Below are 124,733 nucleotides of genomic sequence, written 5' to 3' on the forward strand. Positions count from 1 at the left end.
CGATGCCCGCTTCACTGGCGCGGTGTGCGGAGCGGTGGCGCTTCGGTTGCCGACCGTCCGGGCTTTGATAGGGACGGGTATATGCGGCGGTGGTGGCGGTGGCGGTTGGTGGTTGGTGGTGATGTTGGGATTGGGAGCGGTGGTGTAGCGGTTTAGCGCGCTACGCTACGAAACCCGGCGAGCCGAGATCGTTTCCCGCTCGCGGCCAACGCCGGTGACAATTATCTTAACCGGTCATGGGCCTCGCCTAGGTCGACTCAGCCTGAAATGAGTACCCGGTGCGGTGCGTAAAACAACATCACCACTGAGGAGACAAAGGCGGCCGGGCGTGGTGTTGGCCACCAAACCCCCTCATGTGCCGAGCCGTGCCGGCCTTTATAAGTGCTCGCTAACAGCACTTGCCCCAACAGTCTGGTCAGGCTATACGGGGGATCTTTGTCTTTGTTGGGTTGAATCTCGTGATTTGAAGCTGTCGTGACTGCAGGGATCCATAATCCTTAGTTCTGTCGGCAGTTCCACTGCTGGATCATCGAAACGTCGTGATCGATTATTTTTTGTTCTATTTTATGTTTCTACCGACACGTGACTTACCCGAAAGAACCAAAGAAGACAGAATGCTGCCTGAGAAGTGAAAAGTGTGTCCTGGTTTTGTCCCGGGGTGGGGGGGGGGGGGAAAGTGGCAACCATAGAACTAACTCACTCGCCAAGTCACCCACTCACACTCCCTCATCCACCCAAACATTTGCCACATAAATTCATAACTCACCCGCCCGCCCATTAATTTACTCGCTCATTCATTTGCCAGTCAATCGGTAGCTCGCCCACTCACCCATCCACTCGTACACAGACACTCACCCACCTTACCCACTCACCTCCTCGCCACTCACCCCTACACCACTCAACCACCTTACCCACTCACCCCCAAACCACTCACCCCCACACCACTCACCTACACACCACTCAACTCCACACCACTCACCCCCACGACACTCACCTGCACCACCACTCACCCCCACACCACTCACCTCCACACCACTCACCCCCACACCACTCACCCCCACACTACTCACCCGCACGCCACTCACCTGAACCACCACTCACCTGCACGCCAGGGTTGCCACCTGTCCGGGTTGTGATCCAAACAATCCGCAAATCGGCGTCAATCTTCGAGCCAATTTGTACCGGGATCTGGTACTGGTGTCGGGATCTGGTTACCGGTTTTGGGCTTTGGGACCAGTGTTGGGATCTGGTACTGGTGTCGGGATCTGGTTACCGGTTTTGGGATTTGGGACCAGTGTTGAGATCTGGTACTGGTGTCGGGATCTGGTTACCGGTTTTGGGATTTGGGACCAGTGTTGGGATCTGGTACTGGTGTCGGGATCTGGTTACCGGTTTTGGGATTTGGGACCAGTGTTGAGATCTGGTGCCGGTGTCGCCGCGTCCGGCTGTAGTCCAGTCTCCTGTGGAGGTTCCATGACAGACCCGGTCGGTGCTGAGACATCCGTCCGCCTGGTTCCGAGTGGCGGAGCGGTACACATCGATCGGCGGTGGGGAACGCACGGCAAGCAGCTCACTCATCCACGCACACAAATTCTAGATTTGAAGCTTTCGTGACTGCAAGGATTCATACTCTTAGTTCTTTCGGTAAAGTCACGTAGGTAAACAATGAAATAAAAATTAATAAAAATAAAACAATAAAATCACGACGTTTCGGAGGCAACACAAGTCTCCGTCATCAGGTGGGACCGTCACAGCCAGATTTGCTGCATCAAGTGAGGGAGGGATTCAAGGTACTTAAGAGCAGCAAATCCCCGCAGATGGAACAGATGGAGCGCGCGCATTTTTTGTTGCTGCTGCAGCCGCTTGCCCCTGGCGGGAGGGGAGGGGGAATGGCTCCTCATCGATGAACCCCGGCGACCCGAGTTCAATTCCCGCTCACGGCCAAAAGAAGAAAGTTGAACACACACACATACAGGACGTACGTTCGACAACAGACTGCTGGAGACAATTTAGCGAACACGTTGCGTATTTCCCCAAATTTGGCAGAGGAACACTCGTTTAGTGGGGGTTTTTTTTCATTCCCACCGCAACATTTCTCCGTTGGAAATCCGCAATACGTCATTGTTCGGAGCCTCCTGTAACAAAAAAAACACCAAAGAGTCACGAGACTTGGACAGGGCCCCCCACTCCACCCCCCCCCGCCCTGGGTCGACTAAACCCAAATCCGCACTCACACACACACAGGGCGCCACGTTGGCGTGAGATGTTAACTACCTCGCCTGGTATACAGGAGGTCGTGGGTTCCATCTCGACCCTGACGCCTGCTGCTGTATATTTGGAGTTTGCGGTGTCTCTCTCTCCCCGTGCTCACGTGGACTTTTCTCCGGGTCCTCCTGTTCCCCTCCCCCCAACTCCACATTTAGAATCAACGTCGCGGGTTTTCAGAGTATTTGTGATGCCGCCGTCAATCCCCACTCTATCGGGCGGCGCTTCGTCGGGCTCTCATCTGCGATGGCCGCTTCTGACAGAGAGCCGCGTCGCTCTGGTGGGGCATTTCCCGGCAGAATGAATCCGCACTTTGGTCAATCAGACGCCTCCGCCTCTTCCACTCCGCTCTGCCCTCGAGGGGTAGGTGGGGTAGGTGGGGGGGAGGTGGGATGTAGGTGGAGGGTGGGGGGGAGGTGGGGGGTAGGTGGGGGGTAGGTGGGGGGTAGGTGGGGGGTAGGTGGGGGGGAGGTGGGGGGAGGTGGGGGGCGAGGTGGGGGGCGAGGTGGGGGGTAGGTGGGGGGTAGGTGGGGGTAGGTGGGGGGCGAGGTGGGGGGCGAGGTGGGGGGTAGGTGGGGGGTAGGTGGGAGGTAGGTGGGGGTAGGTGGGGGGCGAGTTGGGGGGTAGGTGGGGGGTAGGTGGGGGCTAGGTGGGGGTAGGTGGGGGGCGAGGTGGGGGGCGATGTGGGAGGTAGGTGGGGGTAGGTGGGGGTAGGTGGGGGGTAGGTGAGAGGTAGGTGGGGGGCGAGGTGGGGGGTAGGTGGGGGGGGAGGTGGGGGGCGATGTGGGAGGTAGGTGGGGGTAGGTGGGGATTGGTGGGGGTAGGTGGGGGGTAGGTGGGAGGTAGGTGGGGGGCGATGTGGGAGGTAGGTGGGGGTAGGTGGGGATAGGTGGGGGTAGGTGGGGGGTAGGTGGGAGGTAGGTGGGGGGCGATGTGGGAGGTAGGTGGGGGGTAGGTGGGGGGTAGGTGGGGGACGAGGTGGGGCTAGGTGGGGGGTAGGTGGGGGACGAGGTGGGGCTAGGTGGGGGGTAGGTGGGGGGGCGAGGTGGGGGTAGGTGGCGGCTGGAATTTCTGTACCCGCCACTATGGTCAGCGGTCACCTGCGACGATGACGAGGAGGGAGGGAGGGAGAGGGAGGGAGGGAGGGTGACGAGGGGGGCAAGTCTCGGCACGAGAGCGGCCACATGGCGAGCGAGTAGCCCGTGGCGTGGTGGCCTCTCCGTCAGCTCTGAGCTGGGTGCTCGTCACGTGGGGGGGGGGGGGCCCTCGACATAGGATTTTGAGTACTTTGGGAGAAACCCCAAAGTTGCCTCTTGCTAATTCGATGACAATTAAAAACGCGGCAACGTAAATTTTGGCGAGTTTTTTTTTCGTATGAGAGAAAGAAACGATTAACACCGCGTCGTCAAATGTCCGTGTTTTTGTTCCGTTACGCTCTCGTTGAAAATGTATCTCACGGTGGTTCTTCAGGGGGGCCCCACAACTCGTAGCTTTGGCCACGGGGGATGGGGGCAAGGCCCCCCACCCCTGGCTACCCCCACACTTGGTGACGCTACTCAGGAGCAATCTCATAGCGTGGAACCCGGACCGGCACGGGTCAGAACCCCGGGTTCGCGTCCCAGTCTGCGGCCACCCGTGATCTCGAGCCGGGGTCTCGAGCGTAACGAGTTGGGTGGCTTCTCTGAGCCCGGTCACCCCAAGGTGGGCCGCGTGTCGCTTCAGGTGGTCTCGTTGTGCTACGGTTGGTGGCTACGTGCGGTGCGAAAGAAGTTAATCATACATGCAACTTCTAAATCGCATGCCTGTCAACCTGCCTTATCAGTGCTTCCTACCTTATTACAGACCAATTCAGATATTATTGGTCATCCCCTTGTAAATCTCAAAGTTCATCCTACAAAGTCCCATCACAACGGAGAAACACAAACAAATAGACAAAAAAAAACAAATGGTCTGCCCGCATTGAAACGGCTGTACGCCGTATGGACCTGAAAAATCGATTTCTCTGTACAAGAATACGGGGTGAACCGCACGGGTTGACAGCTTTGTAATCTTTCGATTTAAAGCTTTCGTGACTACAGGGATTCATCTTCTTGGTTCTTTCGGTAAAGTCACGTAGAAGGGAAGTAATAAAATAATAAAAATAAAACATAATAAATAATTCTCACGACGTTTCGGCCACAACGCAAGCAGCCGTCCTCAGGTGAAGACGTCAGACGCTGTCTCCCCGACAGACCAGGTCTTCACCTGAGGACGTCAGACGCTGTCTCCCCGACAGACCTGGTCTTCACCTGAGGACGGCTGCTTGCGTTGTGGCCGAAACGTCGTGAGAATTATTATTATTATGTTTTATTTTTATTATTTTATTACTTCCCTTCTCCGTGACTTTACCGAAAGAACCAAGAAGAAGCTTTGTAATCGTCGCTGGTGTTGGTGGCCCTGAGCGGGAATCGAACTTGAGTCGGCAACATCGGCAGCTTTGGGCCGCCGCTCCCCGTGGCACGAAACGAAGGCAAAGACTCAGCGCGCAGACACAATGCGTCTGACACATGCAACCACTTATATTTATCGCGTCTGTTCAACAACACAAAAAAAACAAGCATGACACACGCGCGCACAAAAAAAAAACAATTTTCAATGTTCGCAAACACGCGGAAACCAACTAAGTAGCAGTCGACCGCAAAAAAAAACTACGCGCGATTCATTTGAGGGTTAAAAATAAAAACCGAGGGAGGAGGGGGTAGAAGAGGGGGGGGGGAGAAGAGGGGGGGGGCACGTTGTGACGATGCGGACACAACAACGATCACGTGACGCATCTCCTCCAAGCGCGTGATGTCTGCAAACTCAACGACGACTCTGCGTGTGCGTGTGTGAGTGTGTGCGCGACTCGCTAATAGCACTTGCCCCAACGGTCTGTTGAGGTTATACGGGAGGACCTTTGCCTTTATGTGTGTGTGGCTGAGAGTGGGGAGCGGTGGTGTAGCGGTTAGCACGGAGCAACCCGAGTTCGATTCCCTCTCACGGCCACCGAGACCTGTGACGATTATCCCAACCGGTCCTGGGCCTCCCCCTAGGTCGACTCGGCCTCGAATGAGTACCTGGTGCGGTGGTGTGTAAACATCGCCGCTGGGGAGACAAAGGCGGCCGAGCGTGGTGCTGGCCACCTAACCGCCTCGTGCGTCGTATAGGCCTACATAGGCGCTCGTTAACAGCACTTGCCCCAACAGTCTGTTAGAGCTACACGGGGGATCTTTGTCTTTGTGTGACTCAAGAGAGGCCAGAGGTTTATTTTGATTGCGCTTAATGAGGTTTTGTGTTTGTTTTAACAAGCAACGCTTTATTTTAACCCGTTGGAACACCGCTGGGAGGTAAAATGGGGAGGGAGGGATGGAAGGAGCTGGAGTCTGGGATATATCTGGAATATGGAAAAATTGAGAGTAAGGAACGGGGCAAGGGATGACGGGAGAAGAGAAAGGACGGGGACTTAGAGGGAAGAGGATGAGAAAGGAACGGAGAAACGGCGCTGCTGCGGCTGCTGCACGGAGGAGCGGCGTCTGTTCTCACAGTGGGCGGGGCGTGGGGAGAGGGTAGGAGTTCAGAGTGGGAGGGGGGGCATACAGGGGTCACGTGATCTACGGGAGTTTCCAGCTGATTGAGATAATGAGATTAGTGAATGAGATCTTACGCGAGGTCCCTATAAAAGTTAAGAATGCGGTTTGTAGGAACGCATCAACATTATTAATAATAATAATCACCATTATCCGACCATTACCTTTATCACAGCCAACACCGCCGCACATGCACGGACAATACGTCTTCTTCTCTATCTAGTATTTGTCTCTTCGCTTTAAATGTTTTTTTAAAAGTGTTTTTTGTTTTGTTACCACAACCATCTGCAACACGGCCTTCGCCACAGCTACCATCGTCGTCATCGTCAACAACAACAACAAGACAATTAAATAAACACACAAACTTGCAACCCGCGGCACAGTTTTTGTTTTGCTTCCATGGATTTCGGAGGCACGCCAAACCGCAGACGAACGTTGGAATGCGGCCAGAACCAACGTTTGCCCGAGCTCTGCAGTCCTATACACTGGGGTTGTTTGGCCATGTGTGGGAGGATTTGAGATGACCTTTCCTATACTTTGCACTCGAATCGTTGTTGTTGTTGTTGTTGTATTGTTTGTTGTTGTTTTTTTCATAACTTTTTTGGCCCACCCCTACTGGACATCTGTGACACAAGAGCTTATTAGCTCATCGGATTTTTCCAGAATAAATGAAGATTTCGATGTTGAAACCAGAATGCGAGTGTCGGTCCCACTCAAACCCCCATACAGATGGCATAAAGATGGACATTTATCCCACTTTCTGTACTGTCATAACCCGACAAGCCATATCACAGTGACCTCAACGTCCAGCCGAATGAGTGCGGTGATCCACCAACCCTCGTTGCGTCAACAGTGCCGGATTACAGGCCACGTAAATAGCCACCACCATCATCATGACCTCCACCACCATCTTCATAACCCATTAACCACTGCCATCATCATCATCATCATCATAACCTCCACCACCATCATCATGACCTCCACCACCATCTTCATAACCCATTAACCACTGCCATCATCATCATAAGCCATTGACCACTACCACCACCATCATCATCTCCACCACCATCAGCCATCGCCACCACCATCATCAGCTGTCACCACCATCACCAGCCATCACCATCATCAGCCATCACCACCACCATCAACAGCGCCATCATCAGTCATCACCACCACCATCACCAGCACCATCATCAGTCATCACCTGCACCAACACCATCATCATCAGCCATCACCACCACCATCACCAGCACCATAATCAGTCATCACCTGCACCAACACCATCACCATCATCAGTCATCACCTGCACCAACACCACCACCATCATCATCAGCCATCACCACCACCATCACCAGCACCATAATCAGTCATCACCTGCACCAACACCACCACCATCATCATCAGCCATCACCACCACCATCACCAGCACCATAATCAGTCATCACCTGCACCAACACCACCACCACCTCCTCCAGCCTTCCTCGCGCCTGGTCGCGTGTAACCGACGAGACAGACGCGGCGAACACGAACCTCGCGAATGTGGTAATGGGACCCCCCCTCCCGCCCCTCACTCCCCCTCGGCGAACACGGAAGCTACGCGCTGTGATGGACTTGCTTTCCACCAAGGTAATGTATACACACACACACCCTCCCCGTCAGCACTGCCCGTAACCACTGTAAAGTTCTAGGTGCGCGTACAGACAAAGGCACACGTCCCCCGTATAGACCCCACAGGCTGTTGGGGGCAAGTGCTGTTCGCGAGGTAGCAGCACCCAATTGAAGGCCGGCACACGAGCGGAGTGGGGTGGCCAGCCCAGCCCCCGTCCACCTTTGTGTCCAAACATCGTCACGCGAGGTCGACTTCCTTAAGGCGGAGTCGACCTAGGGGGGAGGCCCCAGGAGCGGTTCAGATAATCGTCGCCGGTGTCCCATGTCCGCTGCGAGACCGCGCGTCCACTGCGGTGGTGCCCGCGGCTTTCGCTGACCACCGATAGCCACTGACAAGGGGGATTGAGTATTGGAGCTGCAGGCGCCACGAGGAGTAGGAGGAGGAGGATGCGGGGTGGGGGTTTGGGGGGTTGGGGGATATGGGGGAGGGGGGCGGGGTCACAGCCCCCATCCATCACGCGCACCTTTAACATCCACGCCCAAGGTCCCGTGGTAAAATCTAAACCAGGCACGCCCAGAGCGAGCGAGTGTGTGTGTATGTGATTGTGTGTGTATGTGATTGTGTGTGTGTATGTCAGTGTTTGTGTGTATATCAGTGTGTGTGTGTATGTGATTGTGTGTGTATGTGATTGTGTGTGTGTATGTCAGTGTTTGTGTGTATATCAGTGTGTGTGTGTATGTCAGTGGGTTTGTGAGTGTGTGTGTATGTCAGTTTGTGTGTGTGAATATCAGTGTGTGTGTGTATGTCAGTGTGTGTGCGTATGTATATCAGTGTGTGTGGGTATGTCAGTGTGTGTGTATGTCAGTGTGTGTGTGTATGTCAGTGTGTGTGGGTATGTGAGTGTGTGTATGTATGTCAGTGTGTTTATGTGAATGTGTGTGTGTATGTCAGTGTGTGTGGGTATGTGAGTGTGTGTATGTGAGTGTGTGTATGTGAGTGTGTATGTCAGTGTGTGTGGGTATGTAAATGTGTGTGTGAGTCGTGTTTGTTGGGAGCGGTGGCGCAGTGGTCAGCGCGTTGCGCTACGAACCCGGCGACCCGAGTTCGATTCCCGCTCACGACCAATAACACTGACGATTATCTGAACCGGTCCTGGGCCTCCCCTAGGTCGACTCAGCCTCAAATGAGTACCCTGGTGAAGTGCGTAAAAACATCGCCACTGGGGAGACAAATGCGGCCGGGCATGGTGCTAGCCACCCACCCCCTCGTGAGAGCCGTTCTGGCCTTCATAGGTGCTCGCTAACAGCACTTGCCCTAACATTCTGTTAAGGCTACACGGGAGAGCTTTGCCTGTTTTGTCTTTGAGTGTGCGATGTGTTTGTTACTGTGTGTGTGCGTGCGTGCGGGGAGCGGTGGGGTTGTGGTTGTCGCACCTGGGGCGGTTTGCGCACACCGCCATTAGAGAGACAAAGACGACCGGCCGGCCTTAATAGGTGCTCGCTAACAGCACTTGCCCCAACAGCCTGAAAAGTCTGTACGGGTGGAACGCTTTTGTCTTTGTCGACGGCACAGGTGGTCCATCATCGCGTCATTCATCTAAGTCGGTTCACCCACAACATCTGCGTTTGTCCCGTGACGTTCCTGCGAGCAGCGAGACTTTCACACTCCACGTGACGGCCTCTAAACGCACCTAGCCTGCCACCACGGATGTCGTGATGATGTATATGTGTGTGTGTGCGTATTCGTGTTTCCTGGTGCACTTGCCTGTGCAGGCTATAAGGGCGTATGCTGTCTTTGTTTGGGTGTGGCTGTGTGTGTATGTTATGTCCGTGTGTGTCTGTATCAGACTGTGCATGTGTGTGCTTGTCTGTGTATGTGGGGACGAATGTCTTCACCGGTCCCGGTCCTGGGCCTCCCCGAGGTCGACTCAGCCTGAAATGAGTACCTGGTGCGACGTGGAAATACTGGGTAAACAAAGGCGGCCACCCCCCCCCACTCCCCCGTGTCCAGTGCCGGCCTTCATTGAGCTTTGACTGATAAATACTCTTCTTGGTTCTTTCGGTAAAGTCACGTAGAATGGAAATAATAAAATAAAAAAAATAAAACATAATAAAATAATTCTCACGACGTTTCGGCCACAACGCAAGCAGCCGTCCTCAGGTGAAGAACAGGTCTGTCAGAAAGACAGCATTCAGACAGCGTCATTTAGACGCTGTCTTTCTGACAGACCTGGTCTTCACCTGAGGACGGCTGCTTGCATTCAGACAGCGTCATTCAGACGCTGTCTTTCTGACAGACCTGGTCTTCACCTGAGGACGGCTGCTTGCGTTGTGGCCGAAACGTCGTGAGAATTATTTTATGTTTTATTTTTATTATTTTATGATTTCCATTCTCCGTGACTTTACCGAAAGAACCAAGAAGATGAATCCCTGCAGTCACGAAAGCTTTAAATCGATAAATACTCGTTTACAGCACTGCCTGTTCAGCGATGTCCTGGGTGCGTGAGGTCTCGACCTTTGCGCGTCTGTGTCTTGCGTGTCACATGCCGCGCGGTCAATCCAAAGGTCCGTCAATCGATCCGGTGTTTGTAATGATCACAGCGGGCGTCTAGACAATTCACGTGGTCAGCTCAGGTGTAAGGTGATTACGGGCTATAGTGTGGGGGGGGGGGGTAGGGGGGGGTGCAGGTGTTGATGGCCCTTCAGGGGGTGGGCCGCGCGGGCTTCAGCGGCCTCCTGCGATGGCCGGGCTGAGTCTCGAGGTGTCTCTGAGCGAGCCCTCACTCCCAGCGCGCACGCCTCTGCACGTGAGTGGAAACAATGACACGTGCTGGGTTTTGCGCTCGTGACGGGCGCGGTGTTTGGGCAGGCGGGCGGGGCAGACGTGGGGGGGGGGTGGGAGCGTTAGAGGATGTTGAGACGGACGGATAGGTAAGCCACAACAAAAGATAAAGATCCCCCGTGTAGCCTGTAGCAGACTGTTGGGGCAAGTGCTGTTTGCGAGCACCTATGAAGGCCAGCACGGTACATGGGGGGGTGGGTGGACAACACCACGCCCGACCGCCTTTGTCTTCCCACTTTCTACATTGCACGAGGTACTCATTTGAGGCGGAGTCGACATCGCGGACATCGGAGCGAATATGCGCCGCTGTGATTGGCCGTGAGTGGGAATCGAACTCGGGTCGCCGGGTTCGCAACGCAGCGCGCTAACCACTACACTACCGCCCAGAGGTGTGGACTCGAGTCATGTGACTTGGACTCGAGTCAGACTCGAGTCATGAATTTGATGACTTGAGACTCGACTTGGACTTGCATAACAATGACTTTGTCCCACCTCTGCTACCGCCCCCCCCACTCACACACTCACCAACAGCGACACACACAGACATAGACAGTAACACACGCTCACACACTCACTAACACCGACAGACACACACACACACAGACATAGACAGTAACACACGCTCACACACTCACTAACACCGACAGACACACACACACACAGACATAGACAGTAACACACGCTCACACACTCACTAACACCGACAGACACACACACACACACAGACATAGACAGTAACACACGCTCACACACTCACTAACACCGACAGACACACACACACACAGACATAGACAGTAACACACGCTCACACACTCACTAACACCGACAGACACACACACACACAGACATAGACAGTAACACACGCTCACACACTCACTAACACCGACAGACACACACACACAGACATAGACAGTAACACACACTCACACACTCACTAACACCGACAGACACACACACACACACACAGACATAGACAGTAACACACACTCACACACTCACTAACACCGACAGACACACACACACACAGACATAGACAGTAACACACGCTCACACACTCACTAACACCGACAGACACACACACACACAGACATAGACAGTAACACACGCTCACACACTCACTAACACCGACAGACACACACACACACACAGACATAGACAGTAACACACGCTCACACACTCACTAACACCGACAGACACACACACACACACAGACATAGACAGTAACACACGCTCACACACTCACTAACACCGACAGACACACACACACACAGACATAGACAGTAACACACGCTCACACACTCACTAACACCGACAGACACACACACACACACAGACATAGACAGTAACACACACTCACACACTCACTAACACCGACAGACACACACACACACACAGACATAGACAGTAACACACACTCACACACTCACTAACACCGACAGACACACACACACACACAGACATAGACAGTAACACACGCTCACACACTCACTAACACCGACAGACACACACACACACACAGACATAGACAGTAACACACGCTCACACACTCACTAACACCGACAGACACACACACACACACAGACATAGACAGTAACACACGCTCACACACTCACTAACACCGACAGACACACACACACACACAGACATAGACAGTAACACACACTCACACACTCACTAACACCGACAGACACACACACACACAGACATAGACAGTAACACACGCTCACACACTCACTAACACCGACAGACACACACACACACACAGACATAGACAGTAACACACACTCACACACTCACTAACACCGACAGACACACACACACACAGACATAGACAGTAACACACGCTCACACACTCACTAACACCGACAGACACACACACACACACAGACATAGACAGTAACACACACTCACACACTCACTAACACCGACAGACACACACACACCCAGACATACACAGTAACACACACTCACACACACACACCCTAACACACACACACAGACATACACAGTAACACACACTCACACACTCACTAACACCGACAGACACACACACACACAGACATACACAGTAACACACACTCAAACCCTAACACACCCTAACACACACACACAGACATAGACAGTAACACACACTCACACACTCACTAACACCGACAGACACACACACACACAGACATACACAGTAACACACACTCAAACCCTAACACACCCTAACACACACACACAGACATACACAGTAACACACACTCAAACCCTAACACACCCTAACACACACACCCAGACATACACAGTAACACACACTCACACACACACACCCTAACACACACACACAGACATACACAGTAACACACACTCAAACCCTAACACACCCTAACACACACACACAGACATACACAGTAACACACACTCAAACCCTAACACACCCTAACACACACACCCAGACATACACAGTAACACACACTCACACACACACACCCTAACACACACACACAGACATACACAGTAACACACACTCACACACTCACACGCCCTAACACACACACAGACATACACAGTAACACACACTCACACACTCACACACCCTAACACACACACACCTGGGCAAGGTGACAATCTTTATTTATCCAAGTCTGGAGTGGGGGGGAAGAGGGGAGGAGGGGTGGGCAGGGTGTGGGGGCGATGTTGGGGGTGGTTTGGGAAGTAGAGATGAGGGGGGGGGGAAGGGTGGGAGGGAGTTTGGGTGCAGGGGGCAGCGGTGAAGTGGGGGGGGGGGAGGAGGGTGGGAGGGGGGGCAGTGAAGGAGGGAGGGTGAGAGTGAGGACGAGGTGTAGGAGGTGGAGGAGGTGGAGGAGGAGGAGGGAACGGTGCAGGCGGAGGAGGTGGCTGGTGGTCGGGTGGGTGTCATCATCAATCAAGGTGTTCATCAGCACGCCGTGTACCGGGCCGGCGCTGGAATTCTTGTCCGAGGAAGAGGGGGGCGGGGGTGCGGGGGGCGGCGTGGGCCCCCCGCCCCGCCCCCCCCTCCCCATAATGAATGGCCGCCCAGGGGGCACCCAGTGTCAGTGCTACTCATTGTGAAGCGAACTCCGCGTGGAGGGGTTCTGTGTGTGTCTGTGTGTTGTTGGTGTAGGGGTTCTGTGTGTGTGTCTGTGTGTGTCTGTGTCTCTGTGTGTGTGTTGTTGGTGTAGGGGTTCTGTGTGTGTCTGTGTGTGTCTGTGTCTCTGGGTGTGTCTGTGTCTCTGTGTGTGTCTGTGTGTGTCTGTGTGTGTGTTGTTGGTGTAGGGGTTCTGTGTGTGTCTGTGTCTCTGTGTGTGTCTGTGTGTGTCTGTGTGTGTGTCTGTGTCTCTGTGTCTCTGTGTGTGTGTTGTTGGTGTAGGGGTTATGTGTGTGTCTGTGTGTGTGTCTGTGTGTCTGTGTGTGTGTGTTGTTGTTGGTTGCCCTTTGCTCGCCTCCGCGTTGAACAATCACGCGACCGGATTGAGGGGCCGTGTCGTGGAACACGTAGGGTGGGGAGGGGGGGGGGGGTGGAGGGGGGGGGGTGGAGGGGGGGGGAGGGGGGTGGAGGGGGGGGGGCATCGTGCAGGTGGATGGCTCTTGCCTCCTGCTGCAGCATCTCAGCGGCATGTTTGAAAACATATCTGGTCGAAAACAAATCTTTGTGCCACCCCCACGCTCCCCCCCCCACAACCCCCCAACCAATTCTATCAACGCTCGTGCTGTTATCGGCATCGTCGCGAGAGCCGAAGGATCCCTGCGAGAGAACGCGACCCGCGGAAGCGGATACCACAGGGCTACATACTAGCCCTGAGATCCGATCTTCAAGCATCTCTCCCCTCGTCCCCCTACCCTCTCTCTGTTCCACACGATTAAGTACGCGGCGCCCACTCACCAGCGCTGCACGTGGGCGTCTCGGTGTATCGATCACCGTGGGTCTCTGCGAGTTTACTGCGCGGTCCGTAGTTTTTTTGTTTTCCATAATCGAGGTTTTTTTTGGGGGGGTTTTTATCGCGTAAATGGAAGTGTGTCGTTAAGCCCGCCACCACCCGGCACAGTCAATTAGTAAGGTCTGTCACGAAAATAAAATCGTGACTAGTTCAGCACACACCGCTTGTGTGTTGGAGAGTAAACCCACAACGTATACGCGACATACCTCACTAATTGGCTGTGTCGGGTGGTGACGGATTTAACGACACATTGATATTTAGGCGATCTAACCCACACAGAACAAAAACCTCTCGTGGATAATATTGGTCGCGAAAGCCCTACTGCTTGTAGTGTTTTGTTGTTGTTAGGCATGTACCACAAATCGCACTACCTACTCTGGTTTTAATTTTCCTTTCATGGACGGGGACGTTGCAAGCCATCGGTCTACTGGCCTTGCAGGCCAATTGTTGTTGTTGTTGTTTGATTGTAGTCCTTCCCCCCGCACCTCCGATTGTTCACGGTTGGCTACGTACGTTGCGAAAGAAGTTCAACGTCGGTCAACATACATCGGTAGCAGCGTTTGTTCCAGCTGGACAGACGGCTTCCTGCCGTAGCGGCTGGGCTTGCGAGTTCAATTCCTTCTAGATTTGAAGCTTTCGTGACTGCAAGGATTCATATTCTTAGGTTTTTTCGGTAAAGTCACGTAGGTAAAAAATTGAAATTAAAATTAATAAAAGTAAAATTAAAAAAAATTATAATCAGACGTGATTTTTATTTTAATTGTATTAATTTTAAGTTCAATTCCTGGTTGGGGAAAGGGCGTGGGGTGTTGGGGGTCGACTCAGCCCATCATCACAACGGTGGGGGGGGGGGAGGTCGATAAATATCTTACCACTTTGTGGTGAGTAATTCAAACAATAGTCTTTTGTTTCGTCTCCTATGGAGAGAGATTCGCACCCTCCCTCCCCCCCGCCATATGAATGTGGAATTTCCACCACTGGCTTCATCAGGGTTGTAAACAACAGGAGGCGAACAACCACGTAGTCGTCTCATCAGCGCTCGTTGGAGCAGAACATCACACGGACTCTGGCCGATTGTTTAAGCAAACAGACGCGTTGCTGCTGAAACGTAACAACAAAAACACACGTTTTTTTGCAAGCTCAGCAACTCGCGCGCGACAAAGTTCCCTGCAACTCGCGCGGTGTTGCTGCCACCCAGTGGCCGTGTAGAAAAAGTGCACGGACGTGAGTTGACCAACACCAAAGGGGCCGTCCATAAATGACGTCACGCGATTTTGGCCGATTTTTGAACCCCCCCCCCCTCTGTCACACGGCGTCACAAAAAGTCAGACCCCCCCCCTCAAATATGACATCACAAAGCTCTGCCCCCCCCCCCCCCCAAAACCATATTTCCATTTTTAAAATAAAACATGCTTCAATTCGCTTTAAACTATTGTCATTGTAGTGCGTATTTAATGTGGCGCTGCACTCTGATGTTGTAGGAGAAATCATGTATTAAAAAGGAGGCGTTGGAAAGCTGAAATATTTAACGTCTAACTAAAACTGCAGATGTTCTGAATATTATATTGAAATTATCTGAAAATTATTAAATATAAAAAGTTATTATTACCATAAAAAAATACTTGAAACTGTGTAGTAGAACGAAGCAAAAATGAAGAGTACAATTATAGCAATGACATATTCATTTCACAGAATGAAAAGCCCTGGTAGAATCATTAGAATCAAAATGTTTAATAACAATCATAATTTTTTTTTTACTAAATTTATGCTTCTCCATTCTCCCATGGAGAAGCAAAATGCTCCTTCATGGAATAAATAAAAGGTGACCTTAGTAAATTTAAATAATAAAATAGTTAATAATGAAAATTAATCCAAATTAGTGTTGTTATAACAATAATATTAAATTAATATTTATTTAAAGTGTGAGGGGGGGGTTTGAGAAATGTGACGTCACATTTCTCAAACCCCCCCTCCCCCCTCGTCACACATCGTCACAAATGTCTGACCCCCCTCCCCCCCTAGGTGCGTGACGTCATTAATGGACGGCCTCAAATATAAAGAACCCCCCCGTATAGCCTTAACAGACTGTTGGGGCAAGTGCTGTTAGCGAGCACCTATGAAGGCCGGCACGGCACACGAGGGGGGTGGGTGGGCCAGCACCACACCCGACCACCTTTGTCTCCCTGAGTGGCGACGTACACGCACCGCACCGGGTACTCATTTGAAGCTGAGTCGACCTAGGGCAGGCCCAGGACCGGTTCAGACATTCATCGCTGTTGTTATTCGCGAGAGGGAACAGTGCCGGATGATCCTAGTAGCAAAAGTAGCTACATATGTAGCTACGGGCCCCGCACTTTTAAAGGCTCCGCGCTAAATGCTTTCAAGCTATTAATTCCTGTTCAGTGATTCTGCACTTGCTCTATTACTATAGTACTATACCGCCTTCAACTTTTGTGAACGACTGGGTGTTTAAGGTTAGCGATTTGTGGCATTATCTGGCTGTATAGCAAATGACAAAATGCAATTACTTTACTATGCAAGTTAAAAATGTGTGTTTTTATATTTACGTGGTTGTTTTAGGGCCCCTTTATAACAACATATGCTACAGGCCCCGACGCAGCAACACACACACATTCTATATTCTTGGTTCTTTCGGTAAAGTCACGTAGAAGGGAAATAATAATATAAATATAAAACAACAAAAAATAATATAAATATAAAACAATAAAAAAAAGTTTTTTATTGTTTTATATTTATATTGTTTTAATAAAATAATAGAAAAATAAAAATAAATAAATATACAATATTTTACAATAAAACTTTTTTTTATTGTTTTATATTAATATTATTTTATTATTTCCCTTCTACGTGACTTTACCGAAATAACCAAGAATATGAATCCCTGCAGTCACGAAAGCTTTAAATCAAAAATTAAAACACACACATTCTGTTCGATTTGATCTCAGATGACTGCTGGGCTCCGATTCTCCCAGACCCTTGGAAGTGCTTCGGACAATGCCCAGGTAACAGCAGCGTGCTGCACCTGGGAAGGCCTCGCTGAGTCTCGCCACTCGTCTACAGGAGGGGGTCTTGCCACGTTTTCACAGCAGTAGGTGCTGGGCAGGAGAGGGGGGGTAGCGATGATTGTTAGAACACGGGGAGAGTCTGAATCAACACATCAAAAACACTGTGCATTGTTGTGGTCCAAGTGTGTGTATCATTTTTATTCGGCTTTGAATATAACGCATTATTCATTAACAGCACAGCGGCAGCTATGGCGTATATATGTCACCGATCGTTAAACATGCACGTGCAGTGGAAGTTTAGGTTTTAGCTCAACAACAACAACAACCGACGTTCGCCACTAAGTGGCGGTGACGACGTCACCACGACGCTCGTACCAGGCTAGGTGCACCTTAAAAGTGTGGAAGGTTCGTTTCTGGCAGGTCACAGAACAGACCCAGGTGCCCATGGGTAGACTAAAATGAGTGGCCGATGCACCAGCTGTACCCCCTACTGTGCCACCTCGCTACGTTTTATACGCCCGGCGCTCCGCTCGTTGTTGTGAGCGTCGCTCCTCCGCCCTCCGTTGTTGCTGGAGAACGACTGCCTCCAACTGCCCAGTAGCGTCCTTCACGAGCCTTCTCCTCCACAGAGGCCGATCTTGACACCGCTGGTATCGGTCATCGGCAAGTCCACTCAGCTCCACATCCCTCTGTACCGCCTTGATTTGCCTGTGCTGCTGCTGCTGCGTTGGCATCGGTGCACAGGCACGGCCAACAATAACAACAACACTCAACAAAGTCTGTAAATAACAGTGTTGTCTTAAAATAAAGAAATATATGTATATAACAGGCGAAGTTTCGGGCAATGCGCGTGCTATGAAGAAGGCCCGTTGGCCGAAACGTCGTCAATTGCATATTTATTTATTTTAAGCGTGTTTGAGTGTTTCCGTGCAGCCGAGGGTGGGAGCGCGACGGCTCTGTGTGCGGTGAACCCATGGAGGCGATTGGGGGCAGCGTAACACGCGGGGAGAGATGACCCCAAGCTGAGCGAAGCCAGAGAGAGCTGCTACTGCTGCAGCTGCTGCGGCTGCTACTGCTGCTACTGCTGCTGTGGCTGCTGCTACTGCTGCTGCGACGGAGATACGAGAGCAGGCGCGCGACTCCTCTTGGTCTGTCCACTGCTCTCACTCACTCAGTCACCCACTCACTCACCCACCCACCCACTCAGGCACCCACTCACTCACTCACGCACCACTCACCCAATTTCGCATGCACTCACGCATGCACTCACCCACTCATTCACCCACCAACTCACACACTCACCTACTGATGTACCCATTCACGCACTCACGCACCACTCAACCACTCGCTCATGCACCCACTCGCCCCCCCAATTACGCACCCACTCTCTCACCCACTCACGCACCCACTCACGCACAACTCACTCACGCACCCACTCACCAATACCCGCCATTCGCCATTAAGTGACGGTGACGTCCCCACGGCGCCTGTGCCAGGCTAGGTGCACTTTAAGGCCACGTGAGGTGTCGAAGGCTCGCTGACAGGAGGTTTCGGGACAGACCCAGGTGATGCCATGGGTTGGCCGACTGAGATGACCGGTAGATGCACCAACTGTACCCCTTACTGTGCCAACTGGCTGGCTTTTATCCGCCCAGCGCTCCGCTCGTTGTTGTGAGCGTCGCTCCTCTGCCCTCCGCTGTTGCTGGAGGGCGACTGCCTCCAATTTCTCCAATATCAGCAGCGTCTTTCACGAGCCTCCTCCGTAGAGGCCGATCCTGATCCTCACGCACCCACTCGCTCACGCACCGACTCTCACCCACTCGTACCCACTCACGCATGCACTCAACTCACGCACTCATCCACCCACTCACTCACCCACCCATCCACTCACCCACCCACGAGCCCCATATATTCTCGGGCCCGTGCCACTCAAGACCAGAGAGCCGCTGCAGCTGCTGCTGCTGTTAGGGGGGCATGTGGCGGCACGGGAGGCGGGTCGCGTGGCGCCCCCTCGCTGCCGGCCCTGCCCGCCCCGCCTGGCACCCCAGCGAGAGGTCTCGCAGCGCGCCGACAGCCACGAGGGCTCTCAGGTCGCCGCGTCCTCCTCGCCGCTGGGAAGGACAATCGGACGTTTGGGTGGACGGGACACGACGAGGAGAAAAAGAAAGACCACGAACAACAACAACAATAATGATGATGATGACGACGACGACAAGAAGAAGAAGTGAAACTGCACTATAAAGTTGTCTTGCCGTTTGGGGGAGGGGGGGGGGGCGGAGGGCTCTCATCCTAAGGAGACGCAACCGGACGCGTTGAGTCGCGAACGCGGTCACCCCCAGGCGTGCAACCCTCACGGGGACAGGCGCAGTCCTCACGTGCGAGTGCTGCACGTGCAAATTCGCAGTCACGTGCCTCTCTTTTTGTTTGTTTTGCTCGCCCTCCCCCCCCACCCCCTCGAGCGCCGACAATTTAAATCCACCCCCGCCCCCCGGAAGGCAGCCGCGTGCGTGGAGGGGATTCTGTCCCTTCGCGAGCAATCCGCCGCCTCGCGTGGCCGAGCATCGCTCGCCACCCAGTGGAGCATTCATTCGTGCCCCAGTGTTCTAGACATTTACAACAACAACAACACACGACCAGCACCAGCACCACCACCACCCCCTCCCCCCAACTACTCCTCACCGAGTCTCAAGACTGCTTGTCAAGAGGGCCGCTGTGTGGCTACACTTGGGATGTCTGGCCCGGAGACATTCGTAATTAATGCGACGGTGGTTTTTGTTGTTGTTGTTGTTTGTTGGCTGCACGTGGTTGCAAGGGATACGGAGACGTCGGGGAGAAATTCCGCCGCGCGAGTTGTGGCGATAAGGAGCCAAGTATCCGACACGATCTGTCATCGTCACCGAAGCCGGTGGTGGTGATATGAGTAACGATAGCGTTAAATCTTCACTTAAAGCTTTCGTGACTGCAGGGATTCATATTGTTTGGGTCTTTCGGTAAAGTCACGTAGATGGTTCAAAAATAATAACAAAAACCTACGACGTTTCGATCACAACACAAGCGGTCGTCATCAGGAGGAATGATGACGATCGCTTGTGTTGTGATCGAAACGTCGTAGTTTTTTGTTATTTTCTTTGAACCATCGACGTGACTTCACCGAAAGACCCATAGAATTACGATAGCGTTGTGGGTTGGGATTTTTTAAACCTACAGCGGCGTTGTGGTTCGTGCGAATTGCATCTCCGACAATCAGAATATTTATTCTGGAGGAATCCGATGAGCTATTAAGCTCTTTATTCACCGATGTCCAGTCGCCGAGGACAACGCTGGAAGACGGTGCGAGGCGCCGCCGCCGCCGCGGCTACCAACAATTGCCCAAGCACTACAGTCCTCGATATATAAAGATGTTTGCACCCAATGAATGAGTGTTCAAAATGCACGCGTGCGAGGAGGCAACACTCGATCCCGCGCAGATGGAACAGATGGAGTCCTTCGATTTAAAGCTTTCGTGACTGCAGGGATTCATCTTCTTGGTTCTTTCGGTAAAGTCACGTAGAAGGGAAATAATAAAATAATAAAAATAAAACAATAAAATTATTATCACGACGTTTCGGCCATAACGCAAGCAGGACGGCTGCTTGCGTTGTGGCCGAAACGTCGTGATAATTATTTTATTATGTTTTATTTTTATTATTTTATTATTTCCCTTCTACGTGACTTTACCGAAAGAACCAAGAAGATGGAGTCCTCACATGTGCCGTGCTGTCTTTGTCACGGCAGCGTCCGGGTATGAAACGTCCACGACACTCGCAGGAAGGGAGAGAGTTTCGCGACATCTGCGGTGCCGTGATCCACCAACCATGGCTGCTGTCTCCACACAGTGCCGGGTGAAGAGGCAGGCACATGCGCAGCCACCACGCGACTGGACATCTGTTAAAAAGAGCTTTATAGCTCTTCGGATTTCTCCGGTAAAAAAAAATAATATTCAGATTCTGACACGTCATCGATGCCTCTATAAACGAAACGTTGTATTCTAGATTTGAAGCTTTCGTGACTGCAAGGATTCATACTCTTTGTTTTCTTTTCGGTAAAGTCACGTAGGTAAAAAAGTAAAATAAATGAAAACAACTCAATTAAATCACGACGTTTCGGAGGCAACACAAGCTTCCGTCTTCAGGTGGAACCGTTACAGCCAAAATCACTTACTACAGTTATTGGAAGCTTGTGTTGCCTCCGAAACGTCGTGATTTAATTTAGTTCTTTTCATTTATTTTATTTAGTTTTTTTACCTACGTGACTTTTCCCAAAAATCAAAGAGTATGAAACGTTTTATTTTACTCGGTAAGGCCCACTGAGAAATATATATATATATTTTTTTTTTTACAAGCGATCTGGACACAAATGATATCTCAACGAAGTGGCTTATGACGTGGAAATGTATTGCAGCCAAATTATCTCTAAACGCATGTTGATTATAAATGTGGAGGGAAAACCCGAAGGACCTAGAGGAAAATCCACGCGACCACGAGGAGAGAGAACATGCAAACTCCAAATATCCAACAGCCGTCACGGTCGGGATCGAATCCACGACCTCCTGTATATCAGGTGAGGTAGTTAACATCTCCTAGCCACCGTGGCGCCCGTCCTACGCTAGATCTCACAGCTGCTGCTACTGCTGCACAGCTGAGAGACGACCTCCCAACATCTTGCCCTGACCAGGGCTGCCACCTTTCCCGCAGATTAAACCGAGACTTATTTATCGGTCACAGATACCGATCCCAAAACTGCGCGGTTCAAACCCGCACAGGTGGCAACCCAAGGGGGTGGATGAGTGGGTGTGTTGGAGAGTAAACCCACAACATCTTCTTGGTTCTTACGGTAAAGTCACGTAGAAGGGAAATAATAAAATAATAAAACATAATAAAATACAATTCTCACGACGTTTCGGCCACAACGCAAGCAGCCGTCCTCAGGTGAAGAACAGGGCTGTCGGAAAGACTGCGTCTGAATTCAGACGAGAATTATATTTTATTATGTTTTTTTTTATTATTTCCCTTCTACGTGACTTTACCGTAAGAGCCAAGAAGATGAATCCCTGCAGTCACGAAAGCTTTAAATCGAAATTTAAACCCACAACAATTACAATTTGAGTACGACATTGCGCTGGTGATTACAACCAGCTTCATCGGGCGATTCGTCAGAATTGCCATTGCCTGCGTGGTCAATATTGGTCACGAAAGCCTACATGTTAAACCGAGTGTGGGTTGAATTACTAAGTGACTTGGCAGACGAATGAACGAGTGGGTGAGTTGGTGACTGAGATGCCACCTTTCCCAGTGGACCAAACCGGGCCACACCACTCGACCAGCGCGAGGTCCATTATCAGAACCACGAAACTTCACTGCGCCGCCTCTTCGCCCACAATCGACGCCGCGCCCTTCTGGATCACCGCAGCAGCAGCAGCAGCCCTCACTCCACGCCACGAATACAAACGGAAGCGAGAGATGGAAGCGAAAGTCTGGACTGCGGCAAACGTCTCACACAGGAGCCTACCGTTGAAGCTCACCCCGCCCCCCCTCCCCCGCTCGGTTTTCCAACCTTCCAATCGTCGACCATCGACCCAAGCAGGGACAGGGCCCCCACGTGGCAGTCGCGGCAACCCGATGCCACAAAGTGCGCCATCAAAGATTCGGCAGCACTGCGAGTGTGCGGACACAAAATCCCAAAACCATCGGGACCACATTGTAGACGCGCCACCGCGGCTGCTTTAGCTCCTCTAAAGAAGGAACGGACGAGACCCCACCCCACCCACTCCGCTGCTGAACAGACAATAGAGTGGACAACAACATCTAAAATTACATCTTTCATCTGCCCACTATTAATCCATGCGAAAGAAGAAGACTGCAATGGGATTGAGCGCAGCAACATGGGTACAAATCACCTCCTGTTGCCACCGGTGTGACAAGAAAGCGGCCCTGTCCCATACTGGTGGCAACCCCTGGCCCTGGCGGTCTCCCCACCACCCCCGGTCTCACGTCTCTCCCCCCGCCCCGACTCGGTCACCGGACTCAACAACTACTGGCCACACCTCGCAGAAAGCCCCTCTCCCCACCCCCCCCCCGAACCTACAACACCTGGCCAGCCCTGCCTATGGCCAAATCGTGGCTACAGCATCCACCGCGTGCGATTGCTGCTGCTGCTGTTGGGGTTGCTGTTGCAGGGCCGTGTGATGCATGGACAGAAGGCCATGCCCTCCCCTGTACCACTCTTGCCCTCCCGACACCCTGGCGTGGAATGACACCTGAGCTCCCGGGCTGGAGGCCACGGCGTGGGCGCTGAAGCCGTGATTGTATCGCGGCAAAGTGTGTGTTGTGGCCGTAGTGGTGGTGGTGGCGGTGGTGGAGAGAGGAGGTGGGTACAGGTGGTGGTGATGAGCATGGTGCGGATGAAGGAGGTGGTGTGGTGGTTGTTGCTGCTGCTGCTGGTGGTTGTGGGGGTGATGTTGGTGGTGCTGTTGTTGGTGGTGGTGTGGGGGGTGATGGTGGTGTGCGTGGTGATGGTGGTGCGGGTGTGGGTAGATTGGTGGAACAACTCCAGCGCAGGGAGGGACGATTTTATTCATGGCGCGCTCCTGCTTGCGAAACTTCGCTCGGCGGTTTTGGAACCACACCTGGAAACAACAACAATAATAACATCGCTGGAATCAGTTATCGGCAAGTCCGCTCAGCTCCACATCTTTCTGTACCGCATCAGCCCATCTCTTCTCTAGCCGACACACGTGTACACATATGACTGTAGCTCGTAGTGTGTGCGCCAGTGTCTGTGTGTGTTTGTCTTTGTGGTATGCAGCGGTTAGCGCCCTGCGCTACGAGCCCGGCGCCCCGGGTTCGATTGCCGCTCACGGCCAACACCGATGACGATTATTTGAACCGGTCCTGGGCCTCCCCTAGATCGACTCGGCCTCAAATGAGTAGCTGGTGCGTTGTGGTAAACATCGCCACTGGGGAAACAAAGGCGGTCAGGCGTGGTGCTAGCCACCCACCCGCTCGTGTGCCGTGCCGGCCTTCATAGGTGCTCGCTAACAGCACTTGCCCCAAAAGTCTGTCAAGGCTATACCGGGGGATATGTGTCTTTGTTTTGTTGCATTACAGGGCATGAACGTGAGCGCGTTGCATGCCGTGTGCGTATGTGTTTTCGTGGGGAGCGGTGGCGCAGTGGTTAGCATATTTGGCAACTTCACCTGTCAACAGCAACAAAACCCAACTCTTTGGTTCTTTCGGTAAAGTCACGTAGGTATAAAATAAAACAAATTTTAAATATTTTTTTTTTTAATCAAATATGTTTTTCTTTTCTTTTATAGCTACGTGACTTTACCGAAAGAACCAACGAGTATGGATTCCTGCAGTCACGAAAACTTCAAATCAAGATTAAAACCCTGCTCCTCCTTCCGATCTTAATTTTAGAACTTGATATGCTAATTTTTCTAACCCCCCTCCCTCTCTCTGCCTCCGCCCCCCCTCTGTCTATTTAAGGCCACCCCACAGAGACGATCACCCCTCTCTGTCACCTGTGTTGCTCTCGCTATGTATGCATCTTGTGATATCTGTCTGCTAATATGTCTGTCTATAGTTTTCTGGTTAGATATTATGTCGCTATTTCATTATACCTGATGATGATTGCTTGTGTTGCAATCGAAACGTCGTATTCTATTATTTAATTTAATTTATTATTTTATCTTTAGACGTGACTTAACCGAAAGAACCAAATAATAAAAAATTCCTCCTTCCGACGCAGATATTTTTTTGTTATTCCGTGAATAATCATTTTTTTTGGGTTCGTTTATGCTGAACCGCGCACACCTAATCACGTCGTCACCTGGATGCGGGCCTCGTTGAGTTTCGTGTCGTTGGCGAGCTCCTCCCGGTGGTAAATGTCCGGGTAGTGGTTCCTCCCGAACGCGCTCTCCAGCTTCCCCAGCTGCTCGGCCGAGAAGGTGGTGCGGTGACGGCGCCGAGCCGGCGTGGAGGGATAGCGACCGGCTGCGTCGCCTTGCGTGGCCGCTTGCTGCTGTTGTTGCTGTTGTTGTTGTTGCTGCTGCTGCTGCTGTTGCTGCTGTCCGTCGCAACACGGAGCAATTGCCGCCAGGAGAGGCTTCTTGATGAATGCCACCTCGAGCCCTGCAGAGGGGAACGAGAAGATGCGTCGGATAATTAGGCGATGACTACTGTGCATTGTTCGATCGATACGTCAAATCAATAATTGCACAAACGACGAACGATTCATTTCACGTTGGCGAGTCGGGCCCACTGGTCGGCCAAACGAGGTCTCGATTCATCGCGCAACTGATCGCAATCGCCCGCGGCTGCTGTTGTCCACGTCCGGGGGAGCGGGTCGACGCCGAAAAGGGGGGCGTCTGAAAGGCCTCCACCCCAGTCGGCGGCGTGGAAGTTCAACCACAGTTATCAAAAATCTCGTGCACGATGGCATTCGTCTCTACGAGCAGCCTTGGGGGGGGGGGGGGCTAAGGGGCAGCTCTCCCTTCGCGGCACAACGATGCCTGGATGGGTGATGGTCACGCATAAGCGGTGTCACGGACTGCTGCGGCTCTGCGGGTCGCGGAGCGCAGTGTGGCACGCCGTTGTACTGCACCTCTATGCTCCCACTGCCATTTTCCCCGCCATCATCAAGCCGCACTGATCGGCGTGGTGAAGTATGGTCCAATAATCCACCACGACCCGCACGGCGTGGGGAGGCGCTCATCCAGCAGTAGAGTGAAAAAACGGTTGCGCGCGTACAAGCTGTGACACGTTGCTGTGCAATGGATAGACTCGTCATCGCCATCAATGGATGTCTCTTTAATTAACAGGTGTGAGTGGGGGTCTCTGTAGCTCACAGGTCTCTATGAGAGTGAGTGGAGGTCTCTGTAGCTCACAGATCTCTATGAGAATGAGTGGAGGTCTCTGTAGCTCACAGGTCTCTATGAAGGTGAGTGGCGGTCTCTGTAGCTCACAGATCTTTATGAGAGTGAGTGGAGGTCTCTGTAGCTCACAGATATCTATGAGAGTGAGTGGAGGTCTCTGTAGCTCACAGATATCTATGAGAGTGAGTGGAGGTCTCTGTAGCTCACAGATATCTATGAGAGTGAGTGGAGGTCTCTGTAGCTCACAGGTCTCTATGAGAGTGAGTGGAGGTCTCTGTAGCTCACAGATATCTATGAGAGTGAGTGGAGGTCTCTGTAGCTCACAGATCTCTATGAGAATGAGTGGAGGTCTCTGTAGCTCACAGATCTTTATGAGAGTGAGTGGAGGTCTCTGTAGCTCACAGGTCTCTATGAGAGTGAGTGGAGGTCTCTGTAGCTCACAGGTCTCTATGAGGGTGAGTGGAGGTCTCTGTAGCTCACAGGTCTCTATGAAGGTGAGTGGCGGTCTCTGTAGCTCACAGATCTTTATGAGAGTGAGTGGAGGTCTCTGTAGCTCACAGATATCTATGAGAGTGAGTGGAGGTCTCTGTAGCTCACAGATCTCTATGAGAATGAGTGGAGGTCTCTGTAGCTCACAGATCTTTATGAGAGTGAGTGGAGGTCTCTGTAGCTCACAGGTCTCTATGAGGGTGAGTGGAGGTCTCTGTAGCTCACAGATCTTTATGAGAGTGAGTGGAGGTCTCTGTAGCTCACAGGTCTCTATGAGAATGAGTGGAGGTCTCTGTAGCTCACAGATCTTTATGAGAGTGAGTGGAGGTCTCTGTAGCTCACAGATCTCTATGAGGGTGAGTGGAGGTCTCTGTAGCTCACAGATCTTTATGAGGGTGAGTGGAGGTCTCTGTAGCTCACAGGTCTCTATGAGGGTGAGTGGAGGTCTCTGTAGCTCACAGATCTTTATGAGGGTGAGTGGAGGTCTCTGTAGCTCACAGGTCTCTATGAGGGTGAGTGGAGGTCTCTGTAGCTCACAGATCTTTATGAGGGTGAGTGGAGGTCTCTGTAGCTCACAGATCTTTATGAGGGTGAGTGGAGGTCTCTGTAGCTCACAGATCTCTATGAGGGTGAGTGGAGGTCTCTGTAGCTCACAGATCTTTATGAGGGTGAGTGGAGGTCTCTGTAGCTCACAGGTCTCTATGAGGGTGAGTGGAGGTCTCTGTAGCTCACAGATCTCTATGAGGGTGAGTGGAGGTCTCTGTAGCTCACAGGTCTCTATGAGAGTGAGTGGAGGTCTCTGTAGCTCACAGGTCTCTATGAGAGTGAGTGGAGGTCTCTGTAGCTCACAGATATCTATGAGGGTGAGTGGAGGTCTCTGTAGCTCACAGATATCTATGAGAGTGAGTGAAGGTCTCTGTAGCTCACAGGTCTCTATGAGAGTGAGTGGAGGTCTCTGTAGCTCACAGATATCTATGAGAGTGAGTGGAGGCCTCTGTAGCTCACAGGTCTCTATGAGAGTGAGTGGAGGTCTCTGTAGCTCACAGGTCTCTATGAGAGCGAATGGAGGCCTCTGTAGCTCACAGGTCTCTATGAGAGTGAGTGAAGGTCTCTGTAGCTCACAGGTCTCTATGAGAGTGAGTGGAGGCCTCTGTAGCTCACAGGTCTCTATGAAGGTGAGTGGAGGTCTCTGTAGCCCACAGGTCTCTATGAGACCTAACGAGGTCTACCCAGGATAATGGAGCTCGATGCAGCTGAATGGGGGCGCACTGCACACACTCTGAGCCAATCTCGCCCTCCTCTTCCTCCTTCTCCTCTCACGAAAAGAGCGAGCGAGCGAGAGGGAAACAATCCCACGACCCAAATTAATCAACACGGAATCTCCCCCGCATTAGAGGGAATGTTGCCGGGCTCTGTTCGGCGTTCATGCTTCTGTCAGGGGCCATAGAGAGAGAAAAGCCACAGCATTAACTCAGACGCCCGCCCCCCTTGAGCCACACACACACACGGGCACAAAAGGTAAAGACCCCCCGTGTAGCCTACACAGAGCGTTGGGGGCAAGTTCTCTTTAACGAGCACCTTTTGAAGGCCCGTAGGGCACATACGACGGGGGTGGGTGCGGCAAGAATCCACGCGCGACCGCCTTTGTCTCCCCAGTGCTGACGTCTACCACAACCGCGCCAGGATGCTCATTTGGGGCTGAGTCGACCCTGGCGGGGTGCAGGACGGATTCAGATAATCGCCACATGATGCTGGTGGCCGAGTTTGTGCGCGCGTTGAATTTGTTTGGGCACCGTTCGTAGCCAGCCGCGCTCATCGGAGGCGCCGGTGGCCACGTGTTTCTGCAATCTCCAGGGGAGCCCGGGCGATCGTGTTTGGAGCGAAGCGATTACTGCGTCACCGCTGGACCTACAGTGAACGAGGTCCGTCGATGCTGAAACACCCGCACGGCGATTATGATACGGGGCGCTCCAATAATAAAACAAATGTTAACACTTTTATGGGACTATCGTTTTTTGAATGGGAAAATAACAATGGAACGTGATAACAAATGTACGTTAATGGCTTTTGGCGTCCTCTGGTCTAAACACCGTTTGAGATGAGGCTCAAAAGAAAGCTGTCTCTAGTGTGCGAACCAATCAGTTTTAAAGACAATGCATATATTATCAGAGTGTGTTTTTGATTTGCATTCTGACCACAAGCATTGTGGTTAATGCAGACATGATTCCTTGTAAAAGACGGGTTTTTGTTGCCAGAAAACCTATTCTCGGCTTCAAAAAAGCCAAAGAGTCTCCCGCTTGTCCGCGATCATTGTTACCGCGTGCACGCAGCACATTTCTCGTGGTGTTTGTTGCAAATTTATCGGAAGTGTCAACAACAACAAAACATTTTTTAGAACCCCGTACCTCGTGGCTAGGCCTTAGGACCGGCTCAGACATCGCCGTGCGCGGAACTCAAACTCGGGTCGCCGGGGTTCGTAGCACGAGCGCGCTAACCACTCTGATGCACGAAAAAGACAAAGACCCCCCCCCACCCCGTGTAGCATTTGTTTTGTTTTTGCAAGACTGCTGGGGCAAGTGCTGTTGTTGTTGTACGCTACACGCAGCGAGCGCACTCGGGAGATTTATTCGCCGGCGTACTTGTTTGCACCTGCGCACACCTGTACAGGTGTGTGCTCAGGTGCGCACACACCTGTACAGGCCGGGTGGTCTGGTATCCTGTTCTCTGAGCGCGGAAGGGAAGAAGCAGAAGAAGAAAAAAAAATCAATTAAATAAAGAATGAAAGTGCGAGGCTGCCTGAAATCTTTGTCGGATTTGAGCAGAGAGAGGTAATTAATTAGGGGCAGAGTTGTATGTTTGGTGGCGGCCGCGACTGTTCGCATACTTGCAATGAAACGCGATACACGCACACAAAAGACAAATATCCCCGCCGTTAGAGCCTTCAACAACAACAGACACAAAAAACACGTGGGGGGGCAAGTGCCGTCAGCGAGCACCTACGACGGCAGACGAGGGGGTGGGTGGCCAGGACTCGGAGGAAAATCCACGCGAGCACGGCGAGAGAGAGAGAGAGAGACACCGCAAACTCCAAACATACAGCAGCAGGTGTCATGGTCGGGATCGGGATCGAAGCCACGACCTCCTGTATACCAGGCGAGGTAGGTAACATCTCCTAGCCACCGTGATGATGATGATGAGAAAGAGACACCGAAAACTGAAAATATACAGCAGGCGTCGGGATCTGGATCTAATCCACGACCTGCGGTATACCAGGTGAGGTAGTTAACATCTCCTAGCCACCGTGGCGCCCCACACACGAAGACAAGGATCCCCCGTATCCCCGTATAGCTCTAACATGCTATAGGAGCCAGTGCTGTTAGCGAGTAGCACCTATGAAGGACGGCACACGAGGAGTGGGTGGCCAGCACCACGCCCGGCCACCTTTGTCTCCCCAATGGTGATTTTAACACACGCCACCGGGTAGTTATATGAGGCTGAGTCGACCTAGGGGAGGCCCAGGACCGGAGCATATAATAGTCACTGGTGTTGACCGTGAGTGGGAATCGAACCCGGGTGTACGGATTCGTAACGCAGCGTGGCGCTAACCACTACACTACCGCTCCACACACCGACACAAAAGATAACAAAGATCTCCCGTGTAGCCTTAACAGCCTGTAGGGGCAAGTGCTGTTAGCGAGCACCTATGAATGTCGGAACGGTACACGAGGGGGTGGGTGGCCAACACCACGCCCGATCGCCTTTGTCTCTCCAGTGGCGATGTTTACACACCGCACCAGTTACTCATTTGAGGCTGAGTCGACCTAGGGGAGGCCCAGGACCGGCTCAGACAATCGTAACCGGTGTTGGCCGTGAGCGTGAATCGAACCCGGGACGCCGGGTTCACAGCGCAGCGCGCTGACCGCTGCACCACCGCTCCCCACACCGACACGCGCACACACGCGCGCGCGCACTGCCCTCTCACGATGACATCTCATACCCAGAGTCGAGCCCCCCACTTGTCCCCGGCCCCCCTCGCCCATGAACTCGGCTCCCGGAGGCTCCTCGTTGCCGCTCGGCTTCTCGTGGAGCGCAGTGCCTCCCGGCTCCTCCAGCTTGGCGTGCAGGAACATCTGGGTAACGACATCGTTAGCCTGGTTAGCGCACGAAGACGACGATGATGACGATGATGATTGCGGTGGGAATGAACACACGTGCCGTATGTATGTTCATCTTCTTGGTTTTTTCGGTAAAGTCACGTAGAAGGGAAGTAATAAAATAATAAAAATAAAACATAATAAAATAATTCTCACGACGTTTCGGCCACAACGCAAGCAGCCGTCCTCATGTGAAGAATGAGGACGGCTGCTTGCGTTGTGGCCGAAACGTCGTGAGAATTATTTTATTATGTTTTATTTTTATTATTTTATTACTTCCCTTCTACGTGACTTTACCGAAAGAACCAAGAAGATGAATCCCTGCAGTCACGAAAGCTTTACATCGAAACGTATGTATGTTGTGAACCTCTTTGGCGCCGTACGTAGCCAACCGCGCTAATCGGAAGTGCGGGGGAAGGACAACACAAACTAAACACCAAAAGCAGTTCGAAAATAAATTAGTTTGTCAATATAGGTGATTTAAAAGTGCATAGCTTCAGCGGCGTCTTAATATCGTGAAAGGAAGAGCGTTCCAGACGGCCGCAGAAGCGCATCCCAAAGCGCGCAGCGACGTTCTTTACACGAATACATCAACAGTTGGACAACGACGATGATTGTCAAAGATCGCAATTCACCCATCCGTCAGTCTCCCTGCCATATACTCCGTCTCTACACTTCAAGAAAAAAACTAAACAAAGTGATTCTCACCCAACCTATCAGCTGCACGGCCGTCGGGGAGTGCGTAATTCCAGCTGCATCGATCCAAGACGAGCAAAACCTCACGATCAGTTTTCGGAAAGGGCTGATTTCGACATTCACTGTATCATCCGCAGCAGCAGCAGTCAGGCTTTGCTTGAACCCGTGCTAGCGAACAGCATTGGTTCAATGCTGTTCGTGATTGCATCGTTACGGATAACATGTACAGAACGTTTCGGGCAAGCAGTCTTTTGCAGAGCAGAGAAGAGGTGGGGGGGGGGGGCAGGAAAATTGACTGACCGGTGTTTGGAGATGTCAGTTTACACTGTGCCAGGATGACCCAGAACCGGTTTGGAAATCACTGGCCACGGCTGTTAGCCGTTGAACGGGAGTCTAACTGAGGTGGTCAGCATCACAGCGAGGCGCGCTCATCACCACTGCACCATCGCTCTGACGGTGGAGGGATGGAGGGGAGGGAGGGGGACCTTTGGCACGGTAACGGAATCACCGGTGCAAAGCAGGCCAATTGAGCGACCCTATTAAGCGAGTCTCATAAAAGATGCATGGCACGACAGCGTGCATGGTAAACAAACTTTATGTTAAACGATCAACACAAAGAGTGGCGGCTATACGATCTGCTTTGTTTATCTCGCATTCTGCTCTCGCTACCCCCCCCTCCCTCTACCTCCACACCCGGTGCCCCCCTCTGCAAATGCCCCCCCCCCCCTTCGTCCACATGTTCCGATGTGCGTCTCGCGACGACGGCGACGACGATGCGCTCGAGCGAAGAGAATTCGCTTGCGGAGACTTAACTCCGTGCCACCTTGGAGTTCCGCTGGGAGCCAGGAGGAGTCGTTGTATCACGTGGCTCAGAGCACACGTGGATCCAACGTTAGCGGCATTGGGCAGAACGCGGTGGCGTAGATGTTAACTCCCTCGGCTGATATACAGGAGGTCGTTGCGTTTGATCCCGACCCTGGCGCCTGCTGTATATGTGAAGTTTGCATGCTTTCTCTCTCTCTCTCTCGCTCTCTCAGTGGTCGCGTGGATTATTCTACGGGTCCTCCGGGTTTTTCCCTCCACGTTTAGAATGAACGTGCGTTTGGAGAGTATTTGGCTGCTATAAATGTCCACGTGATAAGCCACTTCGTTGAGCTATCATGTGTGGCTAGGTTGCTTCCGAAGAAGCGCTGTGTAGCTCAGTGAGCCCTACCTGCTAAAATAAAGAATACACGTTTAGTAATCATTTAGTTTGTAGATTAACACGTGTCTCAGAGAACATCATCACGGTGGCTAGGTGGTGGTTTCACACGCCGCGCGAGGTACTCAGCAAACACTGAGTTGGCCTATAAGGGGGGTAAGCCCCTGGCGACCGGTTCGGATATCACTCTAAGAGCGGCTAGTCAGAGTGAAGGCACCTTCTGCCAGCAGGTAGGGCGAGCGAGCAATTGCAGGGTTGCGCCTTCACCCGTGCTAGAGTGCAGGAGGCTTTTGAAATAAAAGCCCTTGCTCCTTCATGCACAGGTTCACGTTCTTATTTATGACGCTTCTTTACACAGGAAAGTCCTCGCTGAGTCTCATGGCTCTTTATAAAGGGTGCTTTAAAAAAATGTTAACACTTACATGGGACTATCGTTTCTGTTGGAAAAAGAACGGATAATACGCTGCAACGTGATAACAAATGTATGTTAACATATTCCTGCGGATGGAGCTGGTAGGAACGTTGGGTTGCTCAGTCAATGGCCAGGGTCAACGGCGGCGTGGTGTATTCCGCAAATATGCCCGACTGTGAGGGCGGGCACAAGCCGGTGTGAGTAGGTCAAACGTTGAGTTTTATAAGGGCACCACGGGGTGACCAGCCCCTCCCCACCCAGCCCCACCCCTCCCACCCCCACCCAGCGCCACCCTCCCCACCCAGTCCCTCCCCACCCAGCCCCTCCCCACCCTCTCCACCCAGCCCCACCCTCCCCACCCAGCCCCTCCCCACCCTCCCCACCCAGCCCCTCCCTCGCCCCCCACCCAGCCCCTCCCTGCACGACGGACACAATAATCCCCTGTGGGCTGGTGTAACCAGGAGGTTCCTACCAGTAACAGCTTCAAAAATCCAAAGAGTCTCCACTTGTTCGCCATCATTGTCAACGCTTGCCTGGAATTTTCTCCAGGTGATCTCCAGAGCCCCGAGGCGCATTTCTTGCAGTATTGTTGCAAATTCTCAGAAGTGTTAAAAACAAAATTTTAAAGCACCCTGCACTTGTGCACGATGTGTTGTTGTCTTTTTTTGGTGCAGAATAGGGCGATGACTGTTGCTGCTGTGTGCGCGTGTAATTCCAAATGGAGCAATCTCCGGTGTGATTTTCCGAATTTTGGCAAAATTGGTAACCATAACGCAAGCCGGCACACAATGAGAATACACTTTCGAACGACCTCACGGGATCTTCGACGTGCACTGTGAATCAGACGGAGCGCAGTATTGTGATTATTATTAACACGATGGTCAATACACACAGCGCAGTATTAACCGGGGTTGGCCGCTTAATTCGAACCGCGAAGCACTGCGACTAGCGGCGAACGCGCGGCCGCTATGCCACGTGACCACCCCATGTGTACGTGCGCAATTGACACGTGCTCTTGGGTTAGGCCACGTGGTACTCGTTGTATTCCAAATTTCTTGTCGTTAGCCTTCCACCACCCGACACGAATGCTAGGTTCACACAGTTGTTGTTATTGTTGTTGTTAATAGGTTGCCCAAGGCATTGATCAAATTGTGAGCGATACGGCTCCGGCTCATATTCGAACCTTTCACGACTGAATTGAACAACAACAACAACATGGTCATCATCAGGCGGTGAGCTCGGAGAATCAAGATTGACGACGGTCAGAATTTGACCAATACATTGGCACGGTATGAGCATTAATCAGAATCGGACTCTTTATTTAGACTGGAGGAATCCGATGAGCTATGAAGCTTTTATTTTTTTCAGATGTTTCAGTAGGGGCGAGTCCGAAAGTTACAACAACAACAACAACGACACAAAAACCGACGGGAGTGCAGAGTGAGCATGTCACTAAAATACATAAATAAAAATAAAGTATAAATTGCAAAAGTGTATCAATTCCTGCTGATTATTCAACAATAAATGCAAGCTTGGGCAAGGCAGCAAAACAACAACAGTCACAGACCACAGCAAGATAACAATACACGGTCCCTCAATAGAATTGCACTTTACATAACATATTCATAATATTGTTGTGACCGTGGCAATCTTGTCCGGTGGTGGAGGGTTCACGACAATAATACCACGTGACCTTACAACATATGGATCGGTGTACGCGTGCGGGGCTGCGAGAAACCTCTGCGCTTTGAATATGCATGGGTCGGCACACAGATGCACACATTGATTGCATACACAAACACATACATTGCATACATAAACACATACATTACATACATAAACACATACATACATATATTCAGCACACATACACAAAGCATCCCCTCCCCCACCCTCTCCTCCTCGCCCCCCCCCCCCCCCCCCTTTTTTATCCTCATCGACTGCTAGGCCAAGTGCTGTCAGCGAGCATCTATTAAGGGCGGAACGACGGACGTGGCGTGGCCAGTATTAGTCCCGACCGTCTTTGTATCCCCGCTACTGATGGTTTTATCACACGAACCAGACGCAAACCACTGTGCCACCACTATTCGTGTATATACGCAATCCATGCATTTGTAGTGACTGTACTTATCACTCGTGAGGTGCACACAGTGACAAGGACAGTCGCTACACATGTGAGAATAGCATTCGTTCATAATGAAGATGATGCTGGATATAAATACCAGCGAAACGCCGGACTCAAACATGTAAATGATGTTGATTCACTCTTCAACACACCGGTGGGCTAAAGTAGTGAACTTTTTTGTAAACGTGACACATTTTTTACTGTTTGGCCTTATCGGGTGGTGGAGGGTTTACGACACATTTATAAATAACGCGATCTAAAGCAAAAACCTTTACTGTGAATAATATTGGACGCGAAATCCTACGTGTTAAACTGGCATTCATTTATCGATAGCAATGTGGTGGTGGTGGTTGTTCGTTTTTGTTTTTGTTGTTTAAACGGAGTGAGAAGTCACGAGACCAGGGTAGGAACCACGAGTGACCTCGGTTCTCATGAAATTGACGAAAGAAAAAATCAAAACAACTCAAAATAAACGAAGCAAATGGACATCAGACTGCTAGGCCAAGTAACTTGAGAAGTTGAAAATTTCTCAGGAAGTTACAAATTCGATCCTCTCAAGTGCGACACTCTGTCTGTCGCGTGAGTAGCCGAGGTATAGATTCTCAGTCAGACCGATCACAGCACGATTGGGACATTAAGTTACGAACACGCTAAACGAATAGAGAGGTGGGAGGGGGTTGACCATTGTACGAGCGTGTAAACAGACGTTGATTGATCATACGCCGTCAGAATGGAACCTCACGTGAAATGATCACACAATCGACAGTTGACCATCGCAGGGTGGCTGTGGCCTGATGAAGCTCGTTCTAATTACTGGCGAAACGACGTACTCAGATTGTAATCGTTGTGGATTTGCTCTCCAACACACCGGTGTTGCTGTACTAGTAACGAATTGGCCACGTATTGTTTACGTGATAAACATTACGAATTGGCTGTGTCGGGTGGTGGCGGGTTTAACGACACGTTTATATTTACACGATCTAACCCAAAAAAATTATATTATGCATGATATTGGTCGCGAAAGCCAACGTGTTAAAATCACAGGGTGATTTAGATGTGAGAGGAACCACCGACTTTGTTTGAAGGGGTGGAATCCCACGTGGTTTGTGGGATTAAGCAGGGGCGGTTTCTTCATTAGGGCGATTGGGCGACGCACCACCAATGTCATTCAACCACAGAGTCACGCGAGCCGTCACTGTCAGCCTCTGGATATAGTCCAATCAGCGTCATGTCACGTTCTGTGGAGTACCGCCTCTTTTTGGGCGATTTCACTCTGGCTGAGAATCGCTCAGAGTGGCCCCATAGACTTACATTCAAAGATGTTTTTTTTCGAACGGGGGGCGCTGCAATGCATTCTCTATGGCTTCCGGGAGGGCTCGCACTAACGTGCTTACGTCATCATACGTAAGCACGTTTCATCCAACAATATTATTTATCGCCACCTAGTGGAATCTTTAATAAAATAAACTTGAGTGGTTTGTTTTAATAGTGAGTATAGAAACAAACAAGATGTATTGTAAGAGTCACTTTATTTTTCATTAATATTAAAGAAGTGAAGTTGCCTTTACATGCTTAAGCTGTTAATTTTTCCTTTGCATGGGTGGACCTTATCCTTATAAATCATCCAGACATTTGCCCCCCCTGAGAGATTTTGCAGGAGCCGCCACTGGGATTAAGGCGAAGTATACAAAGACAAAAGATCCCCCTCGTATAGCCTCAACAGGCTGTTGGGGCAAGTGCTGTCAGCGAGCATCTATGAAGACGGGCACGGCACAAGAAGGGGTGGGTGGCCAGCACCACGCCCGGTCGCCTTTGTCCCCCGAGTGGAAATATTTACACACTGCACCAGGTACTCATTTGACGCTGAGTCGACCTAGGCAGTTCCAGCACCGGTTGAGATAATTGTCACCGGTGTTTGGCCGTGAGAGGGAATCGAACTCGGGTCGCTAGGTGCTGTGGCGCAGCGCGCTAACCACGACACCACCGCTCTCCACAAATGTAGTACACAACAACAACAACCGACATTCGCCACTAAGTAGCGGTAATGTCACCACGGCGCTTGTGCCAGGCTAGGTGCACGTCGAGGCCACGCGAAGTGTCGAACGCCCGCTGGCAGGAGGTCACGGGACAGACCCAGCAGGTGCCATGGGTTGTCTGACTGAGATGGAGTTCGCACATACATATTCACTCGCACGCAGATACAATACACGCGATGCCTGAATACAAGTATCAGGTGCACACGCAACAACTATATAAATATACAAAGACAAAGATCCACTGTGTAGCCTGCCACAAACTGTGGGTGCAAGTGCTGTTAGCGAGACCCTATTAAGGCCGGTACGTCGAACGGAGGAGTGGGTGGCCAGCACCACGCCCGGCCGCCTTTGTCTCTCCAGTTCTTATGTTCGCAAATCGCAGCAGATAGGCAAAGATAAATATCCCCCGTATAGCCTGCAACAGACTGTTGAGGCTGAAAAAAAATGTATTATTGATGATATTGGTCGCGAAAGCCTACGTGTTAAACTGTTGGGACAAGCGCTGTTAGCGAGCACCTATATGAAGGCCGGCACAGCGCACAAGGGGGTGGGTGGCCAACACACCACGCCCGGCCGCCTTTGTCTCCCTCGCGGCGATGTTTACACACCGCACCAGGTACGTATTTGAGGCTGAGTCGACCTAGGGAAAGCCCAGGACCGGTTCAGATAATCGTCACCGGTGTTGGCCGTGAGCGGGAATCGAACCCGGCGAGCCGGGGATCGTAGCGCAGCGCGCTAACCGCTACACTACCGCTCACCACACGCGTGCATACACACACACATGTACATACATCTAAACACACACACATGTACCTACATTTAAACACACACGCATGTGCATACATTTAAACATACACCCATGCACATACATCTAAACACACACGTACACACACACACGCATGTACATACATCTAAACACACACACGCATGTACACACATCTAAACACACACACGTGCATACATTTAAACACACACGCATGTACATACATCTAAACACACACGTACACACACACGCATGTACCTACATTTAAACACACACACAATTGTACCTTGACGTCGATTAGTGGCGATGAGTTGGGTGGCGTAAGTAGCTGCGTAAGATTGTTTTTTCTATATAAAATGTGTGTACATGCATATCGACATATACATGAAGATAATGTCTAAATTATGCTGTATCCCGGCCGCCTTTGTCTCCCCAGTGCTGATGTCGTGAGTAGTGCAACTGATGTCTAAGCCGCTCGACACGAGACTCGACAATCGGCTAGAACTTAAAACTAAAATAGAGACAGAGGTCACCCGTGTAGTCTGCACAGACTGTTGGGGCAAGTGCTTTTAACGATCACCCTTGCAGGCCGGTAGGCCGCCCTAGTTGAGTAATATAGCAGCCGGCGTTTGTCTCCATAGTTCTGATGTGGCGAGATTGGCTGCGTACGGTGCGAAAGAAGTTCAACATACACGCTGCACGTACGCTGTGCACACACCACACTGCATGGGACGCGTCTCCAGATTGCGATTTTGCGATGTACCGCTGATGTTACGCGCGGCCGGGCATATCGAACCAGGCTGGGTTCCGCATGGGTTCGTAGCGCAGTGCGCTAACCAGTGCGGCCACCGCTCTCCAAACCACAGCCGATGTGAACACGAGACCGCGCGCTCGAAGGGAAAGTGGCAGCGGTTTCGCGAGCTCCGCTGCGAGCTTACCGCGGGCTTTAGCGTCGGGCTCCGAGCGTGGCGAATTACTCGGTTCACCCTGAACGATGATGGGTGGTGGTAGAGGGCGTTGAGCGTGCGACGCAACGGGTTGTTTTGACTTTAGCCTGAGCCGGCTCCGTGACCAAAATCATTCATCAGCGCACGCGGCGCCGTTAATTTCTGGGGGGGGGGGGCCCAAAATATTCGTATTGTTTTTTTTAAATTACGGAACTTTTATTTGTCAGCATAATTTCGACCTTATGTCTAGATTTGAAGCTTTCGTGACTGCAAGGATTCATATTCTTAGGTTTTTTTCGGTAAAGTCACGTAGGTAAAAAATTAAAATTAATAAAAGTAAAATAAAAATCACGACGTTTCGGAGGCAACACAAGCTTCCGTCTTCAGGTGGAACCGTCACAGCACGATTGCTGAAACCTAAGAATATCGACCTTATGTGTACAAACCCCCCCCCCCCCGCCTGCCCAGCTCAACCGCCGAGCGAGATGTTAACGCCCTCGCCTGGTATGCAGGTAGTCCGTGAGTTCGATCGCGACCCTGACGCCTGATGCATTTGTGGATTTTTTGCGGCGTCTCTCCGCCTACTGCGGGGGGTTTCCCCTCGACTTTTAGAAACACGCGCTTCGAACATTTGGCTGCTGAACATGTCCACACGGTGATGAAGCCCGCTTCGTCGAGCTATCATTTGTTGTAGCCAGTTCGCTTCTGAAAAAGGAGCCGTATAGCTCAGAGGGCCTTACCTGGTACAATAAAAAAAATAGTTAAATGAACATTGCCTCCCCCGGCCCCGGTATAGTTTGTATATGTTCACGCTCAGACGTTCCCCACTCTCTCAACCTGTGTGTGTGTACTGGGTAGACATTCTCGTTCTGTATTACCTTGCCTATTACATTGCCTATGACTTCTCTAGATTATATAATGCATGCGTTGCTTATGACTTCCTGTTATCTATAACACATCTACATTCCCTGTATATATACAGTAATCGACAATCCATAGACAAACCATAGATTGTATATGACTGTGCCTTGGATATAATACATATACGTATGCTCTGTATATATACGTGGACAGTCATTGACAATAGATGCATCCCTTCTACGTGACTTTACCGAAAGAACCAAGAAGATGAATCCCTGCAGTCACGAAAGCTTTAAATCGAAATAGATGCATTCTCTATGACTCTGTCTTATCTTTAACATATATACATATAAAGTCGTAGACAATGCACAGATTGTCTATGCCAGTCCGAGACAATATATCCATATTCTCTCAATGCGTTTTCTCTATATAACAAATACGCATGCTCTGTATATATACACATAGGCAATACACGCATTGTGTATGACTGTGTCTTATCTATAACATATATAAATGTTCTCTATGTATATATATACATTATTACATGATGCTCACCTCTGCAAGACGGCCTCGCTTGTATGGCAGAGCGGTTTCGAAGGCACCACCCCCCCCCCCCCTCTCGCCGGGTGCTCTCTGGAGCTCCCTTTAAGTGGATAAGCACCTTCTGCCAGCAGCGACGGGAGCAAGACATTGCAGGGCTGCGCCCTTACCAAGCCCGGCCAGCTTTTTAGATTACCCATGCTGACACATCCCTTTTCCGGGATACAAATCGACGTTACGTGATTAGCTACTAACTATTCTCTATAGTACATATACTGTATGTATTGTGTATATATATATACATTGTATATATATACTCATGTGTGTATAACCAGGTCTTAATTTCTCACGCGATAATTTACCAAAGGCTGCTGCTGCTGTTGTTGCTGGACTGGGCTTGGAATTGACAGGTATCACGGGCGTAAGGCACACTATCACTGGACTTGCGAGCTCTCCGCCTCTCTGTAATAATCCGATACTATTGTACCCCGTAGTATTACTAGAATCGGATGCATATGTCCGTGCACATTGTAGATGCCTGTAAACTCACCGTTGCGTGTCAGTGGGTGGCAAAGTTAATTCCTGGATGAGCGTTCCGTACTTTTTCCTCCGGCTGAAATTAATCAATGCCTAGGACGATATTTCTATTTTTTTATAGAATCAACATAAATCAAATTATATTGTCTATAATATCACTGTGTTCTAGAACGTACATGCATGAATCTCTCTCTATCTCGCATTAGATACGCGTGTGTTTTAAATGGTGTACACGTCTGGTCCCACACTATCCCACGCTAGCCCACACCAACGCACACGAACAACCACCATCACACTAACATGCGCTATCACACATTCGCCTACACGAGCCCACACTAGCTCAGGCTAGCCGGCGCCAGGACACGCTCCCACTCACTACTCCCCCCATATATATAGGAACCGTCCCAAGTCCCTAACCCTAGGGATCTGCAGGTCCTATCGATGCAAATCAATGCGCCCCCCCCCACCCACCCCCGTCCTTCAGCCCTTGTATGAGCTTCACGAGGGTTTCGTCTCCCGTTAGAATGCGTCTCCCACAAGACTCTGGAAGGGTGTGGAAGGTCGCTTGGTGGGGGCGAGCGGGGGGTGTTGAGGCTGAGTCGACCTAGTGGTAAGGAGACCCACGACCTCTTCACGCATCATTCGAGCACTGGTGATCTTAGCCGTGGCCGGGAGTAGAACTCGAGGCTCTGGGTTCGTAGCGCGGCACGCGGACCACTGCGCTGCTGCTGCTCCCCGCACGCACACACACAGGTACACACACACACACAGGCACACACACACACAGGTACACACAGGCACACACACACACAGGCACACAGGCACACACACACACAGGCACACACAAGCACACACAGGCACACACACACACACAAAGGTACACACAGACACACACAGGTACACACACACAGGTACACACACACAGGCACACACACACAGGCACACACACACACAGGTACACACAGGCACACACAGGCACACACAGGTACACACAGGCACACACACACACAGGTACACACAGGTACACACACACACAGGCGCACACAGGCACACACAGGCACACACAGGTACACACAGGCACACACAGGTACACACAGGTACACACAGGCGCACACACACACACAGGCGTACACAGGTACACACAGGCACACACAGGTACACACAGCCACACACACACAGGCGCACACAGGCGCCCAAAGGCACACACACACAGGCACACAGGTGCACACAGGCACACACAGGCACAGGTACACACACAGGCACACACAGGTGCACACAGGTGCACACACACACACAGGTACACACAGGCGCACACACACACGCTTACGCATCTACATTGAGCACTCATACACGCGTTCGGGTTCGTAGCGCAGCGCGCTCATCGCTACACTATCGCTCCCCACCAATACTCGTCACTAAGTGACGGCGGCGTCACCACGGCGCCTGTGCCAGGCCACGTGCACTTTGAGGCCACGTGAAGGGTCGAAGGCTCGCTGAAAGTAGGTCTCGGGACATGCCCGGGTGCCATGGGTTGTCTGACTGAGATGACCGGTAGATGCACCACCTGTACCCCCTACTGTGCCAACTTGCTGTATTTTATCCGCCCGGCGCACCGTTCGTTGTTGTGAGCGTCGCTCCTCCGCCCTCCGTTGTTGCTGGAGGGCGACTGCCTCTATCTGTCCAGCAGCAGCAGCAGCGTCCTGCACGAGCCTCCTCCACAGAGGCCGATCGTGACACCGCTGGTACCGGTCGTCGGCGATGACACTCAGCTCCCCACCACACTTAGACAAAAAGATCCTCAATAATCCGTCGTACACACCTCACCACATCCTACTTGCTGCACTTTCATTTATAATAGCATTGCGTGCACTGCCTTCTCCGCTGCCCTGTGGTTAACAGGCCATGCATGCTAAAGGCTACACCGTTGTGTGTTGCGGTCCGAATTAACGAATTCCCTTAAATTATTCATGGTTAATTAATATCTAAGGCGAGGAGCGGTCGGTCTGCCGATTACCTGCCGACTGTAATCTTGTTACCGCTGGCGGTACGAGATGATTGGCCCGCTAACGCGATCTCATTGCGGCGGCCCTCTGGAGATGCGTCGGATAATTTCGCTGAACGAAGCAGAATGAATAGATTGAGAGGACATTAGAATTCTGGGGTTGTTGTTGTTGTTTTTTTGTGTTTTGAGATCTTAAAACGTATCCGGGATTTGATTGGGAGCCGCTGGTGGCATTTGAGTATTGGTGGTTCCGTTCCGTAATTGCGAATGGCAGCGATGTTGTTGTCCAGGAGGTCGATGACAATGTCGAGGTTTGCTGCTGTTTGCCACGCCGAGAGAGCTGGAGCAGAGAGAGAGAGAGATCGTGTAGATCTGCTGTTCCTCCTCCTACGTTGAAGGAGCGAAGGCCACCGTGGTCTTGACTGTGCGGTCAATAGTTTGGGTTGCATAGCCACAGTCGCACTCATGTGGCTTTGTTTTCGTGAGTCTCTGTGTTCATAACAAGGCCGTAGCCATGGAGTCAACATTGGGGGGACCAAATCTTCCAGGGTGTCTGGGACCCCCCCCCCCAGAAAAAAAATATAAATTTGAAAACGAATTTCCTGCCTAAAATATTAAAAAATTCACTAACACACAGGATGGACTTTTTTTGTTTACAATTATGTATAATAGTGTATTGTATTACATTGCTCTGTTTCTTTCTTTCTTTTCTTTTCTTGTTTCATTGCATGTAATAGCAGAGATTAGGGATTAATAAAGTACAGTACAACCATAACCACAATCATATAAACAGGAATCTATTTTGAATATTGTGCTACCAACCCGGCGACCCAAACTGATGCATGGCCAATAGCAGCTGGCACTGGCGAATGCTATATTTAAACCTGTCCCTAGCCTCCTCTAGGTCGACTCAGCCTAAAGAGGACCTGGTGCGATTTCTAAACACCAGTAATGGGGAAACAAAGGCGGACGAGCATTGTGCTGGCAACCCCCCACCCCCCCCTTTGTCTACTGCGCCGACCTTCATATGTGCTCGCAAACAGCACTTGCCCCAACTGTCTATTAAAGTCTATACGGGGGATTTTTGTCTGTATCTGTGTCAGTGAACATGGAACTTCATCTGAAGCACTCATCAAGCAGTGGATTAACGAAGGCGCTGTACATGCAGACATACGCACACGTACACGGCTGGTGGTGTGTATATGTGTGTGTGTGTGTTAAAATCAGTCCGGGCGTGGTGCAGGCCACCCACCTCCTCGTGTGCCGTGCCGGCCTTTATAGGTGCTACTCGCTAACAGCACTTGCCCCAACAGTCTGTCAAGGCTGCACGGGGGATCTTTGTCTTTGTTAAAATCAGTACGAGCGGAGGCTCGTTAAATAGCTTCTAATTAAGCGGAAAATTGCGACTAACTCAGCCTTTATTGTGTGCTCATCCGTCCCCTAACGAGTGGATGCGGTCCAGAGGCGGCGTGTATACGTGCGTGAGTGTATGTGTGTGTTTTTGCCGGGCGTGGCGTTGGCCACCCACCCCCTCGTGTGCCGTGCCGGCCTTCGTGAGGTGCTCGCTAACAGCACTCGAGGCTATATGTGAGCGGAAATCGCGCTAACGAACTCGACGCCGAGTTCGATTGCTTGCTCATGACCAAATAACAGTGGCGAATACCCGAACCGGTCCTGGGTCTCCCCTTGGTCGGCTCAGCCTAAATCGAGTACCTGGCGTAGTGAGTAAGCACTGGGGCGACAAAGGCGGTCGGGCGTGGTGCTGGCCACCCACCCCCTCGTGTGCCGTGACTGCCTTAATAGGTGCTCGCTAACAGCATTTGCCCCAACAGTCTGTTAAGGCTACACGGGGGGTCTTTGTGCAGAGGAGCGGGGAAGCCAATGAACATCTGTCACAGGCACAGGGATGAAACCCCCAGAGAATTAGGGGTTGGCGTCGCGCAGAGAGATGGGAAATGGGACCACCAGACCCGGGCCCCAGTACAATCCCCTTGCAATCCCCTCGACACTTAGGGGATTTCGCTCGCTCAATCATCGATCCTTCATTCACCGTTCATTCAAATGTCCGCCCATTCAAATGTTCAACATCGATTGTTCAAGTTTGGCGAGGTAATTGGCCAGCTAATTGTGCCCGTTAATTGACGGGTCAAGTCAAATAGGGTGTCCGTTGTGTTCATAAATTGTTGGGAGCGGTAGCGCAGTGGTAGGCGCACTGCGCAAGCTGCCCCTGTGAATTTCGATTAACAAGCCACGGCTCGCATCAGTGGCGAGTGACATCGCAAATATATAAATGGACACAATAAAATTTTGAGGGCGGGTAGGATTGCACAGTGGTGACGCTTGTGCTGTATAACAGCAAGCAGGACATGGGTTCGATCGCCGACTCGGGCGCTTTCCTGTGCGGAGTTTGTATGTTCACCCCCCCCCCCCCCGCTGTTCTGGGTTTCCTCCCATAGCTGCACAACATATCCCTGCAATGTAACTGGTATTTGGAAACATGCGTTTGGAGTATTTGGCTGCGATAAAATTCCACGTGATAAGCCACTATCCTTGAGCAATTATTTTTGATAGCTAGATCTCAGTGGGCCGTATCTGGTAAAATAAAAAAAAATGGTTTAGTATTGGCCATGCATCCCAATGCTGAAAAAGTACACGCAGATTACTCAATTGAGATCACACACAGCAGCAACATCGTCACCCTACTGCGACAACTTGACAGGACCCTCCTGCAACGGAAGTCTTGAGACTCTGTGAGGCTTTCCTGGGTAAACTAGCGGAATAATTTTTTTAAAAATAGCGTCCAATGAAAATAATATGCAGGAATTGTTTGGAATAAGTTGAAGAGAATCCAGGAAAACCAACAACTCAATCGAGGGGGATCAACGCTCACATCTCCGCACAGATAGATTAATTAATCCACTGCTGTACTACCACCTCGCATACAATGAGACGTAGAAACGATACAAACAAGAAATCATTGATTGCATACCCTGCAGTAATACGTGTAATTTATACTTAGCAGTAGTATAAATTACTAAAAAGCAGAGGTGGGACAAAGTCATTGTTATGCAAGTCCAAGTCGAGTCGCAAGTCATCAAATTCATGACTCGAGTCTGACTCGAGTCCAAGTCACATGACTCGAGTCCACATCTCATAGGTGGGACAAAGTCATTGTTATGCAAGTCCAAGTCGAGTCGCAAGTCATCAAATTCATGACTCGAGTCTGACTCGAGTCCAAGTCACATGACTCGAGTCCACACCTCTGCTAAAAAGTAGTATAAATTGCGTTGTAAATAAATAATCGATTCTTACACGTAAGATTCGATGATACTTAAGCATAAAATAATCGACAGATATTTACAGGCATCTCGTAATTCAACTAATTTCCTTAATTTAAGATCACGGTTCCACTCAATAATCGATTAAAACAAATACTGTGGCCAATGTAGCGGCCTCTGGTGGCTGATGTGATCAACTCATTACAGTGCTGTCCACGATACGACACACACATAAACAAACACGCGCATCAAAATCAATCGATTATTTTCACCCGCGATTCGATCCATGTATTTCGAGATCAAGTACTCGATTTTAATAGGTAGCCATCGATTGATATGTGAACCTTGTGCAGTTCAGCGTTTAATTGGCACGCCATTCGATCTATGTACAATATTGGGAGAGAAAAAAACCTCACATTCAGTCAAGAAGTGAAACATATAAACAGAACAAAAGGCGGATGTTTCGGCCAATGGACCTTCTTCATGGTACACAAACGTTTTGTTAAGGACCATTTCCCGAAAAGTCGCCTATTACATCCATCCATAATATAGGGGGCTTTTGGGGGTTAGATCGCGTAAATATATAAATGTGTCGTTAACCCCGCCACCACCCGACGCAGCCAATTAGTAAGGTTTGTCACGTGATCAGAACGTGGCCAATTCGTTACGAGTACAGCGACACCGGTTGTGTGTTGGAGAGCAAATCCACAACATTTACAATCTGAGTATTACACACACGTTTCATTTTAAGGCAGCGTAAAGTTAATCAACGCTTCATTTGTGCGCCACTTGCAGTCAATCACCGAGTAATCGATGATAATAATCGATAATAATCGATTACTCTTAATCGATTCGTCGGTCGATATCGAATCCGTGTTGCTTGCGGTCCCACGTGACGCCCCCCCCCCCGTCACAGCCAGCAATGGCGCCGACCATCCAGAGTGCACAGAGAGACGCGGAGTCCAGGTTTGGTTCCCCTCCCGAATTCCCCAAACCCCCGAAACCCAAAATCGAGGGGGACGCCTCTCGCCGGTGCTCGGGGATCCCGCATTGGGGATATAACCTAAAACTTCCCCGGGGTCGCGGTCTCACGGGGTATAAATAACGACTCGGCCTACGGGGACTGAGGGAGAGGCGCATCTGGCCTAGAATCGCTGCCGCTTTGCGATGTGCGATCCCGGCGGGGAGACTAGGCGAGCACGCTCCCGTTTTTTCGGTGTCGCAGTTATTGTTCTTTATTTTTAATTGTATCGTTTCGCGTCGATATAATTGATGTGGTTTTATTTTGGCAGGGGAGGTTGTGTGGCGATGTCGGTATCGCGGCAGGGTTGCGTGTGTGGCGATTGTTAAGTTGCGGCTTAGCAGTGGTGGCGTTTGTGTTGTTTTAAATGTGGGTCGGCTGGTGCCGAGAATGATGGAGAAAGTTGGGCTGAGGATTTAAACGTCAACACAGCGAAGGTTGTGTACGGTATTGCAATAAGTTCGCGCAACAATTGGAGACGCGTCTGTCTAGTCTTTGGTTCTTTCGGTAAAGTCACGTAGAAAGAGAAACTTATAAATTAAATAATAGTATACGACGTTTCGATTGCAACACAAGCAATCATCATCATCAGGTCGCTATCTAGGATCGCAGTTATAGGCGGAACGGAATGAAAATTATGTCACGTGTGGACGGGAACTGGCAAGTGATGGGAACTTGACAATGAAACGTAATGTCCCATTGTGCCTCGAGAACAAACGGGTTTTACTTAGGGGCCATCCTTTTAGTACGTACGCATGGAGGGGGGGTGAAACCTCGATAATAATTTGTCTGTCTACATTGGCCTTCAAATTAGTTAGTTAGTCCGGCGGTGGACTATCTGGTTGCTTAAACACGTTAATATTATTAATCCTTGATCGTTTTTGCGTGGATTAAATATCGGCCGTTCTATAGGATTCGGGGGGGGGGGGGTGCGTCAGGCGGACGTACGCAGGTGGGGGGGGGGGTGTACAGGGAGAGGGGAGAGGTATCAAGTTTTGACAGATGTTTGCGTACCTACTAAATGGATGTCCCCCTAGCGCTGCGTACTGCCTGCTGTGACGTGGTTTTAGAAATACTTTAATGAACTAAAACAGAGTGTAACAAAAGCTCAAACGACGGCATTGTAATTGAGAGAGACTGCCAGGGGAAAACACGGATTGCAGAACATACGCAGGTTCTAGACAATTTAGAATGTTAGTAGAAAGTCAGTGCACCTCGTCACAGGACACGTTGCTCGAAGGGAATGATGGCCGATAGTTAAGACTCGTGACAGGAGTGGCAGCCACGGAATATAGAACGCGTGAGAGAGGACATCCGCGCGGTGTTATTTAACGAGACTAAGAATCAAGTCGGAACTCTGGCAGATAATTCCAACCCTTCGCGTTGGAAAACAAGCCCGCCTTAAACCGATATCTGGGAGCTACTTCTTGAGATCATTTTAAGCGACCTATAACACCCGCGTTGCTACAGAGAGGGTAGTGTGTGATGCATGACATCAACACCGATATTTTTACATCTCGCTCATTTTGTTGTGAAGCTGGGACCATCAGTTCACAATACGTGAGGCCCCGTTTTAATTACAAGATGGTTGTTTGGACTTAAACCCAGGTTCTTGGCAGTGGCAAATCAGCCACATTTAGATTCATAGTTGAATTTTGGGTCAAATCGAGTAAGTAAAATGTGTGCTGGAAACCCTCCGCCACCTGACCAAGCCAATGAATAGAGTTGTCACGTGAACACATTTCACTTACACGATTTGACCTAAAAATGCATTATTAGACAATGTTGGTCATCAAAGCCTCTGTTAAATTCACCTCATAGAGTCCGTGTTTAAATCAAATGTTTTAATCCATTACACAAATTGATGAGAGTGGATGTGATGTCCTGGCTACACACCTGTGCAGTTTTGTTGTTGACTCTGTCCTTGTTGTGTTCAGTAGGTCGAGTTCACACAGAGGAACTCCAGAGAGGTAAGTTCACCACTTCCTCACACTCAACCTACACAAATAACAAACATCCGTGATTAATTTCTAGTCGCTACACATCACGTCTTTTTGCGTCCACATGAAAGTGATTCTTGGTGGTCAATCCAGTGAGGTCACTGCAGTGACACTTGTGAAATGTATGACATTCAGCGGTGGATTGACACACGCCTGTCTATATACATCAGTAGTAATCGCGGTTGTTGTGTTTAAATCTCCAGGTCCGGGTTGGTATGCCGAGTCAAATACTGCAACACCCTTCCCGACATCCCTTTTGACCCCAAGTTCATCACCTACCCATTCGAGGCGAACAGGTGAAGTCTTAACACCAGTTTCACACAGCATCACATCCCTTATTAATTGTACTCATAGGTGTGGGTGCAGTGGTTAGCAGATTGCGATGTACATTGGGCGGCTTGCGTTTGATCCCTGGCCACTGCTAGTACGAGTGGTGAGTGAGATCTGAACCGGTCCAAGGACACGATGAGTTCGACTCGACCGTTAATTACTATCTGGTGCAAGGCCGTAATTATAATATACTAGCTTTACTACCCGGCTTCGCCCGGGACTTGGATTCACCATGCCCGGCCGCGTTTGTCTCCCCAGTGGCGATGTTGGCACACCACACCAATTACTCGTTTGAGGCTGAGTCGACCTAGGGGAGGCCCAGGACCGGTTCAAATAATCGTCACTGGTGGTGGCCGTGAGCGGGAATCAAACTCGGGTCGCCGGGTTCGTAGCGCAGCGCGCTAACCACGACACTACAATGCGTTATGCTTCTACATGCGCCGGTCACGTGACTGATTTGAAATCACAGCTCACTTGCCGTGCAAAAAATATATGCATTATTGAGCTCCCCCCCCTCACCCCAAAAAAAGACAAAAGTGTGTTTTATAATTTTAGCATGGTGTACAGTCTGGAAAGTACCCACATTGCAAATTTCAAGTGTGTTGCATGTTGGGAAGTACGCTAAACATTTGGAACAGACACACATACTCACAACTTTGCCTTTTATATATATGGAGATATTTGGGGGGACACATCCCCCCCAATGTTGACTCCATGGCTACGGCCTTGATCTGGTGTAACGTGTTGTTGGTCACACCACCCTATCGTGCACTGTCATCAACCCACACTGTCCAACGTGTGAAAGTATGGCCAAGCAACCCCATGACTGAAAGGAGTAGGAAGACCCTCATCCAGCAGTGGATTGATAATGGACTCTACTGTATGTAATAATCATAACCAGAAATCAATAATAAAGTTAATTGTTTTTTTTACCCTTTTATCTGGTACCAAAACTGACACCTTTTTTTTTACAAGGAGTCATGTTTGCATTGACTACAATACCTGCGGTCGGAATGCAAACAAAAAACACAACTCTGATAATGTGTGCACTGTCCTTGGAATTCATTGGTCCACACCCGAGACAGCTTTTCTTAGAGCCTAGTCCCACATGGTGTTGGACCAGATGACGCCAAAAGGCGTCGCAAAAAAAAAGGTGTCAGTTTTGTTGCCAGATAAAAGGGTAAAAAAAATAATTATCATATTTTGCTACTGGCAAAGGAGGTTCCAATGGAATAATAAAGTTATTGATTTGAATAATAAAATTAATTTACAGTGAAGAATAATTATAAAAAACACAATAAACACTGAAAAGTGTGCAAAGAAGCATGGAGTGATACTTGCTTGCAATTGCATGGAAAGACAGAAAGAGGAGCGCATGGATTAAATAGAGGTTAATGATTTTAAAACTATAAAGAAAAGTGGGCTTGGGCAATACATGTCACTCAAGGGCAACAATGACGGATGGTTAGAATAAGAATTGTAAAAATAATCATTATGCAGTGGTCACCAAGGAATGGAATGCTTCTTAGAGGATGACTACCGAGGAGATGGAGCAATGAAATCGGTTCATGTCCCATGTGCTCCGTGGATTATTACATCATGGGAGGTGGCGGTGGATTTTTTGTGTTTAGTTTGTTCTTCCCCCGCACCTCCAATTAGCATGGTTGGCTATGTGTACGGTGCAAAGAGGTTCAACAAACGTGCATTTAGATTATTTTGCTGCTTTCAATTTTCAAATTATAATACACTTTGTTGAGCTGTTATTTATGACCAGGTTGCTTCTGAAAAATAAGCTAATTGGCTTTACATGGAAAGACTTTCTTGTGTGTGTGTATTTTTAAAGTTATTTGTTTACCTTTATAACACTGCACTCGTATCGTGTTTTTGTATTGTTGTAACGTTTTGACCCGCCCCTACGGTACATCTTTGAAAAAGAGCTTTATATCTTATTGGATTCCTCCAGTATAAATACATATTCTGATACATAAAAGAATACGCAGGAATTGTAACTGGCGTCTGCTGCAGGTTCGTGCAGTACAAGGCGACGTCGCTGGAGAAGCAGCACAAGCATGAGCTGCTCACAGAGCCTGACCTGGGGGTCACCATCGACCTAATCAACCCTGACACCTACAAGATCGACCCCAATGGTATGCAGCGGTTGTATAAAATCAACAGATTTAATTGTTAGGATAAGTACAAATAGTGAAATCAATCCAGCCGTTATTTTTAATATTTCTCAGACAATGCCATTTTTTGTTCATATTTTCCTGCCCTTTTCCCCCAAAATTACATTTAAACTTTCAAGTGAGCAGTGTACCATGTTGTGTGTTAGATGTGGTCACGTGATGCAAGTGTGCCTATTCTGTATGCAGCGTACCTGGACCCAGCTGATGAGAAGCTTCTGGAGGAAGAGATCGCAACACCACAGGGATCGCGGAGGTAAAGAGGCCCCGGGAGTCTTTATTCATCTGAAAAAACAAAATCAGACTGAAATTAAATATCTAATTTACACAGTTTGAGCATGCGTGCCACTGTTGAAGTCGTGAAGTAAGATGCAACTCGTATCGAGACGCTCTTTCGGTAAAGTCACGTAAGAACCAAGAAGATGAATCCCTGCAGTCACGAAAGCTTTAAATCGAAATCTTGTTTCTATGGGACTCTTTTTTGCCAGTATCAAGGGTCCCATAGATATAACTCCTCGACCCGAACCATTAATGCTTTGATATTCGCATTGTTTTTGTGCTGTTCACCTTTTGGCGTGTTCTGGTCTGACATTGTTAAGACAATGCCATGAAGGAGGCCGTCTCTGGTGTAGGCCAATCAGTTTCAAGGACTATTCTATTTCGGATTTATAAAACGCTCTTTCCAGGACAGTGCATACGTGAGAAAAGCACGTTTGTTTGCATGTTTGGTGGAACCTGTGATAGGGGTGGTGGTGATGGTGGGAGATGTGTGGTTTAATGCAAACTTGATGTCTTGCGATAGGCGTCTATTTGGCGATTGAACATCTTAACACCTGTATTCTTCTCCGGAAAGGGTAAAGTCCATTCCTTCTTTCATCATGTGGGTGCTAGGTTAAACGTTGAATCGCAGGTTCATGAGAGATGGTGATGGCTTCACCCGGCAGTGAACTGTTTCTACTTTGCAGATCCCAGCAGCATGCGAAGGTGGTGCCGTGGATGAGGAAGACGGAGTACATCTCCACCGAGTTCAACCGTTACGGCATCAGCAACGAGAAGCCCGAGATCAAGTGAGTTTCTGCTGCCCCTTCACAGGCTCTCGGTTCACACACAGACACCGACACACACCGACACACACCGACACACACCGACACACACCGACACACACCGAAACACACACTGACACACACCGACACGCGCACCGCTCCCCGGCGTAAAACTCACTGATACACGTAGAGGGTCGTGACGGACTGACACAGTGAGTGGCTTGTCCAGCAAGGTTCTGGAAAGGGCTAGAAAGATGATCATTGCTCCTCCGTATAAAATGCTGAAGCATCGCGTAGTTATATCAAAATGAGAATCTTTATCCTGGAGGAATCCGATGAGCTGTGAAGCTCTTTTTGTCTGATGTCCTGTATACTGGCAGGTGGTACCGACCAACACTCTTGGCCCGTGGGCTAAATTATTTTATTTGACACATTCGTCAGTGATACTGTGTGCTTAAAAAGAAAAGTATAGTACAGGCGACGTTTCAAACAAAGTTTCAGTTTCATTTATTTGGTATAGCCCTGTGAACCATTCAGCTCTTGAATCCGGTGCAACCGCAACAGACAAAAACATGAACAAGGAAAAATCTTAAAGTGACTATGCGCAAACAGAAAAATCCAGGAAAAAACTGCAAAAATCTTCCAGAAAAAAGCACCGTACACCAACGCTGTGTGCAAAAATCCCAGTGGGATGCAAGTCAAACAACAACAACCACAAGACAACTTAGATTAAAGCCACTAGTCTAACTCCGTACTACAACAAACAAACATGGCCAAACCAAAAAACTTTTCGAAATCACCCAAATAAAGCCATAAAAGCAATGCAACAGTGATCATAGCAGTGATAGAGAGGGCCCTTCATAGCACATGAATTAGAGAGGCCAGAGATGTAGTGGACAACAGTTGGAGACTGCCCTTTACACCATTGGGCCTGGATGCGAAATCAGTGTTAATTCTAAATTTGAAGCTTTCGTAACTGCAAGGATTCATATTCTTAGGTTTTTTCGGTAAAGTCACGTAGGTAAAACATTAAAATTAATAAAAATAAAATAAAAATCACGACGTTTCGGAGGCAACACAAGCTTCCGTCTTCAGGTGTAACCGTCACAGCTACGACAGCTGTATTACTTGTATTACTTGATACAGCTGTCGTGATTTTTATTATTATTAATTTTAATCTATTACTTGATACAGCTGTCGTGGCTGTGACGGTTATACCTGAAGACGGAAGCTTGTGTTGCCTCCGAAACGTCGTGATTTTTATTATTATTAATTTAAATGTTTTACCTACGTGACTTTACCGAAAAAACCTAAGAATCAGTGTTAAGAATATTATCCTGATGAGCGGTTGTTGTTGTTGTTGTTCTTGACGTGCGTGTGGAGTTTTTGTGTTGCTCGTGCTTTGTGCAGCGCACCGCCAATGCAGCAACAATGCCGCCGGATAATTTGTTCGACTCCGTTTGAGCTGCATTGGCTTCCGATTGCTGAACGAATACATTGTAAGGTCGCGCTCGTTACACGCAAAAGTGCTTGCCATAAATTAACCAAAATGCCTGGCTGATCTCGTCAAGGAGCATAAACCATCACGCATACTCGGGTAATCCTCGCAGCGGCTTTTGGCGAACCGTCGAACAAAGATGGACACTGCATCGCGTGCTTTCAGATGTTCCTCTGCGGCCGTCTGGAACGCTTTTCTGATGAGGAAGCCACTGGAGCTATGCACTTGTAAATCTAAACTGAAAACGGTTTTTATTTAGAACTGCTTTTTGTGTTTAGTTTGTTGTCCTTCCCTCGCACCTCAGATTAGCACAATTGGCTATGTACGGTGCGAAAGAAGTTCAACATACAGTGATCCCTCGTTTATCGCGGTTAATGGGGACCGGAACCCCTCGCGATAGGTGAAAATCCGCGAAGTAGGATTGGCCCCCTAGGAATTTCCGTATATGTGTGTGTGGGTACCAGAATGTTTAAAATATGTATATTTATACTTTATATATATATTTTACTTAAATCTATTAATTATAAAACCTTAATATTATACATTCACTCTCTCTCTCATACGATATGTATTATGGTGTTCTACACTCACCAATGACAGTAGTATCTTGAGACTTGACTCCAGTAATGACGACGACGACGATGACAATGACGATGACAATGACGACGATGACAGACCTGTGCAGTTCGATGAATGTGATGATGAATGATGATGATGATGGTGTTACTGCACAGGTATAATGAGGCCTTTAAATCAGTTCGAAAAATCCGCGATGCACTGAGGCCGCGAAACTTGAACCGCGAAGTGGCGAGGGATTACTGTACATACATCCATGCGTTATGCTAACCTGCCCTCCCTCCCGTGACGGCAGAATCGGCGTATCTGTCAAGCAGCAGTTCACAGAGGACGACATATACAAGGATCGCGACAGCCAGATCTCCGCCATCGAGAAGACCTTCGAAGACGCCAAGAAGGAGGTGCTGTGCCCCCACGTCGCTGGCGACGATTGAGAGCGATTTGGAAACTAACGGAGTAACGCATTCGTTCCATTTGAGATTGATCTCCCTCCTGTTTCTCCTTCGCCCTCACAGATCGAGGCGCATTACAGCAAGCCGCGGGTCGTCCCTGTGGAGGTCATGCCAGTATTCCCGGATTTCAAGGCAAGTTGTGGAAGAGAGATGTGCTGTGTTTTGTCAGTTTCGTTGTACGGTGGTGCGGGGAGGCCTGGACGTTGCTTCGAGCGATGCCACAGACGGCCTTGTTGGCAGCCGATGGTTCGACTTGGTCAGAAATGTGACGGTTGCACCTGCTACCGGTCTCCTCGCGATCGAGAGCTTCGGTCGAGGGAGGAGACGGCTGTCACATTGCAGATACGTCGCCCCGTCTCGACACGCAAACTCCAGCAGCAGATTGCGCACTTTGGTTCAGGGTCAACGTTCGAAGTGCGACCCTCAAAGGAATGGTGCCGCTCCCATGGTCGCCACCCGCCCCCCCACCCTCGAGATCTGCGGATCAAACAAACCGCTTGAGACACCGGTACTGGACGGCAGGCAGCAAGAGCAGTTGATGCGAATGCTGTCGCAAGAGGTCACACGTTTGGCGAAACGGTCCTTCGCTGACGATGCGTGATGAATGTGGAAGAGTTAATTTGCATTGAGACCGCGCGAGAACGTTTACACACCTGCAGTGTGACCCTCGGGGAACGAGCCCCGGCACTACTTCCACCACCACCACCACCAAAGATGGCCTGGGACTCGGTGGCGCGGTCCTGCGATAAATCTTGCAAAAAATGCCGGTTTGACTGTTGTCCGGCGAACAGTATTCCTGTTAGCAAGGCGGGTGAGTAAACTGCTGCCCCCGTATGCGTGAAACAGAGGTTGCCCAAAGACGGGATCTCAGAGGTAACTCTGTGATGTCCGCTTGTGCGGGCCATTCTCTTAACACGATGGGAGTCGTGCTTGCTCTGCCAGATTTATCAACGGATTCTTCTTCTTATGACGCGACAGCTAGAAGAATCGTCGTGACAGGGAAGAAGACAAAGCGTTTCAGTATAGATGGGTCGTTTAATACAATTATAACAATAATACATTTATGCAATAATTAATGTCTGTGTTTGCCGCCCCCCGCCCCACCTCCTGCAGATGTGGATCAACCCGTGCGCTCAGGTCATCTTCGACTCGGACCCGGCACCCAAGGACATGCCCGGGACGACGGCCGTGGAAACGATGTCGCAGGCCATGATCAGGTACGCCGCGTGTTGATCCGTAGTGCGTGGCGGTGGAAGATGTGATCGGGGTGGGGGTGGTGATGATGGCGGTTGTGATGCTGTCAAAGTAAGTTTATTTTTGTTTACACATGCACCACCTTTCTGGCACAAGTCTGCCACTCAAAGCGCCATCACATTCATACTGAAACACAAAATCTGAAAATTCAAAACAATGAGAAAATGTGTATATATGTATATCTACATACTAATTTTCGTTGTTTAAGATGTAAAAAAACCAAAAGCAAGTTGTGGCTGCGAGTTAATTGTTGGTCGTGGAAGATGTGATCGGGGGGGGGGGGGGGGTGGTGATGGGGCTGGTCAAAGTGATAATGGTGGCGGCCGTAATGGTCGTGGCAGTAGTAGGGGTGGTGGATTCCTACACGCCCCTCGGTAAGGAAGCGCTCTCCATCTCCTGCATTGGGCAGTCGACCGCTAAACCCGTCGGCAGCGTTTCTCGCCGAGCGTTGATCGTCGAGCCGTCCGTCGTGCCTTGACCGTTGCCTTGACCTCCCCAGGGGCATGATGGACGAGGAGGGAAACCAGTTTGTGGCGTATTTCCTGCCGTCGGAAGACACGATGCGCAAACGCAAGCGCGACTTGGACGAGGAGCTGGACTTCATGGCCGAAGAGGAGTAAGGATATTTTCGTTTTTTTACTTTTACTCGTGCTTTCCAAGCACGGTTAAAAAGCGTTGGTGCATTAACTCCGTCCGTCTCTGTCTTTTTGTAATGCAGGGAGGGTGGAGGGTGGAGAGTGCATGATAACTCTCAGTAAACGATCCGATAAGAATGAAACTCCAGGCCATTAATAAAAACTGAAAAAATTACCAAAAATCACTAAAAACTGAAAAAATTACCAATAATCACTAAAAACTGAAAAAATTACCAAAAATCACTAAAAACTGAAAAAACTACCAACAATCGCTAAAAACTGAAAAAAATACCCCAAAACAACTAAAAACAGACGAAAATACCCCAACACCACTAAAAACTGAAAAAATTGCCTTTGTGCTTGTTCGCCTTTTGGCGTTCTCTGCTCTAACAGTGTTGAAGGCAAGGCCACAAATGGAGCCGTCTCTGGTCTACCCCAATCAGTCTCAAGGGCAATGCGTGTTTAACCGCAAGCATGATGTGCGGTTAAAGCAGACTCGATGATGCCTTGCAATAGGTGTCTGGTTGGTGTCGGAACGTCTAAACGAGCGTGGTGGCAGTCGTCGTAGCAATGACGCCCTCCTCTTCGCGGCCGTGTCCCCGCAGTTACGAGTACCGCATGGCGCGCGAGTACAACTGGAACGTGAAGAACAAGGCGAGCAAGGGCTACGAGGAGAACTACTTCTTCATCTTCCGGGAGGGCGACGGCGTCTACTACAACGAGCTCGAGACCAGGCGAGCACGAATCCCCCCACCCCCTCCCCCGTCTTGTTTGTCTCTGCGTCCGTATGTCTGTCCCCTCTGCCTGCCAGTTCATGGAAACCCATTGCGTGTCTTCCCGTCCGTCTGCCTGTTTGCCAGGTTGTCTGTCTGTCCACCGTTACATCCGTCAATTTGTCTGCCTGCCTGCCTTCTCTGTCTGCCCCTTTGTCTGTCTGGTCTGCTTGCCTGCCCATCTGTTTGTCCATCCCTCTGTACGTGTGCCTAATTGCCTGTCTGCTCATCTGTCCACGCGTCCGTGTGTGTGTGTTAATGGGGTCACAGTGTAGCCGTCAGCGCGCTGCATTACGAACTCGGGAGACCCGAGTTTGATTCCTCACTCGTTGCCAACACCAGCAATGATCTTCTGAATCGGTCCTGGGCCTCCCATGGGTCAACTCAGTCTCAAACGAGTACCCAGTGCGATGTGTAAACATCACAAAGGCGGCCGGGGCGTGGTTCTAGCCACCCACCCCCTCGTGTGCCGTTCCGGCCTTCGTAGGTGTTCGCGAACAGCGCTTGCCCCCAACAGTCTGTTCAGGCTATAGTGGGGTGGGGGGTGTGGATTTCCGTGGTTGTGCTAATGGAAAGTGTGTGGCTTTGTTGCTTCGTGCAGAGTGCGGCTGAGCAAGCGGAGGGCGAAGGCCGGGCAGAGCGCGCAGACGAGCGCCAACACGGTGCTCGGCGTGAGGCACCGACACATGAACGAGAAGGAGCTCGAGGCACAGGTGCGTGGGCAGGGGTGGGGGCAGGTGCGTGGGCAGTGGTGGGGGCAGGTGCGTGGGCAGGGGTGGGGGCAGGTGCGTGGGCAGGGGTGGGGGCAGGTGCGTGGGTGGAGGGGAGGGGTGGGAGAACGGTGAGTGAAGGCTTTGTGCTCGGGGTGAGAGTTGTCGTCGTTGAGAAGCGGCTCTCTTGCGCTCACTGTGCGTGGTGCCATCTGCTGGTCGTCTCGGTCAGTCAAGGTCATTGTCAGTCCTGTGACCTCGTGACAGCGGGGTGAGCACTTCAGCACTCGGCGCGAATGCCTGGCACCACAAGCGCCGCAGCGGCATCGCCGCGAGTAGACCTCCTGGGGACGCTGCCATTGCGGGGAGTAATGGTTCGCACAGCGGACTTGCAACCCCAAAGGTCGCCGGTTCGATTCCATCTCTCCCGGCGTGGCTGTTGAAACAATAATTGCAAGTTTTTAGTCTCCGCACCCAGCAGTATAAATTGCTACACCACAGTTAGTCTACGGTCGGTGGGTCACGTGTGGTGGGCTAAAGTGTGGGGGGGTATTCCCGCCCACGTCTTCCAAAACCTCTAGCCAGTGTTGCAAGTGGGCCGCATGCGGAATCAGAATCTTTATCTCGACTGGAGGAATCCCATGAGCTATGCAGCTCTGATTCACAGATGTCCAGTGGGGGCGGGTCAGCAAGTTACAACAACAAACAATACAAACAAACGATTGGAGTGCAAAATGGAGAAAGGGCACGCAAGTCATACATAATTTCATGCCGATTTTGGCAAGGTGGCAAAATAGCAACAATCCAAGACCACAGCAAGACAACACAACACGCGGTGTCTCAATTAAATTGCATATTCAAATAAAACTATTCGTACACGGGGTGAGAGGGGAGGGGGGTTATAAGGTTCAGAGTTACAATACCTTCCGGAACGCCCTCTAGTAGAGCGTTGGTGTGACGTGGAGTGTTGACGCTGGCGCCCCTTTGCTCCGTGCAGGAGGCGCGCAAAGCGCAGCTGGAGAACCACGAGCCGGAGGAGGACGAGGAGGAAATCGAGCCCGACAAGGAGAATCGCGAATCAGGTGCGTGACCGTGATGATAATGATGGTGGTAATTGTGATGATGATGGTCGTGATTGTGATGATGATGGTGGTGATTGTGATGATTGTGATGATAATGATGGTGGTGATTGTGATGATAATGATGGTGGTGATTGTGATGATGATGGTGGTGATTGTGATAATGATGGTGGTGATTGTGATAATGATGATGGTGATTGTGATGATGATGGTGATTGTGATGATTGTGATGATAATGATGGTGGTGATTGTGATAATGATGGTGGTGATTGTGATAATGATGGTGGTGATTGTGATAATGATGATGGTGATTGTGATGATGATGGTGATTGTGATGATGATGGTGGTGATTGTGATGATGATGGTGGTGATTGTGATGATAATGATGGTGGTGATTGTGATGATAATGATGGTGGTGATTGTGATGATAATGATGGTGGTGATCGTGGTGATGATGGTGGTGGTGATAATGATGACAGTGATAATGACGGTGGTGATTGTAATGATGATTGTCGTGATAATGATGACGGTGATAATTGTAATGATGATGGTGGTAATGATGGTGATGGTGGTAATGATGGTGATTGTGATGATGATAATGGTTGTGGTGGGGGGGATGGTGGTTGTGACATTATTGGTTATATTTGTGATCGTGGTGTTGATAACATTCGTAACACCAACCAAGATGATAACATCAACCATATTGATGATGTGTGGGGGGGGGGGGCCGATTCCCCAGGCGCGGAGGATCGCGCTAGCGGCGACGAGAAATCTGACAGCGACCGCGAGGATGACGCGGAGGGGGCCGCAGCGGGCAGGGGGACGCCCCCCGCGGGGGGCAGGAAGGGCGAGGAGGAGGAAGGGGGGCGGGCGAGGAGCAGCAGCAGCAGCAGCAGCGAGAGCGGAGACGACCGGCAAGCGAGGGAGGCGCGAGACGAGGAGGAGATCTTCGGCAGCGGCATCGACGACAGCGACAGCGACGAAGGTCGGTGTGGGGGGGGGGGGGGAACGACACACGAGGCCGTGAGCGCCTGTGTGTTGCGCGGAATGGCGGCCGCGCTAACTGCTACGAATCCTGGCGACCCCGAGTTCGATTCCCGCTTACAGCCGGTGACGATTATCTCAACTGGTCCTTGGCCTCTGCTGGGTTTGACACGGCCTCAAATGAGTACCTCGTGCGTGCGGCGTGTAAACATCACCACTAGGGGAGACAAAGGCGGCCGGGCGTGGTGCTGGCCACCCGCTCCCTCATGCACTGTCTTGGCCTTCATAAGTGCTGGCTCGCGGCACTTGCCCCGAAAGTCTGTTAATGCTATAAGGGGGTTCTTTGTCTGGTCTGCATGTGTGTGCGTGTGTGTGGGCAGCGGTTGTGCAATGGTAGCACTCGCAGCAAATACCAGTGACGATTATCTGAACCGATCCTGAGCCTCCTCTACGTCGACTCGGCCTCAAATGAGTACTTGGCGTGATGTGAAAACATTACCACTGGGGAGACAACTGTGGCTGGGTGTGGTGCTGGCCACCCACCTCCATCAGGTGCCTTTCAGCCTTCATCGTGCTCGCTAACAGCATTTGCCCCAGCAGTCTGTTAAGGCTATAATGGGGGATTATTTTTCTTCTTCATGGAAGTGGTGATCGCACTGCGCTTCAAACCCCGCGACCCGAGTTCAATTCCCGCTCACGACCAACACTTGACAATTACGTGAGCCGGTCCTGTTGCTGTACGTGCATGGTAACAACTGCTTTTGCACCGTACCCAGCTGACCGTGCCAATCGGAGGTGCGATCGATACGCACGCGGCCTATAATCCAGCAGCAAGGGCTGACGGGTCACGAATGCCTCTGCACTTCATTCCCTTTCCCGTGGCCGTCGTGGTCGCCATGTCCTCTGGCAGCACAGCACGTTGAATCCCTCTCGCTCTGTCCGTCTCGTGCGCGCCGGAACAGGGGCTGAGAGCGGACAAGGGAGCGACAGCGACGGAGGAGCCGGCGGAGACACTCGGAGGAGCGGCGGCGGCGGCGGAGCGAACAACAACAGCGGCGGCGGCGGCGGGAGCAGCAGCAGCAGCGGTAGTAGCAGCAGCAGCAGCGAGGCGGGGTCGGATGCCAGCGAAGCAAGCGACGATGACGACAACTAAGGGCAGCTCGACAATCCTCATCGTCGTCGTCACGAAGAGGCCGCCGTCATCCGCAGGTTGACGGCACCGAGAGTCCCCCGGCGTGCCGAGCCGCACCCTGGCAGTGCAGTCGCACCGCCTGCACACCTTGCCCGACAGCGCACCGTTCCTTCCGCCCGTCAGCCCGGACGTTACCAGCCGGGGTGGCGCAACTTTCGCGGTGCTGCTTTCATTCTGTGTGGAAACGGTAACGGCGAATTGTGCGCGATAACCACTGGAAATGAGTGGGCGTTAGAGTAGTAAATGGGTACCACTCGCGCTTTGTTAACTTGGTGTTGGTACCGATTTCTGCTCTGGCTCGGTGGACTATTGTTGATTTGCTTCGCCATCGAGCGTAGCTGCGACGCCCAACGCAGCCCATGTTGGAACACGCTAGGATCACGGCGGCACGTGCGTTCCGTCTACAGCGCGTGTCAGAATGGGGGGGGGGGGAGGAGAGCCCATCACAATCGTTGCAGGGTGGTTTCTAGTTCACCATTTTTTAAGTCTATTGAGGGTAGCTCTGGATAAAGGTCGCGGGCAAAATGAAAACCGGTTGGGAAGGGTTGTTTCGAAGAAAACCTGTCCGACTCGCGAACTGGATTAAAATTCACTTGCAGCCCCCTTCGTTCGATCTGATTCTGGATGGAGGGGGGGGGCCCTCTCGATGTCACGCGAGTCATTATGGCGTTGTTTGACCGTGCTTTGGCAAAGTACGTTCCGTGGCCAATCCATCGATCTTGATTGCAGCTATTCGAAACAGAACTGTTAACAAAAACGATCTAATCACCATGCAGGTGGTGGTGGCCATTAACCAGAAACCACTGCGTTTTGGGAGAATAAAAACAAAACACCTCTAACCTACTGCAAATGAAAACGGAGGCAGTTTAGATTCGAAAAAGTTTAGCTACGTCTCCTGTCTGAACGTCAACGTAGTCATGGTGGTCATCGTTGGTTCAATTTCAAAAGTCTAGGGCCAGACCGCCACGCGTGTTGATAAACATTAAATGTGCAGCGCATCGCCCATGATCGATCCACTGCTGGATTAAGGTTCCCCCTCCTCCCCAAGATGCCACCACCTCCGACGGTCCTGCGATGTAGCGACACATCCAGCATCTGACCTGCACGAGCAGATTGACGCTCCATCTCCTCGTCAGGAGTACTTCCGGACACGCTCCATTCCTCGGCTGGCCGCTCCCATTATGCTTAACCATAGCCTCCAAGAAGAGTTGGGGAGGCCTTCATCCAACAGTGGATAAAGCGTGGCTGATAAATAACAGAAACTGCATTAAATTTGGACCACATTCACTATTGAATCGATAACTATTTGTCACCACTGTGAAAACCACCAATCGCATTCATTGACGTCTACACTAATTAAGTGAACACCTGTCACTCAATTTGGGGTAACACCAAAGCAAGCAATCATCCCCCCCCCCCCCACTGGCAGACTGCTGCACAGTCACCTCGTGCTGCACAGGGACAGCTGCCACCTCTGGGGATTGGGGGGGGGTGCCCCTTTCCCCTCCGTGCGTTGAGTTGCCACGTCATGCTCCGAGGGCGTATGTGGAAAATGCTTAATTAGAAACAAAATCGGTTAATTGCAGGAGATCGCGTCTAACCATCACCGGTCAGAGGCCAATGCAGTTGCCACCATACTTTCACAGGTCGTGAAAGCATTGAATGATGGAAAAACCAAAGGCTTTACCCCTTTTCGGCAGAAACAGGGAGGTGTTTAGATGTTCCAACCCACCAAGGGAGACCTGTCACAAGGCACCGAGTGTGCATTAACCACGTGCATTTGATAAACCGTGCAAAGAAATACGCGTTGACAATGCACGGTCCTTGAAACAGGTATGGCCTGGACCAGTGTCTTATTTTATGAGCTGGTCGAAGTACTACCGACCAAAGGACACCAAGAGGCAAACACACAAAGCAACCACCAAAGCCTTACTAGTTGGGGTTAAGCAGTTCTATGTAGGTCTTGCTACTGTCTTAAAGGGCCCCATATCCTTAAAATTGTTCACCTTCATTAGGTCTATAACACCCAGAGCAAGGATCGGTGCAGAGAAACCTCAAAGGTTTCCCGCACCTCCGATTAGCACGGTGTGCTACGTACGGGCTCGGGGTTCCAGTTGACCTGTTGCACAGGCTGGTCGCTTGCTCACTCGGCGCGTGTTGGCGCCATCGCGAGTGGACGTGACCAGAACCAGCCGGCAAGGCGTGTGCTTGGCAAGGAGCAGAGGGGTGTAAAAAAATGTTGATGTTACTTTACGCAAAGTCAACGACTTAGTGGGCGAGTGATTGCTAGGACTTTTTTTTTTATGTAGAGTTGACCATTCAAGTTTCTCGTGTATACCAAGCCTGTCTATATTTTTAACTTGTGCTGAGAGTTTAATAAAAATTGTTTTAAGCCATGCAAAGCCATCCTGTGTTTGTCTGGGAAAACATCCCTTTAATTGGGGGGTGGGTACTGAAATTGAAATGCTGCTACCACAGGGTGACGGCACACCAGGGCTTGCCATTCACAGGCCAATCCGTCAGATTCCTTCTCCCAGCGCTGTTGAACAAATCGACATGCTTCTGCTTTTTAAATCCTTTATATTAAGTTTGCTTGCTTGCTGCTTAAGACCGTGCAAATCTTTCGGTCGTTTTTTAACACACTTCCCGTGATCCAATCGAGCTGACATTTTCCACAGACTCGTTGTGCGTGACAATTAATGTTCGTGAAAATTTGTTTCCAAAATTTAACACTTTTTAGAACAAAAATATATTTAATTACCAATTGCTTAATGGTGCAATGCAATCATCTGACCCATAGGTGGACATCAAGCCAGAGGACGAGATGACTAGCCGCCACGCATATAAAGGATTTATAGTGAAAAAACTTTGTTTTTACTGGTTATACTTGTTAGTTTGTGGTCCTTCCCCTGCACCTATGATTAGCAGTTGGCTACGTATGCCGCAAAAGTTCATACACAAATCCTCTGCCGACCTGTCCACCCAAGTGTGTGCACCAGTCGATCGGCAGCTCGCATTTGGGTTACTCCCACTTCTTCCGAGGGACTTGGTCATGGCACATGCCTGTGATCCAGCAGTGGAAAAGAGGGCTGGTGGATCACACAATGCTGCGAAACATCCTTCCCACGGGTGCAGAGGTCACCAAAGGTATGATGGCAAGTCAACTAAATATCTATGGGCATAGCATGTTGGTGCCCCCCCCTCGTGCAAGGCCTGGGGTTTCCTCCCCATCGTGTATAAAACAACTCGGCTTCAATTTTATTTAGAGCAGTAGCAGCACCGTTACTAAAAAGACATTGTACTCACCGCATAGAACTGTAGCGACACGACCACACTCTATGATATCCGGCACCAAACTGCCACACACACGCATCTCGCACCTGGGAGCCACGGCAGTTATGACCGGAAGACATGCCCGTAAAGTTATCTAATTAAAAACCCAATGAAGCAGGACCCTCTTGAAAAAAGTTCAAGAGGGTCGGTGTGGCTTTCATGGATAAACAATTTATTGTATTTGTAGAACGTTTGGAGTGTAGTAAACAGGACATGCCAACGAAGTGGGGTTCAAGTGATCTGGTGGAGGACCTGCCTGCGTTTAGTTTGTTGTCTACATACGGTGCAAAAGAAGTGTAACATGCAATAGCAGGCCTGCACCTTCTTAATACATTTCCCTCTGTTTGACGGATCACTGCTGTACGAAAGACAAAAAAAAAACTGGCAAACCGGAGGTTATACAAGGTTTTTATTCGGCATCTCCAACATGTCCCGCTCTCCATTCATTCTCTCGGTAACAAATACCGTGTTACACGTTTAAAACAATAGCCAAAAGGTAAACACTTAAACAAGAATAACATGCTGTAAAGATTTATTCGAAAAATGTGCAGAACTGCATATTTTTTTTTATATATCGGTCGGCAAAACCCTGTGGTTTGAGCTTTTTAAGAATAACATTTTATTTTAAAAAACGGTGCGACGGGCCAAAAGTTAGGCCTTTTGTTAAAATGTATTTTTGCGGCCGATGATGCTGCAATCGGCTGTGGTACCAACACCCCCCCCCCCCCCACATTTTCTCATTGAAAACCCCAAATTGCGCAAGTTTAATTTTTTTAGTATTTTTATGAAAACTTTTCTATAAAATAAAGCATGCTGCAAAAATCCTTTTTAAAAAATTCAACCACATCGTGAAGGGAGGGCTCTGGGCGTGTCAAGCGTAAAAGGAGGCGCGGTACACCAGTGGGTAACTAGAATCGGCGATGAGATGTGCAGATTAATTTTAAATAATAAGCTATAATTGACTTAAACCAGCCTCCGTTTTTGCTTTCACGCGCCTCTGGGAAATAAAATCGGAAACATCTGGGTGAGAAAGTACGCATATAAAAAAAATCGGAGGCTTTACAACAATGTTATATTTGCCAGCTTGTCAATAGTTCGTCAAATACCACACCGACTCGCCTCCACCCCAATAAACCAACAAGAAACCCCAACGTCAACCACCGCCGTGCATGTTGACAGCACCGCAGATCACCGCTGTCGTGTCAACACGGGGACGTACGTGGGAGAAATTCCTCCCGTCACTTGAATTTTGAGATCGTCGCGATACACAAAAAAAAGAGGGGAGGAGCCGGGAAAAGAAACTCAACGGGACTAAGAAGAATAAACCAGACGTACGTGCGCTCTTGCGAGCAATCCCACCGTCCCACCCATCCTGTACGCGCACCTCCACTCCCTAAAATATCTTTACAATTAAAATAAAACCACGCGTTTGCCCCACGCTCGAGGAGCGATATTTAGTTTGTGGGTATGGCTTCTCGATGGATGGTGGAGTGGTGACGAAGTGGGAGAGGGGGGGGGGTGCTGGATTTAGAGAAATAACCAGTGGGTTGGGCGACGCGATTCCGACATTAGGAGGTAAACCGCTGCGACTTGGGCACCTGGCCAACGCCTGGCACGGCGGCGGCGGTGGTGGCAGGACCCTTGGCTCTCTCAAGCCGATTGTGAAAGCACCGTGGACGGGCAGACGTGGCGGGCAAGACTGTGCGCAGAGCGGGGGGGGGCGGACCCAGGGAGCGCTGCTCCCAACACACAACACCCCCCCCCCCCCCGTATAGGGGAGTTAAAAGCCCATTTTGGTCCTGGGTGCACAGACGTGCGATTAGAAAAGGGGGGGTGGACGAAAATAAACGAAATATCCAAAACAAAACGTCCCGACAAACCGGCTGTGAAAGTGTCTGAAAGAATTGGAGTCGTTTTTGCTGTTGTTGTAAAGGTTAAACAATAGCAACGGTGGTAGTAATAATAGCTAAACAAAGTATTTGGTGAGACTGCTGTGTTGGCAGTGGTGTACGAACACAACAACTCGTCCGTCAATAACACCGTGGGGAGGCCTTTAAGTTAACAAGTTGTGGGTTAGTTTACACGTGCTATGAATTAGGACCATTCCACAAAACGGCCACCACTATTTGACGTTTAACTTTCGTCGCCAGGGCGTTACCGAGAAACGTTTACAGGTTGGCTTGCGCTTTTGTTATATAATAGTAACAATAAATGATAACGTAGAACTACAAGTGAGAAGAGAATTATATAAGTGAAAAATTAAGTGCAGCATTATTAAGAGAGTTAAAAGCCCTTTAGGTGAAAACCAAACTTCACAGCAAACGTCAGTAAGGCTTCTAGGAGGGATCGATCGATCATCCTCTGGGCCAGTGAGGGCATCCCCAGGCACATTGCCCCCATCCCCTCGGCCCCACTGGACAAACAAGCCGCTTGCTGCAAATCCTGCACGGCATAAGACAAGGGCAGCCCAATGTAATGTTAACAAATACGAGTTACGACACACACACGCACACGTATCGTTCATATAGGAGAGGACTCTTCTACACGCACTCAACACGGTACATCCATTGTCCTTGCAAGCTTTTTAGAAACAAAAAAACGAACGTGAAGTCTGAAAATGTTCCATCGTATGCGACGCGCGTGAGTGAGGAGGAGTGCAGGAACACAACTTTGGCCGAGCATCGGCCGATGCATTTTGGAGTCGTACAAAACAAAAATTGCCCCGTGGCTCAAGTAATTTTTTTAAATATATGTTTTGTTTAAATCTCTTGACGTTAAAACAATTGGTTATTTGTATATACTTTAAACGCCATCTCCCCTCATCGCTTTTAGTGTACGAACGTCGACGGACACAAAACCACCGGGCGTAGAGTGGGGCAGCGCTTTGCAAAAATAAAAATAAACCCAACGTTGCATCCGCAGTACAAACGCACCGACGACACGCACGACCGACCCTCTTGCGTGGGTAACAAACTTTATATTGTAGCATTCCTTTTTATGCTTCTTCCTATGAAAATACGATTTTTTATATTTTCTTACATTTTTCTGCATTTATTTCTTGCGTACGTAAAAAAAAAATTTGTTAACGGGGGAAAACAAAAACTACTACAAATGGTTGCCAGCCATTTACCATTGTTCTGCGTCGTTCAGGAGAAAGAGGAAAATAATAATAGTAATGGAAAAAATTCGACGACGAAAATCTGCCCGAAAAAAAACAGGAAGGCGCGGGGGGGTTTTGGGGTGTTTACAATGCAATAAATATGAACATAAAAATCTAAAATTGGGGTAAAGGGGAAATATATATTTATATATATGGTTTAAGCAAATGACCAAAAAAAAAAACTTAGTTCGTACAAAATTAGTCTAAAAAAAAGTTGTAAGCTTAGCGTCAAAGTGTACGGGAGGAGATGGGACAAGTTCACGCACTTTTGTCTTCCCGACCGCCGGTGGGGAGAAGGCGGGAGGGGGGCTCTAGCGTGCGGGAAGATTTGCGTGCCGGTGTTGAAGCAAGAGACGGGAGTTTATCCCGGTCTGCAAAGATGTTCGTGGATAAAAACTCAGCCACGCTGGGCACCGCGCTCACGGTCCAGTTTGGCCGCTGTCAATCCGTAAAATGTCGGTGCCAGCAGCACGCCGGTCGCATCTTCCGCCCGCACGGGGGGGGAACAAAAAACTGCCACGGTGCGGGGAGGTTGTTGTGCGTGTGCAGTTGCTCAAACTTTTGTTGGCTTAGGTCCCGGCACGCACGCACACACGCACGCACTTCCCCCCCCTCCCACCCCCCCCCCCCCAATAATACCATGCCCGATTTAGCATTTTTGAAACGTGCGCATCCTAAAACTAGATAAAAACCCACATTCCCCAACGTAATAAATCTGCCAGGAAACACGAAGTGCGGTTTTGGAATCCGATGCCATCGTTTAAAAAATAAAGAATAAAAAATTAAGAATTTTTTTTTGTTATCCAACACTGCATTTTTCAAAAGTGAACAGCACAGCTGGCCAAGAGAATAAAAAAAACACTGCTGTTTGCACAAGTTTGAAAATAAACGTAAATACTCATTTGCCATCTTTGTACAAATTCACAGCGCCTCATGGCAACGTGCTGATCTCGTTCCAACACCAAACGCCAACAGAATTAACCTACCGCAACACGGCCAACTCCACCATGCCCAAACACCCCCATCAGCCAACCACACCACAAGACAACCCCTCAACGCCGCTACGCCAATCGCTCTCCAAAGTGACACCGCCACCATCGCAACGAAAACAAACACTTCATTATGGCCATCTCCAAAGTTTCAAGCGGGGAAAGAAATTGGAGGCAGGGAGGAGGAGGTTATTCGTGAACGTCATTCGATCAGAAATGAAAATGGCTTTGCTTGGATTAAATGGGAGCGAATTTCGGGTTTAAAAAAATGTATCTAATTTTAAAAACGTGCGGGAGAGGGGGATGACGATAAACTCACTCCCCCCTCTCCACCAAAAAAAACAGAGTGGACGTCTAAATAAACCCCGACGCTACCCTGGACCCTCCGTTCTTAAAAACAGCAAAAAACATAAAAACACGTCCTGAAGATCCCACACGCACCGAGAACCCCGTTCAACGACTTAATCCCTCGCTTCTTCAAAACACAGCCTCCTCTTGATATTTCCTTATAAACTTTCCCTTAAGCACCCACACGACGACAATCGCCAGCGCGGATCACGCAAGGCTCCCCCCCACTCCCCCCACACCACTCTACAGGGGTTTCTCTCCATCTGCTGCGACCGTCCCCCACTCCCCACCATCCTCTGCCCCCCCCCCCCCTTTTGGAAAACCCCACTTGATTTTACAAGACAAGAAGGAAGAGGAGGAGAGCCAAACACTCCGGGCCAGCACAGATCCCCGGCATTTCCCCGGGCCATCCTTAAAAAAAACGCAAAACAAGCTCGCCAACAACTTAAAGACAAGAAATAAAACTATTTAAAAACAAACAAAAAAGCGATAACTTTTAAATATCTTTACAAAACATTTTAAACGATGGACGTCCCCGCAAGCCTGTACAGCCATATTTGGTTTCGGTAGAAAAATATTTGGAGCGCCGCAGTTACCGGTCGCTCGCTTTAACCCCCCCCCCATCGCCTCCAAGGTCAAGCGGCGTCGCGCATCAAGCGGACAACACTCGAACCGGGCACCACGGCACCACGGCACCACGGCGCGTGTGTGTATACACACACACGCACGAGCTGCAGGTAGCGGTCGCGATGACGCTCGTTGCGTAGATTTGAGTCGCCAGCCTTTTGTCAAGTCGTGCCTACAAAATCTGAGAAGATTTTAAAAAACCAGGCCAATCTCTGATTCCGGTTTGCATTGGGGAGAGATTTGGCAACCTTCTCCACGTTTTGGATGGTTAAAGACGGCCACCAAAATACAGCTGCCCCCGTAAATTTTACCCGGCAAATTAATCATTTATCGGATAGAGAGCAAGGGGGGGGGGGGGCTTGGTGGGGCTAGTAATAACTCCCCGTTGCCACTGGCACCTTATACAAGCCACACTGGGGCTGGTCCCAACCCCAGCACGGCACACATGTGCCAGTGGAAAAGGCGAGGGAGGTATTGCTGTAGGCCTGCCAGTCTCACAGACAACTTTGTCCGTCCTATGTGCCATTTGTGCTCAATGTCGAACGTAAAAATATAAAGTTGCCGATTCCTTTTGTGCTGTTTTCACCAAAACAAAAAAAGGTGAGGTGCAGGGGGGGGGGGGTGTGCTAAGTGAAAAAAAACCATTCACAACAAATGCACCCAAACGTGCAGAGAAACGCAAACGTTAAAAACGCCACCACCACAGAGAAAAATAACACCCGTGAGAGAAATCCACCGCTGTGCACTCAATGGAGGGTAAAGTGACCGTTAAATATTCCGTGATATTTCAAAACGTGAGCTCCAAGCCAAGGGGAAGGAAAAGCAACATTATATTGAAACAAAATAATAATATTTAGTGTTCGAAACGCAAAACAGCACGGAGGAGGCGGCGACTGCGTTTCGCGAGCACTGTGGGAGTTGACGAGCGCGACCCCCGCAATGTCGGAAGGGGAAACTCCCCACGCGGAGGAAGCGAGGACGGGTCGTCTGGAGCGGCGTGGAATGTAGCGACACGGGGGGCGGTCAACCTCTGCACAAATCCACTCGCGCCCCGCCACCGAGAGAGCGAGTCGATTAAAAATTTTAAAAAGATGGTAAAATTGGTAACGTTACCGAGAACCAACGAAATTTTAACACACAGACCTGAAGAAGAGAATTACGTGGACCGAATGGTGGAGCGCGTTCATTTATCTTGATAAGAACGGAACGAACCCGATAAGAGGTTAAAACGTTAAAAACTACTCGCAGCAGTTGCCCCCGCAGCGACGATTACAAATTTCAACGTCATTCGGGCATTACTGCACGCGCGCCATCATCATCGTCATCGCCAGTCGTGGCTCAAAAAGCACCATCCTTGCCCACACCCCCGGTGTGTCTTAAGCCACAACTGGCGATTTGAAAAAGAAAAAAAAAAACGCACGCGCAGCCGTAACCGAATAAAAGTCAAAATATTAATTCTAGAACTTTAACAAAACCAAACAAACCACTCAAGGCCCATTAGCCGCCACCCATAGCTTACACAAGATCCCATTAGTGTCCTTTCTGAGAGAAGTTTGATTTTTCCAAGCTGGCTGAGCCATGAAAGTTTGAGTGAGATGGGGTCGGGAAGTGGGGGGGGGGGGGAAGGGAGCGGTGGCGGCCCCCGTCCCCTCTCGGTAAAAACTCGGCAACAAAAATCGGAGCTCTCAAATCGTCGAGGTCCGGTCCACTCCATCTGTGGGCAGAGATATGAAAAACAAACGGAGATTCAAATTGCGAGCTTTCAAAAGGAAATAATTTAAAGATAAACTCAATTCTAAACCCTAAACCGTTTTGTATTTTAGCAGGTTAAGGGCTACTGGAGCTATATAGATTTTTTTAGAAGCGACCTGGCCACAAATGATCGCTTATAGAAGTGGCTTATCAAGCAAAAACTTACAGCTGCAGCCAAAGACTCTAAACGAGTGTCGATTCTAAAAATCAGCTTCATCCTCCCGTTAAAATAAAACAAAAATAAAAACCACGATTTGCATGTGGCCACCCCAACTCTTAATCCGCCCTCTCCCCGCAGCCCACTGAAAAAAAAAGCCTGCTCCTCTGCACAGCTCACTCCTTGCTTCTACCGCTCCCCCTCTAACATCCGACATCATGGCCTGGTCATTTCTTCTCCCCCCCCCTCTCCTCTCCGTGCTGCTCGTCTTGACCTGTCACCTCCTCTCAATCCATCTTGGTGGACTTCAGTCACAGCCTCCTCCTCCCGTTCCTTCCGCTTCCCATTCCCCGCCCCACCACCACCACATCCCCCAACTACACTTCCATTCCTGTAGTACGCCACGGGTAACATGTTCTGTGTGTATGTGGCACTTCTTCTACACCATATGTAGCTAACCGTGCTCATCAGGAGGTGCAGTGGAAAGACAACAAACTACCCATGCGTTCACAAATCTCAAGCCAAGTGTTGTTTTTAACATACAAGGAGGTATGTTCATGGAATAAGTTCGCACTTAAAAATTTTTACAATTTGGGGGAAAAAAACATGCAACGGTGATAATATCTGGATATGATAGCGAGCATAAGTGCGTGCGTTTGAGAGCAAGCGTCATAGCGAGTATACAACGGTGGGGGGCAGTAGTGTGTGCCAGCGTCCGTGTGTGTCTGTGTGTGCCTGGATGTCGCCGTGACCGCCTGCCAAGCGAGCCTTGACACTTCACGTGGCCTCAAACTGCACCCAAACTGGCACAAGCGCTGGGGCTGATGTTACCGTCACTTAGTGGCAGGTGGCGGCTGTTATAGTGCCAGTACGTGCGGCAGCGCAAGTGCAGCAGTATTAAATGTTAGGCGGTGTTTCGTAGCGGTGTTAACAGGCACTTGTTAACAGCACTTGGCCAAAGTCCATTAAGGCGATGGGGGATCTTTGTCTTGTGCGCGTCGGTACGCGCTCGTTTCTGTACGAGCGGCGAGTGCGCTGCGCTACGAACCCGGCGACCCGAGTTCGATTCCCGCTCACGGTCAACACCAGTGACGATTAATAACCTGAACCGGTTCTGGGCCTCCCCGAGGTCGACTCGGCCTCAAATGAGTACCCGGTGCGGCGTGTAAACATCGCCACTGGGGAGACAAAGGCGGTCGGGCGTGGTGCTGGCCACCCACCCCCCCTCGTGTACCGTTCCGGCCTTCATAGGCGCTCGCTAACAGCACTTGCCCCTACAGTTTGTTAAGGCTATACGGGGGAATCTTTGTCTTTATTTCCATATGACATAACGATGCTCATTAGTAGTCCGTTTGGCAGCAAGCGTGTAGTAGTGATCGATCGTGTGTTGGGGGGGTGGGGTTGGCGGATCACGCTGAGAAGGGGGTGTGCCGCTCACCTCCGAGAGCGTGCTCCGTCATGCGCAGGCACAGCGACTCGAGCCGGTTGTTGATCTCGGGCTCCGTCACGGGAACCGGGAACTCTGCAACAGGAGGAGGAGATCATTCATGGCGCTGAACTCAGCTCTTGGAGCCGATTCCGAAATACATATAAGCTCATACATCTCGGACGCCTAGATTATGAGGTATAACTTGCATGGCGGGGAGAGGTCACAGACGCTGTCTTTCCGACAGACCTGTTCTTCACCTGAGGACGGCTGCTTGCGTTGTGGCCGAAACGTCGTGAGAATTATTTTATTATGTTTTATTTTTATTATTTTATTACTTCCCTTCTACGTGACTTTACCGAAAGAACCAAAAAGAGGTCACAGGAGCTGTATACGGGATGTGTTGTGTGCGAGGATGTGGCACTGCATGTGTGTGTAATGACAGTGGAGCCTGCATGCGGTGTGAGGGGACTAGTGGCCACAGGAACTAATGACAGCAGGGGCATCAGCTGTGAACGCTAAGGGACTGGTGGCTACAGGAATGTTCGAGCAGGGAGCGCGGTCAGGTGACGGAAGAGGTCGGGTCGAGTCTGCCAGTGGAGCGAGCGTCCAGAGTCAGCGAGAAGGATTGAGAAGGGGGGCGCGTGGCCTCGTGTTGACATACAATGGAGGAGATGTGAGGGAGACTCGGGGCTGTTGCAGTGGGATCTCCGCCCGATGTCAAGTGAATGTGTCGTCAACAAAGTGCCATCTCAAGAGAAGTGGGTCAAAGCCGTCATTACATGTGTATGCGATTGTATAGCAAACAGCGGGCACAGCTGATGCATCTGCCAGTCAACCGATGGCATCTGGATTTGTCCCGTTACCTCGCGTCAACGAGCCTTCGAAACTTCACGTGGCCTGGCCTGGTACAAGCGCAGTGGAATTGTCACCGCCGCTTAGGAGGCAAATGGCGGGTGTTGTTGTTGTGTAGTATGCGTCACTGTGTAGTGGGCACAGTGGAGACCCACAGGTACCAGTCGTCTCAGCTAGTCAACCCGTAGCACCTGGGTCTGTGCCACGACCTCCGACCAGAGCCTTTTTACACTTCAGACAGCCTCAAAGTGCACCTAGCTTGGCACAAGCGTGCCGCGACAACGTCTCCACCACCTCATCGGCAAACGACGGGACGGGCATTTTCGCTGGCGCTGCCACAAGTTGCGGCGCGTGGCAGCAATGGCGACGTTAACCGCACCGCCACGGAAAACGCCGACTTGGGTCCCCACAATCTCCAGCCACGGCTTAACCAGTTACCCGGCAACCCACGAGTTCGACTCGGCCTCAAGTGTGAGCAATGCCCCCCCCCCCCAACTCACCCATCTCACCTGGCTGCTGGAAGAGCAGCATGGCCTGTGGGGAGGTGTGCACGGGCAGCGATCGCGTCCTCTGCACGGAGCTGTGGGTGCGGCTCGGCATGCTGTTACTGCCGCCGCCGGCACCGAACCAGATGTTCTGCACACGCATCAAACAGCAACAACAGCCATCAAATAACAACACGCAAAGATCCCGCACCACATTGCAGGCCACACCACTGCCACCACGAGACACACACACACACATCATAGATAGCGTAACAAATACAGGAGACTGGGACCAGATCATTTAAAATCATTGCTGTCACTTTTCAATTTGTGTTCTTAATATGAACACTTTGCCACAAAATATTAGTTTTTAAAAACCATCTCACAATACACATGATCACAGCACATTTGGCAGATTATTTTTAGCGCTCCAAGTACAGGAATATTGTGAGAGGAGCATGCAACCGCCAGCCGTCTCTCTCACTTCCCATTGCAATGCAACGATGTTTCTCTGATAGTTTTTTACCCTTCTATCTGGCAACAAAACTGACACCTTTTTTTACAACGAGTCATGTTTGCAGAGACCACAATACCTGCAGCCATAATGCAAACATAAAAAACTATAACTCTGATAATATATGCACTGTCCTTGAAGTTGATTGGTTTACTGGCAAATGAGGTTCCAATGGTGTAAATGCTTACCCCGAGCTCTCATACTCTGATGGTGCATTGTCTTTGAGTTGTGCGCCTTTTGGCGTCATCTGGTCCAACACCATGTGAGACTAGGCTCTAAGGAAAGCCGTCTCGGGTCTGGACCAATCAACTTCAAGGACAGTGCATACATTATCAGAGTTGTGTTTTTTGTTTGCATTCTGACTGCAGGTATTGTGGTCAATGCAAACATTACTCCTTGTAAAAAAGGTGTCAGTTTTGTTGCCAGATAGAAGGGTAAAAAAACAATTATCATATTTTTTACTGGCAAATGAGGTTCCAATGGTGATGTTTCTCTGCTCGTGTACCAAACAGCAATTCCGATGACCTGCAACGATGTGACGAGAAGCCACCGTCCAGAAGTGGATCAAGAGAAGCGCCATGCATGCGCGTGGCACCTCAGGCCTATCCCGTGACCTCCTGCTAGCAGGAGAGCCTTCGACATTTCACGCGACGGCTTCAAAGCACACCTAGCCTGGCACACGCGCCGTGGAGAAGTCATGGCGGCGGCCGTTGTAGTACCTGACGTCCTTTGCTCAGCACGGCCGAGGTTCCCAGCATGGTGCCGGCCACACCTCTCTGCGTCGGACCCAACAGCCCCAGTCGGGTCCCTTGTGGCGCCGCAGGAAGGCCCCGGGCGCCCAGCGGGAAGGGGCGCTGTGGCCTCCAGGGCAGACTCAGGCCACTGGCCAAGGCACCAGGAGGAAGGGGCAGGGGCTGCCCAAATACTCCTCCCCACCTGCAGGGAGAAGGCAACGGGGTGGGGGGGGGGGGGAAAAAGGTCGACGAGAATTGGGAACGGTTCGTCAACTTAAATTCCAAATTGTCCAAGTGTCACACAGTGGGGTAGGCCGCTATCAAGTGTGCAGGTGCATCGGGGCCCACGGGGCTTGTGGCGGAGGACAGGCTACAACCTGCTGAGCATCGCCAGTCAGAGAAGATGGGCTTCCGCGGAAAGGCTGCAGCCCCGCCGCCCACTCTCTCCCCCAGCGTCCACGCAACGCTCCCCTCCCCCTCCACCCCCTCCCTTGCTCCTCCCCCCTTCTCCCGCCTATATAACCTCCCGTCAAGGCATATCTCTCCCACTTCAGCAAAACAAAAAATGTTCTTGCTGTGGTTTTCCCACCTGATGATGATTGCTTGTGTTGCAGCAATAGTAACGTCGCGATTTATTTTATACCTACCTACGTGACTTTACCGAAAGAATCAAAGAGTATGGATTCCTGCAGGCACAAAAGCTTCAAATCAAAAATTTAATCTTTCGATGCAATCAATAATAAAAACACACTTCGCCCAGCAATGACCTTGACGAGCGTCTTACCTCATTTGCAAAAGGATGGTCCCTGCTACATTGGAATCAGCCAAATATTCAACTACACATACAAGGAGGGGGCGAGGGAAAGAAATTGGAAATAGGGTACCCCCCCCCCCCCACTCCCACACAATTTCATTTCCTTAAGCCAGGTCTCACGCCAACCTCGTGACTGTATCAGGGTCACGTAAAGGGTGGGAGGGGGGGCATGGCACATTCCGAACACTCGTGGCTAGCAGCGCATCACCCCGTGTGTCGAGAACGGCCCTGGAAGATGACGATAAACGGTGGCGGGTTCACGTCACCGGTCGCTCGGTGGTGGCCGCCGTTGTCGCCGTGTGCGGTACCCACCCGCGTCCCTGCTGCCGGAAGGCTTGCATCTCCATGATGGGCTTCCGGGAAAAGGCTCTGAAGAGCTTCTGCACCTGCTGCTTCCAGGAGAGAATCCTCTTCTTCTGGGTCTCGGTGAAGGCCTAAAAAGCACACAAAAAAATCGACCATCAGCAAAATTGGGTCGGCCAACCTCTTAAAAATAAACTATAGATTACCACCACGCCGGCCAAACGCAGCCAGGCAGATTGGTGGTTATGAGCAAGGAGCTCGCAAATCAGAATGTCGCGTTCAACTCCTGGTTGTGTGGGGGTGGTGGGTGTTTACTCTGTCCATCAGCCCTTTGGAGTAACTAAGCTTCGCAACATTGTGGGTAGGTCAGCGATTTTGCTGTGGATAAATTAATCCCCGCCATGAGAATGTGGATTTTCCATCCAGTGCATCGGGGACATAAACAGATGAGAAACCAATGCCTCAATGGAAAATTAAGGCATTGACTTTTGACCATCAGATATGATCCATCTGGTGCTGGACAAAAGCTTCCCCCCAATGCCATTGTCTCATCACCCACATTCATCATCATAATCATCAGACACGATTTAGCCACTGCTGTGTGAAGGCTTCCCCAAGCTGTTACCGCCTCATTATTTTACTCTGTTGAACTTGGTTTGCACGTAGCAAACTTGCTAATCAGAGGAAGTTCAAATTAAACAAAACGAAGTTCTAAATAGAGTTTTCAATCTAGATTATTTTTGAAAGTGCATAGCTCCAGTGGCTTCCTAATAATCGGAAGGTAGGCAAGCGCATTCCAGACGGCCGTAGAAGCACATCGGAAAGCGCGCAATGCGGCAACGAAGCCAATTTCATCATTTCATCTCCGTGGAGTCAACCCTCTTCGTCCTGTTCAACAGGTGTTAAAAGATGGATGGAAACAGGCACGGGAAAAATACTACTAAACTATAACAAAACATGTTTCACCAGGTAAAGCCCACCAAGACAGACCTTTTTCAGAAGCGACTTTGCCACAAATTATAGCTCTACGAAGTGGCTCATCATTTATATAGCAGCCAAATAAACTAAAACGCATGTCGATTCTAAATGAAGGAAATAACTGGACGACCCAGGAGGAAAAACCCACCCACCACGGGAAGAGAGACATGCAAACGCCACATACAGCAAGGATCGGGATCAAACCCGTGACCTCCTGCTTACCCGGCGAGGGAAATAACATCGCCACCATTCGTCTTGACTACCAACCATAGCCCCTCCCCCCTTCTAGCGGCAAGCATCACGCAAGCGCGCGCTCCTTCCCCAACAGCCAAATGGCGGCGTCTTCTCGCGTGCTCTCCAATGCACGCGGCCTTCTCCCCCCCATCCGCGCGTATTGCCATTAAGATGTTCGCACTGCTGCTGGCGATGCCGCCAAAAACACAAACCGCGCGACAACTCTGTCCCCCCCCCCCCAGCACCCCCTCCTCCACCCCGACGCGAGGTGACGCAATGCGGCGTTACACGCGGAGAAGAATGCCGTCGGTGGCATTGCTTTGCAAGGCAAATGAACGCGTGGCTGGGCTGGGGGAGGGAGTATCAAGTGCTTTTTCAAAGGAACACGACTTGTGTTTTTTTTCCCCCAAGCTATGAGCCCATGGCCAAATCATCCGGAATGCGCTCAGAAGCCATGCAGGTTGGAGCCTGGGACAGTGCACGGACCGACAGGTTCTTTAAAAATCTGCCGACTTGCAATCAATGGGCTTGTGAATGAGCACACACAAAGCCGAATAGGTGTGGTACAACACCCCTCTAGCCGACACGGCCAAACAAAAATCGCGTTTAGTAGGTCACATGAGCAAAAACCACGTGGCCACTGGTGTTTGTTTACAGCAAAGCGGCTCTGCTGAAAGAAGCCAGGCAACGGCTCAGGCAACGGCTTCGTACTTTTAGCGATCGAACCCTCGCAAAACAAATACGAACCATGACGTCGTCGGCCGTGGAAACCTACGCGTTTGTCATCACGGGCTGCTGCTGCAGGCCCACGTTATCAGCAGAGGGCAGCTAAACACATCGTTATACTGGTAGGAACGAAGTGGACCAGACCACCAATAGATTAATGTGTCCGTCCGTCCGTCCGACAAGATGGCCGCCCGCTCCCCCTGCGATCCGTGAACTAAATGAACTAAACAAGATGGCCGTCGCATCCGGCGCAGCCAATGACATCGCCGGTTGCAATCCTTGCTCTGTGGGCGCGCGAGTCAGTGGGGAGGGGGGTGTGGACGTCATCGCTCACCCCCCATGCACAAAGAATTTTCTTTTTAACTCCTCTATACCCAGTCGATATCCCTGTACCGGTATTAGTATTATTCCTACCAGCCCACCCCGCAGGGTCCTGTTACTGTAATTCTACGCCCCCCCCCCTTCCAAAACTAATACCCGCCATTCGCCACCAAGGCGAGGGTGATTGTCACCACGGCGCCTATGCCACGCCAGGTGCACTTAAGAGAGCCTTCGACACCTCACGTGGCATCAGACAGGTCACGGGACAGACCCAAGTGCCATGGGTTGACCGACTGGGATGACGAGCAGATGCACCACCTGTGCCCCCCCCCACCGTGCCAATGGGCACCCACACCCCCCAACGTCCCACCCACTTTAACCAACATGCACGGACCAGCATGGTGAAGTAAAGTCAGTGGATTTGACAAAACCCGCTGCGGCGTGGGTAGGGTGCGCGCGCGCGAGTGACGACTCGGTCCGGTCGCCGTCTGGCATCTGCAGAGCTGCGGGGGCCCGCAGGGCATGGCGCTCGCCCTCCGCCCTCGCTCACCGCGTGGGTGAGACACTTGTCCAGGAGCTGCAGGTAGGAGCTCACGTTCTCCTCGTCGGGCCGAGACACGAGCAGCTGCGTGCAAGCTGAGAGGGGCAGCGGGAGAGGGGGGGGAAGAGAGAGACATTTCTTTTGAACTGCTTTGTGTTTAGTTTGTTGTCCTTCCCCTCCCCCGCGCCTCCGATTACCACGGTTGGCTACGTACGGTGCGGGAAGGCAGCTCAACGTACATACACACCGCGAAACTGTGCACGCCGGGAGAGACACACGTACGTCTCGTTCACGCGCAACTACATCCATGTTAAATTTTTATTTAAAGCTTTCGTGACTGCAGGGATTCATATTCTTGGTTCTTTCGGTAAAGTCACGTAGAAGGGAAGCAATAAAATAATAAAAATATAAAACAATAAAATTATCGCGACCTTTTGACTGCAACACAAGCAATCGTCATCAGGTGTGAAAAATTCACAGCAACAAAATAAAAAAAACACTATACATCCACGTTATCCAACTGGTCGATTAATTCAAGACAATAACGGCCGAAGATGGAACCATCATAGCCACTGCCGCCATCATCATCACCTTTCCCGAGCACACGCGTGAACTGTCCCGGGATGTCCCCCTCGGCGATCAGGGCCGCCACCGACTCCACCTCCCCCCCGGGCGTCTGGTGGACCTGTGCGGACAAAGCCACAACCACGCACGTCAGTCACCGCCCGCCACCATGCAAAACACCCGCGGGCTGCGTGGCACAATCGTTACGCGCACAGCGGTTGCGATTATCGTCATTATTATTATTATACTCCAGGTGAATAAAAATCCCAAACGTAATTTCAAATTGCCTAACAATTAACCCCTTCTCTTCAATAAGTTTTATTTGAAAGGGAAAAAAAATGTACGTGAAAGTTTAATGAGATTTGAGAGTCGAAGGAACTGCAATCCACCAAGACGCACGAACGGTTTTGAAATGTTAACGTCACCAGTCGTGTAAATCACAGCCGCCCACCCACAGTGGTCGAGACATAAAAATAAATAAATCACATACTGAACCGTAGCTCCGCCCACCTCCACCACAGCACCCACCTCTTTGCCGTCGCCAGGCGGTTCCACGGAAAGGAGGCCACCGGCCGTGCCGGGCCCCTGGTCGGCGCGGTGTGGCCTGAACGGCTGGATCGGCGTGACGATCGTCTGGTGCAGCTCCGACAGCGCGTTGCGTAGGTTTCCAGTCTCCAGAACCTCCTGCCCCGCACGCAGAAATACAATGCGTTGTTGTCATTACGATTATTTGAATTAATTCCGTTCGATTTAAAGCTTTCGTGACTGCAGTGATTCATCTTCTTGGTTCTTTCGGTAAAGTCACATATAATGGAAATAATAAAATAATAAAAATAAAACATTAAATAGTTCTCACGCCGTTTCGGCCACAACGCAAGCAGCCGTCCTCAGGTGAAGAACAGGTCTGTCGAGTAGACAGTCTGCTTGCGTTGTGGCCGAAACGTCGTGAGAATTATTTTATTATGTTTTATTTATATTACTTTATTATTTCCCTTCTACGCGACTTTACCGAAAGAACCAAGAAAATTAATTCCGCTCGTTTACGTCGGAAGGCCTCGCCGAGTCTCACTACTTTTTTTCCCCCCCCAAGGAGGGTCCCTGCCAAATTCTCAGTAAGGAGCAACATTTGCCGTGTGTGTGTAATCCTCATCGATTAATTCGTGGCCAATTTGCTACCATAGCACGCCAGCACAATGGCCGACTCTTACGAATGATATCGCAGACCTTTTCGCACCGTACGTAGCCGACCATCTACTGCGAAGCTGATGGCACAGTATTAAAACTCGGGGAGACCACCGAAATCGAACTGTGAACCTCTGCAAAGAGAGACAAACTCGCTACTGCTGGGCCGAATCACTGCCCTAAAATAGTGGACGACGCCGGCTAAAACGCACCATGGGTGGGGGAAGGGCTGACGTGGAAGATTGGTGGATGGTTGAGTGGGTAAAGTGGTGGGTGGACTGGTGTGTTCATGGAAGGGCAGGCAAATGGATAGGACAGATAAATTAATCAATTGGTGGGTGGCCGGAAGGTGGACAGACACATGTACAACTTTTTAAAAACAGGTAGACGTTTGTTTGCCCAGAACACAAAATCATATCCCCGCTGCAGGAACGCGTCAAGGCAGGGGCCAAGTAGCCCACATCCTGTCGGTAGCACCACGGCATCACCGGCAGGCGCGTCACGCGGCGACTCAATGGGCCGATTCTACGCGAGTCTCCCAGACGGTTTCGCGGTCTTCCGGCAAAAAAAAAAAAAGTGTGAACGGCAGCACCAGCTGGCACGGACACACGTGGGCAACAAACATACCCTCTCCAGCGCCCGCAGTGTGTTCTGCCGGTCCTTGAGCTTCTGTATGCTGAGAACGATCTTGTGCCGTGCTCCTTTTGTCACGTTCTGCAATGTACGTTACACGTATGTTGGTAGATCTTCCCTTTCGCACCGAACGTAGCCAACCGTGCTGAAGACCGCAACGCAGGGATTCCTCGCGGAAAGGCGGCGGCAAATTTAAGTTTTCAACTCAAGACCCTTTATAAATATGGGAGCGGGGTAAGAAAGTTGGGCGTTGGGGGAAAGGGGGCAGCAGTTCCGGGGAAGGAAACATGGGGGAGACAAAGCAACCAGGGCCCGGCACCAACGATGATGGAGAGCCACAGGGACGGCGGCTACGAGTCTCAGGGAACTCTCACAGGGGCGAGGGTAGTACACCTCCAGTGGTGATCTGCCAGTTTTAAGAAGGATGGGACTATTGCCACATCCCCCCCCCTCCACCATGGGAATGAATGGGGGAGGAGGGGAATTCTTTGACGGTTGAAAATGGCAATTCCTACCTCTTCATTCAAGCGAACGGAATTTCTAAATATCGCCACTAGATGGCGCACTCAGCCTGCTAGCATCCCAGTCAAGCGAACGGAGATTTTGACACCATTCAATTGCTAACAGACGAAAGCTGGCTGAGGCTTCTGGGTAGAGCCAAAAAGACAAAGGGGCATCACTGCCCAGGGTCGTGATTCCATGCAAGAATCGATGATGTGTTTAAGATTGTGGTCAATGACGAGTTACTGCCAAAGCCCACACTTCTGCTAATGGTTTAAATGACGATTTAAAGCTTTCGTGACGGCAGGGATTAATCTTTTTGGTTCTTTCGGTAAAGTCACGTAGACTTTACCGAAAGAACCAAGAAGAAGGTTTAAATGACGCCAAACCTGCAACTTGTCCTAGCCTCCTTCAGTCTCGCACACAGATGTAGAATTAAACAAAAAATTATTTACACTTGCGGTCCGATGCACGTATCGAGAGCATGACAAGCGTTATTAAAATCGACACTTCCCATTAAGTTTCATGCCCTTTGTCCTTTCACCGCCACATTGTTATTTTTTTCTGTTGCACATTTCATAAGCATCAGGGTCAAAGGGTGGGCCCTTAGCCTTAGCCGACACGCGTGGGATTGTGGGTAGAGGGCAGGGTACATCAGATGGCAGGAATGGGCACCAAAATCGAAGACTGCATTACACGCTCATGGCCCTGTGGAAACGCAACGATAAAAAATTAACCCGTAAAAACAAAGTTTTTCACTATAAATCATTTATATGCGTGGCGGCTAGAGTCCTCTCGTCCTCTGGCTTGAGATGGCTGCCACCTATGGGTCAGATGATTGCCTGCCACCATTAAGCAATTGGTAATTAAATATAAAAAAAAAAAATCCTAAAAAGTGTAAAATTTAGCAAAAATTTTTCACGAAAATAAATTGTCACGCACAACGAGTCTGTGTGCAAAATGTCAGCTCGATTGGATCACGGGAAGTGGGTTAAAAAACGACCTAAAGATTTGCACGGTCGTAAGCACGCAAGCAAGCAAGCAAGCGAACTTAATATAAAGGATTTAAAAACAAAGAAATCCCCGTGGACGGGAACATCGACACAGAAAAACACAATCGGCAGCAACTCCTCCACCCCAACCGCCCCACCAGACCGCAGTAAAGACAGCAAATAAACTCACCTGGCACTCGAGTTGCTGTTCGGACAAGGCCATCATCTCGTCGTAGTTGAGCTGAGAGAAGAGGCTCGCGTACTTGTGCAGCCTCAGGCTCTTGAGCCAGGCGGGAACATCTGTGACAAAAGAAACAAGGGAGGCACCATACGGCCAATAGTTAGGGAGTCCGTCCCTACGAAGCACACGAAACTAAAAACCAAACCATTTTATTTTTGTTGCCAGGTAAGGCCCACCCCCGAGCTATAAAGCTCAATCAAGTGGCTCATCATTGGGAAAATTTAGAACAGCCAAATACTTAAAGCGAACATTTCTAAAAATGGGAAAAATCGGAGGGCCCGGGAGAAATATCCACGCAACCACGGTGAGACGTCAGGGTCTGGATTGAACTCATGACTTCCTGTATACCAGACGAGGTAGTTAACATGGAGAACTTATTTCGCACCGTACGTAGCCAACCGTGAGAAAATCGGAGGTGCGGGGGAAGGACAACAAAACCCAGATTCGAATTTTGGATCTCTCCGCGGTGATGGCCTAAGCGCTCTAATCCTCCGAGCCACTTGCCCAACATCGTTGCAAACGTGGTCAGCGCAGGGGGCCGAGTGGCTGCAAGGGTCTCACGCGAACCCGTAGGACGTACAAACCACGGAAGGCCAAAAAGAAACCCCGAACCTCGGGATTATCCGCGATGCTGGCTCAGCCGGACGCATCAAGTACCGCGCGCCTCCTCCGTGCCATAACTTTTTTTAGTTTGCGGTCCTTCCCCCCCACCACCTCCGATTATCACAGCTGTCTACATACGGTGAAAAAGAAGTTCTACGTGCATACACACACACACCAACAAGATCCACTTAACCATTTCATTCCAAACCTCCCAAAGCAGTCCACACCGCGTGGTTCAGCGGAAAGCCGTGCACGCCCGCACTCTCACCCCTCATGCCCGTGCCCTCCTCGTGGAACGTGTTCCTGTTCGATGCCCCCGGCAGAAGGATCAGATCCTCCGGGTGCTCGCTACCTCCGCTGCCCGACGACGCCACGCTGCTCTGCGGGGAGAGCGGCGCGTGGTGGTGGTGGCCGTGGCCGTGCGGCAGCGGCAGAGGAGGAGGAGGAGGCGGAGGCGGCGGAGGAGGCCCATGGTGGTGGTGGTGGTGATGGTGGTGGTGCGGCAGGGAGTGGTGGTCGGAGGAGACGTAGTGCTGCTGCGTGGAGGAGGACGAGATTGTGGAGGAGGGAGAGATGCCGCTGCCAGTCGAGCGCGGAGGCCGGAGGTCTTCGTGGGAGAGCCACTCGTTGGAGAGGCCCACGGTGGACAGGGAAATGGGCGGGGTGAGCGACACGGAGCGCTTCAGGGAGCCGTGCTGGGTCTGTCCCGACAGAGCTGCGATACACACAAAGACCCCCCTGTTTAGCCTCAACAGACTTGGAGAAAGTGCTGTTACAGAGCACCTATAAAGGCTGGAACGGCACAACAAGGGGGTGGGGGAGATGGCCAGCACCACGCCCAACCGCATTTGACTCCCTAGTAGCAATGTTTACACACTGCTCCAGGTACTCATTTTTTAGGCCGAGTCGACCTAAGGGAGGCCCAGGAAAGGTTCAGATAATCGTCACTGGTGTAGGCCGTGAGCGGGAATTTAACTCTGGTAAACGGGTTCGTAGGGCGGTGCGCTAACCACTACACGACTGCTCCCCTTGGACACGCACACACACAGTGAAACCACAGCACTCTGGCGACGGTCGAAACGATTTCAAACTCGCGTCTCGACACGGCAACATCAGCGGCTCCGCTTCTGTCTCCGACAGCCACGTGGCGCTCACCAGGGTTGGTGGTGTTGATGCCCAGGCTGTTGTACGACGGGGAGTTGGTTCCCGGCGCAGCCTGGTGATGCCCGTTCTCACCGAGCCCGCCGTGGTCCTGCCAACCGCCGCCGAACTCTCTCTGCTGCTGCTGCTGCGGCTGCTGCTGCTGCTGCTGCCACCCGTTGAGTTTGCTGCCACCAGAGCTTTGCCTCTGGTGGTGCGGCTCGAAGGTGAAGCTTGATGCCGTCGACTGCTTGGGGGAGGGGGGGGGCAGAGAGATACGTACAACCGCGAGAAACGATAATAAATTATTGGAGTATTTATTTGGCGTTACACTGCTACGTTGACAGTGGTGGTGCACAAACGCAAATTTGTCATTGGGCCACTTCACAAAAGCGGGGCGAGTTTAACCACCACCCCGGGGGGGGGGGGGGGGGGGGGGGGGCTGGATGGCCCCCGTGGAACCGGAAACCCACAAGCGAACTTACCGCGGGATGATCGTGTCCACTCCCACCGCCGCCACCGCCACCGCTCCCGCCGCTGTACGACGTCACGGGCCCCGGCACGGCCACCCGCTCCTCGAGGTGCGAGAACCAGCCGGCGAGCGAGCCCCGGTCCTCGAGCGAGACGGCCGGGTGGATGAGCGCGAACGAGAGCAGCTGGCGGCTCTCCTCGACGCGGTGGCCGCTCTCGATGGCGTGCGCCAGCACCCCCGGCAGCAGCTTCATGTACTCGGCCTTCGCCTCGGCGTTGCGCGGCTTGAGCAGCGGGAAGTGGGTCAGCAGCAGCGCCAGCGCCTTCTCCTTGGGCTCCTGCCACCACTGGCTTACGCAGGCTGAGCGCGCGCCGGTGACGGTGGGCGGGCGAGTGGTGCGTGCGTGGGGGGGGGGGCGCATGTGGGCGAGGAGTAGGCGTGCGAGTGGGTGGGTGGGTGGATGCGTGGGCGGGTGTGAATGTGCGTTCATGGGCGGTTGGATGCGTGCACGCAGGTATGTGGGTGGGCATGTGCAGGTAGGTGGGATGGGTATGTAGGTTCATGGCGGGGGTGGGGGTACGCGCATATGAGGAGTGTGGTCGCGTGCGTTTGCGAGAGAGACAGACAAGGGCAGCAATCTTTAGACAGTCATACTTCCACACAGGTGGTCATTACAAGGCACGTTATGAACGGTTATACATTTTTAAATGCCTGGTGTGTACTCTGCATTACTGGTGTAACAGATTCACGGACGATGCATATTGAATTGTTCGTGTTGTCGGCCAATGACAACTTGCGGCAATACAATATTTCGGTAAAGTCACGTAGATAGAAATTAAATAATAATAGATTACGACGTTTCGATTGCAACACAAGCAACAATCACCAGGTACAAATGAATGAGTTTACCATGTTTGTATTCTCATTCATTTGTACCTGACGATGGTTGCTTGTGTTGCAATCGAAACGTCGTATTCTATTAATATTACTACATTTCTTTCTACGTGACCTTACCGAAAGAACCAAAGAGTAATTCCTGCAATCTTAATTTTAGAACTTTTGTGACTGCAGGAATTATTATTTGGTTCTTTCGGTTAAGTCACGTCTAAAGATAAAATAATAAATTAAATTAAATAAGTAATTCCTGCAGTCACAAAAGCTTCGAATCTAATAAACCTCACTGTTGAACCAACATCGAACTCAGATTCCATTTTTGAAATGGAATTCGATCAATCAATTTGTGGCAAATGCAGAATAAATCCCCGTTTGCATGAGGACATCGCACGGAGTGGTGGTGCTGCTGCTTTGGTTGAGCACACTGCCCTCTCTTAGGGCCGTCCATAAATGACGTCACGCGATTTTGGAAGATTTTTGACCCCCCCCCCCTTCGTCACAAAAAGTCAGACCCCCCCCCCAAAGACGTCACAAAGCTCTGCCCCCCCCCCCCCAAAAAATAAAAAAAACTTGCTGCCAATCGCTTTAAACTATTGTCATTGTAGTGCGTATTTAATGTGGCGCTGCACTCTGATGTTGCAGGAGAAAACATTTATAAAAAAAGTCTATTTAATTAAGTAGAACGTGTCTATTTATTTAAAGTTGCGCATTTTGATGTAACGTCACATTTCTCAACCCCCCCCCCCCCCCGGGTGCGTGACGTCATTTATGGACGGCCCCTTAACCCAGGTGACTCAAATTTGACTCTCAAACCAACCACAGCTAACACACCAGTGGTGAGTGATGGCCATACCACTTCTGGGGGAGGGGTGGGGGGCAGGCTCCCCCCCGCCCACACCGTTATATTATGCATCACCACTTTGAGTTAAGGACACACTTGCTAAAGAATCCTTTGTCTTTTCTGGCGCACATTCGCAATTTTCTGTCAACAGCCCCCCCCACCCCTCCTACACAACCATCATCAGCAAAGCACTCGATGGGGTTCACCTTCACACAAGTGAAACGTGGAAACGTGAGCGCACAGACTCGTATGCACGGAAACAGGCACACGCACAAAGACAAAGAGACCCCCCCCCGTATAGCCTTAACAGAACATTGGGGCAAGTGCTGTTAGCGAGCACCTATGAAGGTTGAAAACGGGTAGGCAGCCAGCAACCATGCCTGGCCGCCTTTGACTCTCCAGGTGCTGATGTTTTACACACACACACCGCCCCAGGTACTCATTTGAGAGTCGAGGCTGAGTCGATCTAGGGGGGAGCCTCAAGACTGGTTTAGATAATCATGAAATATTATTGGTGACCGCAAGCGGGAATTGAACTCTGGGTCGCCGGGTTCGTAGGTGCAGCGCGGCAACCACGACACACACACGGCGATGTTCACGCCCATAAACTTGAGCAGTGACACAAAACATTAAACTTAAGTGTCCGCCAAAGTACACAAGCACGACACACGACACGCGCACACACACACACGCAAGCTCATCCTAGTTTGTTCGAGCGCGTGTGTGTAGCCTGGCAACAATGTGCTACCACCATTTCCTCATTTGCCACGCTCCTGTATGTACATAGTTATTTAAAAAAAACAAATACTGGAGGTGAAATGGAAATCTTTTGACAATGTTAAAGTGGTTTTTGGCCTCTTTCCAAAATCAGAAATCTTTCAGCAGCAGCTGACATCACCCCTCGTGCCATCTTAGACCCTACCAGCCAAACACAATAAAGACAAAGATCACCCATATAGCATAAACAGACTGTTGGGGCAAGTGCTGTTATCGAGCACCGATGAAGGCCGGCACGGCACACGAGGGGGTGGGTGGGCCAGCACCACGCCCGGCCGCCTTTGTCTCCCTCGTGGTAATTTTTTGTTTTACACCACGGCAGGTCATCGTGAGGCAGTGTCGACCTAAGGGAGGCCCAAGGACCAGTTCACGTAAAATAGGTCACCTGGTGTTGGCCGTGAGCGGGAATCGAACCCTCAGGTTCGTATCTCAGCCCGCTAACTGCTACACGACGACCTCTGCCCTACCCAGCCAGCCCCGCAGCACAAACACCTCGCGTACAAACAACGTGGTGGCACCACACACCAGTCTGACCCCACACCAGCTCTCACATCTGTACCCATAACCACACACACATCATTCTTTCCAGCCTGGCTCTACTCACGGCAAACCGTGATGCTAGAGAGCATCTATTCAGGTGGGCAGCAAGCACGTAAAAACACAAACGTGACGGCACGGTAAACGCCCTACGCGCTAATAACCAGGAAAAAAAGCTAACTAAATCAGAGCACAGGGACGCGTGCACGGACAACGGTAAAAACAGAAAACTCCAACGTTGCAAAGGCATTTTCACGTGTGCGATAATGCCCCAGTGGTTTAATTGGCTTGTCATTATCAGATGATCCTGCTTTCACCGGGTCACTACAGTTGATTTAGCAGCATCATTTAGGGTCTCCTCCCCGTGGCTCTTTTACTGCTACCATCTCGCCCGCGAACTTCGCACCTTGACATACGTGCGCTAAATGCCAAGGGCTCATTCCTCGCAGGCAGAGAGAAGCGAGGCGACAGGGGCCGGACAGAGCGTCCCCCTGCCTTAAAAAAAAAGCGCTCCCTCTCTGCACTCAGATTCGTGCCGACGACAGAAAATGAGTTTACGAATAACCACCACCACCGCCGCCAGACGGTGACATCGATAAAAAAAACACCAACGTGGTCTGGTTATAGTCACGGGCTTGCCAGGCTCCGGATTTCGCGCGAGAGAACGGGAACGCGAGGGGGGGGGGCGCACGGAGCCCCGAGGCATCTGTGACCGCCGCGCGATATCCCGTGCTCCTGCACAGCCAACGAGCCGTTAGTGGGGGGGGTAGGGGGGTGCACCGACCCCACTCGAGCGACAAATTCCACCGTGGGACGGCAGAGACCGCGCCGCTCAGAGCCTCCTTGCACAGTAACGTATTCATGAGCCGTCAGGAATGTTTTTTTACGAGATTCTTTTTACACGTCGGTTTGGGAAAGCACTATTATGGGACGGAATCGATTTCTGGGCTAGCCACCCGACTAGAGGCCAAGGCATTAACATCGGCGGTGTGTACAGCCATTTAAACAACGGGCCAATTCCAGTAGTAGTAGGTTTTTACCCTTTTAAACTGGTACAAAACTGACACCTTTATTCAAGGCATCATGTTTGGAATAACCACAACACAAGTAGTCAAAAAAGCAAACAAAAAGAAGCAACTCTGATAATGATAATAATATGCACTGTCCTTGAAGTTGATTGGTCCACACCCGAGACAGCTTTCTTTAGAGCCTAGTCCCCATTGGTGTTGGACCAGATGACACCAGGAGACGTACAACTCAAACACAGCGCAATATCAGAGTATTGAGAGCTCGGGGTAAGCATTTACACTATGAGATCTCTTTTACCAGTGGCAACATATAGTAGTAGGTTTTTACCCTTTTAAACTGGTGTCAGTTTTGTACCAGTTTAAAAGGGTAAAAACCTACTACTCAGGGGTGCAGGCTGCGGCATGGATACCGTGCAGGAAAAATTCTGAATGTGTCGGGGATTGTCGGGAAAAAAAAATAATCATAAAATGCAAATACTACAACCTGCAAAACAAATGCCAAACTACAACCGCACGCGAAAGCCTCAGAGGCGTGTACATGCGATCTTTTGTACGTTTATGGTCATCTCGTGCATTGTGCCCCGAAGGGACCTATTCAGTAACCGATAACTTATACTATATTATCTGTCATTCATCAGCATCTTCTCCTTCTCCTGGATAGACGTCCCTCTCACCAGGAGTTCAACATTCCTTGGCTGCCACTCCTTTATTAGTCTTGTCCATCCAGCATCCCTTCTGGCCATCACGGGTCCTGCCCAAGTCCACCTTTCCCAACAATCCAAATTTTGCCACTTGTGGTGCCATGGTGGTGAGAGGTCAACTACCTCACGTGGTATACAGGAGGTCGTGAGTTTGATCGACCCCGAATGCCTGCATATTTGCATGTTCTCCCCGCGGTGGTGTGGATTTCTCACATTTAGAATCAACATGCGTTTAGAGCATTTCCACATAAGCCACTTCGTTGCGCTATCATTTGTGGTCAGGTCACGTCTGAAAAAGAACTATACGGCAGAGTGGGCTTTGCCTGATGAAAAAAAAAGCTGTAAGTTTAGCAGTATTATTAACGCGAGCACGTTCTCCAATTCACGAGTTCCTCTTCCCAGGTCTCAACGTTATTCCAAAGCGCAATTCATTATTAAGAAGATTAATTCGCCGTGCGGACTTGCGAGTGCCTCGGCACACGACGACCCTTGGCAAGGTACGCTTCAAAAGAGAGAGAGAGAGAGCCTTGCGAGATTTTCCATCCATCACTGGGTGGCAGGGGAACGTCGAGGGGGAAGGGGAGACCATCCCCCCCCTCCACCTCCACTGCGAGCCAGCAGCTAGGCGTGAAGGCAAGGTTTTGTTCTGTCAAAACCTCTCGCTTACCCACCCCTGCCTACCACCACCACCACACGTGAGGATTGACAACTTTACACGCTAATAAATAATTAGATACTCCACGCGGCCGATGGGACGTACGAGAATAAATGTATTTTAAGCGGAGGGACAGATGTGAAAGAGGCGAGAGTTGGGCTTATTTTTGTTGTGAATTATTTCTCCATGGACATGGATTCATTTTTTTATTTTTTTTATTTATTAATGTAGATTTGCATATACCAGGGCACTTTACTGCCTCCGCAATATTCCCCACAATTTCAAAGTGCCGTTCAAGTTAACGGTTCCAATGCCCAACTGTATCTACTCACGTTTTAGCCTAGAGGGACTGACCCCCCCCTCATGGCAGGCATCCTGTGCGGCACAAGGCGACGCAGCACTGGCCTGCAAGCGGGCATTAGTCTGCCGGCAGGGGATGTTATTGGTTCTTTCAATCAAGCGATTTTTTTTTCTAATTTAGCAAATCTAGACCACAACGCCAGCACACGTGGCCTACTACACTTTATCAAAACAAACGTCACGGCATCTTTAACGTCCGCATGACCATGGTTGCCCCTACAGGTGGCCGAGAGTCCTTCAATTCAAATTTATGCACGAGGGTTTGGATAAACTGGATACACTTTTTTAATCATGAAAGGCAAAGGGCATCATTAATGACGTGCGTGGCAGTTTTTCCAACTTGCGCTCACCCAACGGTAACACCTCGGCTCCCTTCACCACCAACCCTCCCATCAACATCATCATCATCAACAACTCTCCTCCTCCTACCCCTACCCCAGAACCACAAAGCACAGCTCCCATTTCTTTTTTTTTGCATTTGACAAGAGGCCGGGCGGAAACGGCGGCATTGCCAAAAAATGCCGATGGGAGAGAGAGCGAGAGAGCGAGGAGAGAGAGTGGGGTGCGGGGGGGGAGACAAAAACCGTTTGCAGATGTGGAGCGAGTTTCGTTTTTGCGCAGCGCCTGGGCTCTGCGTTAGCAGAGCGAGGAGCAAATTCACGTCTCCCCTCCCACGCTCCGTCTCGAAGATTCGGGTGCGAGTCCTTGAAACCTATTGTTGCCGTTTCTTGGTCGCGTGGCGTAATGCCATTTCGTTTGTAAAAAGTCCGTCATCCGTCTGGGTCGATTGTTACGGAGGCACAACGAGTTTGTTGGTACTTCTCGCTTGCACCGTCTCGTGTACCGCAAGTTTTTACACACCTAAACGCACTAACACGTTGGCCTAGCGTGGCTGCCATGGGGCCCGGTGCATGGAATTAATTGGCGTTGGCTGCGAGCAGGAACCCCCCCCCCCCCGCTTCACAAATCAGCATTTTATCTTAGACTGGAACAGGAATACCATGAGCTACGAAGCTATTTTTGCACAGACGTCCACCATGGGCAGAGCACGACACTCACTTCTCCTCAATCACACAAAACAAACGATGCACGAACCGTCATCACCAGACTTCAAAATCAAAACGCACCGAGGTTAGAAATGCACACTGGCCCAGCGCAGCGTAAAGGTCGAACTCATGGATTCGGTGGAAAAGACTGCCGGGGTTCGGGGGGAGGGGTGCGGGAGGCAGCGAGGAGCGAAGGTTGGCTCGGAGGGCTTGGCTGGTGGGAAGCGGCTAGAGCAGTGCTGCTGCGGGGGTGGAGGGGAGGGGAGGGGAGAGGTGGGAGCTGGCGGTGGGTGGCTCGGCATTCTTGGGATTCATTGGGAATTGCCCCCCTGGCTCAAGACGCCAGAGCCGAGGATACCAGATGGGATATCAGGAGCCGGCACTTTCTGCAGTTCCCATTCAATGCAGACGTTCAAAGTTTAGACTTCTCCCCACCACGAGGAGGGAGTTTTAGAGCCCCTGCGAGGAGAGTATGTTGGCCTACTCTTCCAAAATGGCCAGACGTTTTTTTGAAAGACTATGGAGCAGTTAAAAATTAATAAAACCAAAACCCTGTAGGACCTGATACTTCAGCTCATTGGCCCTGCACTGCTTAGAATGTTGTACGAAACACCTCCCCCCCCACCCCTTGCAAGCCACTCACATCGTCGTCATCATCATCATGAGGCAAGCCCAGGAACGCTCGGGGGAGGCGTGAGCCACCGTGGCGAGGGGCAGGAGGGGTGGGTGGGTGAATCCATCGGCAACGAGAAACCCACTCAAAATCCGACAATGGACAGACACGTGTAAAGGAATCTCAGGCTCGCCGCCCTCGCCCTCCACAAATGAAAATGAGATGGCAAGAGGTGAGGGGGGAGTAACGCGTCAGGATTCCAGAGGACGTAGCGAGACTTTGGGAGGCGGCCAAGGATGCCAGCGAGGGACACGCACAATTTGAACTTGAAGTGCGGACTCCATTGCAATTCTCAAACCCTCAAAACAGGAAAACGAAAAACCACAGAAAAATGCGACCTAGGTCGGGGAGGGGAATCATTTTTTTTTTACAATCCAGATGGGGGCCCTTAAAATTGGCATATAGGAAATCACGGTAAGAGAAGCCCCCCCACCCCCACCACACCACTTTTTGGCCAAATAAAAATCTTAAATACAACAATAAAACAAATGTTTAGAGAACGATTCGCGGAAAGTTTCAACAACGCCAAGCGACTGCTGCGGATAGTCGCGCGCTGCGAACGTCCTGCGTTCGCCTCACTCCCACCGACCCCCCCCCCTTCGTTCCTAAACGAGCGCAGAATGAAAGTGAACGCTGTACAGCAAGGAGCGTGTTATAGAGACGTCATCAGGAAGGAGGTGGCTGGAAACGAAGAGGTGGTTACACAGCCAGGTTTACGAACCGACTTACTGAACCTGCTGCCATCTCCTGGGTCACAACAGCTTTGGGCCAGGAGTGTGCAGTTGGTGGGGGGAGGCGAGGACTAAGAACATCGCAGGTGGGAGGGGTGCTGGGCGGGCGGGCAACAGGGGAGGCGATTAACCCTCCCTGGTTGGATCCACCACCATCAACCGGTGAACACCACCACCAGTCTCACGCGGTCATCATCATCAGAGGGGAGGCGTGAGCCACGGTTGGGAGGGGCAGGCGAGGGGTGGGCGAGTGCGTTAATCCATCTCTGGGCAATCGCGAATCCTCGAGTATTCCCGAGCTGAGAGAGTGCCGTGCCAAGAGTCGGTGTGAGCGGGGAACACCTTCCCCCCCTTTGTTATCAAGGAGCCCCCCCCCCACCCCCCCGGCACGGGAACAATTGAACCGGCGGTGCCGATGACGACGATGGGGACTTGCGCGTGCCGGCCGCAACGGAACGTTTTGTGTTTTTGTTATTTTTACTTGCCAAGTTTTCACTTATTTTTGTTTTATTACTTTATTTTACATAAGCCCACGTAACAAAAAACGCTTCCTGGAATTATTTCCGCGCGGCGGAGGTGCTGTGGAATTTTGGGTCGGGATGGCATAACAGCGTTGGCCATTTAAATATTATATATAAAAGTTATTATTATTATTATTCTGGAACAACCACTGTCAATCGATCAACAGGTGAAGGCCTCCCAACAAGACCATGTTCCACCACACTGGTCAGTGCGTGAAGGGGGGTGGGGCATCCCCCCCCCCAAAGTAAAATAAATAATTAAAATCTACGTTGAAACTGCCCTATTTCCACGGTTCCCTCGCATCTACCCCACACTTGTTCCATTGGTAACATTTGCTAATGCATTGTTGCGAATACCTCCAGTGGCCGAGGGGGCGGTCAACTGAACCCGTTGCGTGCAATGAATATGAACGGAGATGTTTAGATAAAAAAAATTGCCAGGAGGGATGATGGGGGGGGGGTTAATTCGCCTCATCTCGCTCTACCACAGCCACACACCTGAAGAGATGCCAACGCTTGTGTTTTAGGCTAAAGGGAGTACACAAAAATCGAGACAAACGAGACCAAACAAACAAACACAAAAGCAAATGCGACAGAAAAAAAAGACAAACACTTTCAATCAAATCGCTGGGAATAGGAAATTGCCCTCATGCTTTGGGTTGAAAAATGAAATTCGTTAAACGGTTCACTCGGTGGCGAGATGTTAACCACATCGCCTGGTAGACAGGAGGTTGTGGGTTCGATACCAAGCTTGACGCCTGTATATTTGGAGTTGAGTGTGCTCCCTCCATGGTTACGTGGATTTTCCTCCAGGTCCTCTAGTTATTCCCCTCCACGGTTAGAAACATGCATTAGAGAGTATTTTGCTGCGATAAATTTGCACGCAAGCCGCTTATTTGGGCGATCATGTGGCCAGATCGCTTCTGAATACAAAGAGCCTTACCTGGTAAAATACAAATAGTGCCCTTTTTTACACCTGATGAAGGAAGCTTGTATTGCCCCCAAAACGTCGTGATTTAATAGATTTATTTTCATTTACTATTATTTTTTACCTATGTGACTTTACCGAAATGAATCCTTGCAGTCATGAAAGCTTCAAATCTAGAATTAAAGTTTAGTTTTTGATAGTATCACCCGCACCCCTCGCCACTAAACATTGCATCACACGTCAACGACAGCCACAATACACCTCCTCAAAAATAAAGTGCATCAAAATAAAGCACGTGCATTCGATAGCTTCATGTATTTTTTTGGAAAGCTCAAAACGACACGCTGCCAATTTGTGTACGCGTGCGTGGGCTGCTCTCTGGCACAAATTGTACACGCCTACCCCCACCCCCTTGGATGATAACAGGATGTTGCCGCAAGAGATTTCCAAACGGTAAAAATCCTACGGCGACGGAATAATTTGCCCCCAACCCACCCTTTTGCGCACACGCGGCTTTACGCGAGGAACAAAACTATTTACTCTGGAGCAGATCCCAGCCCCCGCGGCCGTCCAATTCGGCCTCGTGACGATTCGCCACGCACACACACACACATCACCCGCGACGACCCTCGATTCGGCGTTGCGATTCACGATCGCCGTTCAGTGGGAAAGAGTCGTCGATACCACCGGGAGAGGGGGGGGGGGGTCTCGCTTTGGTTACCGTCCGGGTGCCACCTTGCGTGCCGTCAGCGTCATCGGTATGGCCTCGTCGTCCAAACCGTCAGTGTCATTAAAGGACTTGTCATCTCATCTGTAGGTAGGACGAACTTTTTTCACACCGTACGTAGCCAATCGCGCTAAAATCCTAGTTAGTCTCATTTGCTTCCCATAGCATAAATACATACGACGCTATGGACAAATCTGAATTTTAAATACGTTTTTGTTGTCAAGCGCGACGAGCATCGAAAACGACGCATCCGTCACCCGCCGGCACACTTCCATAGAGCTGCAAAACTCGATTGCCACGGTGGCGTCGTGGATTAGAGGGGGTTCGTCGTGCCAGCGACGCAGCCGGAGCACCACTGCTGCGATGCCAAGTTCAAGCCTTCGGGCTGGCGCCCATCACGGAATTAATGTGCTATACACTTCATATCATGACATCTTAGTCATCCAATGAGACCTGGGGGTCTGTCCCCCTTGGCCTACTGCCGGCAAGCCACAGGCAACTTCACGTGGCCTGAAAGTGCACCGAGCCTGGCAAAGCGCCGTGATGATGACGTCGTCGCCACTCGGTGGCAAGTGGCAGATATTAGATCGCTTCCAATAATAAAAGTGAAGCTCTTGGAGAAGGGCGAATGGAAGCAGATATAACAGAGCTACAGTCAAGATCTTTCCATTGACCTAGAGTCCACACATGGTAGAGGGCAGCACTTTATATCCGAGATGGCACAGCTAGTGTGGATTAAGTGGCCTCGTGAACGGGACTGCAGATGTGGTTTTACGGCATCGTCTTCCCGAGCTACTCGGCGACCACAAAAAGGTGGTGTACACGCGCAGCGCGAGGGAGCTAGGTGGGAGCTCGGGAGCGGGAACTCCGCCGCCGACATCGTGCGGACGATGCAACGCTTGAAAAACGAGAGAAAAAAAAATCAGGAGGGGGAAAAAAAAGAACGCAAGGAGACGTACATAGAATCCTGTGGAAATAATTATAATTTAACATTTGGCCAAAACACTCACACCGTGCCCTCTCCTTTCTCTCTGTCTGTATTGGGGCGTTGCCTACAGGCGGGATTCAACGGGATTCCGACGGAGCAGCACAGCACTCCCGGAGAGCTACGTTGGTTAAAAAAAATAACAGAACGCCTCAACCGCAGGCCCATTTCTCTCTATCACCTCGCCCTTCGTCTTGCGTAACAATGGTCGGCTCGAGAATAGCAACTCTCAAGTCTCAAACAACAAAGAGCAAGCAACCTTTAACAGACGACTCGCTTGGGGAGTGGTGGTGGTGGTGTCGGTGGAGCAACTGTTAAAAAGGCCAAGCATGGCACAGGAGGGAGTGGTGCAGTCAGCGCTACGCAAGCCCGGCCCACCTTCATCTCCCCAGCTGTGATGTTAAAACAGACGCACAATATCGGGTACCCATTTAAACGGCCGAGTCAACCTACATTACACACGATGGAGGCGTCCACGACCTGTTTAAACGTTTCACCGCCGTTATTGATCGCGAGCAGGAATCGAACGCGGGTTGCCGGGCTTGGAGTGCAATGCACCCACTGCATCACCGCTCCCCAGTCGTAGTATCGGCACATGGCAATGACAATGTCCGTGTTCTCCGTCTTTTGGCTGCTTTGCCACACACCATGCTACTTTTTTTATATTTTACCAGGGAGGACCCAGGAGGTATGTAACTATTTTCTTCAGAAGCAACCTAGTCACAAATAATAGCTCAAAGTGGCATATGTGTAAATTTACTGCAGCCAAATGTTCTAAGACGGCATGTCGATTCGAAAACGGAGGGAAAACCCGGAGGATGCGAGCACGGGGAGAGAGAGAGCACGATGCAAACTCAAAATGTCCAGTGTTAGGCTCAGAGTTGAACCCACAACCGCATGTGCAGGCCGGTGCTCCCACAGCAGGGATCAAACTCTGGGGGCGCCCCCCATCGTCAACACCGCGGAGGAGACAAAGGCGGAAGAGGAGAGGGAGCGAGGACGCGGTAGCAGGAGAGCGCGCGCGTACAGTACAAAGCCTCTCGAGCACACTAGCTTGCCGTGCGCCGGTTTACAGGACGCCCGAGCAGCCTTTTATTATAGCCAGAGGCATGCAAACGGCGAGTATTTTATTTGCGGAATGGCTATGTTTAGTGAAGAGGAGGGGGTGGGGGCGGCCTGCAAAAAAAAGGGGAATTTAAAAGGGCGGCTCTCGCTAGGAATAGGTCGACCTAAAAATACGACCTCGACATCGTGCCGTCGTCGCAGGGACGCCGGCCCCTTTAAATGGTTATATTCACGGGAGGGGAGAGAGACGACGCAGGAGCTTCTCTTCGCTCGCCCGCGAGAAGCGCTTTGGCAGGAAGGGGTCGGGGGGGGGGCAAGCGCAGGTGGCAGGCCGCTCGTGCCCCGCGGCGACAAGGGCCTTGGGGTTCGATTCCAGACGCGTGGCGTGCGGAGTTTGTAGGTTTCTCCCCCTGGCTCTGGCATGGGATTCCGCCGGATTCTCCAGTTCCTCCCATTAGGTAAAAAGGAGGAAAACACAAAAACACACCTCGTATTGACCATGCATCCCAAAGCTGAAATATGACCTGTAAATTACTCAATTGAGATTACACAGCAGCATAGCCCCCCCCCCCCCCCCGACTGCCAAACCGTTGACAAGATCCTCCTAAAGGGAGACATTTGAGATGGGCTTTGCTGGGTAAACAAGCCTAATAATATAGCAATAACCTACCGGTGTGGTGTCAAACCACCAAGGCTGATGATGCAATGCATAAAGATTCAGGACAAAATTATTCTTGGAAGTGGCCGGGTGGCTCTGGAGGGCCCATCCGGCACTGCCGACATCCGTCATCGGTTCTAATCCAGGGCTCGGCCACGTGACGTGCGATTACGATTAAACCAGAACGAGTCCGAAGTCTCAAATCGGGTCACCAATGACCGCACAACAAAGTGGTTCCCGCACGACGTTCAGCCAAATTCCTGCTCCAAGAATTCAAATATCGGTTTGACGGCAATGCAATGAACATTCTCACATGCAGAGCGAGTGCCAAAGTGCTACCCCCCACCCCACCCCTCCACTGTGTGGGCCAGAGGCGACTTGGGAAAGGGGAGCTCAGGTGGTAGCCGTGATATCCGCTTCTGTTGGCCGTTATCTTGCACCGCTCTGCGAGAGGTCGGAAATTGAGTCTTGTCTCACTAGAAGATGCCGAGAGAACAATCCACGGCGCTGTCCGTAGCATAACTGCATGGATCAGAGAGAGAGAGAGCAGAAAAACAACTAAGCAACTCAAAAAATAAGCTGCTGCCATGTGACACCAGGCGTGCGAGAAAGATGCTGGGAATTCCGTGGCAGGACAGGATGAGCGATGCAGAAAGTCAGGAAGAGGAGGAGTGTTGTAGGTAGAAGACGGAAACGGTTGTGTTGGGTGGCACACGGGAAGGATGGATGGCGGTAAAGACCCATCGCCGAGACGGGGACTGCAGCAAGCGCCACGAGTCCGGCGGACCCAAGGGGAGGAAGGCCTCCGGGCCAGGTGCTAAGATAGTGTCAGGGCAATCTTGGAGGTGAGCGCGTCGACTCCGTCACATCTCGCAGCTGCTCCAGAGGGGAGAAAACGTTGGCGAGACGAGGCTGCATCAACAGCTTTGGCCATGATAATTGTTTTTTTACCCTTTTATCTGGCAACAAAACTGACGCCAAAAGGCCTTTTGGCGTCATCTGGTCCAACACCATGCGAGACTAAGCTCTAAGGAAAGCGGTCTCGGGTGTGGACCAATCAACTTCAAGGACAGTGCATACATTATCAGTGATGTTTTTTTGTTTGCATTAGGACTGCAGGTATTGTGGTCTATGCAAACATGACTCCTCATAAAAAAACGTGTCAGTTTTGTTGCCAGATAGAAGGGTAAAAAAACAATTATCATATTTTTTACTGGCAAATGAGGTACCAATGGTGTCAAAGCTTTGGCCATATTACAATCGCCTGGCATAATTTGGAGTTTGCATGTTGCTTTCCCCATGGGTCGCATAGATTGCTCCGGTTCCTCCAGTTTTCTATACCCAATTAGAATGAACATGTGTTTAGAGTATTTTTCTGCTCTAATTGTCCACAAGCCACTTCTCGTTGGGCTATCATTCGTGGCCAAATTGCTTCCGAAAAAGAGCTATATAACTCAGTGGGCCGTACCCGGCAAAATAAAAAAAAATAAAAAATTTGTTTAGTTTTCTTGATCTTATTGATTTATAAACAGCCGATTGTGGGGGGTGGAATAAGGTAGAGGTGAGGGAAATCCTTTTCATTCGGAAACTTAATTTGCAGTCCCAACAGAGGACTGGTTAAAGCACGACCTTGCTCCATCAGTTCACGACAGTTCAATTTACACGATAACAGTCCAATAAAATCTACCCCAGGGAAAAATTACAAAAAGTGTGCAGTTCGCCAATGAAAATAGGATGTCAAATACCGTGCAATACCGTCAGCTGTAATAGAGTGGGTTCAATGCGCATCAATAACATTTAAATATTGCAATCACCCACGAATTTTATTACTTAAAGAACCGGTCGACACACGGGGTTTCCCTGCTAACGAAGTGTGGGCAGAGTTATTAACTCCCGTTTACAGCCGTGACATCATGGTAGCAACGGTAACGGTCCTACGGCCGGAGCCAGAACACCCATAGTGACTTCTGGATTAGGGATGGGCAAAGCCAACATCTAAGCCCAGGGATTTGATCTCACGACCATCCAAATTACAAGCCACAGTACTTGAGTACCACTACACCACATGGCAAGATTCATCATCTGTGATAAATATACTGCTGGATAAAAGGCCCCCACTCACAATTTTTTATTTTATTTCTTATATTATACAATTCAAAAGTAATCGAAGGACTAGCTTCTTACGTTGGCCAACACCAGCGCTGCAGCGAAATCCATTCGTACCAAAGGCCTCGCCTCTCTCCCTGAAGGAACAAAATGTTATCAGAGCACGAGAGTGAGAGAAATAACGACGGGAGATCTGGTAGTGCTCCGTGAAAAGCTCGGCCTTGTTCACATGTGGAACGGGTTAGTCGTCCCTTTCAGGGAGTTTCCTGGAAGAATCTGTGGCTTTTAAGAAAGAAAAAAAAATCGGCGCCAAGTGTCCGTGGCAAAGAAACAAAAGAAAAGTTCAGTTACCCCCCCCCAAATCCACATTTCTTTCCTCGCGGCATTTCACATTTCTACTACTTGCAAACAGGAGATGAGCACCACATAAATGCTCATGCGAGCAAGAAATCACCTTGACCGTGTATTATACGCACGTACATAAAACACACACATGGGGAGCGGAAGTCTAGGAGGTTATAGCACGCGCTGGATTACGAACCTGGTACCCAGCGTTTACATTTTTGCTCACGGCCAACACCAGCGACGATTGTTTGAACCAGTCCCAGGCCTCCAAGAGATTGACTCCACCTCAAATGATTACCTGGTGCAGTGTTTAAACATCACACTTGGGAGACAAAGGCAGCCAAGGCAGGAGTGGTGTTGGCCACCCACCCACTCGTGTGGCATGTCCACCTTCATTTTTGGTGCTTGCGAACAGCATTTCCCCCCAACAGCCTGTTAAGGCGATACGGGGGGGGGATCTTTATCCTTGGATACAACCAGTGGCCAGGCTGAAAAAACCCATCAACTTGCTAAAGAAAAATCACAGCAAGCCAAAAACTAGACTTAAACTCCGCAACTCAAGGTGTCCCGGGTCTGTTGTTCGACACCATCGTTTTACACACGCCCACCCAAATCAGAGCCACCTCAAAAACAAAAACTATTTGCACTGCGGTTGATGCTAGAAACTAGTGATGCTAGCAACGCCACCACACCAGCCAGCGCCCCAGCACGCCTCCCCGCCCCCTGCCACACCAACTCTGTAATCTACGAACGCAGCCTCACGCATTCATCCTTCCATTTTTAGCATTTCCCTCGTTAGAAATACCGACCTCCGCAACATCTCCGGGAATGGAGAAGGCACGCGTTTTGGCACAATAAGTGAGTCACTTTTTAAAAAAAGGGTTCGAGCAAATCTGGAATATTTTTTTTATTTATTCCAAAAATGCCTACAGAAATAAAGTCACCGAAAAACCATGGGACAGTCAGAAATAAACGCAGCGTAGGAATAGCAGCAAGGAACAAAAAAAATTCATAAAAATGCCACCGCCCTCCGTTTCCCAAACCGGCAACCCCCCCCCCATGCAACCTCACGGCCTGAACAGTGAAGGCAACAACTCTAAGTAGGAGCGAATGACAGAGGGACGTAGCAGGGCCAAATCTGGTCACTGGATGGCCGAACCCAACGGCCGCCGAAATACTGCAGTGCTGGGGTCGGAGGGCACGCCACGTGGCCGATGGGGGACGGTGCGACGATGACCAGGAGATGACCAACATTAAAAAGAAGAAAACCACAGCAGAGCGGGAGTTGTCACAAATGTGTCTGGCAAGCAGACACGGGATCGCAAAAACAGGCCGCGCGGTGGCGACGCTACAGAGGGAATCGGCCGCCACGCTGGTCGAGAATGCCGAGGACGCACCGCGAGAGCCCAACGCACCGCACTCCTGTACAGTTCGACCCAGCCAGGCAGGGACTTTTCCTCCCAGTGCTAGCAAGGAAAAAAAACACGGGCCACACGCAAAACAGATGGGGCAAACACGGCGGCACCGCTGTCACAACCCTAGCAGAGCCGGCCCCCAAAACAGAAGAGTCTTTTGAACAAAGCTGGGCGACCCAACGCTGGCACCGCCAAGTCAAACACGACTCCGGTCTGTGACGGGGGGGGGGGCAGCAAATATTTTGGTTGCGACTTTAAAGAGAGGGAAAGACCTTGTGTGTAGATGCCTGTTTGTGTGCGACTGTGCGTGTACGTGTGGAGCGGTCAGCGCGATGCGCTACCAACCCGGTGGCAGAGTTAGATTCCCGCTCACGGTCACCGACATCAGTGATTATCTGAACCCGATCCTGGGCCTCCCCCTAGGTCGACTCGGCCTCAAAATGAGTTTCGATTTAAAGCTTTCAAAATGAGTACTTGGTGCGGGTGTGTAAGCATCGCCACTGGGGAGACAAAGGCGGCCGAGTGTGGTGCTGGCCACCTATCCCCTCGTGTGCCATGCACCAACCTTCATTGGGTGCTCGTGAACAGCACTTGCCCTCACAGCCCGCACTGAGCCACACGGGGAACCTTCGTCAGTCTCCGTTTGTAATGGAGAGGGGTGGCACGGCGATTTAATTGTATTTGTGTACGTGGGTAACAAACAAACATTTCAGCCTTAAGCCGATTTACAAGTACAACCCAGCAACGCAGTAGGTCGCTTGCACAACGCCGCTACAAACCCGGAGGCTAGAGTTCCATTCCCAACCACGACCAACACTGGCGAAAATGTGGCGGTGAGATTGACGCCATTACTAATATAACGAGCCAACAATGCGTGTGTGCAACGCGCGTGACGTCACTCCACGTCCACCAGCCCCCCTTATTAATAATCACGAAGAGGGTGGGGTCCTCCACATGGACCCCCGTCATTAATAACCATAAACAGGTTATGAAAAGTAAAGCTAGTAAAGAAGTCAATGCAGCAACTAATATAACGAGCCAAACAAGGCCGTGTGTGTGTCCCGCGTGTGACGTCACTCCACATGTGCCCCCCCCCCCCCCCATTATTATTCACGTGTGCCTGGATTTCTTGACAAACGCAGAAGGTCGAGCGGCTATGATAATTTTTTAACGCAAATTTGCTTTCGATTTTACGTATCTTTATAGAAAGTGAAGGAAACAAACAATTCTACGCCGCATCGGTGTGCATTTGGTGCCTTTATTTATTTCTTCGGCACGTCCAACAAAATGGTAAGTCTACTTTACGCTTCCAAATTATGCTACAATAAACATTTATCTGCTACTTTGCAGACATTGTATCGAATTCCAATTGTTTTCAACCCCAGCGAGCGAAAGCGGAAGATATATCAGTATCAAAGCGGTGAATTTCAAGTAATTGAACGTCTGTTAAATACATTACGTCAGGTTTTATGACAGTTGCGTGCAACAACCACTGCCATTAATGCAGTGCTGCGGTCAAATGCCGAGGTGTTTTAAGACTTCCTTTTGGTGCAACATTCACTGCCATTAATACAGTGCTACAGTGAAATGCAGTGAAGTGTTTGACGACATTCTTTTTTCAATAGTCCCTGCCATTACATTTAGACAAGATAAAATTATACTGATCAATTTATTCGTAACTCTAATGCTTTTCTTTGGTCTCCGTTATTTGCCAAGTTAGTTCAGACAGTATCAGCACTCTACTTTCTTCACCCTTCACTATCAAGCATCCATCGGTGAAGATCAATTTGTCAGTTAACAGCTGCAGGCGATTTTAAAACAGTGCTAAAGTGAAGTTGCGTGTTTTTTCAAATTATACAGCCACAGAGATTGTTTTCCTTTGCAACGAAGGCGAAATCGTCTTCATCCCGAGAATCAACCCAGCTCCAAGTGATGTCACTCTTCCTTTCCTACTGAAACGACGACAAATTCCGATAATTCCTGCGTATGCGATGACGATGAACAAGTCGCAGAGTCAGCCTTTTGAAAATGTGTGTATTTATCTGAATGGACCCGTATTTTCCCATGGCCAGTTGCATGTGGCTCTGTCGAGATATAAACATTCTCAGCGGATCAAAGTTTTCATCAAGGATGGCCAACTGCAGGGAAACCTTTTGAACAGTGATAAGAGATTCGCACAAAACATCGTATACCGATAAATCTTCCAAAGTCCATTTCATTTAATAAGTTAAGCATTTTCTTTACGTGCTACATTTCCTAATAAAATTAACAAAAACACAATAAAGCATTAATTTACATCTTGACTTAAAGCGTTCGTGACTGCAACAATTAATATTCTTTGGGTTTTTCGGTAAAGCCACGTAGATATAAAAAATAACAAAAATCAAAATCACGTTTCAATCGCAACACAAGCAATCGTCTTCAGGTAAAAAAAAAGATTGCTTGTTGCGATCAAAACGTCATGATTTAGATTTTTATTCTACCCAAGTGGCTCTACCGAAAGACCCAAAGAAAAATATTAATTTACATCTTTAATATTACAGCTTCCGTCCCAGGATGTCCTAACAAGCTAGTTTAGGTAAGAATATGGGAAAGGTGCAGCCCTGCAATTGCTCTGCTCATGCCACTGCTGGCGAAAGGGCTTCTGCAAAAGTGAACTCTTAGAGGGTATATTATTTTACTCTTCCACGCTTACCACTGTCAGGGCGAGTGATGGCCGACACACAAGCAAGTGGAGTGACCAACACCGCACCCGGCCACCTTAGTCTCCCTTGTGGCGATATTTACACACATCTGAAACCCATTTTAGGCTGGGCCGCCCTAGGGGAGGCCCAGGACCGGTTCAGCTAAAACAAAAAAACGCCACCTAGTATTGGCTGCAAGCGGGAATCGAACTCCATTCGGTGGGTTCGTAGCGCAGGGCGCAAAACCGCTACGCCACCACTCCCCGCATTGTACCATCTCACCGCTATCCACCGCCGATCGAAACTTGCAAAGTCTGAAAAATCGTTCATCACGCAAGAGCGCCGTCCCAAGTCAAATACGATGGGGCGTTCAGAACGCAGTCAACGCCAGCAAATCCCATTAGGTATTCCCACCACAGCAGAGCCCCGATCTTTCTTACGCGACGGTGTTTCCGTCGGCATTTCCTTATCGGCAATGTTGTGTGCGTAGCCATGTGCAAATACGACGATGCAATTGCAGTAAGACACCATTGCCTTTATTATTATATCATCATCATCATCACATCGCCATGAGGAAGTATTTATGCTGCCAGCGTTTCAAAGCTGCACAAACTTCTGCGGAATTATAATTCTTTAGAAATGGACGCCATTGCTTGCAACGGGCTACATAAAAAAAATGGGCAGACTCAGTTGCATTGACCGCCGATGACCGAGAGCCCCGTGTGGCACGGGGTAGAGTCCATCAGTCGTGGCCAAACCACCACATGGCAGAGGGGGCAGGAAGGGAACGATTGACAACCTCCAAACACTTTGTATCAAACTAGATTGTATCCCCCCCCTCCCCCACCGCGGTTTAGTTTTTCCTTCATTCCTCAATTAACATTCCAGCGTGCCAGCGGCACGGGGCTGGCACGAACCAGACAACTTTTTCCATTCACAAATTTCCTAAGAGGCGGCAGCGTGTGACAACGCCCCGCGCGTTGGAGAACAGACCCTGGGAATATGACGTCACAGAACGAGTTCCAACTGCTCCCCCCACCTACAATGCGCGGTATGGTGTTGTGTCCAGTCCATCACGTTTCTCCTCTCGCTTGCTAGAAACTCTTGCATGCAACAGGGCTAACCATGTCAACGCAACACCCCCACAATCAACTTGGAATTGGCCAAACAAGGGTCGCAGAACACGATGCTAAAAAAAAAAATCGGCCGAACATAAAATGCAGGGAAGGATAGCGTTGGGAAAGTGTTCAAACATCGCAAGTGAGCAACGAAAAGTAAATTGGCCAAACATCTCAAATGCTCTGCACGCGGAGATTTCGGAACGATTATCGCGCCCGCAGCCACCGCCACTGCGGCGAGTGGTGGTTGCAACCCCGCCCCCTCCTCTCCGTGCCCCCCCACTCACTCCCGCAAGATTGCTTCCAAAAAGGTGGTGGGTGGTGGCGGCTCTTCGACGAGGATTCGCGGCGTTTAGTCACAGACGGCAAATCCCCAGCATGTGCGGCGACCGCAGACCGAGTCACAGCTGCCGTACGGGATGGCGCCGCCGCAACGGCGACGCCGCCGCGAACTCCGCCGATGACGAGTCGGCATCCCCTCCCCACCCCGCACCGATCGGCACGCAGAACGGGCGGGCGGGCGTATGGCCGGCCGGCGACGCGTCCCAGCAGCTGTACCGCTGCTGTGTAACCGGCCTAACCACGGCACGGGCAGTCATCTACGAACCAGATGCCGCCGAATGCAGCCAGATTGTACAGATGGCACACGGCAATCCTGTTTCAGTAACAATTATCATTGTTACTGAAATCTAGCGACCGATAATTATATATCGGTTGACTACGCAAGTAAAAGCGTTCCCACGTGTGCCGCTGTACAGGAAGGTCATTCATTGGCAGGGCATCGATTATTTACAGACTTAAATTGGCCAATTGCTCCAGCTCTGATCTAGTACACGAGGGACCATTCAGCTGTTCTGCAGGGGGACAAATAATAAAGTTGTGCTCATGGGCCAGCCACGTGACTTTGTATGTCACGTGTACAAACACAGGGGGGGGGGGGGGAAGGTCACGGCGTCATAAGATCGGTACTGGCAAACCGCTAAAAATCTGCCTCGAGGTCTCACTTTCATCCTCACCAACGGCATTGTCATCCCACTAATCTTGAGCTCTCGTCTGCAGCTCGCACGTCTCTCCCCATTGTAGAGCCATCATCGCCAATCTGCATCTCTGCACATCCTCACGGAGGAGAGGCCCACAATAAGAGCCTTCCCTCCGTAAGCCACGTCTGTCCCGCAGGCAACCAGTTGAAAAATAAGCCCGCCCCGAGCCCGATTAGCGCACGTGGACGGGAGACCGTCTGCACGGGGAAAAAAAAACAGGCGGCAGATGCCCAACTTGGGGCCACAAGGTTACTAGGAGAGGACACACAAATTGATTCTTGAAGCAATGTGTAGCTTTGCGTCGTTAACCCACTCAGGTGGGGTATGTTCTCCAGAGCCTCTGGTTCCCCACCTCCCTCCCCCCACACGAAGCCAAATCTCACATTAACGGAATGGGCTTGTTGGGCAATACGAGGCATTACCATCCTCATTTGTTCGTTATTTAAGCGCAGGGGGTCTTCTACCGAGCATAGGCAGTCTGTTAGGGTAGATGCAGAGTATTTTACGATTACTTGAATGTTTTCATACACAATCATAATAATATCACACTTCACCCGGCAACGAACTCGAGACTTGATGCGTCTCACTGCTTTTCAAAAGGAGGGTCCCCGCTACATTGGAATTGACCAAATATCCAACCACACACGAGGAAGGGATGGGGGGGGGGCTAGAATAACAAGGCCAGTGGCACAAAATGGATTAAAGAATTCATTGCCGAATTGCCATCTCCTGGGTGGTAATGACGGGAAGGATCATTAACAAATTAACAAGCATTTAAGGAGTGTTGCCTGCAAACAGGGAGGCCCATTCAAACAGTCCGAATCCAAGTCCCCGTGCTCGAGTCCAAAGAAATTCATTAAGTTGGCTTTCCCACCGGGCACTAAGATTAATTTCCAACGCATTTTCTCAGCGGGGCGAGCACTTTGCAAGACGCACGGTGCCGTTCGCGAGCCCACGCATGCCGCGGGGGGGGGGGGTGTCGAATTGATGCAGAGAGTGGTGGGAGGCTGGGTGGAGGAGAGAGAGAATGAATGGGAATGTCGGCCAAGTGGTTGGAGGCGGAGGGGGGGGGTGTAGAGTGAGAAGGTAAGCGAATGTATGGCTCCGTTGGGCTAACGAAAAGGCATTTGGGCTAGTGGGCGACTGAACGAGCGGCTGGAAACACAAGAGAGAGCAGGCGGACGACGAGAGTGGACCGGAGGGCGAGTGGGTGGTTGAGTGAGTAAGCGTCAAGGAGGTGGGCAAACGTTTGGCTGGGTGAGAGAGACACGGGAGTGGTTCTGGATGACGGGATTGGCGGGGGGGTAAGAGCGATGCGCGCGTGCTGGGTGCGGAGGGCGTCGAGGTTTGGTTCTTGAGAGACTGGCCGGAGATTTGGAGCAGGGCTTTTCTGCGAAGAGGCAGGGCCTGGGGTGACTCCAACGGATAGGAATGTCGGCGGAGCCGTGCGCGGGCGCGCATGCGTGGCCGGGTGTATTTTACATTACAACCCCACCACCACTGCCTCCCATTCCGACAGACCCCTCTCGCACTCTCCCCCCCCCCCCAAAAAAAACAGGAAGCAGTCGAACCATTTTTACCAAATAAGGCAGCTCGAGAAACATTTGCTTTACCCATTTTGGAAAGAGGATGGGGGGGGGGAATGGTTTGCAAAAACGACAAAATCTGTTTTGGGTCCTACGACACCACACGAGTGGGAAACTTCAAAAAGACAAAATCGATAGTCGTCGTGGAGAATTAGTAACCAAAATAAATAGGCAGACAATAGCCCGCTGCCTTCACAGATGCATCCCTCCACGTAAATAAAGGATTTTCTTTCACGACCCCATCAGCCACACACGGCCCCTCTCTTGCGCGTGTGCATTCTTTCGGCAGCATTTGGTTCACTACAAGCAATACGTCCGGACAGGGTTTCGCCATTCGGCGTCTCATCAGCATGGTCAGGGTTTGCTTTAAACCCATGCTGGTGAACTGTTTGTCGGCGAGAAAGCTCTCCATCCCAATGCGTCAGCCTCGACTTGAGCAACACCAAAACAACGACCGTGGTGCGTGGCGGTGACTACGCGCACACTGATCCAGCACGTTGGTGGATCAAGTTGAGATTTAGGAAACTCCCAAAGTTACTGGGCTGCCAGGTGGCTAAGATATGTCGCCTGGTATGCAGGAGGTCGTGAGTCGAACCCCAACACCAATGCTTGTATAATTTGGAGTTTGCTTGCCCTCTGGTTTTACATTATTTGGCTGCTTCTATAAATTCCCACCAAGGATCATAAAAGCCACCTCTGACGAGCCAACGTGTGTGACCAGGTCGCCTGTCAAAGAGCTAATAGCTCAGTGGGCTTCATACGGAAAAAATAGTCGTTTTGTATCTGCAAGCCGGTCTAAGCCATCGGTTCCTGCAGCCATTCGCACTAAAATCTGCCTAAATACGCACTGTACTCACAGGAACCAGACTCGCCAAAGGGCATTCTGAGGGCCCATATTGCTTCACTTTGCAAATGAAAACCCCGCTTTGTAGCCCGGCCCATGGACCCAAGGCCATGGAATCCACGGCGATGTAGCTCGCGCAGACCTCCGGTGACACCCACGGTGAACCGAGCCAGGCACCGCATGAACAACCACTCCTGTTTTCAAATAGATGGGGGGGTATCCGAGGAGAAAAATAAGTACAAACGACAAAAGTTCATAGTCTTAAAAATTATCATCGTTAACCAATTGCCAAATTAAGTCAAGTCTTGATTTTCCAGGGTCAGTGGGAGGTGCCAATCAACTTCCTAACAATTTATTTTTAGAAACGCAGGTTTCTCAGCCATGCCGGTTTGGTAGTCACACCCCTAAACCTAACAATGTCATGAAACTCATTTTATTTATAGATTATTTTTGTTTATATATATATATGTATATACACACACACACACAAACACGTTACGGGTTTTGCACAATGGGACCGTTTTGGGTAACCACAAAGTGCACTTAACTCACATTCAAGCAATCCGATGGGATTGGGTTTAATGCAGCGATGGGCAACCCTGGCGGGCCACATGAGCAGCCCCCTCCTTCACTCTCAGGTGAAGCACAAGATCCCCCGTGTAGCCTTAACAAACTGTTGGGGCAAGTGCTGTTAGCGAGCACCGATAAAGGCCGGCACGAGACACGAAGAGGGTTGGTGGCCAGCACCACGCCCAGCCGCCTTTGTCTCCAAGTGGCGATGTTTACACACCGTGCCAGGTACTCATTTGAAGCAGAGTCGACCTAGGGGAGTCCCAGGACCGGTTCAGATAATCGCTGGTGTTGACCATGGAGCGGGAATCGAACCGTCAGGTCACCGGGTTCAGACCAGGCCACCGCGAGAGGGGGGTCCGTGGGACGCATGCGACCTGCAGGTTGCCCACCGCTGGTTAATGTTGAGTCCCCCCCACCCCCCACCAAGTTTTCCTGCACTGCATTATTGGAGGGCAAAGGAGCAGAGAGCTCGGAGGGTGGTGTCGGTCCTGCCCAGGCGATGCCATCCACGCCTTGTTACCCCGCGTCATTTATCCATCACGTAGGGTTTGCGTGCAGCACAAATTTACTTAAACTAAAAAAAAGTGTACAACTCCTCATTTTGATACTACATTGTGGAGGTGAAATAAAAAGGTAACCATCGAAAGCTTTACTATGAAATTCCTCATTTAGTTTGGACGCGCGTGCACTCGCAGGTGAACGCACCGTCACCATCCCAGCACTTCAACTTTTAAGAAAGGTGGACACATTGGTTGAACCGTCAACAAATTTGGGACGACGTTCTTAAAAGTCAGAGCGATTTCCTGCTCAAATTAACATCGAGGCGGCGCTCATCTTCCGTCAACAGCCCAAAGCCAGTGATGGAAGTTCCACATTACTATGGCAGGAGCAGGTCCAACTCGAATAACCACTGTTGATTTCCCCACACCAAAGTGGTAGCTATTTTATCTACCCGTGGAAGGATGATGGGCCGAGCCAATTGCCACCTTATCAAAAACCTCCCCCCCCACCCCCACAATAAGTCACTTCGCGATTAAACTAAACGGATTAGCCACCCCTTGAAAGTATTCGAAACGTACGTCCACATTCGAGGAGGGTTTCCCAGTACCAAAACGCACGCACAGCAAGCCTCAGGCACGCCACGGTGTAGAGTAAAAAAACACCAAGATTCCGTAGCGAGAGAAAGGAGGTATGTAGGAGACACGCTGTTGAGGACGTAGCCTCTACCCCGCCCCCCTCGAACTCCTTCCCATGTAAACATTGACCTAGTTTTTTTCCTTTCCTCCAAGCTCGGAGGGAAATTGAACAGGATGTGATCTCAAGACCAAACAATGTCTACGGACTGACCGTCCAAGGCAGACAAACCTCAAAAAGCAATAATGTCCTGCAAGTCCACGGGGCTAAAATAAAAAAAAAGCCGCTCTACTTTCACAAGCGGCAAAATAGAAAAAGATTATCAGCGGAACTTTTTCGGGAGAATCCCCCGTTCCCGGCCAAAAGTCATTATTTACTTTAGGCCGCGTCGTGCCATGTCACCGTCAATCGGCAGCAGCTGCCGTAAACCGCCGTTGGTCGCACCATTGTAGCGCAAAGTACAACAGAGGTCGTTGGTTCGATCCAGACCCTGGACGGCTGCTGTATATTTGGGGCTTGCGTGCCCCCGTGGCCGCGTGCATTTTTCTCCAGGCCCACTGGGTTTTCCCCTCCACATTACAGAAACGTGCGTTTAGAGCATTTGGCTGCAATATACAATTTCCACATAAGCGACCCACTTCGTCGAGCTATCATTTGTGGCCAGGTCGCTTCTGAAAAATAGCTGTATAGCTCAGTGGGCCTTACCTGGCAAAATAAAAAGTTTCAAAGAATGTTTGCTCGAATCAAACCCAATTCCATCCTTGCCTCCATTCGTGTGCAAATGGGATGGCACTCCCGTCAGACTCAGACAATGAATGGGTGTGGATACCCCTAAGTTTTATATCATGCAGAGCAACATCACCGGTCGGGAGACACTTGACGACAATCACCGCTGAACGCGGCCCAGCGGTCTCGGTGTCGCCGCTTAGTGTGGAGGCTCGCGGTTCGAATCGAGCGACCTCCCCGATCATTACCGCCGCGTGTGTATCAACCACATTGCTACGCGCAGTCTGCTTCGCACTGGATGTTAAAGATCCCGTGACGTCATTCGCGAGAGCAGGCCAGCGTGCCAACGTCAGGGGACAAATATGCAAAGTTGGAAAATTATCTGCAAATTTACTTAAGTAGAATTATGCACCAATAGCAGCGATCATTGCCCCCCCCCCACTGACACGACTAACGCACACCACGAACGACAGATGACTGCGCGTAGCTTCTGCAAAAGGAGAATCCAGGTCTCGAGGTCTCACCTGGTTAAAACAAAACGTAACAGTTCTCATTTGCTAGACAACTACACGGGCACCGCCGTGCAAAGTTGCCATAGTTTCTCATAGCGAAAAACACAATGCCGGCGGTTATTGCCGGTGGTAGAAAATTGACCGAAAATTGCCCACCCCACCCCACTGTGTTTGGTCACAGCCTTCGCGCGCCGTCACCTGGAAATCGGCGGAACCCCGCCGTGCTCGGGCAGCAACCGCGGGGGTTGCCACACAAGCGCCCGGCGCGGGACGCCAAAAAAAAAAACTACGTTGGCGGCGTGCGACGTGGATTGGCACGGCAAGCAGCGAGCGAGCGGCTCTCGCGTGGAGAGGGGCCATGACCGCCACTTGGCCGCCTGCGACCGTTTGAAATCTTTGTTGTGAAATCTGCAGCAAGCATGGCGGCTTGACCCCCCCTCCTCCACCAGCCCCTCCCAGGGGAGAGTTTCTAGACTGACCGTGGGGGGGGTGGAATCGCGATGTAGACAAAGTGCACTAATTTTGATTCTTAAATTAAAAGTGCTTTCCAAACAAGGATAAATTAGAGACAAGCTGATGAGCTGCTCACTAGTTTCTTTTTAAAAGGCAAGACAGACGATAAGGGGAGGGAGGGGTGGTGGCACAGGGGTCCACGCGCTACACTATTGACCTGATTAGTTGAAGGAGGAATCTCATCATTGATTACCTCTCCAGTTTGGCAATTTCATTCCCACAACCGCATAAGACCCACCACCTCCCCATACAAGTCCCTCCACAATACAAATAGTATTTTACTTAACAATTCCAATTAGCCACATGGCCTATGTTGAGCGTGTCATTTTAGCAGCATTGGTTCAAATAAAGCGAACTCTGCAGTGGTTTCGACAGTCGGTGACTCATCAGCAGGGCAAGGCAAACTTGAACCGTTAGTCCGAAAAGAGAAATACAACTCTGGAGCGGTTTCGACACATCAGCATCTCAAGAACCGAACGAAGCTCCCGGCACGTGGAACGAAACTTCGGGCATCGCGAACACGCGGCACGACCCGCAGGAGTACACAACGAGGGCTACGTGGCACAACGGCGGAAAACCGACGCGGCCGTAACAAACCAGCCATTGCCGTTCAATTCCTCAGCCCTCTGGTTTGGAGCAACGACAGTTCCACGAGCAGCAGCTGGCAAAGGGGCTCAAAAAACAGCCCTAGTCCGACTTGGGGGTGGGGAGGGAGGCGGGAAGCGATGCAAAAACAAAGCGGCTCTTTATCAGCTGGTGACGGAGGGCACCAATGCGGACCGCAGGCCACCGACGGGAGGATCCTCCAGCGACATTGACCGCGGCCGCCTCGCGTTTAAGCCACGAAAATAAAATTAAAGCTCCGCCAGGGTTATTCCAGGACGAACCAAAGAAAAGGCAAAACTAAAGAACGCCCAAACAACAAGACCGCTCTCACGTTTTGGTGACGATAGTTTTTTTTTATACACGCACCGCACGCCAGTTCATTTATAGGAATTAACTTTAGAGAGCCGTATGGAAACAAACTATACTGAGAGAGATGCGAAAATAAATTCTAAATTCAAGTGAACACACTGCGCAACTATGTGCAAAAGAAGAAATGGAAATGTTGTACCGCTCCATCTCCGCAGTGGCGGTACCCTGGCAAGTTCTTCCCCCTTCGGCTGTTATTCCCTCACTAGTCTCCTCCAAGCCATCATCACCATCGAGCGATGCGGCCTGCCCAATACCACCTCAACATTTTAAACAAAACGCAAACATGGGCCAGGTAAAGTAGCTCTAACCCGGGAGGCAGTATTCACCAGAGGCACGGCCCAAAAAAAAAAAAGGTGTCGCAACACATGACAAGATAGGGAAAACCCTAAAGTGAGAGCCAATTATTACCATTAAATTTGTACGTAAACAAATCTGTTCTGACCAGACCACTTGCAGTCACTTTTGGCCCCGATGCCGTGTTGCAAAATTCCAGAAAATTCACAAAGTGTTCCCTCTCTCAATACAAGCCGCTCACACGAGCCAGGCGGTGATGCATCATATTATAAACACGAGAAACAGAACTCGCCGTCATTCACGAGGCAGCTTGGATGCAGGCAGAATCCAAAAACCAAAGGAGCTCTTTATCTTGCACGTACAATCCCTCGGCCGCCGCCACGCGTCCCCGGGAAATCCAACAATGTAAAATGCCGCGCTGCCCAACTTGCCACCGGCACTTGTAAAACACATTGTCCTGCTGCGGAGGGAGCTGGTAGGAACGTTGGGTTGCTCGGTCAATGGCCAGGGTCAACGGCGGCGTGGTGTATTCCGCAAATGTGCCCGACTGTGAGGGCGGGCACAAGCCGGCGTGAGTAGGTTAAACGTTGAGTATAGCCCCACCCAGCCCCACCCAGCCTTCATCTCCATTTGAAAATCAGCACTCTGCATCGCACGCAGCGTATTCGGCAAGCAGTTAGGAGGAGTGTTGCGCAACCGTGCTCGAGACCAACGGCAGTGGCAGCCAACGGAGCAAAAGCACCAAAGAAGATTGGCCCCCTGCAGAGGTGTGTATGTATTTGAAACTTCTTTCGCAATGTACGTAGCCAATCGTGCAAAAAAGAAAAATCGGAGCTTTGGGGCTACTCGGAGGTGCGGGGGCCATGAAATGGGCTCTCGTTTGCAGATGCTAGGTCGGACTGTTACATCACAAGCCTGTGAGATGGCGATGGCTCAAGGAGGCCTTTGGCCTTCACAAAGCCGTAGATTGACCAAGGATGACAAGTGGGACACAAAGTACAACAAGGCCACTAAGAACCCCATCTTCAGGATTATAAAATTGCTGAGATCCACACAATTAGCAATTCGCCACAAGTACTGCGCAACTCAAATTTGGATTTGACCAGACGACAAGTGGTAAAGCACGGAAAGGTGGACCAGAGGAGCAAGGACCGGAGTTTTCAAAACAACTTCTTTGCCATTATGCTTGTTGACACAAACACTGACCGAGTGTCAAGATTCATTTTCAAGAGGATCCTGCCAAGTTCACAGTAGGGGACGACATTGCCATGTGCAATCACGGACAAAGACCCGGTTTACACGCACAAAAAAAACTGCCTCTTTCGGAAGGACAACCTGTGCATAGAACAAGTCATTCGTAAGGACGCTCGGGCACAAACGTGGCGCCAACCCCACGCGTGGTGTCAACGCGAGCCAAGGCCACGGTGGCGGCTGGCGCCGCTTACCCGGATCGTTGGCCTCGCGCTCCAGGGCGTGGATCTCGGCGCACTCGGCGAGCGAGTGCTCCAGGCAGAGCTGCAGGAAGCGCGCCTGCGTGCGGCTCACGTGCTTGAGCAGCGACAGCAGCGCCACGGTTTGCTCGCACTCGTTCCAGCCCTTGAACCAGGTCGCCAGGACGCCGACCTGGTCGCGAAACATCATCGCAGACGCCGGCGCCACCGCCGCAGCAGCAGCAGCGACCGCTGCTCCCACCACCTCCGCTGCCGGCGCTACAGCAGCAGAAGCGGGAGCGCCGGCGCCCGCGCTCTGCCCCCACGCCGTCACCGCTCACGAACTGCGCCGGCCCGTCGTGGCGTGCTGAGTTGGTAGCGTTTGGCACGTTACAAACGCTTGCCAACCTGGAGACGGGAAGGGCAAAATCAATACATATTTACTTTACGTTCCAATATCACCCATAAAGTAGGCGTCAGCGCACATAGCAGAACAGGGGCATACAGCAACAGGAATACAGCAAACAGCAACATCCTCCACAGTGAGCGATGCAGGATGTGCAGACAAGACAAGATTTGAGCGATATGGTAACAGGCAGTATTGCTTAGAGCTGTGTTCCAGAACTTTTTTTTTCCAGTTTGTAATTTTCCACCAATTTTAGCGAGAGGTTGCCGTTGGCGTCACGTCAAGGAGACGAAGAACCCCATTCGGAACGGTCGCAGAGCAAGTCTGTTAGATCACTGCTCGTGGAAGTGGACATCACAGAGCTACCGCCCGAGGTCTCTTCAAGACAACCTTGAGTCGACATGATATTGAGCGGCACTTTCACACCTACCCTGGTACAAGAGCGCACTACAATAAAAGCCGATATTTTTACAGCTGGAATTTTATTTAAAAATAAAAGCGCAGGACCAACTTTATTGCAATATTCTTCATTTTGGTGTCATCATTGGTGATTGGGCTGAAGCCATCTGCTCCGTAGACATGAGAAGTCCTACTGGACATCTTTATAGCTCATCGGATTTCTACAGCATAACATATTCTGAGATGCTGGTTTAAAACAGGCAGCTGTAGGAAGCTAGATGTGAACCCGGGGTTTTGACCGGTGGGTCCCCGTGTATGCATCTGTTTTTTTAGAATCTGTCTAGTGAACGCGTGAAGCAGCTTTTCCTGAATGCAAATCAACATCGTTAAAATTTATTCAGTTTAATTGCAAAGACATTTTCAAAAATGGACCTTCAGAATGTAACTATCGTAGGTGTTTTCATTAATCTGTTATTCATTGCATATGTTCACTGATGGCACAACTTTATGCAAAGCAGAATGCAAAAGCTTGAATGTGTAGTGTCATAATCTGCATGCATGAATAAACATTACATTTGCACACAAACTAGCACCATTCGACATTACCAGGATGCGGAGGACAATGATGTCAAGCGAGCACCTACTCAGGAGTGCACACAGGGCCAGTGGCGCGGCCAGCACCACACATGCCCAGCGCTGCCGTTGACGATGCACCAGGGGGGGGGGGTTACTCATTCAAGGCCGAAGACTTTGTGGAGACCCAGCACAGGTTCAAGATATCACCTGCCACGGATGTTGTTGCATCGTTGCCAGGAATTGAACCCAGGTCACTGGAGCACTGCCTTAACTAGGCTTACCCCCACCACAGCACCCCATGTCACACACTTGTTGGACAAAGGGCCTCCTCCACACAATCTAGCGGGTCGTGGGATTTATTAAACCATACTTCACGACGCTGGGCTGGTGAGTTGAGGTTCAAGGTGGGGAGTAGAAACGTGGAGGGGGGGGTATAGTACATTACAACAATGGTCTTTGCTGCACTGCCTTGTATTGCCCCACCAAGTAGCCCAACAAGCAGCCTACAGCAACCTGTTGTGGACTGTGGCCATCCCCCCCATCTAATCCAGGTTCAACCCCCCCCCCCCTCTCCTTGGCTTCTGAGATATTTGATTAGAGCATTTGCATTTTTCCCACTTCATTAAGGAAAAAAATATATTTCCACACATGTACGGATCAAAATGTGTCTTAAGGTACACTTGGTAAGTGTACCTTATAAAAATCAAGGCGTCCCATAAATTGTATACCTGCAACACACACTTGTGGACACTTCTATCAGACAACCTCTGTAGGAGGTTATCATACCGACATGGTCTCTTATTAAAAATTAATCTGTTCGAACTTTCCCGTAATGATCCCCCCGTGTAGCCTTAACAAACTGTTGGGGCAAGTTCTGTTAGCGAGCACCTCTGAAGGCCGGCACGGCTCACGAGGGGGTGTGGGAGGCCAGCACCACACACAGACGGCCTTTGTCTCCCTAGTGGCGATGTTTACACACCGTGCCAGGTACTCGAGGCAGACTCGACCTCGGGGAGGCCCAGGACAGAGTCAGATGGTCACCGATGTTCGCCGTGAGCGGAAACCGAACTCTGGTCGCCGGGTTCGCATTGCAGCGCACCAACTGCTCCACCACCGCTCCCCATAAACACACGGAGGAACCCACCACGTGCAAAGTTGACATCTGGGCACTTCCAAACGTCTCACGTACCCTCGTACACACACACGTTTTGTCGCCACATTTATCTTATGGAACCAAATTATTTATTTTTCTGCACTCCCCGCATGCAACCTTTACTTATCTCATAAAACAATGATAGCCACACAGATTTAAAATGCGCACACTTGGCACTTATCCCTCCGTCTTCTCACACCATTCATACTTTTGCGCCACGCACGAGGGCAACTGCCCGAAACGTCGACCATCATCTACTTTTTTTATTTTAAGGGTCGCAGTTTTATTGACAAGTGTAAGAGGTGTGTTGTCATCGTTGTTGTATCTTAGCGTGTTAAAAAACGTGGACGTCCCCGTAATAGACAGACCGTTGTCCTCAACCTTCAAAAAAGGAAACCCCACACCGAGACACTTTTTTTTACACCACCTCTGCAAACTTTGCACACTCACGTTAACCCACACACACACAGGCAACTTGTAGCGTAACTTGTGTACAATCTCTCCCCTCTGCCCAAGGTTCACCACATTCCACACAACACGCGAAACAGACACATTGCACAAATGACATACATAGAACATAAGACCCCCACCCCTTCATATTCATGCCCGGCCGCCTCCGTCTCCCCAGATGTTGATGTTTACACACAAACAACAGCCGCCAGTCGCCACTAGTTAGCGGTGACGTCACCACGGCGCTTGTGCCAGGCTAGGTGCCCTTTAAGTGCCACGAAGTATCGAACGCCCGCTGGCAGGAGGTCACGGGACAGACCCAGATGCCATGGGTTGACCGACTGAGATGGACTGGCCGATGCACCACCTGTGCCCCCCCCCCTACCGTGCCAGGCACTCAATCAAGGCTGAGTAGACCTAGGGGAGGGGGTTCTTAAAAAAGAAAAACAAATCTGCATGCACACTTCGTTACGTACAGGCGATAGTGCAACCGTGAAGCAAATGGGGTGGAGGTTTGGTGATGCTGCAAGCCCGCCACAGCCGTCACTAGAAATACCGCGAGCCTCCGAACAAAACTTACCGGCTCGGATCGTCATCCGTGATCTTTAACGCAACTTCAACGATTTTCTGAAGAAAAAAAAACCGCAGACGTCCATCGATACATTCATAAGAATCGATCGCCGCGCGTGGTAATGACGAATGTATCGCTGCAGTAGTGTGGGAGTCGCGAGTCGTGGTGGTGCCACGACTAGAAGCTTTGCTAGAAATCCTGGAGGCTGCTGCGCACGTGCGGAGGGGACTGTGTGGGCTCGCAGCACGTGCGGAGGGGGGACTGTGCGGGCTCACAACACGTGCGGAGGGGACTGTGTGGGCTCGCAGCACGTGCGGAGGGGACTGTGCGGGCTCACAACACGTGCGGAGGGGGGACTGGGCTCGCAACACGTGCGGCGGCGAGGCGGCATCGAGAGAGACCGTAGCCCAGACGGGCGCGGCATGGTCGTTTATGCCGTACGTGCAAATCGTCGTACGGGGGGGGGGGGGGGGCGGGGGGGTGTTTGTGCGTCTCAACAAACGTCAGTGTCCATCGTATCGTTTGCCAACAGCAACACAACCCAGCGAGCTTGATACATTCCGTCGTGGTGGCCAAGAGCCGGCACGCCGACGGACGCAAGACGATCATTAACTGGTACAGTAGCAGCCGAACCACCTCCATCGCGTACCCCCTCCGCACAAATCCCTTCTTTTAGAGCCGCTTCGCCAAAGCTAATAAACCATTATCCCGCGGTGGGGCACGGCCAGTTAACAGTTTCCCTTTCGCGCACAAACGCAGCGAGCTTCGATATCGGCGACGACTCTCAAACACAGCGGCCGCCGCCTTCGAAAACCGAAGACCGAAGAAAGCAGGCCTCGCCGCAGCCTTACGCCTTTCCTAAACGTTCGGCGGGCTCTGGCTCCGCGGAGAGCCGTCCAACCGGGGTGGCCCACGCCCACCCCGCCCAGTCGGAGAGGGGGGTAGGGGGGGGGGGCGGTTGTGGCGATAATTTCACGTACGAGGAGGGCCGCGAGACCTCCTGCCCGCCCGCACCGCCGCGACCGGCATTGCGTGGTTACCTGATGGACGAGGCGAAAGACGGGAGGGAGGCGATGTGCGTGGGGAAGGGGTCACGGATCCTCACGTCTCTCTGCGCTCTGCCAATGCTCCGCCATCGTCGCGGGCGGCCGCGTCTGGGGTGGGGGAGGTCTCTTATATAGGGGGGAGGGGGGTGTTGAGCGTGACGTCACTGACGATTGTATTTCGCAGTGCGCTTAGACAAAGGCGGCGAGAGTGACAGAGGTGGTGGGGGGGGTAAGCGATGGAGTTGGATTTGTTAGTGCGCTTAGGGCAAGGCGGCGGTGGCGGGGGGGGCGAGAGTGAGAAAGCGAGGAACGTTGGGGGGAGATTCCTTATATGGGGGGGCGGATCGAAACGTCACCACAGGTTGTATTTGGTACTGAGCTTTGGCAAGGAGGGAGGGGGAGGGGCTGGGAAGGGTGGTGGGGGGGTCAGTGGAAGGGTCAATGTGTGTGTACGGTATGTGTCAGTGCGTGTGTGTGTGTGGTCGCTACTGGGCAGTTGGAGGCAGTCGCCCTCCAACAACAACGGAGGGCGGAGGAGCGACGCTCACAACAACGAGCGGAGCGCCGGGTGGCTAAAGCACAGCAAGTTGTCACAGTAGGGGGCACAGGTGGTGCATCAGCCAGTCGTCTCAGTCATCTCAGTCAGTTGACCCGTGGCACCTGGGTCTGCCCCGTGACCTCCTGCCAGCGGGCGTTCGACACTTCACGTGGCCTCAAGGTGCACTTGGCCTGGCACAAGCGTCGTGGTGACGTCACCGCCACTTAGTGGCGAATGGTGGTTGTTGTTGTTGTTGTGTGTGGTCAGAGTCCCATCAGTTATAGCTACTCGGACGCGCTAGGTATGCTGCGTTGGCTGGGTCATTGTAACCCCCCTGTACCCAGCCACCGCATGCCCAAGCAGCTTCTGTTTGGCCGGGTTGAGGGGGCTAAACGGTCGCGGCACGGGCTGGGGAGGAGATGGAGCTGATGTGGTACAGGAGGATATGGGTCAGAGTGGACTATCTGATGAATGGTACCAGCGGGGTCAGGATCGGCCTCTGTAGAGGAGGCTCGTGAAGGATGCCACCAGGCGGTTGGAGGCAGTCGCCCTCAAACAACAACGGAGGGCAGAGGAGCCATGCTCACAACAATTGGCGGATCACAGGGTGGATAAAACGCAGCAAGTTGCGACAGTGGAGGGCGAAGCTGGTGCATCTGCCCGTCATCTCAGTCAGTCAACCCATGGGGCACCTGGGTCTGTTCTGTGACCTGCCAGCGAGCTTTCGGCACTTCACGTGGCCTCAAAGTGCACCTAGCCTGGCACAATCGCTCTGGTAACATCACCGCCACTTCGTGACGAATGTCGGCTGCTGTTGTTATGTCAGCGTGTCATTGTGTGGCTGCGTTACGAGCCCGGCAACCCGAGTTCGATTCCCACTCACGGTCGGCTCACCCTGAAATGAGTAGCCAGTATAGGGGAGACAAAGGCGGTCGGGCTTTGTGCTGGCCACCCAACCCCTCGTGTGCCGTTCCGGCCTTCACGGATGCTACTCCCAAACGGCGCTTTTCGCAACAGCCTTGTAAAGGTATATTACCGTACTGGGTGTCCATTTAGCAGCGCAAATATATAACTCGAGTCAGACGCTCTTCCTCAACGCAAAAGTTGTTGTTTTAAACATGTGTAGGAGTTACGTTGTCAGCAGAGGGCAGTGCAGAAAAAAATATCCATTGTTGTCCTGTACTATGCCCCTGCGTCTATGCCCCCCCCCCCCTTCACCAATGCGCACTGACAAGCGAGAAGTTCGCTCAAATAAACCCCCGGGACTGACTCGGCACGGAGAGGCCCTCATCCAGCAGTGGATTGACAACGGGGCTGTACGTGTACAAAAAAATACGAACAACTATGTTTTATTTTCTTGGTTCTTTCGGTAAAGTCACGTAGAATGGAAATAATAAAACAATAAAAATGAAATAATTATTTTATTATGTTTTATTTTTATTCTACGTGACTTTACCGAAAGAACCAAGAAGATGAATCCCTGCAGTCACGAAAGCTTTAAATCGAAATTTATGTTTTATTTCTTATCAGGTAAGGCCCACTGAGCTATACAGCTCTTTTTCAGAAGCGACCTGGCCACAAATGATAGCTCAACGAAATGGCTTATCATCATCATGTGGAAATTTACAGCAGCCAAATACTCTAAACGCGTGATGTTGATTCTAAATGTGGAGGGAAAATCCGGAGGACCCGGAGAAAAATTCACGCGACCACGGAAAGAGAGACACGCAAACTCCAAATATACAGCAGGTGTCAGGGTCGGGATCTAACCCACGACCTCCTGTACACCAGGCGAGGTAGTTAACATCTCGTCACCAACACTGCATGTCTTGGTGTGGGTTATTGTTTTTTTAAAGAATTGTCCTCGCCGTGGTCAAGACCATCTTCATCAGTGGAACCATCGTCAACCACCATCATAATCAGCGGTCTCCCTCTCTCTTGCCTCTATGTCTCAACCCAGCGAGAAGGCGACCCTTAATGTCTACTTCACAAGGAGACAGAACTTAATTCATCCAGAGCGTTATGATATGGGCACCGCGGTGGCGAGATGTCAACTACCTCGCCTGGTACACAAGAGGTAGTGGGTTTGATACAGGCCGTGACGCCTGCTGTACATCATGTGGAATATGTGTGTCTCTCTCTTCCCGTGGTCGCGTGGATTTTTCTCCGGGTCCTGCCGTTTTTCTCTCCACATTTAAAAACGTGCGTTTGGAGTATTTGGCTGCTTTACATTTCCACATGAATACAAGCCAGCTTCGTTGAGCCGTCATTTGTTGCCAGTTCAATTCTCAAAAAGAGCTATGCAGCTCAGTGAGCCTTACCTGGTAAAATTTGTAAAAAGTTTAGTTAACGTTTTTTTTTTACCGAGCGGTGGCGCCGTGGTTAGTGCAGCACGCTTGAATACCGGCATTCCGTGTTGAGTTGTTGTTGTTTGAGCTGCAGCAGCACCACCAAATCACCTGGTTAATAACATCGTTCGGACTTCTGGTAGAAAGCATCGGATAGGCAGGTGTGGCGGCGCCCTCTGGCGGACAGACTGCGTATTGCAAGCAGCGCAAACGAAGCTCACCCA

The 124,733-nt window shown here is 50.7% G+C and overlaps 2 protein-coding genes across 5 annotated transcripts; one reads left to right on the plus strand and one right to left on the minus strand.

Moving 5' to 3' along the window:
* Nucleotides 1-47,133: 47,133 nt before the first annotated feature.
* PAF1 (PAF1 component of Paf1/RNA polymerase II complex) lies at nt 47,134-64,371 on the plus strand. The gene is made up of 15 exons (XM_078606169.1): nt 47,134-47,211; nt 49,204-49,236; nt 49,470-49,562; nt 51,622-51,743; nt 51,969-52,035; nt 52,745-52,846; nt 55,192-55,297; nt 55,412-55,480; nt 56,462-56,565; nt 57,102-57,218; nt 57,843-57,971; nt 58,612-58,723; nt 59,718-59,802; nt 60,539-60,784; nt 61,746-64,371. The coding sequence occupies exons 1-15, from the start codon at nt 47,168-47,170 to the stop codon at nt 61,934-61,936; spliced, it is 1,620 nt and encodes a 539-aa protein (XP_078462295.1). The 5' UTR covers nt 47,134-47,167; the 3' UTR covers nt 61,937-64,371.
* A 1,331-nt stretch (nt 64,372-65,702) lies between these two features.
* Nucleotides 65,703-121,005, minus strand: SAMD4A (sterile alpha motif domain containing 4A). Of its 4 annotated transcripts, none has more exons than XM_078606168.1 (15): nt 119,383-121,005; nt 117,038-117,430; nt 86,614-86,960; nt 86,144-86,375; nt 85,257-85,703; nt 84,335-84,444; nt 82,646-82,732; nt 81,365-81,520; nt 80,864-80,957; nt 80,282-80,367; nt 77,482-77,603; nt 76,341-76,557; nt 75,132-75,258; nt 73,780-73,863; nt 65,703-72,146 (listed from the first exon to the last, which is right to left on the minus strand). In XM_078606168.1, the coding sequence occupies exons 2-15, from the start codon at nt 117,231-117,233 to the stop codon at nt 72,118-72,120; spliced, it is 2,334 nt and encodes a 777-aa protein (XP_078462294.1). In that variant the 5' UTR covers nt 117,234-117,430; nt 119,383-121,005; the 3' UTR covers nt 65,703-72,117. The 4 variants fall into 4 exon arrangements, with proteins under 4 accessions (XP_078462294.1, XP_078462292.1, XP_078462293.1 ...); XM_078606166.1 differs by having other exon boundaries at nt 75,123-75,258; XM_078606167.1 differs by having other exon boundaries at nt 86,144-86,378.
* Nucleotides 121,006-124,733: the final 3,728 nt, after the last annotated feature.

The sequence above is a fragment of the Lampetra planeri genome, chromosome 25 (genome assembly GCF_965212315.1).
Source record: "Lampetra planeri chromosome 25, kcLamPlan1.2.h2, whole genome shotgun sequence".
Lineage (NCBI taxonomy): Eukaryota > Metazoa > Chordata > Hyperoartia > Petromyzontiformes > Petromyzontidae > Lampetra > Lampetra planeri.

Bases quoted from the DNA above. Each gene is read 5' to 3' on its own strand.
- PAF1 (XM_078606169.1), top strand. From the start codon at position 47,168: ATGGCGCCGACCATCCAGAGTGCACAGAGAGACGCGGAGTCCAG. The intron at 51,744-51,968 runs GTATGCAGCGGT...TTCTGTATGCAG, and splicing joins CTACAAGATCGACCCCAATG to CGTACCTGGACCCAGCTGAT. The intron at 52,036-52,744 runs GTAAAGAGGCCC...TCTACTTTGCAG, and splicing joins ACACCACAGGGATCGCGGAG to ATCCCAGCAGCATGCGAAGG.
- SAMD4A (XM_078606164.1), bottom strand. From the start codon at position 117,233: ATGATGTTTCGCGACCAGGTCGGCGTCCTGGCGACCTGGTTCAAGGGC. The intron at 80,958-81,364 runs GTGGGTGCTGTG...TTGTCCGCACAG, and splicing joins CGCCTGGCGACGGCAAAGAG to GTCCACCAGACGCCCGGGGG. The intron at 75,259-76,340 runs GTACTACAACGG...ATGCGTGTGCAG, and splicing joins TGCTGAGCAAAGGACGTCAG to AACATCTGGTTCGGTGCCGG.